This window comes from Tamandua tetradactyla, chromosome 19 (assembly GCF_023851605.1).
Source record: "Tamandua tetradactyla isolate mTamTet1 chromosome 19, mTamTet1.pri, whole genome shotgun sequence".
In the NCBI taxonomy this organism is placed as follows: domain Eukaryota; kingdom Metazoa; phylum Chordata; class Mammalia; order Pilosa; family Myrmecophagidae; genus Tamandua; species Tamandua tetradactyla.
The window spans coordinates 70,186,560-70,316,011 of NC_135345.1; the positions used below are offsets into that span (position 1 = coordinate 70,186,560).

The following is a 129,452-nucleotide window of genomic DNA, read 5'->3' on the forward strand; positions in this document are numbered from 1 at the left end:
GTCTAATAAATCTTTTAAAAGGAAAAACAGCTTTGAGTTTTGATAGCAATGCCTAGCACATAGCACATCTTCAATATATACTAAATGAATGATGAATAAATTAGTGAATGAAGGAATGTCTTTTGCTATTTAACAAACCATCCCACAGCTCAGCAATTTACAATGACGAAGTTTTATTTCTCACTCATGGGTGCATGTGTAGGTCCTTGTGGCTCTGATGACATCTACTGGACTTGGCTTTACCTGCAATTTGGTTAAGGTCTGCAGGAGAGGAAATAACCCTTTAGATTAAAAAAAAAAGTTTGCTTACTAGGCTCTGTGTTTTTAATTGCTGTTATTTAAAATTTGGGAGAAAAAATTATGCAGCATATTTACTACCTAGTAAGCCATGTGAAAGACCTTGCAAGTCGACTTGTCAGTTAAATATCTCAAACCAGCTTTATTTGAATATGCTCTACTATAACTTAATATCCTCTACTCAGATTTTCTGACTTTCAATGTAAAGAAGGTAAGACTCTCTGATATACAAAATTGTTTTATTACAGACTCTTAATCTCTCAGGAATGTAACATATATCTAAAGTTTGTTTTTAAAAAAAGTAAGGTATGTTTTAGAAACTTGTATGAAGTCATCAGACATGTCTGATAGGCAGAGAAGCAGTGATTCAGCCAATATATATAGCCATACCAATTGTTAAAATACTGAAATAATTCCACATCAGTTGGTTAGTAGATGCTACCCTGAGCACCTCTCTATTCCCTCCACCCTTCCCCATCCCCACCATCCCAGTCTCCTCCAAGACTTCCCATAAACCCTATTAGAAGGGCATAGCAGGAGCCTTGGGGAAGCTGCTCCAGCATTTTGTTTGACTGATGCCTGCTCTGATTGGCCCATTTCCCATGCTATAAGAGTTGTTATACATTTTAAATATCACTTCTGATTATAGAAAATAATGCATGTTCACATGTACAACTTGTGTTGTAAAAATTCATGGCTTTTTTTGGCTTTTATTCCTCCAATAGACACACATAGGTAGAATATGACATATATGACACGTGTGTGTATTCTCTGAAATTCTTGGAGTAAAGTAAGCAGTTCAGTATGTCTTTCTCACTGAAGCTGATTATATTAAAGATAGCTGGCAGTTTTTGACCCAAACACAGTGCAATGCTTTGCTTCTTCCACAGTACCCATATCTCCTAGTTACTTCCTGGATTCAATCTTTGTCTTGCTGGAACACTTCTCCCAAGGTGTTTTCAAATAGGATCTTTGTGTGTTTCAGCTTTCTGTATGCTTTACAGTAACTTATTTCAGTCCTATATCTAATTAATTGGATATAAAATTCTAGCTTCAAATTCCTCTTATTTCAACACATTTTTGTGCCCTTTCTATCTAGATCTATCATTCTTTAATCTTGCAAAATTTCATTACTATGTCTTAACTTTTCTCTCAATTTTAGTAATACTACCTTAACCTTTCCTGATACCTTCTAGAAGTATTCACTGACCTGATCTTTCAGCTCACTAATTTTTTTTTTCAGGTGTATTCAATCTGAAAAAATAAAAAAAAAATAAAATAAAAAACCACCACCAAACAGAAGTGAGCTTTAGCTGATACTATAATACTCAAATATTTCTGCTTTAAAATTTTCATACTCAACCCCAATTGGCCTTTCATAATGGATTTTTCTAATTCATGTTTCTGATTTCCTCCTTTAGGTCTCTAACGACATTAACTATATTTTTTAAAAATTTATTTATTTTTTAACTATACTTTTAAAAAATGTGTTATTGTTATCAACATCCCTCACAAACTGCCCCACACCCAGGAATTATCAATAGGGAAGTTGGCCTCAGTGGTTTATAACCAGTCCAACCCAATGAAATGTGATTGTGTTTGTTTTGTTTTTATGGTTTATCTATAGCAGTACCCTCTATTCCAGTATCCATGGTAATCAAAATCCCAATACAGACTGACAACGGCATCAACTACCTAGGATCCATGAAGTAAAGAATGAACCAGAAAAAAAAAGTTTATTGTTACCGGACAAAGGCCATGGATTCTTTCACCCAATGCTCTTAATAACCAATTCCTGAGACGCTGGCATTTCACAGAGAGAAAGAGTTTATTATTAGGTGCATAATAGGAGAGTAGATGGTCTACTGGTCCAAAATCTGTCTCCCCAAGTAGAGGGGGTTCAAGGTTTTTAAGGATTTTAGCAAAGGGAGGTGAGGTCATTTCAAATAGGAAGTTGAAAACAGAAAAGAAGACAGTGTTATCATTGTCATATCAACAGAACAGAAGTTGAAAGGAGAGGAGGCAGAGCTATCACTTCAGTACTAAAGGTGTAAGCGAAAAGGGAGACAAGTTATCTTTCAATGGCAGAATCTAGCTGATATGATTTCAAATGTCCAGGTCTGAGGCTAGTTAATGGCTGATTTCATTAGCATTAGGGCCTTTGCCCTACAGAAAATGACCAGATAAAGGGTGTAACAACTTTTACAGTCACAAAAGCACAAGAAAAGGGCTTTTATACTCATTTCAGATAGGAAAGCTGAATTAGAGTTTAGGGATTTCAGGTATTCCCCTCTGTCTACTCCAATATCCCAGGAAGCAAAAAGGAATATGATTCAGTAATCAAAATCATTTTTAAATCCTGATTTCTCCATTACATAATGCTTTTAAAAATTCTTGTTCTGCTGGCCCATTCATTTGGCTTCCTCTTTTAAAGTTTTTTCGGTTTCTTACTTTATTTTCATAGCATTGCATTCCTCACATTTTTTCATGTGAACCTTCAGATCTGGGATAAAATTAAATGTATTTAAAACCAGGACAGCATGAGCAAAAACTACTAAGAATATTGAAGCTATTAAACAGGTAAATGTCCACTGTAACTACCTGATATTAGCTCCATGGCTGAATGTCAAATTAATTTGAGACTAATCAGCTACTGTAGTGCGAAAACCAGGAACAAAGCCACAGGCCTCCAGGAAGTTAGAACAGGCTGAGACTAAGGATCCGTAGTTTCGGGAAGCAGGTTTTATTTGCTATGGCCATAGGGCTCAGTGAGTAACCTCTGAAAGTCTGAGCCCCGAACAAAAGGCAACCTTAGCTTTTATAAACTTTTTGGCATGTTAAAGACAAGGTAAACAATTGGCTGATTTAAGTTGAGAATGGCCCAAAGCTGAACCATTAAGGGAGGGGTCCCCACCCCAGAATGTCTTATCTTGCCTACTTGCAGCTTCACCAGTTCCTGAAGGCTAGGGGAGGGGGTTTCTATCCCAGGAATGTGTCTTATCTCGCTTGCCTGCAGTTTTACCCATTCCTGAAGGTCAGGAGAGGGGGTCTGAGGATTTTCCACAGGGAGCACAGCTGAACTAGAAAGAGGGGAAGGCCTGCCTGCTACACTACCATTGCATGTTATACATACCATAATATTCTGATTAATATCCCTAGATCCCAGAGTTCTTATAGAAAATAGCTCTTGCCCAATGATCCAATTCCACTGCTGATTTGCTCAGAATTGGCTGACATTTTCTAATTCTTCTTTCTGCAACTATTAAAAGGTAATTCAACATTTTCTTAGAACAGTAAGATTTTTTAGAAAATAAAATGTTTAAGATGATAAGAAAAAACATTTTCAAGAAAACTTCTGTAGTTATGAATATTCTATTCATCATCTAGCAAGTGTATTCTTTTTACTTCAAAATTAGATAATGACACTATAAAATTACAATCATGGGATTTTTGCATAGTTAGTTTATATGAAAAATTTAACAAAATAGCAGTGAGATTTATCTTGTACTTTGATACTTGTTGCTCTCTTTTAAAAATTTAATTTAATTTTGTTTGATTTTTTGTTTTTTATATTTATTTTTCCCCCTTTTTGGTTGTTGTTGCTGCTGTTTTGCTGTTTTCTTCTCAAATGTTTGAGTCAACAACACTCAAGTGTCAGAACAGGTATTCTTAGGGATTTACTTTCAATTAGCCTATCTTGCCACTAGATGGAGAGTGATAACAGGCAATGGTCTTGTCAAAAATAAGTCATTTTAGAGAATTTTAGAAGATATGGTGTAGTTTATTTATTGATTTAGAGAATATTGTCTAGAGAATACTCTTTAAGTATAAAGCATATGGAGAGGGACTTGTCCTCATCTGGTTAAAATTAATATTCTAGTTTTAAAGGTGAATTTAGAACAAGTTCTTTTTCCTCTAAATCACTAAATATACATAAAACAAGCCTCCACTTTAATGCTGTCGCTGAACTTCCCGTACTTATTTGGGAAGAACAGAGAGGATCTTTTGCCCTAAAAATAGTAAAAAATAAATAAAACTCTCACCCATTCAGAGAGGGTGTAAACAAGCCGCCTTCTAGAAGACAACAGTGTGTGAGCTGTTGCCCTGATAGCTTGGAATTCATTTGATCTCATCAAATCAGGGACAGATAGTGATTCCAACAGATTCCTGCAGTTGGGACGACAGCAGTGATGAAGACATGGCTCTCAGACTGCCCTGAGCCACCAAGCTCTTTCTTACAGAACTTCCTTCTTACCATGGTTCTTACTGCGAGTGGTCAGAGGTACAGAGCCTGGGCCAAGAGTAACCCACAGGCAGATGAGTAAAACATACGGATTAAAATAAATAATAGGGAAACAAATGTTAAAATAAATTTAGTAGATTGAGATGCTAGTGATCAATGAAAGGGAGGGGTAAGGGGGTATGGTATGTATGAATTTGTTTCTGTTTTGTTTGTATTTCTTTTTCTGAATTGATGCAAATGTTCTAAGAAATGATCTTGGTGATGAATATACAACTATGTGATGAAAAAATAAAAGAATGTTTACATTGTATGTTGATTGATTTTATTAACAAAAACTAAAAAAAAAAGAGTAACCCACAGGCCTTACAAAATTCTACTGATAGACATTCAGATGCTTACAATTCAAGTATAGCATTTGGATCTAAAGTCAATTGGCTGAATCATGACCAAATTTCCTAATTTTGTTTTTAAGTTAATGGCCTGTAGGTTTCAACTAAGTTTAATTTTGGAGACAGTAGAGGGAAGAATGTTTCCTTAGCCCTTATTTGAAAGACATATTCACTAAAAAAATTGTCTACTTGCCAATACAGGGCTTTAGATCTTATAGTTAATTATATAATTCGCAATTTATAATGCACAGATAAACTAAACAGTCATATTAAGTTTCTCCCCATAGGAGGCAATTTAGAAATGCATGGCAGAGAAATACTGGAGTAACCAGGCATTCTAAAGACTTGATTTTAAATCGCCGAGAATTAAAATGCTCAAACTCACCAACATAAGAAATTCAGAGTTTTACAATGTTGTATCATTTCCCTTTTCAAACGTACTAACAAATGCATTAACCACGACTGACAATGTGGAGCAAGGACGGGTGGACATACTATAAACAGTTGGAAGCTTTTTTAAGAGGGAAATTTTGCAATAATTAACACAAACTTGGGAAGTATTCGTATAATTGAACTCAGAAATTCCACTTCTAGGAATTTATTCTATTTCCACTTCTAGGAATTTATTCTATTTATCTATCACAGAAGAAAATATGTAAACAACCTAGAATTTTAAAATTCAAGGAAGAGTGAAAAAGCAATTATAGTACATTGCTCTACTCCATTCCCACAGACGACTCATAACGTGTTCGCGCCCAGGAAGTTGAAAGGTAAAAACTACATTTCCCATGTCCCCCAGCAGTCGGGCCTGCCAGCAGAGGCCGCTTTAGTAATGCGACCAAACGCGGGCATTGTTGAGCCGCCACTGCTTCCGCTTTTGGCGGCCCCGTGGAGGCAGTGAGGTCCCCGGACGGCAGGATGGGCGGTGTGGTTCACCAGTGTGGAAGCTGATCCCGGAAAGTCTGCGCCTGCTCCTCCGACGATTCCGGACTTTGTAAGCCCTCTAACAGCTAGTAGTGAATTCTTTCTGCTTAACTAAATAGAGCCGTCTGCTACTTGAACCATGTGCAACAGGGCATCCATACGATTAAGCATGCCTCATTAATGTCAAATAATAGTTAATGATATGGGCGTAAATTCTGTTAACTTTTTTTTACTGACAACTCATTTATAACTTCTCAGTCACTATTTATGCCAAATACTTTCCTTAAAGTGCTCCTATGTCTTTTAAAGAGAAGAGTTACACATACGTTGTGGTTGTAGGAAAAATAAAAATTAGTTTTTAAAAAGCATAGATCACTGAAAGGATTTCTCTCTTGCCTCTAGCATAGTCCGGGTTCTGTCGCTGTACACCAAATTTTCCATCAAAGCATTTTTTTTAGATGTAATCCGGTTATCAGCTAAAATAGACCCTCCTTTGAAATTCAAATGAATTTGGCTCAAAATAGTACAGCCCTGCATTCCTCCTGGTAATCAGCCAATTCTTGGGAAAGGGTGGGAGGTTGGCTTAGATTTTTTTCTAAACAGTTAGTTCAGTGGTCTTCTGCATGCTGTCTCATTCTTTATGACAAGGGAAGGGAACAATACAAAAGTTGCTTTTCCTTCTGATATGAATTACGCTACTTTCTTTAGGAGGTAGCAGCAGCACAATTTTTGTTTAAAATGATGATTTTTCTACCTACATTACACAAAGCAACTCAGTCCTCAACATGTTCATTGGAAAATACTTTAATGAAACTGAGAATGCACAAATGTGTTCTGCATGTTTCTGGACACTTTTGGGATAAAAATTATGTAATGTGGTTGGGATAAAGATTACATACTGTGGTTCAAGTTAAGGTCGAGCATTATGAAGAACAACAAGACACTTTATGAAGATGTTACCTTTTTTTTTTTCCTTCAAGATTTTAGAGAAGGATTTTAGCAAGAAGCATGCTTTGGATTGACCACAGCCAAGAGCTAACTGTGTGACTGGGCCTTTCTTGTCTCTCCTCACCTTGGAAAATGCCACAGCCACTCTCCTATTTTTCAGATGCCCGAAACTCAGTGTGGCTGGGAGGCAGTTTGGTGTGAGGGGAGATTTAAGATGAAAAGTTCTGGGTTCAAGTCCAAGTTCTTCTATGTACTTTGATCTGGTCAAATCGATTAACCTACTTTTCAGTTTCTTCATCTTTAAAAATGAGGATCATAATAGTACCTACCTCAAAGGGTTATTGTGAAGATTTTGTAAGATAATACATGCATCTGAATTTAGCATTTAACAGTACCTGTTGAATACTGGGTATTTCACCTCTGTGTATGGTAGCGGCGAAAACAATTGCCAAAACTGATTTCCTTTTCTTTCTTACAATACTGGTTTCTTTTCTCTATTCCATATCTTTTTTAATGATATCTTTTAGGTGCTTGTGGAGGGCAGAAGTTATTTCCTTCTCCAGGCTTTTCATAATTTTTTGTTCTTTAAAAATAAGTAGTGAAAAGAAAATTCCAAAACAGCAATAATAGTAATATCTATCATCGAGGGATTTAATATCTAAATGCAGGAAAAGTATAAAATAAAATTGTTATTATAAGTATTTTTAACAATCTTTTTTTTTGCCTCAGGACAGATAAAACAGTCAGATACCTCTTCCTTTTTTTTTTAACGTGGGTAGGCACGGGAATCAAACCCAGCAAACCCAGGTCCTCTGGCATGGCAGGCAAGCATTCTTGCCTGCTGAGCCACTGTGGCCCGCCCAGATACCTCTTCCTTTTAAAGCAATCATCCAGTCATGCCCCAAGAACCTGACCACGTTTTGTGAGCAAAACTTGATTCCACTGTTTTTAAGTACTTATTAGATGCTAGATTATACATGTGTATTTACTTGGTAAATCTGCCTGGTAGCCATCTGAGGAAGGCATTCTGATGTTACTGAACAAAGGCAGTGGGTTATTTTGTCCAAAGCCCTCAAATGACCAATTCCTGAGACACCGGGGGTTTCAAGGAGAAAAGTTAATTACTAGGCATGTAGCAGGAGATCAGATGGCCGTTAGGCACAAAATCTGTCTCCCCAAACTGCATTAATTGTGATAGTGTAATAGAATCAAATGATGGGCAGGTTTTAGGCTAATGAGCAAAGTGCCACATATGATGTAATTAGAAGTGATCTAATTATTGAGCATACACAGATTGATTACATGCTTAGTCACAGACTGCAGGTAAGAAAATGGTGGCCCTAATATGATGATGGGAGTGATTTTTAGTATTATAATGAGGCATAGGGTGACTTGTGGATTAAAGTCTAAGCTACTACACATGGTCAGGCAGGCCCATTTTGGTTAGATCCAGTCCCAGTCGTCTGGATAACTTTTGACTTGGGGTGGTTAGTTCTGGGCTGTCTTCATTAGCCCAAGACCCTTCATTAATAAACATTAGGGGCTGTCTTTAGTGATTACAAGACTCTAAAGTTGAAAAACTGGACAAAAGGTTACAAATGAAGGTTAGTCACAAGGTTTTTATAATCCCAAAGATGCAAGATAAAGACTATACAATCATTATTAGGAACTACAAGGCAGCTGGATTATAATTTAGAGATTTCAGGTATTTTTCTTTGTCTACTCCAATATTCCAGGAAGTGAAAAGAAATATCTATATAGTGAGCCAGTAATCAAAATCATCTTTTAAATCCTAATTTCTGTTACCATTTGTGGTAGTTAGATTCAGTTGTCGACTTGGCCAGGTGAAGGCACCTAGTTCTGTTGCTGTGGACATGAGCCAGTGGTACTTGAACCTCATCTGTTGCTGATTACATCTGCAGTAGGCTAGGAGGCGTGCCTGCTGCAATGAATGATGTTTGATTTAATTGGCTGGTGCTTAAATGAAAGGACTCAACATAGCACAGCCCAAGCAGCTCAGCATACCTCATCTCAGCACTCACAGCTCAGTCCAGGCCTTTGGAGATGCAGAAAGAAATCACCCTGGGGAAAGTTGTTGGAACCCAGAGGCCTGGAGAGAAGGCCAGCAGAGACCATCCTGTGCCTTCCCACATAAGAAAGAACCTCAGTGGAAAGTTAGCTGCCTTTCCTCTGAAGAACTAACAAAATAAATCCCTTTTTATTAAAAGCCAATCCATCTCTGGTGTGTTGCATTCCGGCAGCTAGCAAACTAGAACACTGTTCCTCTCTCTCATTTGATAATTACCTCTCAGTCTTGAGGGATATCTACATGATGTCTCTTCTAATTGCTTCAAGGGCATTATCATTAAGGGGCAAAGGGATGATACTGATGAAACTGTTTCTTGTTCTTGGAGAGCCCAGTATTTCTGGGTTTCAGAGCTTCTTTGACACTGGAACAATCTGGAAGTTTTAAGTTTCTGAAAAACAAACTTAATAAGTAAAATTTTATAGAGCCTGGGATATCTTTCAGGGTGTCCAGGAATACTTTTGGTTGGGGTTTGCCATACTCTGGCAGTTTGCATTATCTGGCTGAAACTTGCATAATAGTAACCTCCAGAATGATCTCTCAACTCAGTTTGAAATATCTTAGCCATTGAAAAGCTGTTCTTTTTCCCTTTTTGGTCAATTAAACCACAGTGCCAGGGTGTTCTAGTTTGCTAACTGCTAAAATATGATATACCAGAAATTGAACAGCTTTTTAAAAGGGGAATTAATATTAATTTGCAGATTTACAGTTCTAAGGCTTTGAAATTGTGCAAATTAAAGCAAGTCTATAGAAATCTCCAATCTAAGGCATCCAGGGAATCATACCTTGGTTCAAGAAGGTGATGACATTCAGGGTTTCTCTCTCAGCTGGAAGGGCACATGACAAACATGGCAACATCTGCTAGCTTTCTCTCCAGGCTTTTTATTTCTTGAAGCTCCCCAGGGGACGTTTTGTCTCTTTATCCCCAAAGGTCTCTGGCTATATGAGCTGTCATGGTGCTTGTGACTCTCTTGTGGATTTCAAGCTCTCTCCAAAAATGTTTCCTCTTTCAAAAGATTGCAGTAAAGTAATCAAGACCCACCTAGAATAGGAGTCACATCTCCATCTAATCAAAAGTTAATACCCACAATTGTGTGTCACATTTCTATGGGGATATAATCTAAGCAAAAGACTCCAATCTGCCTTATTGAATAGGGATTGAAAGTAACGTTGCCCTCACAAGATTAGATCAAGATTAAACTGTGGCTTTTCTAGGGTACATAATCCTTTCAAACCAGCACATGGAGCCAGGCTTATCCTTGGGAATTAAGGCTCACAGTGCCTGGGCCATTTATGTCCCATAATACCTTACACCCCTGGAAACCAAGTCCCATGTAGATGGGAAAGCCAGAGTTTGGCTCAAAGAGAGATCACATTTGAGTAACAGCAGTGGTTCTTTGGAGATGATGCTTAAGCATTAATTATAGTAGATTCAGTTTACTATTACAGAAATAAGTTTTATAAAGGCAAGCCTCAAAATTGAGGCCTTAGCTTATTAAAATGGGAGCCTCTTTGGTTGAAGAAAATGTCAGGAATTCCCCAGGTGGGAAGCGTAATAGTTTTATTTTTTCCAGTCCCTAAAGGGACCCTGCAAATATTTTTCATTTTCTGCCCCAAATACTTTGAAATGCATCATGGTATAACATTAACTTGTACAGAATATTAAATTGTATTCCTTATTCTAGGTTCTGTTTCAACTAAAGCTAAATTAGATTTTTTAAATAAACTGACTAGACACATAAAATTGGATAGTGTGCTACAGAAAAATTTGAATATTGAATACAGTTAACATTTTTCTTTTTACCTTCCACAAAAGTTAATGCTTAAATACAGGCAATATTATTTTTTTTTACCTTGTATATTAACTCACTTTAGTTTTAACCAGATCAGTTTCAGTCACAACTTTCATCTGAATGTGATCTTTTTCATTTTTTTAAAAATGATTTTAACAGTTGCTGTATGAAGTTATGCTGAGTTTCAGAGCTGGAGAACTAAATCTGAGCTCAGGTTCACATAGACAATTATATTTCTAGGGAACTATCAGGATATACAAAGAGCAAAGCATTTCAGAATTTAAAGATAACAGTTAACATTTACAATCTAAGCTGTAATTTTTATAAGCATTTTTTAATTTTTTAAACTTTTTTAAATAATTAAAAAAATTAACAAACAGAACATTAATATATCATTCCATTCTACATATACAATCAGTAATTCTTAATATCATCACATAGTTGCATATTCATCATTTCTTAGAACATTTGCATCGATTTAGAAAAAGAAATAAAAAGACAACAGAAAAAGAAATAAAATGATAACAGAGAAAAAAAAAGATTATACATACCATACCCCTTACCCCTCGCTTTCATTTACCACTAGCATTTCAAACTAAATTTATTTTAACATTTGTTCCCCCTATTATTTATTTTTATTCCATATGTTCTACTCTTCTGTTGATATAGTAGCTAAAAGGAGCATCAGACACAAGGTTTTCACATTCACAGAGTCTCATTGTGATAGCTATATTATTGTTCAATCATCATCAAGAAACATGGCTACTGGAACACAGCTCTACATTTTCAGGCAGTTCCCTCCAGCCTCTCCACTACATCTTGAACAACAAGGTGATATCTACTTAATGCTTAAGAATAACCTCCAGGATAACCTCTCGACTCTGTTTGGAATCTCTCAGCCATTGACACTTAGTCTCATTTCACTCTTCCCCCTTTGGTTGAGAAGGTTCTCTCAATCCCTTGATGTTAATTCTCAGCTCATTCTAGGGTTTTACTCAGTCCCTTGATGCTGAGTCTCAGCTCCTTCAGGATCTCTGTCCCACGTTGCCAGAAAGGTCCACACCCCTGGGAGTCATGTCCCACGCAGAGAGGGGGAGGGTGATGAGTTTGCTTGGTGTGTTGGCTGGAGAGAGAGGCCAAATCTGAGCAACAAAAGAGGCTCTCTTGGGGGTGACTCTTAGGCCTAAATTTTAAGTAGACTTGACCTATCTTTGTGGGGTTAAGTTTCATATGAACAAACCCCAAGACTGGGGGCTCAGCCTATAGCTTTGGTTGTCCACACTGCTTGTGAGAATATCAAGAATTCAACTTGGGGAAGTTGAATTTCTCCCCACTCTCACCATTCCTCAAAGGGGGCTTGCAAATACTTTTCCAGTCACTGATCAAATCACTCTGGGATTCATCAGGGCATCACTCTGGACAAACCAACAAAATCTCATGTCCTACCTGAGATTCCAAGTAATTATAACATTCAATCCAACTATCTACATGAGTTATATTAGGAAATACTCTAGTCAAAATACAAATTTTGTAACAAATAAACATTTTTTGCTTTAGTCTCACACACAAGGTGACATTTTAAAGTATTAATTATCATCTATTTTCAGCACCCTGCAATAATGACATTCCTTTGTTCTTCCTCATGCAAAAACATTTTTAAAATTTGTACATTGCACATTTCACTATTATTATACACTCTAGGCATTCCTAGATTATACCATCTCGATCTTTACCATCTATCTTTCTTTCTGATTTCATTTATGTCACCAGCCCTCCCTCCCTCTATCATTCTCAGATGCAGCTTCATTCAGTGTTTTAACATAATTACATTACAGTTAGGTAGTATTGTGCTGTCCATTTCTGAGTTTTTATATTCACACCTGTTGCATAATCTGTATCCCTTCAGCTCCAATTACCCAATATCTCACCCTATTTCTATCTCCTGATGGTCTCTGTTACCAAGGAAATATTCCAAGTTTATTCACTAATGTCAGTTCATATCAGTGAGACCATACAGTATTTGTCCTTTTATTTCTGGCTAATCACACTCAGCATAATGTCCTTAAGGTCCATTCATGTTGTTACATACTTCATAACTTTATTCTGTCTTACAGCTGCATAATATTCCATCTTATGTAAATGTCACAGTTTGTTTAGTCAACTGTCTGTTGATGGACATTTTGGCTGTTTCCATCTCTTGGTAATTGTTAATAATGCTGCTATAAACATTGGTGTGTAAATGTCCATTTGTGTCCTTGGCCTCGTGTCCTTTGAGTAGAGATGGCATATAGATGGGTCCTGTTTTTTAATCCATTCTGCCAGACTATGTCTTTTGATTGGAGAGTTTAATCCATTAACATTCCGTGTTATTACTGCATGGGTAGTACTTTCTTCTACTATTTTGCCTTCTGGATTTTATATGTCATATCTAATTTTCCTTCTTTTTACCTTTACTCATAGTCTTCCTTTCTACACTCTTCTCCACACCTCTCTCTTCTGTCCTCATATCTGTCTCTAGTGTTCCCTTTAGTATTTCTTGCAGAGCTGGTCTCTTGGTCACAAATTCTCTCAGTGATTTTTTGTCTGAAAATGTTTTAATTTCTCCCTCATTTTTGAAGGACAGTTTTGCTGGATATAGAATTCTTGGTTGGCAGTTTTTCTCTTTTAATAATGTAAATATATTATCCCACTATCTTCTCGCCTCCATGGTTTCTGCTGAGAGATCTGCACATAGTCTTATTGGGCTTCCCTTGTACTTGATGGATTGCTTTTCTCTTGCTGCTTTCAAGATCCTCTCTTTCTCTTTGACCTCTGACATTCTGATTATTAAATGTCTTGGAATATGTCTATTTGGATCTATTCTCTTTGGGGTACGCTGCACTTCTTGGATCTGTAATTTTAAGTCTTTCATAAGAGTTGGGAAATTTTCAGTGATAATTTCTTCCATTAGTTTTTCTCCTCCTTTTCCCTTCTCTTCTCCTTCTGGGACACCCACAACACGAATATTCGTGCGCTTCATATCGTCTTTCAATTCCCTGAGTCCCTGCTCATATTTTTCCATTTTTTTCTATAGTTTCTGTTCCTTGTCGGATTTCAGATGTTCCGTCCTCCAGTTTTGAAATCCTATGTTCTGTCTCTTGAAATCTACCATTGTAGGTTTCCATTGTTTTTTTCATCTCTTCTACTGTGTCTTTCATTCCCATAAGTTCTGTGATTTGTTTTTTCAGACTTTCAGTTTCTTCTTTTTGTTCTTTCCTTGCCTTCTTTATATCGTCCTTCAGTTCATTGATTTGGTTTTTGATGAGGTATTCCATGTCTGTTCGTACATTCTGAATTAATTGTTTCAGCTCCTGTATGTCATTTGAATTGTTGGTTTGTTCCTTTGACTGGGCCATATCTTCAATTTTCCTAGTGTGATTTGTTTTTTTTTGCTGGTGTCTAGGCATTTAATTACCTTAATTAGTTTATTCTGGAGATTGCTTTCACTTCTTTTATCTAGGGTTTTCTTGCTGGATGAATTTGTTGTCTATCTGTTCTTTGACGTTCAGTTCAGCTTTATCTGGACCTTTAGCTTAAGTTTTGTTTGACAGAGGAGAATTTTTCAGTTCTTGTTTTCTTGTTTCTTTCCCTGCTTGTGTGGTGCCTTCTCCCCCACCACACTTAGGAGGTTCTATGTAGATATTATATACCCCAGCCAGATTTTCCCAGACCAAACTGGCCTCCTATCAGGAGGAAAGAGTCAGCTGTGTCGGTTTTCCCTGAGGGTGAGACCCAGCAGGTTGAAAGACTTTCCTATGAAGTCTCTGGACTCTGTTTTTCTTATCCTGCCCTGTGTGTGGTGCTTGTCTGACTGCAGGTCCCACCAGCATAAGATGATGTGGTACCTTTAACTTTGGCAGACTCTCCCTGTTGGGGGCATGGTGGAGACAGAGGAGAGGTTGTAGGCTAGTTTTAATGGCTTCAAATTACCAAGCCCTGGTGTCTGAATTCCTTGATGGAGGGATTCCACCTGTGTGGGGTTTCACCCCTCCCCTGGGGAAGGCACAAGCTCCAGACAAGCCCCCAAAAGAGCTCACTTCTGCCTATGCCTGGGGCAGTTGCAGCCTGAAAAGTCCTGCCGCTGTATCCAGAGGCAGTCAAGCCTTTGTAGATACACAGCCACAAAAACCTCTGTTTCCTTCTTCTTTTTTTTCCTCCTTTTTGTGTCATTCCTGCCCCCTTGGCGCCAGGGCAAAAATGAGCAACCTCCGCTTTGATCAGGTTCACCTAAGCTGGGGGCCTATTTTTAGTAGTCAGAATTTGTTAATTAGTTCCACAATTGGTGTTTGATTGTGCCCAGTCCCTGCTGCTGGTTAAGTCCTTTCCTTTCCTCTCTGGGAAGTGGCCTGTGGGGGAGGGGCGCTGGCCGCCGCAGCTTTGGGAACTCATGGTTCTGGGGGGTGCTCGCAGCCGGTCCAGCTGGTCCAGTCTGGGGTACACTGTGTGTCTGGTCACTGACGTGGCCCCAGGAGCTGTTCTGTACTGTTTCTGGTTATTTAGTAGTTGTTCTGGAGGACGAACTAAAACGCGCACATTGTTAAGCCGCCATCTTGACCCGGAAGTCTCCTTTATAAGCATTTTTAAAAGAAGCTTCTTTCAGAATAAAAACATTATACTCTTGTTTTATATTGACAAGCCATAGCAGAATTTTGTTCTGCTTCATTTTTACACATTTATCAGAGTTATGGTTCTTAACTGATAAAATATAATTTATATATTTTCCCTGCCTCTCTTTTAGTCTTTCCTCATTACAGATAGTGCACTGACCTATAACTGACCACATATACTTTTAGAGAAGTATTAGAGCAAAACAGTATAACTGACAAGTAAATTTGTCCATTTCTATTATCTGTAGCTATTATAAAAAAATAACTAAAACCATGACTAACAATATCATACTGTTGTATGGCGTACAAATTTTTAAGAATTTGTACAATTTCTAAATATGGAATAACATTTTACCCATACAAATTTAACCAGCAACAGGATAGAAAATCCCTTTTAACCATTGTAATACTTCCCAATCACCTCATATGAAATATGTTAAACTGTATTAGCACCTTACTTTTATAAGGTGAAGGAAAAAATTATTTGTAGCAGTTTTTTCCTTAACAGTGAGACTTGTCTTCTGAAATAAAGGATGATAAGGCCAATGTATGCATTAACAAGGATAGTATTCTGATGTAAAATCTTTGTTTTCTAGGCAGAGTACTCAAATAATTAAGAAAAATGTTTTTCAAACTTTACATTAAGAGCAGACTAATAATCCATATTTTTTTTATTGAAAATTATTATATAATACCCAAAGTCCTTCAGTGTGCATCTCACATTTCATCAATTGAAGATTTGAAAAAAAGTTATCATAAATTACAAGTTTCTGTTTTCTATAAGTTATATATATATATTATAAATTATATTCTGTAAAACAGTTCCTCAACTGCTTGGCAGAAAGACCAGTTTTATTCTTCTCAATGTACATTTCCGTTGGGCTTTGCAAAGACATGGTGCACAGTCTATATTAACCTAAACTGACTCTGTTCTTTCTTACTCCCTGATTATTTCCTCAGCATTACACTCAACACTTAGATGTATATTTAATTATATATATAAATATATATATAGGGACTTGGATGCTGAAGAAATTACTTCCAGAGGAAATTATATGCTTATATGCAGTGGAAACTGTTAATAAAAACTCTTCAGAAATATAAAACACTATCATTTGGTCAGAAAACTTCCTCAGGTGGGTTTATTAATACTGCTAGTGTTTTATCATGAAGATTAGAGGTTAACAGCCTTAACAGCATGTTCTCTGAGATACTCAAGAAGGATTAAGGCCCTAGCTGGAGACAGGTTTGCCATTGGGACATCAATAATCTTAGTATCTGATCTGGATAGGACTAAAGTAAATCAGAATACTGGGCAAAAATCATATCGTCCATATTTTCAAACTTCAACCTCTGTGCAAGACCAAAGGGAGAGATGTTTATTTGGTGCCATATTTTTTTTAACATGGAGAAAACTAAACTTTAGTTTTGTATGAATGCTGGGTTTGACACAAAACTTTCTTTTTTTTTTTGAAATGTATGATAAATGGACTTATTAAATTTGATCAACATTATCTGACAGGATTCAGTTTTATAATCTACTTTCTTACAACTCTGTATATTCATTCTGAGCTTATAGTCAATAGTGACCACAGCAAACAAAATTCACTTCCTCCTACTTTCTGTATTCATTCAAGGCTTGTAGTCAACAATGACTGTAACAAATAAAATACTGCCACAAACTTTCTACCACTTTCATATCTAGTCTACCTGCAGTTTTATTTATTTAAACTGCACAGAATCAGAAATAAATGTGATAACAAATTCACAAAGCTTTTTGAACATTCATATATACTTCCTTCCAATAACAGTATTCATGATGAGTAGATGAGACAGAGGTACTACAAAATAATGGGAAAAAAAGAGATTTATATTTCATTTTGGAACACAGTATAAAGTATATAAATACCTTATACTCAGAATACTAGTGATTACTTTACAGTACGTGTGGAATCTCTCAGTCCTATACAGCATGATGTCCAAAGGTCAGAAAAGCCCCAAGTTTGAAATATAATCAGCTTGTCAGTATTTAAGGGATGTATAGCCAGGAAAAAAACCTCAAAATTTTTCACATTATGCCCAAATAATATCAAGAATATGTTAGTTTACAAAATTAAGTTATGGCTTCTAAAAATCTAGTTCAGAGCTCTATTTATTTAAATGCTGCTTTCTTATTTAAAGTCATGAAAGTGTCGTCTCTTCTATGAGTTCTTCCTAGTTCATTCTTTATCTATTGGCTTTTTAAAATTCTTCCAGCATTTTTATTCTTTTATTACTACTGTCTTATACTGTGCTCTAACGCATGTCTATTCTAACTAAAATATAAACTCTTTGAAGCTAAGTATTGTCTTCTTTATTCATAGCAGCATTTACTAGCAAAAACAGACTGAGTGACATTAACAAAGCCGCTACAAATTCAAATTCTTCCACATACTGAGATAACAAATGGCCAAGGAGCCAAAAGCCAGATTATTTGAAATCCAGGTAATGAAGGCTATAAAAAAATCCATTTATATTTCTTACTAAACTGATTTCTTAAATAAGATATATTTGAAGCATCAGCATATTCTTATTTTATTATATTCTATAAGTGTCATCACTTACCTGGTATGTTGCTTAGTTCGCATAACCTAACTTGTCTAGTTAGGGTATTTTTAAAAGGAATTTTGAGAATGAACTTATAATACTAGCTTATTTTATTAATAAGCTGCTATGAATTTAGGGAGAATATAACTTAGAAGAATAAAATCACATTTGTTTAATTCAAAACTTTATCACAAAATTTTATTGGAGGTTGAAAAAATCTGTTTTCATAATATCTTAAAATTACAAAGAATTTTAAAAGTATAAGGACTATGAAATTCTGGAAAATATACTGCATTTGTTTAATTTTTCCCAAGCCTAAATCCAGGAAAACTTTTCCATATTTCTCAGAGACCTTTCATTTTACTTATTGACATTTGGTAGTTAGATTTTATTCATTTATTCCTATCCCAAGACTATTTATATTTTATTAATGATCTGACTATTATAGTTACTGTTGCAAAGGTTTTAGTGTAAGAAATAATTTTAGCAGACATGGCCTATTCTGCACTTTTCTATGCTTTCCATTTTAAATCTCCAAGCCTGGTATAAAAAAAAAAAAGAGTCTTAAACCACACGTCTAGGGTGGGTGATGGTGGAGCAGTGGCAGAGTTCTCCCCTGCTATGCTGGAGACCTGGGTTCGATTCCCAGTGTGTGCCCATGGGGGGAAATAAAAGCCTTTTCTAAACCATACTTCCCCATCTTTTTGCATCCAGGCTTTCCTTATAGGTGCCTTAGGGGCTTAGGCCTTGGGGGCAGGGATAGGTTGCACAGAAAGAATGAAGCCTGGCTTGTTGAGAGTTTCAGGTAAGGGCTGTGGAATTTTGAGAGTTCCTATGGCCTACTTTCATTATTTCCAATTATTAGATCTATTTTACTAAAAACTGTGGCCAGAACAATTTGAAAGGGTCTATGCTTTTTCCAGGGGCATTTTATGGCAGTTTTCTAAATTTTCCCTAAGGGAAATTCCAGGGGTGGTTTCTTTCTAATGTCCAGATTTGTTTATAATAATTATAAAAGCAAGGTTTTTTTTCCAATTTTTATTGATATAACCACTCAACATACAATATGAACATTCTTTTTTTATCTCATAATTGTATATTCATCATTATGATAATTTCTTAGAACATTTGCATCAATTCAGAAAAAGAAATAAAAAGAAAACAGAAAAAGAATTCATACATACCATACCTCTTACCCCTCCCTTTCATTAATCACTAGCATTTCAATCTACTAAACTTATTTTAACATTTGTTCCCCCTATTATTTATTTATTTTTAATCCGTATGTTTTACTCATCTGTCCATAAGGTAGATAAAAGGAGCATCAGACACAAGGTTTTCACAGTCACACAGTCACATTGCAAATGCTATATCATTATACAATCATCTTCAATAAACATGGCTACTGGAACATAGCTCTACATTTTCAGGCCATTCCCTCCAGCCTCTCTGTTACACCTTAACAAGGTCATATCTATTTAATGCATAAGAATAACCTCCAGGGTAACCTCTCGACTGTTTGGAATCTCTCAGCCATTGACACTTTATTTTGTCTCGTTTCTCTCTTCCCCCTTTTGATTGAGAAGGTTTTCTCAGTCCCTTGGTGCTGAGTCCCAGCTCATTCTAGGATTTCTGTCCCTCATTGCCAGGAAGGTCCACACCCCTGGGAGTCATGTCCCACATAGAAAGGGGGAGGGCAGTGAGTTTGCTTGTTGTGTTGACTGAGAGGCCACATCTGAGCAACAAAAGAGGTCCTTTTGGGGGTGACTCTTAGGCCTAATTTTAAGTAGGCTTAGCCTATCGTTTGTGGGGTTAAGGTTCACATGAACGAACTCCAAGATTGGGCTCAGCCTATTGCTTTGGTTGGCCCCACTGCTTGTGAGAATATCAAGAATTCTCCACTTGGGTAAAAAAGTAAGGCTTTGAATCTTGCTGTTCAGAGACTTTTTTTCTCTTTTTTACTCCAGAAATACCAAGTTATATAAAATTGCCTATTTATTTCATGAACAATTCCAATGGAGCTTTTTAAAAATAATTTTTGATACTTTGTTATTACTATCCAGAAGTAGAGAATATACATTGAACAGGCAGGCAGACGCAAAGAGAAATTTAGTTACACAGAAACAGAAACAAAAAAATATTTTGAGAGGGGAAAATAAGGGATTGAATATGTCGTCTCATCCTATTTGCCTTTTTTCAGAATAATTTTAACTGTAATATCTTTAATTTTAACCGTAAAGGTGGTATTTTCATTTTAAATCATATTGAGGCCAGAATATGTTATAGAAATAAGCCTCTTTGTTTTTTTAGATTCCTAACTAAAATATTTTCAATTTTCAATATACTCCTAAGGTTCTCTTTTTAGAGAATTTCCATAACCAGTAACCAATTAGGTACACTTGATCACTATAAATGCAGTAGGACACCAACTAAAAAATCTAAGCAAACTTCTGTGATTGAGCATGCAATCAATTTGCACATGCTTAATAGTTAAATCACCTCTTATTACATCATCTGTGTGCTGGTTTGAAAGGATGTATGGACCCTAGGAAAGCCAGGTTTTAATCAGAATCCCACTTCGTAAAGGCAGAATAATCCCTATTCAATACTGTATGTTTGAAACTGTAATCAGATCATCTCCCTGGAGATGTGATTTAATCAAGAGTGGTTGTTAAACTGGATTAGGTGATGACATGTCTCCACCCATTGGGGTGGGTCTTGATAAATTTCTGAAGTCTTATAAAAGAGGAAACATTTTGGAGAATGAAAGAGAGTCGGAGGGAGCAGAGAATGCTGCAGCAACACGAAGCACAGAGTCCACGAACCAGCGACCTTTGGAGATGAAGAAGGAAAACACCTCCTGGGGAGCTTCATGAAACAGAAATACAGGAGAAGAAGCTAGGAGATGATGCCGTGTTTGCCATATGCCCTTCCAGATGAGAGAGGAACCCTGACCATGTTCACCATGTGCCTTTCCAGATGACAGAAAAACTCTGTTTTCGCAAGGTATCTTTCCCTGGATACCTTTGATTGGACATTTCTATAGACTTGTTTGAATTGGGACATTTTTTCAGCCTTAGAACTGTAAACTATCAACTCATTAAATCCCCCTTTTTAAAAGCCATTCCATTTCTGGTATATTGCATTCTGGCAGCTAGTAAACTAGAACAATCTAAAGCCATTGTGCTCATTTCCTAAAACCTGCCCATCTTTTAATAAGATAAATTTATTTAATACAATAAAACCATCAGAATTACTGCAATTCCAGGAGACAGATTTTGGGGCCCCTTGGCCATCTTATGTCTTGCTTTGTGCCTAGCAATAAACTCTTTCTGTCTTTGAAATCCTGGTGTCTCAGGAATTGATCATTGGAATGCATTGGGCAGAGAACCCACTGCTTTTGATCAGTATTAAAGAGATTAACTTGGCTAATGCAACAGAGCTCCCAAGAAGCAGAGCCTGGATTGGAATAGGGAGTCTGATTCCAGAGGCTGTGGAAGAGACATAAATATTTGCAAAAGTGGGCTACCCACAGACCTAATCACTAGGTGTTTCATTAACCTCATAGAAGTTTTTAGAATTAAGTTTTTAAATGCAAATCTGATCATATTATTCCCTTGAATTACTTGGGAGGTACATGTTAAAATTTCAGTTCCCAGGCCTATCGCAAGTTCCCAAATATGATCTCTGGGGCTAAGACCAAGCATCTACATTTTCAACACATTTTCCATGTTTCTTATGCACAGTGTAGTTTGAAGACTCCTGACAAAAGGATCAAATTTCAACTTAATATTTTGGCATAAAAATCAATGCCTTTCCCGGTGCCCATGGAGTCAGGGAGGGAAGGAAGTGAGAAGGGTCTGTCAGGCTGCTTAAATTTTGATTGAACTTAGAGTTTGAGGGTGATAGACTAGATCTCCTATAGAAATCCTGTATGTATTAATTCTAACTTCAACTGGCTTTATGCCTTGTTTTTTTTTTTTTTTTTTTTAATACAACGGATCAGGCTGACCTTGAAAAACAAATATAATTATTAACTAAGTGTAAATTGAGTCACTTTTAAATGCCTGGTACAGGTTCCTATTCCCCCTTTTTTTTATTACACCTTTCTCTATTTGCATTGGCATGTGATCTGGTTTTTCCAGTCAAATGAGTCAGTTTAGATGGGAGCATTAATTTATAGGAACCCAATTGTGTTAAGGTTCTTATGTGTGTGGAGGTGTGCACAGACACACATGCACAAAAGCAGTGGCTGCACATCTGTGCTCCAAGTAGCCCACATAATTTCTAAAATGTTCCTGGAAATCCTGACTGAAAGCTGCTTCAGAGAAGTCTGGCACAACTTAAGTCCAAACTTCCTTATGTGTGCCTTCACATGAAGAATTTCTCAGTGATTTGCAACTTGATATCCAAGTACCTTCCTCAGCAACCCCTCACCCATCAGTCAAAAAACAAAAAGAAAAAGAAAAGGGATAACAATGATTTATGGTTATAATTGTACCACATATCACTGATAGAATAATAGAAAATTAGAGCTAGAAAGAACTTTAGAGATAATAACAGCCATAGTTAAACTTTTTATAATTTCAGGTGGGCCATGGTAGCTCAGCAGGCAAGAGTTTGCACCTGCCATGCTGGAGACTCAGGTTTGATTCCTGGTGCCTGCCCATGCAAAAAAAAAAAAAAAAGATTATAATTTCAAAATGTACTTTCATATACATATCTCATTTGGTCTTCACAACAACTCTATGTAATTGATATTATTCCTCTCATTTCATGGACAAGGAAATTGAAGTTATGTGACTTGTCCAAGGTCAGGGAAAGTTCACATAGTCCAGTCTTATATTGGACAAGTGAGAAAGCAAAAACTGAAAGATGATAATTTATAAAATTGGTTGAATCCTGGTACTGGTAGGATCCATACTTCCTAATCTCCCACTCTCTTTCCCTCTTTTTTTTAAAAAAAGTAATAATAGGGAATACAAGGGTGGTTCAGTGGCAGAATTCTCACCTGCCATGCAGGAGACCCTGGTTCAATTCCCAGTCTCTCACTCCCTGTCCCCACCCTCAAAACAAAAGTCAACAAATGGTGCTTCAATAACAGACTACTCACATGGAAAAAGAATGAAATGTGACCCCCATCGTACAGTGTACAAATAATAATAATAATAATAAATAATTCCTTTTTTAATAATAAAATTGATTTTTAGAGTAGTTTAGGTTATGGAAAATTTTCACAAAAATTAACAGAGTTCCCAAATACTCTCCCCTACACACGTAATTTTCCCTATTATTAACATCTTGTATTAGTGTGGTACATTTGTTACAATTGATGAACCAATATTGATACTTTTAAAAATATTTTTATTATGAACAACAAACTGACATCAACATTCTTGACATCCAGTCATCCTTGATATATGAACATTCTTGGCATGGTTATAATCAGTAGCTCACAATACCATCACATAGTTGTATATTCATCACCATGATCATTTGTTTTGAAAATTTGCATCTCTCCAGCAAAAGAAAGAAAAAAGAAAAAACTCATACATGCCATACCACTTATCACTCCCTTTCATTGACCACTAGTATTTCAATTTACTCAATTTATTTTAAACTTTTTTCCCTCTATTATTTGTTGTTTTTTTAATCCATATTTTTTATTCATCTGTCCATACCCTAGATAAAAGGAGCATCAGACACAAGGTTTTTACAATCACACAGTCACATTGTGAAAGCTCTATCATTATTCAGTCTTTAAGAAACATAGCTACTGGAACACAGCTCTACAGTTTCAGGCACTTCCTTCTAGCCACTCAAATACACAATAAACTAAAAAGGGGATATCTATATAGTGTGTAAGATATCCTCCAGGATATCCTCTCAACTCTTTTTGAAATCTCTCAGCCAGTTACACTTTATTTTGTCTCATTTTTCTCTTCCCCCTTTCAGTCAAGAAGGTTTTCTCAAACCCTTGATGCTGAGTCCCAGCTCATTCTAGGATTTCTGTTCCACATTGCCAGGGAGGTTTACATCCCTGGGAGTCATGTTGGCTGAGAGAGAGATATGCCACATCTGAGCAACAAAAGAGGTTCTCTGGGATAAAGTGTCAATGGCTGAGAGATTCCAAACAGAATAGAGAGGTTATCCTGGAGGTTACTCTTATGCATTAAATAGATATAACCTTGTTAGTCAGGATGTAATGGAGAGGCCAGAGGGAACTGCCTGAAAATGTAGAGCTGTGTTCCAGTAGCCATGTTTCTTGAAGACGATTGTATAATGATATAGCTTTCACAATGTGACAGTGTGATTGTGAAAACCTTGTGTCTGATGCTCCTTTTATCTACCTTATCAACAGACAAGTAAAACATATGGAATAAAAATAAATAATAGGGAGAACAAATGTTAAAATAAATTTAGATTGAAATGCTAGTGATCAATGAAAGGGGGGGTAAGAGGTATGGTATGTATGAATTCTTTTTCTGTTTTCTTTTTATTCTGAATTGATGCAAATTTTCTAAGAAATGATCATGATGATGAATATGCAACTATGTGATGATATTGTGAATTACTGATTATATATGTAGAGCGGAATGATCAAAAGTTAAGAATGTTTGCATTTGCTTGTTGTTATATTATTTAAAAAATTTAAGATTAATAATAAAAATCAAAAAAAAGAAAAAGAGGTTCTCTTGGGGTGACTTTTAGACCTAATTTTAAGTAGGCTTAGCCTGTCTTTTGAGGGGATAAGTTTCATAGGATCAAACCCCAAGATTGAGGGCTCGGTCTATTGATTTGGTTGTCCCCACTGCTTGTGAGAATATCAGGAATTCTCCAAATGGGGAAGCTGAATTTTCCCCCTTTCTCCCCATTTCCCCAAGGGGACTTTGCAAGTACTTCTTTATCCATTTATCAAATCATTCTGGGATTTATTGGGGCATCACACTAATCTGGACAAACCAACAAAATCTCATGCCATATTTAAGGTTCCATGTGCTTATGGTGCTCAGTTGAACTGTCCATATAAGTTAAATTAGGAAGTGCACTAATTCCTAGTTCAGTTATTAATAACTGAAGTCTATAGTTTATTTTAGGGTTCACTCTTTGTGTTCAATTCTATGAGTTTTGACAAATGTGTAATGTCATGTATCCACCAATATAGCATCTCCAGCCCTCCCTCTTTCTTCCCCTTGTTCCCCTAGCCATGGTGACCACTCATTTGTTTACTGACTCTATAGTTTTACTTTAATAGAATGTCATAAAGTCCTTTGTCAGATATGTTTTGCAAATATTTTCTCCTAGTCTGTAGCTTGTCTTTTTATTATCTCAACAGTGTCCTTTGCAGAGAAGATATTTTTAATTTCAATTAAGTCTAACTTAATTTTTTCTTTCATAGACCATGATTTGGGGATGGCATTTAAGAAGTTATTGCCAAACCCAAGGTGATCCAGATTTTCCTCCTATATTTTCCTATAAGTTACATATTTTGCATTTTACATTTAAGCATATGATCCATTTTGAGCTGATTTTTTTTGACAGTTATTTGTGTCTAGTTTCTTTTTTTTTTCTTTCTTGTGGCTGTCAGATTGTTCCAACATCATTTATTGAAAAGAATGTCCTTTTTCCACTGAATTGCTTTTGCTCCTGGGTCAGAAATCCATTGTATGGGTCTATTTCTGGGCTCTCTATTCTGTTCCATTGATCTCTTTTATCTATTCTTTCACCAATACCATCCTCTCTTGGGGTTTGGTAATGTCAGTCCTTCAACTTCATTTTTCTTAGTGTTGTGTTGTATATTCTGGCCTTTTGCTTTTCCATATAAATTTTTGTTTTGTTTTAAAGTAGTGTTTATTTTTTGGTTTGGTCATTTGAACTAAAGCTATGTTTTTGTAATAAGTAATATGCAGATATTTGTGCAAGGATATGATATGAACTGGCTTAATGCCAACCAAGAGGAGCATGCCCTTGATAAAAATATTGATCTCTAAGACATAAAAACCCAGTGCAGACATTGCTTTGTCTCACTCACCATTGCTTTGGTGGGTGTATTAGTTTGCTAAAGCTGCCAGAATGCAATATACCAGAAATGGAATGGCTTTTATAAAGGGAATTCATTCTGTTACAAGTTTACAGTTACACTACAGTGCACAGCTCCATGAAAATGTCCAAATTAAGGCACCAACAAAAGGTTACCTTTACTCAAGAAAGGCTGATGCTGTCCAGAACACTTCTATCACCTGGGAAGGGACATAGCTGGCGTCTGCTGGTACTTGTTTCCAGTTCCATTGCTTCCAGCTTCCAATACCAGTGGTTTCCTTGCTGAGCATATGTGAGCCTTTACTTAGTTCCTCCAGCACACAACTCTGGGCTCTGGCTTGCTTAGTATCTGATGGGAAGACACATGGTGATATCTGCTGGGCTCAGGCATCTGCTGTCTCTCTGGCACTCCAAACATCTCCAAACATCTGGTTTCTGTCAGCTTTGAAGCAACTGTTCTCCAAGCATCTACATCTGAGGTTTCTCCAAAGTGTTTCCCCTTTAATTTAATCAAGGCCCATCTTGAATGGGTGGGGGTCACATCTCTATCTAATCAAAAGGTCACACTCACAATTGTGTGTTTCCCATCTCCATGGAAATAATCTACCAAAATTTTCCACCCTGCAATATTGGATCAACGTGAAAAGAAACAGCTGCCCCTACAAGACCAGATCAGAAAAAGACATGGCTTTTTTGGGGTACATAATAGTTTCAAACCAGCACAGTGAGCATCAGGTAGAGGCAGGCTGGCATTCAGTTGCTCTGACTCCAGATTCCAGTGCTTGGGCTGTGCCGTGTGGTCCACTTTTGCTCTTGCTTAGCACTGTGATTAACACCTCCCACTGATGGCTGCATGTCCTCCACTGACACCTCATTGGACAAGCTCCAGAGTCGTCTTGTTAAAGGTACCTGCCTACATTCTGTTGGTCCTTGGGCCAATGGACTTTAGAGACTCTGGTATCCTCCATCTTTAAATGTGTTGTGTGCCCTTGACCTGGTTTTGTGTATGGTTTTGTTGGCAGCTCAGCAAATAAGCAAGCAAAGATGAATTGAATGCATTGAGCATTCAAACTATTGTCAAGTCAATCTGCTTTCAAGTGCTAAATTTCCTTTAAATTTTATCTTCTTTGGATTTGTGATGACAAATACATTTACGTGATACAAAGACTTCCTTTCTTAGGCACAAGTCCTGAGGACTGCAGTTTATTTACCTCTTCTTTTTGGAATGGTCACCCCACAAAACATCTCTTAGAATTCTTTTCCTCTTATTGGCTACCGAATCCACTGTACCCTTCCCTTCTTTGCTCACCCTGAAATTAAGGCCACTGCCTTTCCTATTTAATGGTTGTTGCTTTGTCTTGTTTTGATTTTGGTTTTTGTTTGTTTGCTTGGTAATCTCTATTATGTAAGGAGAATAAAATTCACATACCCAGGAAATCAAAAGGTTTAGAAACCTAAAATATTCTTTCTTATTTAAAGTTTTTTACTTTTTTTCTTAAGATTGTCCCTCTAAGCCTCATTGGATTCTTTATCAACAATGGGGTATCTCAACAAAATTTGGCCTAAGAAGGGAGACAGAGTAAAATTGGGTAGAAAGATGCTTTTATATATTTAAACACTACAGAAAGGTAGAATACAAGTAGAAACGATTATGTTCTACCTCCTATTTGGAATTTTGGAAGGAGACTGCCTTTGTGCAGAGCCAATGTGCTGACCCCAGTAGAATTAAAATAGTTGAGTAGCATGTTTAAAGAGAGAGAGCTTAGGAGAGTGTTCCTTGGTTTTCCAAGGTGTGGAAGAGATTCAGAAATTCCCATGTAACTCTGGAGGGATGCAGAAGATAGCTATGAATTGAATAAGTTTGTCTCCTGGGAGTCACCATGGCAAAGGACAAAGCTAGGTGTTTAATGGAGCCTGCAAGTGGGTGAGTCTTGAGGAATCCACAGTACTGCAAGAGCTGTGGTGGAGAGTCCAGCTGAAAACAGGAGATGGTAGGTTATGGCCCTTAAAAATTTTATTTCAGACATTGCCTGAGCCGAAAGAATAGACCACAAATTACATCAGCCACACACCCTTCAAGATGGAAACCAAAGGCTAAAGTGCACCGGAAGTAGGATGCTTTCAATAGATGTAATAAGATACCAGGAGAGGAGGATAGCACTTGGATCAGAACCTTTTGTGATATTCTCCGATTTTTTTCTTTTGCATGAGTCAGACTTCTTTAGAAATAGATGGTATACTAAAACTGGGTAACCTATAGGGGAATTTAATAAATGGGCTGTTTATAAAGATCTGGGCAGGGTGTTGGAAAATTACAAGGGATAGTGCCCTACTATCCTAGGTCAGAAGAAGCAAATGAAGGGTGGGACACAGACGGAATGTTATAGAAAGCATTGCCTGCTAGGAATTGAGGCTATGGATAGAGGGATAGAGCCTACCTCTGTAACCCTTCAGGGACAGAACCAAGGAAATACTTTACCCCTTATTTCTTCTTAACCTCAGATCTTCCACTGGCCCGAACATTGTCAGAACTCAACTGAAACCAAGGGAAGAAACCCATTCACTCCAGTCTATATGAATGAGTTGCATAGGGTACAGAGTAGGGTGGAAAATGACTAGGCAATAAAGATATATCCAGTATACTCCTGTACCAAGATGCTACCAAGAAAAGACAAGAGGAAAGGAGGAAAAACCCTAAAAGACTAAGCATTTCCTCAAGAGAAACATACCTCCTCAGTAATAATACATCAAAGGATAGTTATGAGGATTAAATGGGATAAAACATAGGCAGCACAAAATTAGAGCTCTGACACTATGAAAGTCAGCATTACCCCATACAGAAACTGTTAAAAATGTTGAAAAAGTGACCATACTTTGACTAGAGATATGAATGAAGCTGATCTGATAGGACTAATATAAGTCAGAATAGAGAATAAAGCATGATATTGACTATTTAAAACTTAAACTTCATTGTAAGATCAAAGAAAGGGATGTTTATTGGTGCAAAATTTATATTTTTGGTAGTGAGTTGTCTAATTTAACTTGTATGGTTAGTTTATTTGAAAACTGTCTGTTTAAGTACGTGGAATCTTGAATAGGGAATGAGATCTTGCTGGTTTGTACAGGTTAGTGTGATGCTGCGACATATCCCAGAGTAATTTGAGCAGAGAATAAAAAAGTATTTGCAAAATCCTCTTGGGGGACTGGAGATAAAGGAGGAAATATTAAACTTCACCATCTGGGGAATTCCTGATATTCTTGCAAGCAGTGGGGACAACTAGTTCAAAAGGCTGAGCCCTCGATTTTGCAGCTTGCCCCTATGAAACTTATTCCTGCAAAGAAGAAGCTAAACTTACTTATGATTATGTCTAAGAGTCACCCCCAGAGAACTTCTTTTGTTACTCAGATGTGGCCTCTGTCTCTAAGCCTTCTAGGCCGGTGAACTCACTGCTCTCCACCTTATGTGGGACATGACACCCAGGGGTGTAAATCTCCCTGGCAGAAGGGGCCATGACTTCTGAGGATGATCTGAACCTGGCATCAAGGGAATGTGAAAGCCTTCTTGACCAAAATAGGGAAGAGAGATATAAGACAAAATACTATTTTAGTGGCTGAGAGATTTCAAGCAGAGTTGAAACCTGTTTTTGTGGTTATAAAGCTTTTTGTTATCCTGGGGGTTATTCTTATGCGTTATATAGATATCACCTTTTTAGTTTATGGTGTATTGGATTGGCTAGAGGGAAGTACCTGAAACTGTTGAGCTGTATTCCAGTAGCCTTAATTCTTGAAGACACTTATATAACTCTACAGCTTTTACAATGTGACCATGTGATTGTGAAAACTTTCTGTCTGATGCTCCCTTTCTGCAGATTATGAGCAAATGAGTTAAAAAGTAAGGACAAAAAATAAATGAATAATAGAGAGGCATAAGAAAAATTGGGTAGATTGAAATACTGTGTCAATGAGAGGAAGAGGTAAGGAATGTGGGATGTATGAACTTTTTTCTTTTTTCTTTTTATTTCTTTTTCTGGAGTGATGCAGGTATTCTAAAAATGATCATGGTAATGAATATACAATTATGTGATGATATTGTGAGCCATTGATTGTATACTTTGGATGGAGTGTATTAGTGCATGAAGATACCTCAATAAAAATATTTTTAAAAATACTTAGGTAGTACACAGAGTAGACCTGGTACTTAGTCAGTACTCAATAAATGTCAACTTTTAACATTTTTGAAAAGTAAGCAGAACAATTTTGGAATACCATAATTCTATAAATACTCCCAAAGTAGATAATTAAATTTAAAAAAAACTATAAAATTCTGTCACCTTTTGGAAGTACTTACATTTTGAAAATCTTTTGTGAGATTTAATAAACCAATGTAATTTCCTCTCAGAGGATTCAAGGATGCATCCTGTGGTACATATATAAATAAATAAAATGTTGACATTGACATCTTAGGGCTGAAGAGAAGTTTCAGGTACCTGGTTATTGTTGTTGTTTTTTCCCATGTATGGGTGGACACTGGGAAACGAACCTGGTCTCCGGCCTGGCAGGCAAGAATTCTGCCACTGAGCCACCGTTGCACCACCCAAGGTACCCGGTTTTAAATGAGAGGATCAATACATTTCCAAATAAAAACTCTGTAATATTTGAATATTCCTACTTCTATTGTCTTTTTCCAATTTAAAAATATAGTTGCTGTTATAATGCATCTTTGTATTTATAAAGCTTTTGTGAAAGTTAAATGAGATAGTATGTGAAAAAAAAGTTCTAAGTAAAAGCACTAGTCAATACAAAGGACTCTGCTGCACTATACTCAATAGTTCAGCAATTTTTACTGTTGTACATTTAGTGTAACCATTCCTTCCTTATGCTTGGGAAGTTCTGGAAGAGCTTCTAGCAAGTCCATTACCAAAAAGGACTCAGTCTTACTAGGATCCAATCATGGATTCAGTTAGATTCCATGTGTGTCATGGTTTACATATTTAAATATTTTTAATGATTCCCATAAAATTATCCTTTAGTTTCTGTGTCTACCCCCTCAGAGTAGACATAGAAATTCCCTTCTTTATGGCCTTTCTTCCTCTCTTTTCTGGTGGTTTGGAGTCATTTGGCCTCCTTTCTGGGCTAGCCAATGAAACAAGTTTCGTCTTGGAAGTTCGACCTCTGTGACTGATGTTCTCCAGATAGAGCAGTTACAGAATAGGCAAGTCTCTCTCCTGCTGGTATTGTACTAAGAAGTTATGATTTAGTGGATGATTGTGATTATGAATCATCATATAGGAATTTCTTTTAATTTTCTAGTATATTAGAATAGTCAGAGGGAAATACCTAACATTTCTGAACTGTAATCCAGCTGCCTTGATCTCTGATAATAATTGTATAACTATATAGCTGTTTTCTTATAATTATAAAAACCTTGTGACTGGCCCCCATTTGTACCCCCTTATCTTTTTTTCAACTTTAGAGTCTTATGATTGCTAAAGGCAGCCCTAATGTTTATTAATGAAGGAACTTGAGTCAGCTCAGAACTATCTTGCTAGACAGAGCTGGATTTAACCAAAATTGGCCACCTTACATGCACAGTAGCTTAAACTTTAACCTGTAAGTGACCTATATCTTGTTATAAAACTAGAAATCATGTCTACCATCTACCATTTTCTTTCATACGTTCTGTGACTAGGTATGTAATCAGTCTGTGCATGCCCAATAATTGGATTATTTTTAACCTCTCATCTTGCCCATCTTTTTTTTTCTTTCAGGTTTTAAAACTTTATTTGCATATTTAAAAAGTTGTGCATTCCAATAATTAAAATCATTTGAACAAAAAACAATGACACTCTGATTGAACTGTATTTTACAGCCTGTAGGACATCTTGGACCATCTTTGCTTTTACTCTAGATTCACTGTCATCCCACCCAGCTTCTTCCTTCAACAACATAAAGTTCTTTTCCTAGCCTACCAGCCAGACAGCCAGCTGGGAGAGGTAGGAGCTGCCTTCCTTGTCACTAGTTCTCAATTCTTTGATGTGAAAAGGTCACCCATCTTTTGATACTATAAAACTATCAGAGTTACTGCAGTTTGGGAAGACAGATTTATAGATTAGTAGGCTATCTGATCTCCTGCTTTGCACTTAGCAATAAATTATTTTTCTCTTTGAAACCCCCATGTCTCAGGCATTAGCCATTTGAGTGCATCAGGCAGAGAACCCACTGCTTTTTATGCATCTGGAGGTTCTTATGCATCTGGAGGTTCAGAAAAGTGTCACAAGAAAGGAGAGTGGAATGGGCACTAACAAAACCCCATGTGGAAAAGACCAAGAGACAATGACTATAGGAGAGTCAGTTTCTTTACTGTTTTGACCAACAGCTTTAAAAATTTTCCATGATCCAATAATAAGTTCTCTTTAGAAAGCAGTGTAAAATTCTTTATGTGCAATTTAAAAACCAAAATAGTTCAAAGATACTTAAGTAACGTAGTCTCCATGTACCCACCAAGATTGTTTGCCATTCATCTCAGATGTTTTTTGTCTTTAAATAAATAAAACACTTCTGATGAAATTTAGAATCCTCTTTGCAAACCTCTTCAGTTCCATTCCTTCTTCCCTGGAGATAAACACTATTTTCAAGATGTTATTTCTGCTCTATAATTTTTTACTTTTCCTACATTTTTCTATATCTATAAAAGAAAACCTAACATTTTTGTGTGTTTTTTTTAACTTTTTTTTTATTGTGTAATATAACATATATACAAAGCAAAGAAATAAAAAAGCAACAGTTTTCAAAGCACTCTTCAAAAAGTGGTTACAGGATAGATCCCAGAGTTTGTCATGGGCTACCATACAATCCTCTCATATTTTTCCTTCTAGCTGCTCCAGAATATAGGAAGCTAGAGGGCTTAAATACTTTTTTATCATCACAATTTACTTTTTTCCCCTTCTTTTTTGTGAACAATAACATATATACAAAAAAGCTATAAATTTCAAAGCACAGCACCATAATTAGTTGTAGAGCATATTTCAAAGTTTGACATGGGTTACAATTCCACAATTTTAGGTTTTTACTTCTAGGTGCTCAAAATACTGGAGACTAAAAGAGATATCAATTTAATGACTCTGCATTCATATTCATTTGTTAAGTCCTATCTTCTATGTATAATTTCACCATCACTTTTGATCTTTCCATACCTCTCATTGGTGTTGTTTGGGCTATGGCTATTCTAAATTTCTAATATTGGAAGGGTCTGCTACTAATATGGGGTAGGGAGATGAAACTATCTCATGTTCTGGAGAGGCTGGTCTAGGTTTCAGAACTTATCTGGACCTGGGACCCATCTGGAGGTAGTAGGTTTCTGGCAAGTTACTCTAGTGTGATAGGCAATAATTTGATCTTACAAAATACATAAACTAGTTGTTAGTTATTTGTCTTGCCTAGGATTAAACCTTATAACCCCCACTCCCAGAAAGAAACAACCATAAGCTCATCAAAAAGGAAGTGTAAAAGAACTAGCAAAACAACAGAAAAAGATATAGAATGTTAGTATAGAGAAAAAAATAAAAATAATAATAATAGTAAAAAAAAACAAAAAGGAAGTGGTTGGAACAGCCTCTGGGAAGATGGCAGAATGAGGACTGACAGAACTCACTCCTCCACCATATAACAATTAAAGAACAGGGAGAAATTGTCTAAAGCAGGAGTTTTGGGGCTCGGGTGACCAGGGAAGATCCACTGCAATATATAAGAAAGCTGGATGAAAAAGAGGAGAAACTATGACTGAGAAATAGGGGTGAGTGTACGCAGTCACAATAGGCCCACGGCTGTGCACTGGCTGGACCAGGCACTGGAAAAGGAGTGCACTACTACTTTGGCTGCTGGCTGAGGGAGTTAACCCTCTCAGTCCTGCAGCATAGAATCTTTCCATATAGGAGCCCAGTCTTCTTTGCAAAAAGGGAAAAGCCAATAATCAAATTTATATAGAGGGTAAGCTCCCTTAAGCCCCAAATACTAAAGCCATCTTGAAAAAGAAGAATGAAGTTGAGATTTCACATTTCCTGGTTGTAAAACTTATTACAAAGCCACAATAGCATAACAACATGATATTAGCATAAGGACAGACATATAGATCAATAAAATCAATTTGCGAGTTCAGAAATAAATGCTCATATCCATGACCAACTGATTTCTAACAAAGCTGTTGAGTCCACTCAATTGGGAAAGAACAGTTTCTTCAACAAATTGAAGCAAAAGAACGAAGGTGAACCCCTGCCTCAAACATATAAAAAAAATCAACTCAAAGTGGATCAAAGATCTAAATATAAGAATCAGAACCATAAAACTCCTGAAAGAAAACATGGGAAAGCATTTTCAGGACTTGTGGAAGGCAAAGGTTTCTTAGACTTTACTCAAAAAACAGGTGCTAGAGAAGAAAAAATAGATAAATGAGACTTCATCAAAATTAATTTTTTTTGTGCAAAAGACTTCATCAAGAGAGTAAAAAGACAACCTACATAATGGGAGAAAATATTTGGAAACCACATATCTTTGATAAGGGTTATATATTGAGAATATATAAAGAAAACCTACAAATAAAAAATAAAACAACTCAATTAAAAAATGGGGAAAAGACTTAAAACACACATTTCTCCCAAGATATACAAATAGCCAGAAAGCACATGAAGAGATGTTCAATATCAGTAGTCATTAGGTTAATGTAAATCAGTAGACTGAGCCCACAGTCTTGGGGTTCACCCCTATGAAACTTATTCCTGCAAAGGAAGGCTAAGCCTACTTAAAATTAGGCCTCACAGTCACCCCCAGAAAACCTCTTTTGTTGCTCAGATGTGGCCTTTCTCTCTAAGCCAGCTTGGCAGGTGAACTCACTGCCCTGCCCCCTGTGTGGGGCATGGCTCCTAGGGGTGCAAATCTCCCTGGCAATGGGGGACAGAACTCCCGAGATTCACAGGGACCCAACATCATGGGATTGAGAAAGCCTTTTTGACCAAAGGGAAGAAGAAAGAAGTGAGAAAAAATAAAGTGTCAGTGGCTGAGAGATTTCAAAGAGAGTTGAGAGGTTATCCTGGAGGTTCTTCTTATGCATTATATAGATATTCCTTTTTAGTTTATGGTGTACTGGAGTGGCTAGAGGGAAGAATCTAAAACTGCTGAACTGTGTTACAGTAGCCTTGATTCTTGAAGAAGACTGTATAACTATATAGCTTTTACAATGTAACTGTGTGAATGTAAAAACCTTGTGTCTGATGTTCCTTTTCCAGGGTATGGACAGATGAGTTAAAAAAAAAATAAGGATAAAAATAAATAAATAATGGGGGGAGATAAAGGGTAAAAACTGGGTAGACTGAAATACTGTGGGTCAATGAGAGGGAGGAGTAAAGGGTACCTTCTTTTTTTTCCTTTTTCTGGGGTGATTTTTGTGTTTTTTAACGTTTAAGTAGTATCATACTATATGTCACAATCCAAAAACTCCCTTTTCCCTTAACGTTACATTTTCTAAATCTAGACATGTTGGTATATGTTGCTCTAGTTCATCTTTAATGCTTATTCCGTATCTGTATATGAATATATCATAATTGATTACTTATTTGGTGCTGTATTCTATGCCTGGGTATAAATATATCAAAACTTATGCATCCCTCAATTAGTGGATGTGTGGCTTGTTTCCAGTTTTTCGCCATAGACAACTATGTGACAGTACACATTCCTTTACATTTTACTAGGATGCAGTACCCTTAGAAGTGAAGCTGTTAAGTTGTAGGATTTGTTCATCTTCACCTTTTCTAGATAATGCCAAATGTGCTCCAAAGTTGAAATATCAGTTTACACTGCTACTACTAAGAATTCTTGTGTTTTTACTTCCTTGCCAAAATTTCATGTTATCAAATACTGAAATTTGGGTTCATGGTCAATTTTATGCATTACAGAATAATGACTAATATGGAATTCTTGCTGCCCTTTATAATGGTTACTATGCATATTATACTTTGTATAATAGATACAGTAAATCAGAAACTGACCAATATAATGTTACTTTTACCTCTAAGTGAACAAGCCATTATTTTTTAGTATCAGATACCTGATAAAATTGGCTGAACTTATAAAATGTAATTTTTTTCTATGTAAAATAATACCAATACTCCCTTGTTTGTTACTTTTCCCTGGAAGAGTAAGGATGCAATCATACACTCATCTGTTTGCCTAAAGATCAAGTCATACATCCACTTGGGGCATAATTGACTGAGCCTGAATATATATGTACACAATTTGTTTTATTCCACTCATTAGAAAAGGGCCTGAGATAATAGGCATTGTGCCACAAATGAGTATAAATGAAAGAAAGGCACAAGGTAAATTTCCTTTTTAAAATCTTAACTTAATTCTGTGTAGCTTAGTAACAGTAATATGACATTTCATTAGTATATGACCTCAGCCTCTAGGTTTATCATCAGCTATAATTAATCCTGATGGTACAAAACAATTTATACATGGTAATCAACAATATGCCCAAATTAAAGTTATCCTTGACTCGTTTTCAGTTTATAAGGCTGAATACCTGAACTCAAGTTTGTTTTGTTATGTGTGATCTTTAGCTGGACACTTAAAAAATCAACTATTTAGGCATAAGATATACAGTACAATTTATACTTTTTAAGACTACAACATACGTATTAAATTTGTACATATATGTAACCACTACTCCAACCAAGGTATGGAATACTTCCATCTTCACAGAAAGTACCCTCATGCTCCTTTGCTGTCAGTCTCCCCTTACATACCTGCCTCTGGAAATCACAGATCTGATTTCTATCATCTAGCTAGCTAGCTGTGTATCTATCATTTATCTATCTATCTATCTATCTATCATTTATCTATCTATCTACCTATCTATCTAGCTAGCTATCTACCATCATCTGTCCATCCATCTATTTAATTTTAATGGCATCTAATTTTATCAATTTTTTAAAATGTTATCATTAGTGATTTTACATCTTACAGTTTTGTCTATTCTGAAGAGGTGCAATTTTTTTCCCATGTTTCTTTCTAGAAAAATGTTCTAGTTTGAAAGCTGTTCTAGTTTGAATGCAATATACCAGAAACAGACAGCTTTTGAAAAGATAAATTTATTGTTACAAGTTTACATTTCTAAAACCATGAAAATGTCCAAATTAAAGCAAGGCTACAGAAATGTCCAATCTAAGGCATCCAGGGAAAGATATCTTGGTTCAAGAAGGCTGATGACATTCAGGGTTTCTCTCTCAACTGGAAAGGCACATGACAAACATGGTGGCTAACTTCCCCTCCAGGCTTCTTGTTTCATGAAGCTCCCCCAGGGTCATATTTCCTTTTTATCTCCAGATGTCTCTGTCTGGGTGGCTCTGGTGGTTCTCGTGCCTCTGAAGCTTTTTCCAAAAATGTTTCCTCTTTTAAAGGATTCCAGTAAACTAATCAAGACCCACCTGAAATGGGGGGAGTCACATCTTCCTCAAATCAAAGTTAATACCCACAATTAGGTGAGTTGCATCTCTGTGGGGACAATCTAATCAGGTTTCCAGCCTACAGTATGGAATAGGGATTAAAAGAAATGGCTATATCCACAAAATCATCTGGACTAAAACATGGCTTTTCTAGGGCACATAATCCTTTCAAGCCAATGCAAAGGATTGCAGTTTTACTTTTATATTTAGGTCAATGATCCATTTTGAATTAATGCTTTTATGTGGTGTAAGGTAAGGTTTATGGTAATTTATTTCCATATGGACATCTAATTGTTCCAGTGCTGCTTATTGGAAAGGCTATCCTTTTCCCATTGCATTATATTGGTTCCTTTGCCAAACACAATTGGTCATAATATGTGTAACTCTATTTCTGGACTCTCTGTTCTGATCCACTGATCTATTTATCCAAATTTACACCATTCTCACACTGTATTGGTTATCATAGCTTTATAATAAATCTTGAAATCAGGTAGTGCTAGTCATCCAAATTTGCTCTTGCTTTTCAAAATTGTTGAACCTAAGCATTCTAGGTTCTTTCCGTTTCCTTAAATATTTAAGTTCACCATATCATTTTCTACAAGAAAACTCACTGAAATTTGATTGGAATTGCTTTGAATTATAAATCAATTCTGGAAAAACTGATGTCAATACTGAGTCTTTTAGGAATTTATCATGGAATATCTCTTCATTTATTTTTTTCTTAATTTTTATCAGCATTGTTTTGTAGTTTTCAATATTTCTAAGTATATTATGTTTTTGATACTGTTGTAAATATTTTTTTAATTTCATTTCCCCTTATTTATTACTTAGAGAAATACAATTCATTTTTATATATTGACCTTCTATAGATATTATCTGTTGTTTTGTATGCTGATTTGAATCTATTAGGTATCTGAGAAAAGCCATGTTTTAATCCTGATCCAGTCTTATGGGGGCAGCCATTTCTTTTAATCTAAATTCAATATTGCAGGACAGAAACTTTTGATTAGATCGTCTCCACATTGATAATTTAAAAGAGGAAACATTTTGGAGAGACGATAGATATGCTTGGAGAACAGTTCCTTCACAGAACAGAGGCAAGGAAATTTAGAGATACTTGGGGTCCAGCCAATGTCTCCATAAGATGTTAAGCAAGCCAGAACCTGGAGAGAGCCAAGGGAAGCCAAAAGATGAAAGCCAGCCCTGGAGAAGCATAGTGAGAAATCCCTACAGGAACAGAGGCTGAAAGCAATGGAGACCAGGAATAACAGACTCGCAAGGGACCAGCATGCCTTCCCAGCTGACAGAGGTGTTCCAGATGCATCAGCCTTTCTTGAATTAAGGTATCTTTCCCTGGATGTCTTACTTTAGACACTTCTATAGGCTTAGAACTATAAACTTGTAACTTATTATATTTTCTTTATAAGAGCCATTCCATTTCTAGTATATTGCATGGCAGCATTTAAGAAATGAATACACTTTCTGGCGAAGTACTACAAAATTTTGAGGCTTAAAAACATCTCTTACAGTTTTTTGGGGTCAGGAATTTGAGAACCAGGCTAGCAGTTTTGGCTCATGCAATTGCAGTGAAATGTTGACTAGGACTGCAGCCATATAAAGGCTGATCACTTTGAGCTCATGTAGATTTGTTTTTATTTTTGTTTTCAATAATAATAATGTTGTAGGTTACAGAGAAATCATACAGGCAATATAGAGTTCCTATACATGCCCTGTTATGTATAGTTTTCCCTGTTGTTAACACTTTGCATTGCTATGGTACTTTTGTTAAAATTGATGGAACCACATTATTATAACTATACTATTAATTACAGTCCTTAGTTGAAATTAATGTTCACTGTTTTTGTTGTATAGTCCTATGTGTTTTATTTTTATTCTAGTAACATATATTTATATACTTAAAATTTCCCCTAACCACTTTCAGATATATAATTCAGTGATATTAGTTGCATTTCCAGTGTTGTGCTATCTATTATCACTGCCATCTGTTATGAAAACCTTTTTATAAACCTAAACAGAAACTCTTTACCAATTAACTATTAACCCTCCATTTCCTAAGCCTTCCACCCCCATTCTAGTCCCTGGAAACCTGTATTCTAGTTTCTGACTCTATGAATTTGCTTATTCTAATTATTTCATATCACCAAGATCATAGAATATTTGTCCTTTTTTTGTCTGGCTTATTTCACTCAACATGATATCTTCAAGGTTCATCTGTGACACATGTATCAGAGCTTCATTCATTTTTACAGCTGAATACTATTCTACTGTGTGTATATATCACATTTTATATATCCATTCTTCAGTTGGTGGACATGGGTTGCTTCCATTTTTTGGCAATTGTGAATAATGTTGCTATGATATTGGTGTGAAACTATCTGTTCAAGCCACAGCTCTCAATTCTTTTGGGTATATACCTAGATATGGGATTGCCAGGTCATATAGTAATTCTATACTTAACTTTCTGAGGAACTGCCAAAGTATTTACCATAGTGTTTGAACCATTTTGGCTTCCTATCAACAATGAATGGATGTTCTTGTTTCTTCCCCAACACTTGCTATTTCTCAGTTTTTTAAACAGCTAATGACGTTCAGCATCTTAACAGGTATGTACTTTTTGGTCACTTGCTTATCTGGACTTGATTTTTATACTTTAGAGGTACAGGTCTGTGGAAAGCCCAAAGTGTTTCTTAATTCTTTCTAAAACATGACTGGACTCAATCTCCAAACTTTGTATGTCTTTCTGGGCCTTGGTTTTAATCATTCAGAATTTCTCTCTCAACTGGAAAGGCACATGGCAAACATGACATCTGCTAGCTTTCTCTCCAGGCTTCTTGTTTCATGAAGCTCCCCCAGGGATGTTTTCTTTCTTCATCTCCAAAGGTCTCTGGCAGCATGGGCTCTGGCTCTAAAACGGGACTCTCTCCAAAATGTTTCATCTTTTAAAGGTTTGTTAGTTAGGTTCAGGTGTCAACTTGGCCAGGTGAAGGTGCCTCATTTTATTGCTGTGGATGTGAGCCAATGGCATATGAACCTCATCTGTTGCTGATTACATCTGCAATCAGCCAAGAGGTGTGCCTGCCGCAATGAATGATGTTTGATTTAATTGGCTGGATGCTTAAATGAGAGAGCTCAATGTAGCACAGCCAAGCAGCTCAGCATACCTCATCTCAGCATTCACAGCTCACCCCAGCCCATTCCTTTCTGGAGATGCAGAAAGGAATCACCCTGGGGAAAGTTGTTGGAACCCAGAGGCCTGGAGAGAAGGCCAGCAGAGATCGCCCTGTGCCTTCCTGTGTAAGAAAGAACCTCAATTGAAAGTTAGCTGCCTTTCCTCTGAAGAATTATTACTAAATAAATCCCCTTTTATTAAAAGCCAATCTATCTCTGGTATGTTGCATTCCAGCAGCTAGCAAACTGGAACAAAAGGATTCCTGTCAAGGCCCACCAGGAATGGATGGAGTCACATCTTCCTCTGGTCAAAAGTTTATGTCCATGATCGGGTAAGTCATTTCTCCATGGGAACAATCAAATAGCTCCCAGTCAGCAATATTGAATGAGGATTAAAGGACATGGCTTTTCTGGGATCCACCACAGATTCAAACCAGCACACCTAGACATAGATATTTGGAGATGCAGAGTCCAGCAGACATCGCCATGTGTCTTTCCATGAGATGTAAAGCACCCCAGAACCCAGAGTTGTGTGTGGGAGGAGGTAAATGAAGGCCTATACATTCTTAGAGAGGAAACCACTGGCATCAGAGACTGGAAGGAACAGAACTGAGAACAAGGATCAGCAGATGCTAGCCACGGGCCTGTCCACGTGACCAAAATTGCCTTCCTTAAGTCATGGTATCTTTTCCTGGATGTCTTAGTTTGGACATTTTTGTGTCCTTAGAATGGTAAACTTGTGACTTAATACAGTTCCTTTATAAAAGGCATTCCATTTCTGGTATAATGCATTCTGGCAGTTTTTTTAACAAACTAAAACAGTCATTTACTACATTTTCTAGTTATACTTGCCAACAATTGGTAGACCAATCAATCTAACTATACTCTTTCCTGACATGCAGATTAATAAAAGTGAAAATAGTTCCTATTTATTGAACACCCTACTACTCTTCCGTAATCCTTTAAACATATAGCAACCCTCTGAATAATTTTTCAAGTCCCATTTATAAAAATACTAAAGTTTAGAAGTTAATTTTTCTGAGACCTCTTGCTAGTGAGTGACAGTTGGAATTTGCATCAAGGTCATTATGATTGCAAAGCCTATGCTCTTAACCACTGTACAATAGCTACTTGGATTGACAAGTGGTTAACAAATCTAGGGTTAAATCCTTTATAACCCCAACAATTTTTCCTTTTTATTAACAGAAATTAAAACTACATTTTTATAGTTTTATTCTTGTTTTTATATAACCTTATGTTTTTTAAGTTTTATTAACACACCGTACAGTCCATCCTAAGTGTACAAAAGATAGTATAATCACATAGTTATGTATTCACCATCATAATTTATATGAGAACTATCTAATTTCTTCTCAAAAGAAAGAGAAAAAACCACATACCTCTCCCTTATATCCCCCTATTATTGACATTTAGCCTTACTATAATGCCTTTGTTACAATTAATTAAAGAATATTACAGAGTTACTGTTAACTGTTCTGCTGGTTTGACACTGTCGTGTACCCCAGAAAAGGCATGTTCTTTAATCCTGATTCAATATTGTAGGGTGGAATCTTTTATTAAGTTGTTTCCATGGAGATGTTACCCACCCAATGATGGGGTGAGCCTTTTGATTAGGTGATTTCCTTGGACATACACCTCCACCCAATCAAGTTGGGGTCATTTTCCAGAGTCCTTTAAGAGAGAACCATTTTGGAAAAAGCTTCTGAGCTGATACAGAAAGAGATGTTTGGAGATACAGAAAAAAATCATTTTCCAATGAAGCCATTTGAAAGGAGAAGCCAGGAGAGAGAGCTAGCAGATAGCACCATGTGCTTTCCCAGCTGACAGAGAAAACCTGAACATCATCAGCCCTTTCTCGAGTCAAGATATCCTTCTCTGGATACTTAGTTTGGATACTTTTATGGCCCTAGAGCTGTAACTTGTAGCTTAATAAATTCCCTTTATAAAAGACAACCCATTTCTGATATATTGCATCTTGGAAGCTTTAGCAAACCAATATAATTATAGACTGTCATGGTCAGGTTCATTTGTCAGCTTGGCCAGGTGATGGTGCCCGGTTGTCTGGTCAGGCAAGTCCTGGTCTGTTTGTTGCTATGAGGACATTTCATGGACTTAAATCATGACCACATTAGTTGCATCCACAACTGATTGCATTTGCAGTCAGCTAAGGGGAGTGCCTTTTGCAATGAGTGCTGCTTCATATAATCACTGGAAGGCTTTTAAGGAGGATTCAGGAGAGACAATCACTCTTCCTTCTTCAGCCAGCCGGCCCCTCCTGAGAGTTTGTTGAGGACCTTCACTGAGCTGCTAACTCATGGCCTGCCCTACATACCTTGGACTCTACATCCCCATGGTTACATGAGACACTTTTATAAATTTTATATTTACAGATTTCTCCTGCTGATTCTGTTTCTTTAGAGAACCCTAGCTAATATATAGACCTTGGTTTGCATTAATTGCATTTTTTTCCACATACCACCACATTATTAACACCTTGTAATAGTGGCATACATTTGTTCTAGTTCATGTAAACTCATTCTTATGTTTGTACAATGAACCACCATCATTGTTCACTCTTGGTTTTATTGAGTTATGCAGTACCAGTTTTTATCCACCAACTTTCCTTCTGGCGATATACATGACTCTAATCTTCCTCTTTTAACCTTACTCAGAATCAGCTTTGTTAATTACATTTAAAATATTATGTTACTCGGAATGAGCATATATTAAGGATGTTTGCATTTCTTTATTGTAATTTTTTTTAATTAATAAAAAAATATTATGTTACTATCATACCATGTTGTGCTATCCATTTCTGAACCTTATAACCTTATTTTACTAATAAAGATTTAAACTTAGAATTCTATTTACCTTAACAAATTATTTTAAATTATTATTTGGTTCTGATAGGATTAATATACAATGATGAAATTAACATCTTGATATCTCCACCATTTTCTTGGCTGGTTTTTCTTGCTCTTTCTTTAAAAGTTATTGAAGGAAATCTCAAATATAAAAGAAAAAAAGTGGAAGGAGGGTATAATATATACCTATGAAGGCATCACCCAGCTTCAGCAATTATCAACACATGAGCAGAATTTTTCATGCATACCCAGACCCACTTTCCCTTGCCCTCTGCTAGTTTATTTTGAAGCAAATTCCAGACACCATATCATTCCATTTGCAAATTTTCAGAAATGTATTTTGCAAATATAAGAACCCTTTCTAAAAACGTAACTATTGTTAGAACTAAAACAACGAACAATTTCTTAAAAATATTAGATATTCACTCATATTTGAGTTTTGCTTGATAGGTATATGGGCTGGTTTGACAGGATTATGTACTCTAGAAAAGCCATATTTTAATCCTTATCCATCTTTTAGATACAGCCATTTCTTTTAATCCCTATTCAGTACTGTAGGTTGGGAACTTGATTAGATTATCTCCACAGAGATGTGGCGTGCTCAGTTGTGGGTATTGACCTCTGATTAGAGGGAGATATGACTTCACCCATTGCAGGTAAGTATTGATTAGTTTACTGGAATCCTTTAAAAGTGGAAACATTTTGGAGAGAGCAAGAAAGCATGAGAACCACAAGAGCCTACGCAGCCAGAGACCCTTGAAGATAAAGAAGGAAAACACCACTGAGAGAGCTTCAGGAAACAAGAAGCTTGGAGAGAAAGCTAGCAGATATCTCCGTGTTCACTATTTGCCTTTCCAGTTGAGAGAGAAACCTTGAACTTCATCAGCCTTTCTTAAATGAAGGTAACCTCTTGTTGGTACCTTAATTTGGAAATTTTTATAGACTTGCTTTAATTGGGACATTTTCATGGCCTTAGAACTGGCAAACTGGCCCAGTTTTGAAGTTGGATGGCTGTCTGAGGGGCTATTCAACTCCCAACTGATCCAAGCCATCTGGCAAGTTTTCACAGGACAGCCTGGCTACCATGGCCAGTTTTTGTACATTGACTCCTGGCTCCAGCTTGTTTAGAATTCATCACCATGGCTAAAAGCATACATTGAAAGTCATGCAAAAGTCCATGTGAAAGTCCTGGTAGCCCATACAGACCTAGGCATTCAACTGCCTAGAGGGAGTTGAATTGCTGCAAAGCAATTAGCTTGAGCTGCCACTAAAATTCTGACCCCAGAGAACCCCCCGCTGCCAACAAAGTAAACCTCGGTTGCTAAGATAAAGGGACAGAGGGGCCACCCTCCTCATGACTGACAGAGACTGTTTACCCTCGCTTTCCTAAATCCTTGATCCCAGAAAAATCTCTGGTCCTCCCCACTGCCAATGAAAACCCATTACCCTCACCTTACTCAGTTCCAGCTTCCTGCCCCCTTTGTCAAGCACCAACTGTGATTCCAGAAGGCCTATCAACTCCCCTGACACCCTCTACTGGAAACTCCATCTCATCAGGGACTCCAGCCAGCTCTCTGCTATCGCTCCCCATCTCCCCTGGTCTCAGTCTGCCTGAACCTCCTCCAGAAATCCCATAAACCTGAAATCTCCAATCCTGAGTTGGCAAAACCTGCAGCATCCCAGGAGCTCTGCAACTGCCCCTGCAAGAAACTCTAAGGCTAATTTACTTCAATCCAGACAGCCAGTTGCAGGGAGGTCAGCCAATATTCATTTACCAGCCTTGTTCAACCACTGACCTCATAAACTGGAAAAACCACAATCCCTCCTACATTGAGAAGCCTCAGGCTATGATCTGCTTACTCCAATCAATAATACAGACTCATCAGCCAATGTGGCAAGATTGCCATCAGCTCTGCATCACCCTCTCAACACACAGAAGAGCAGAAATGGATTCAACAAGCCACCCTAAAGTGTTTGAAAAACAAAATGCTCCTGTAGGGATGATGAACACATCCCAATGTGCTCAAAACTCCTTCCCAGATGTCAACCCACAGTGAAACCCAAACACCAAAGCTGGCAAAAATAATTTAAACCTCTACAAAACTGCATTCATTCAAAGCATGAAAAAGGGGCCAAAAAGGCAATATGTCAAAAACTGCTGATGTCCTGCAAAAGTCAGATGAAGCCCCTAGCTAGTTCCATGAATGCCTCTGTGAAGCCTTAAGACTGTACGCTCCTTTTGACCCTGAGGCACCAGAAAACTAAAGCTTGTTAACTCTGCATTTGTTGGTCAAGCCCAACCTGACATCCAGAGAAAGCTGCAGAAATTAAGAGTTTTCTGGAGTGAATATATCCCCACTCCTTGAGGTGGCTATGAAAGTTTACATGAACTGAGATCAGGAGGCACAGAGAGAAGCAGACCACTGAACAAAGGAAAAGGCAGACCTGCCTGCTGCAGTGCTCACCGAGGGCACTAGAAAGCCCCCATTCTCAAAACCCAGAACGTTTAAGTCACCAGGGCCAGGAACTAAAACACCTGCTTATTGGGGGCTGCCCAGAGAAGGTAGAAGAACATCTCCACTGGGAAGAAACCAGTGTGCTTACTGTAAGGAAGAAGGACAAGGTAAGCAGAATGCCCCAACAAAAGATGGAAAATGGGTGACAAACACCCCACTAGTCATGAAAATCCCAGAGCTACTGATTTTGTAAGTCTAGCAGGCCTTAAAGACAACTCAGACTGAAACAGACTGGGCCCCTTTACACTCAGCCCCAGGGAGCCCATGGTCATGATGACAGTAGGGGGCCAAAAGATGGGCTTTATGGTAGACACAGGTGCAGAAAATTCTGTTGTCACATAACAAATTGGGCCAAAAACTAAAAGGCAAACCACCATTATTGAAGCCACTGGTGTCTCAGCTCAACATCCCTTCTTAACAGCCCATAAGTGTCTGCTGGGATCCCATGAAGTTTCCCATCAGTATCTTTACCTTCCTGACTGCCCAGTACCCCTCCCTACTGGGCCGAGATCTCCTGAGAAAGCTCCAGGCTCAAATAAACTTCAGTCCAGAAGGTGAATGTCTCCTGACACTAAAGAATCCAGAAAAAAGGATCATGGTAACCCTGACAGCCCCCCAGATGGAACAGTGGCACTCTTTCTTACTGAGAAAGACTGAAACTGAACTGACCACCCACAGGTGCCAGGAGTTGATCTTTCTGTTTGGGCAGAAAACACTCCACCCAGGCTAGCAATGAACACCCCTCTGATCCTCATGGAACTCCACCCGGGAGTTGCCCCAGTGCATCTTAAACAATATCCAGTCCCCTAAGAAGCCCAGGTGATGGAATTCAGGCACACATCAACTGCTTACTTGTTCGCGGTATACTATGGGAATGTTAGTTCCCATGGAACACTCCTCTGCTACCAGTATGAAAACCTGGCATCAATAAATACCATTCAAGACTTGCGGGCCATCAACAAAGTGACTGTTATTGTACATCCCATAGTGCCAAACCCATGTACCCTCTTGAGCTTAATTCCTGCAATAGCATAACTTTTCTCCTGCCTTGACCTGAAAGATGCTTTCTTCTGCATTCGTCTGGTACCAGTCAACCATTTTTGCCTTTGAATGGGAACATCCACACACTGGAAGAAAACAACAATTTACCTGGATGCACCTGCCTCAAGTGTTGGAAAATTCTTCCACTATATTTAGCTAAACCCTTAGGAAAATTTCAAGAATTTCACGACAAAAAGTATAATAGCATTTTGCTCCAATATATGGATAATCTACTCTTAGCCAGCATCACCTCACAAGACTGTCTAGAAGGTACAAATGCAGTCCTGGTCCACCTGAATCAGAGGCTACAAGGTCTCTGAAAAAAAAAAGGCCCAAATTTGCAAAAAACTAATAAAATTCCTCAAATTTCACATCTCCAAAGGTACCCGGCACCTGGGAGTTAAAAAAAAAAAAAAAAGAGCCGTTTGTCAAATACCTACACCTATATCTTGGGGAAAAATCCATGAGTTCCTACGAGCCACAGGATTCTGCCACATCTGGATCCCTAACTTCGCTGCAGTCACTAAGCTCCTGCATTAGATTACACAAGGAGCTGAAAATTCATCCCTCCCGTGGGGAGCCGAACAACAGAGAACCTTTGAAACTCTAAAGAAGGCAGTGCCCTCCTTCCAAATGAATGGTGGAAATTTGAGGATGGTCAATTAGCAATCCCAAAAGCACTTGGCCAAGCAGTGGTCTTGCCAAATCATGAAAATAGTTACTGTGGTAAAACAGCCCTGAAGCAGTTTCTTCAACAGTACTTTTGCATTCCTCAGCTGCATCAACTTGCCTGAGCAGTTTGTGTTAAATGTGTAACTCGTGCTCAAAACAACTCCTGACAAGGGCTGAAATCTCCCCACCCCCACCCCGAGAATTCAAGTCCTGGGACAAATGCCATTCGACAACATCCAGGTAAACTTCAAGAGCTTCCCCAGGCAAGGGGATGCCACTACCTACTGATAGGAGACTGTACCTTCTCAGGATGTGTGTAAGCCATTCCAACTGGCTCAGAAAAGGCCCAGGAAATAGTTCCATTCCTGTGCAAAGAAATCATCCCATGGTATGGCCTGCTGAGCTCCCTGGGCTCTGACAGTGGACCGGCATTTGTGACCCAAATTATACAAAATCTCAGCAAAATCCTCCACATAAAGTGGAATTTCCACACAGCATATAGGCTGCAAAGTTCAGAAAAAGTGGAGCAAATGAACCGCACTCTGAAATCACATCTGAAGAAACTGTCAGGAAGCCAATCTAAAATGGATTGATATTCTCCCCAAAGCCTTGTTAAAAGTAAGATGCAGTCCCACAAAACAGACTGGATTTTCCTTTTTAAAAGTTTGCTCAGATGGCCTCCACCACTGATAAAAGAACTTCAAGGAAATGTTACACATTTCAGAGAACTAACTTTAAGAAAGCAACTCCAGAGCCTAAGCTCCACGCTGTCTCAACTGCACAGCTGGGTAAATGAGAGATTCCCACTACAATTAACACCCCCTGTGCACTCCTTTACCCCAGGACATTAGTAAAGATTGGAAAAATCAGGCATTAATACCCACCTGGTTAAGGCCCTATACGGTCCTCCTTTCTACCCCTACAGCTGTTAAAGTTGCCAAGATTGTCCCCTGGATCCACCATTCCTGGTTGAAACCTGGAAATGGCTCAACCCCATCTTGGAAGTGCCAGACTAACCCAGAAAACCCACTGTGTCTGACTCTGCATAAAAACAACAACAACAACAACAAAAAACCCTGCCCTGCCCCAGCCACTCCAGAGCTGGCTGGTCTATGCATGACTAAATCTTGAGGAAATTATTGGATTCCAAGCCTTGCTTCAGTCAGTCTAGGGCTGACTGATCCATGTATGGCCAAAAATTGAGGAATCACCATGTGGGCACCCCAGCCTGCCAGATCTGTGGCCTGACTTTCCTTATCCTCTGGGCTTATTTTTCACTTGAGTGTATTAGCTCTCCTAGAAGTAGGCCACCTATAATTCTTTCTGGAAACTAATTTTACTTTAATTTGGTGATATTATCCATATACTGGTAACTACTCCTTTCTTATGTAAGTTGCAGGGTGCTGTTTTTGTCCCCAATTTACATATTAAACTGCATCATATAGCTCAAGGCAGTAGTTGAACTAATCACAAATGAAACTGCCTATGCTTTAAATCTGTTGGCACAGCAACAAACCAAATTTAGAACAGCAATCTATCAAAACAAAAATCTATCAAAACCAACTGTCTCTTGACTGTTAGCAAAGGAACGTCAAGTATGTGAAAGTTCAAACTTTCCAAATGTTGCCTGCAATTAGATGACCAAGAAAAGGCAATAGAGGAAGTCACCAATTGCATGAGAACCCTAGCCCATGTCCCGGTTCAGACCTGGAACAACTGGGACCTGAAGAACCTGTTCAGGGGATGGTTCTCAACTTTTGAAGGGCTCAAAACTCTAATTGGAAGTGTTCTAGTGTTGCTTAGTATATATCTTATCCACTCCTGCCTCCTCCCTTGTTTACTTAAAAGTGTAAGTCAAACTGTAGAAACCTTAGTGGACAGAAAAACTGCCTCCCACCTACTACATCTCAGAGACCTACACCAGTTGAACTATCACAAATATAAATTTGTCCCCACAAGCAAAAATAGTGCTACATCTATGGAATAAAATGTGATGAATAATATCATCAAAAGGGGGGAATGAGGTAGTTCATGAGTAGTATTATTATTGCTGAATTATTATTGCTGAATTTCCTTACTGAAATGACTTTATGAATTTGTGTACTCTTAAGAATGTGTAAAAGCATGTTTTCTGGAAGAGGTAGTGAAACAAAATGTCTGTTGCATCTGCCCAGTCATGTCCAGGCATGCCCAGGAATGTCCAGGCCTGCTTGCATAGCAAGACAAAATGTCTACTTTCCAGATAGGAAAAATCAGCCCTGAGCCAGAGCTTATAGCATCGTACCTGTCTGTTCATATAGTAACTCCCGTCCTGCTTGCTTTCCTATATAATCTGTAGACAAAGGACATTCAGGCCTCAGACTTTGGACAGAAGTCCTCTGAGCTTGCCAGCAATAAAAAGCTTGTCCAGGGAGGGCCATGGTGGCTCAGCAGTCAGCATTCTTGCCTGCCATGCCAGAGACCTGGGTTGGATTCCCAGTGCCTGCCCATGCTAAAAAAAAAAAAAGCTTGCCTACTTCTCAGAGGCTCTGGTGCTTTCTTGTGTGGTGTTTGGAGTTTTTCCATACTTCAATGCCAAGGTAGTGAGAGCATCTTTGCCTAGATGGGAGACTTTGGAGAATTTTCCACTGAATTTCCCTTAGTGAACCATCCATTTGCTTCACAAGTAAACTCTGACCCCTTTAGTAATTCTTCTTCTTCCTGGGTGTAAACAGGAGTAGTAGAGGGGAGAGAGTGATCAGGGACTAACACCAGTATGGAAATAGGGTATTCGATAGCCATTTTAGTGGCTCTGTCTGCACTGTCATTTCCTTAAGCCAGACTTTTGGTGCCCTGGACAGTGAATTACTACAACCACTTCAGGGAGCAATACAGCTTCTGGCAGGCTGAGAATTTCCTGTCTGTGCTTGATAGGGGATGTATCATTAGTGAGCAGCCCTCTTTCCCTTCAGATAGCTGAGTGAACATGCAACATAAAAAAGGCTTACTTAGAGTCAGCTGCTAATACTAAACCTCTAGTGAGAGCTATAAGCTCAGTTTTTGGGGGCCAAGTTCCCAGGGGTAGAGGCTTTGCCTTTATGACTTCTTGCAGGGAAATAATAGCATATTCTGCCTTTCTAACTCCATACACAAAACTCCTTCCATCTGTAAACCATTCTAGCTCTGGGCTATCTAGGGGCTGGTCTTGGCAGGTCTGGTCTGCTAAAATACTTTTGAGCTAGTGTCTTTGAGCATGAGTGCTTGAGGTGTGCAGACTCTTGGTCAATATTCTTCTGTGAGATCCAGGAAGTCATGTGCCCTGAGCCCTTTCAGTCCTGGTCGGGGGCAGCCAGAAGAGCTTTTGGAGAGGATTTGCTCCCCCTTGGGGGGGTCTCAACACACTCTTGGTCCCTCTCGGGCCCAGTGTCCCACCTTCTTGCATCATGGACAGGGCCCTGGAGACTCTCTCTTCAGGGCTCCTTTGTCCTTGGAGACACTCCTGTTACTGGAAAAAGGCCATGATTCTTTTGCATGTGTTCAATAACCAATTCCTGAGACACAGGGGTTTCAAAGAGACAAAGAGTTTATTACTAGGCACATAGTGGGAGAGCAGATGGCCTATCGGCCCAAAATCTGTCTCCCCAAACGGTAGCAATTCTGATAGTTTTATTAGTGAAAAAATGGGCAGGGTTTAGAGTAATGAGCACGGTGGCCCCAGATGATGTAATTAGAGGTGATCTAATTATTGACCATCCACAGATTAATTAGATGATTAGTCACAGAACATATGTAGGAAAAATGGTGGAATGAGGTATAGGTGACTTGAAGGTTAAAGTCTAAGCTACTGCACATGTCAGACAGGCCTCATTTTGGTTAGATCCAGTCTTGGTTATCAAGATTTCTTTGGACTTGAGGTGGGTTAGTTCTGGGCATTAATAAACATTAAGGGCTGTCTTTAGTGATTATAAGACTCTAAAGTTGACAAACTGGATAATGGTACAAATGAAGGTTTGTCACAAGGTTTTTATAATCACAGAGGCAGAAGATAAATGCTATACAATCATTATCAAAGATCAAAGCAGCTGGATTACAATTTAGAGATTTCAGGAATTTCCCTGTCTATTCTAATATACCAGAAAGCAAAGAGAAATATTTATATAATGATATAATCAAAACCATCCCTTAAATTCTCATTTCTCGGTTACATTCCCACCTCCAGTACCTTGACTCTTCACATGGATGACGGGTTCTGGTTGCTTCTGCCCCAAGAGGCCCTGAGGTGACTGTTAGACATGGATTATGGTCTATATGGTTAGACACGGTTCTGTAGGATTCCACATAAGACAGTGAGTTAAAGCTTAAGGGGTTTATTGAGAAAGGGAGAAATAGAATGAGAGCAAAGGGAGAGCAGGCAGGTGGGAGCATGCAAACCTGCTAGCAAAAGGAAAGGAAAAAATGGCTCCAACTCTCTTTCTGACAGCTCATGGTTTTAAAGGAAAAACCAAGCCAAGAGGGGAGGGGGTGACACGTGGCTGCAGACATCACCCTGAAATATCAGGCTGGTGCAGATCATGACTTCATGCTCATGGTTATCTGGTCTGGCCTCTGGTGGGTGGGTGGGTGGTGTGCTGTCACATCAGGTCCTGGCAGATGAGCTGCTGAGGGAGAGAAACTGAAGGGGCCTCCGTGCCACAGAATCCATTTTGTACCTTGTTTTGTTTTCTGATACCTGACAGTGGCTGTTTACTGTTCATAGCTAAAGCTATGACCCTTGCCTTAGTTCTGTTTTTCTTTGCTTTCTCCTTCTCTGCAGCCCTATCTCCGTTATTAAAGACAGAAAAGGCATTATTCATAAGGTCATTGTAGGTGTTTGGGTCCTGAGAACATTTTTTGCAGTTTTCTCCTTATGTCAGAATCTGACAGGCCTCTAAAGTAGGTTTTTAACATGATTTGTCCTTCTTCAGAAGCTGTATCTGCATTGGTATATCTTTTCATAGCCTTCACCCCAGGGCCTCAATAACTGTTTAAACCAAAGTCGTTATTATGTGAATTACAGAACTATATTAAAATACAATAATTCATTTACCCAATTTAAAAAACAAAACAAAATTAGTATGCTTTTGTATCTGGCACTGCCTAGGACTCCGCCATAAGAAAGAACGTCAGGTACAGAGTAGGAAGTGATGACTGCAAAGGGGGGGACACAGCTTGCCCTAAATAAGATCTTGATTTCCATAACTGAATCATGAATCCTGCGGAGCGACATAAAGTACCTTTGCTTTCGAAAGAAGGCCACATTTTACAATGTCAAAGCCTCCATGGGTCGTTTCATGTAAGATACCCACCTGGGGCTACAAGGCACAGCAGAATAGCCCAAACCTTAGGGATCTATTCACTGCCAATAAGACTTGACAGGAAGTCGGGGCTGTGGGGCCTGGGCGGCGTGCTGACGTCTCGCCACGTCCCCCACGTCCAGCCACCCCGCCCTCTCCGCACTATGACGCTCCCAGAGAGGAGCGACGCGTAAACAGCGCAAGGCCTTTCGGGAGCGGGATTGTTTCACGCAGGAAGCAGGCTCCATTTTAGCGCCGTCCGCCGTCGCCATCTGTTTCCTTCTCTGCCTTATTTCCCCTCCCGTGTCCAAGCCCCAACGGGAAGGCTGGGTTTAGGCTGCGGGGCGCTGGAGTGGAAGAAAAGAGAAAAGGAAAGGGGAGAGAGGGAAGGAGCACAGAGAAAAAGGGCGAGTCGAGAAGGGTGAGTGGTAGAAGCCAAGGTTTGAAGCGCGCATCCCTGCGGACGGACTGACGGACGGGACCGTACTACTGCTGCCGCGGCTGCGGCGCCCGCGCGGGTCGCGTGGAAGCGGCGGCGGCAGCGGAAAGAGAACAGGAGCAATGGCGGCCGACAGCCGAGAGGAGAAAGGTTAGTGCGGAGAAAGGTGACGGGTGGAGGCGGGGCTCGGGAGAGGGGCTGTCGGGCCGTGGTCGTTGTTACCGGGGACACTGGGGGTGGGGAAGGGTGTTTGGCCTAGCGAAGAGCTGGTCGCCCCTATCGAGATAGTTGGGCTCCTTGAGAAAGAACAGGCCTGCGTTTTCGTCCTTGGTCTCGGTATGGGCGGGGCCTAGAGAGAGAAATGTTGAGGGTCTGTTTTGAATTGCGAGACCTTAGTTTGTTTCTTGGTAGGATTATGCGGATGTAATGCGGAGATCCCAAGCAACGTATCTGTTAAGCATTTTTTCGAAAGCCCTTAATTACAAGATCAAAGCTGTTAGTTTATTAAGTGAGCATTTCCCGAAAGTGGTAGCGGTAGGTTATTAATTCCGAGTAACATCTACAAGTAATTTTTGGGTGTTCTTTTAATGAGGCAGAGTGGCAAAAATTGTCCCTGCTTTGTTCCTCGAATGTTTATTTTGGAAAATATTATAAATAATGTTTATTTGTCCATACCTAACAAAATAAAAAACCCTGGCCATTGTTTTGGTAGAAACACGTTGTGCGTAGCTCAGAGGGCACAACCAGTAACACAAGGGTGGAATTTATGGATCAAGGGATTAAATTTAAGTGAAATTTAGGAAGAAGTGATGTTGCTAGAACGGAATGTCGTGTCATTAGATCCTGGATTCTGAATCAATACCCGTTGGAAAGTGGCTAGGTTACTACTGCTTTGCCTTGAGATCTCTTTTGACCCAAGATTGCCATGACAGCCTCAGTAAAATGTGGCACAGCTCCTGCCATGTATCTCACAGATCTACTCTTGTGCGGTTAATTCGGAGTGAGGGTTTGTTAAATGATCGCTAGCGTTAAGTTACTTAAAACCTGTGATCATTTCCTTGAGTGTTCTGATTCTTCTGTCAGAAGAGTCTTCATGCTTCGGTGTTCATACACCTTAACAGCAAATGGTTTCTAAAAGGGCAATCTTTTGACCTTCCTTTTTCTGATTGTCCAAGACAGTTCATATATTTTTCAGGATTCAGTCTTTGTTTCTCTGTCGATTATTTCCAAGTTCCTTCTGCAGCAATAATCTTGCATCTTGAATTTAGTCTTTTTTGCTTTTGACTATGATGGTTTAACTTTGCTTCAAATACATATCCAGAAGAAGGCTGATTCTTCCAAGCCCCTCACCCCCAAACCATTTAATTTTTTTTCTCCAAATTTTCCATTGCAGTTAGGGGTAATAACATTTTGTGATTTTATTTTTTTCTGCCAAGTATTATGCAGTCATAGTAAGGTTTTAGTTCTCTTTTCACTTAGGAAATCTAAGAGGACTCCTTTCAGATGTACCTTGAAGAGTCATTTTAGATTTTAGAAATGTAAATAACCTGAGACCCAAATAACATGGATGTGGGACTCAGACAAATCTGGGTTCAAATCTAGCTGAAACCTAGAGCAAATTACCTAGTTTTTCTGAACTTCAGTTTCTTTGCCAGTAAAATGGGACAGTAAATCAGATATTTGTGAGATTAAATGAGTTGATGAGCCATTAGCCACATGTAACAGTCCATGAAATCATAGTTCTCCACCTTATTTTACTTTATCACTACATGCCTGTATTACTACAAAAGTCTTTGCTGGGCTTCCTGACATAAGTCTTGTATGCTGCTGCAGGATAATCTTTACAAAACACTAATTTATTTTCTTTTTTTGTCTTATTCATGTCAAATCAGATTCTATAATGAAAGACTTTTGTATACTTTTTGTCCTCCCTGTATTTTTGGTGTTATTTCTCTCCTCTACACTTAATTTAGTAGATAATAAATATGTAATGAATAAATTATAAATAAATTTATAGTATAAATTAATATAGTAACACACTGGAGATTCAAAAGAGAAAAAGTATTTTATCATATATCTGATCCTCATTAAAAGTGAAGTGTCAATGCCTTTCTATGAATTATGAATATATATGTACATAGATGGATAGATAGTATTTATCTTACCAACCTTTATTGGTACAGTAAAAGTTGACAACTCTGGGATTTTGAGTCTGTCTCTAATTTATTTAGATTCTTTATTTTGCTTTTATTCTCTTTCATGAAATCCAAAAGTAGTTCATGAAAGAATGTGAACATAGGATTGCATGGTATAGGTGAATAAAAGAAACTGCTTTTAAGTTGTAGTAAAGTAGTTTATTAAAGTAGATAATATCAATTCAATCAGCATTCTGGTGTGTCAGAATATGATCTGTGATCTGTGTGTGTGTGTGGGAATGGGTGGTAGTTGTGGTATGGGGAGGTGAACCAAATACAAAATGAGTAAAATTCGGTATTTCTCAAGAATTCGTTGTCTGTTTTACAAGCTAGTAATAGAGTAGGTACAATGTTTGAAGAAAAAGAGTGGATGGTTTTTGTTTAGAAATGGATTTAGTGATGAAAATGTAATCTAAATGCACGAAGTTTGTAACTGTTGGAAAGAAGTTATATCACCTATTAGTAATACTTAGGATAAACTGTCCAACTTTTGAAAGAATTCTTTATCTCACATTTGTATAGTTTTAAAAATAATTTGCATAATAGCTTCTATTTTTAAAATTATGATATAAGTGCTTATCATTATAGTTTAGAACAAAGATCGATGCTATGCTTCAGGTAAGACTAGCAAATACAAACCTACGGGAATTGCTTATTTAATTTTGGCATGGAAAGAGTTCTAGAATAATCCACTTTACAAATAAGCTGAGTCTCATATAACTGGTCATTGGCACGCTTCTAGCATCATACCTAGAATTGGAAGCTGAAATCTTTATTGTGTTGTTAACTTTATTAGTAATGTTGTAGAACATAAGGAAATTATGAAGAAAAACACTATAAGAATCTTAGCTGTGTCACAAGTCTTAGGTACCTTTTTCATTGATTTCATGAATCTTGTAAGATCTTGGTAAGTAAATGAATTTGTTACAGAAATTTGATATTGTATTAATTAAAAGCAGTTAAAAGACACTTGTTTATGGATTCCTTAATTATTAGACTTTCATGTTAGTGGTGTAATTAAACAGATAACTCACTTTTATGTTTCATAATATCCGTACATAGACGCTGAATCCTGTAAAACTGAATAAATTGCCAACTCCATCTGATTTTGGTGATAATTGTTTGTACAAAAAGTGGATTTGAAAAACATTAGACTATTAATTGTTATAACTAATGTTAAATGCCATTTTTCAATACAAGGGAGAAATATATTGTTATTATAAGTAAGTACTTTGTGCACAACTCATTAGCTTTTACTAAGTTCTCTCTGAAGAGCAGTTATAGAAATTTAATCTATCCATGTATAAAGAATTAAGTTTGAGAAGTAGCACCTTTTCTGCAGTACTGCACTGGAAGCTCCATGAGGACCACAGGTACATGTGTCTTGTTGACCAAGTTCCTGGTGTATAGCAGTTATGGTTTATTTACAGGAATGGAATTAATAGTTGAATAGTTATGTAACTTTTTAAATATATTTGTTATTTAATATCCAAAGCTGAGTTTCTCATTTCATGTATTCATACAGTGACATAGATAATATGTAAATGTGTGTATATGTATATACTGTAGCTTTCATTATAGTAATCTTTAAGACAAAATTGATTTTCCTAGTCCACTTTAGTTAGCATTCTATATAGCATAGAGTGTGTAGTTGAGATACCAATGTATTTGTTTTACAGTCTTCATTATAAAAGGGAAGTTTTATGTTTGTAATAGAAGTAGGTTAGAAAATTTGAAATGCTATGCTTCAAACCTTAATTGTATTTTTCAGATGACAAGAAATTTGGTTGGGATGGGAAATCAAAGTTTCTGAACTTCATTTAGAGGAATGACAATTTTGCATGACAGAAAGAATAGCTGAGAAGACCCATGTAATGTAAAATGTACATTGCAAGATGAACAGGGAGGTTCCAGGAAATTTTGCTGTATTGCCAAACCTTTAAAATTATACTAAATGAATTAAAAAGATATAATGTACTTTGTTGAACAAGATTTGTAGTACAACTTCCTGGTTTTCTTTCTTTAAATACTCAAGGTCTTAGTCTGATGCTGAACCTTGAAATAAATAGTACTTTGTATCTTCTGATCCAAAAGCTCCTGGGTTCAAAAAATGGACTGTGCCCCTGGTACAGATTATTATCTCTCCTATCCCTGGAGTTAAGGTTTACGGTTTTCCTGGGCTGGGAATTTCAAGGTTAAGGTTTATATTAGACAGATTACTTAAATTTTGTGGGCTTCAGTTTCGTTTTGGGACTTTGTTATTATACACATAACCTTGCACAGGATAATCAAGCTGGTATCCTCTTTTTTGTTTTGTTTTGTTTTCTAATTGAGGCAACATTTAAAAATTAGAAAAATCTATAGAAAAATCTAAGTGAAAATATGGATTTGGGACTACGCTTGAAAATTTAGATTCTGTCAAATTAGTGATCCATCAGACTTGAGTAGGCTTGTCCACATTAGAGTAGCTGCTGTCTTACAAAGTTTCTTATGTACTAAAACTGGAGTTTGGAGCTTTCTGGTGCGTTAATTTGAAATTAATCTGCTATTTTGTATGACCTTTTCATAATATTTTCCATTGTGTTGTGTTCCTTTCCCTTTTTTTAAAGATGTTTTGAATGCTCTCCAACTAATTTAACCCCACATTTAAAAAATTTGACCTCTAGACTATCATCTCTCTGTTACTGGCTAAGTGAATTTGGGCAATTTAGTGAACTTCTGAGATTCTCTTTCTTCATCGGCAAAGTAATCGATGATTAAAACATAGCTTGTTTCAATATAATGTGTATATGTATGTGAAGGAAATAAATGTTAACCTGACAAGGCTGTTTTAATTAGTTAATATTCAGTGACTTAAGAAAACTTTAGATGCTTTCTAAACTGTAGCCAGTCTTTTAATTCAATTAATATAATTATTAAAAGCATTTTTCAAATAACAATGCCTTTTTAATGTAGGGAGATCATGATTTAGGCCTGTTTTTCTACTTCAGATTGATTTAAATTAATCTACATAGTTTTAATTCTATATTAAGTAGAATACATATAAACTGTAAAAATTAATAAGAATTTTCAGACTTTTGGGATATTTCTAATAAAAAACTAGTAATTTCATGAAAAGATTTGTATAGCTATATTTACTTAATTGCCTATTTTGTTCTGATAGTTTCAATTGTTTTCTTTTTATCTTCTACGAATGTATTTGATTCTGTCAAAATCTGCCAGACCTACTTAAAGAGCTTTGCACATTAAACATGTGCAAAACTTAGATTTTTTTCTATCAGATTATTTATTTGTTTTTTATTAATAGAGTTTAAAAATGGTGTTTGTCCTCAGTCAGATCTTTTGTCCTTAGAAACATGAATCCAGAGGATGAAAGCAACCTTTTTGGTTGACATATGTTGATTTTAAAAGTATCTGTGTTTATCTGCAAATATAGAGGAATATGTTACCTTTACCATTTTCTGTGTAACTTTGCTTCCTTTCTTATCTTCTTTATTGTTTTAATTCTTGATCACTGATTTCTTTCCCCTTTGAACTTGCACATCTTCCATAGCTTAAGAGGATAAAAATTCTGCTCTTTAGTTACTTTTCTTTATCTTACCTTTCTTTCACTGACAAACGTTTAATATTAGTGATCTATTTCTGTACTCTTATTTCCTTCTCTGTTTCCTCTTTAGATTTCTGTGTTTTTGCTTCTATCCTTTTCTTTACTATTGAAAAGATTGTCTTAAATGTGCCCCTGTGTTAATCGGGGAGAATTGTTCTTTGACCTTGGCTGCATTCAGCTTTGCTGACTGTTGTAGTTTGGGCTTCTCTACCTCTCAAACACAAGTTTTCTTTCAAACACAAGTTGTCTTTGGAACCTCTTGTCATGTTAATAATGGTTTTCAATTTTTTTCTTGAAACAGTTACTTTTTTTTGGTTCCCTGATCAACTGTCCTTCTTTCTTTTTTCTCAAGACACTTGTCTTTCAGTTACTTCTTTTTGTCTGAGTGGTTGGCTTTCTTATAGGGTTCTTGAGAAACTAGTGAGAACTGTTGTCCTTTTTCTTGAATTATGTACACATAGTATATGTACATATATATATAATTTGCTTTTTGTTTTTTGTTTTTTATATAATATAATTTACCTACAATTTTAGAAGAGTTACATATTCTTCTTGTATCCCATATCACTTTTATACATCAGGTAGGCTTTGGGTTTTGGCTTGAGCTTTGCATATAATTGTTACCTCATCAATTTTTGTGAGTTCACACTGTCCTTTGCCTTACCTCAAATTTACAAAGATATTTTTGATACTAGAATATACATGTCCACCATTAACTTTAGTGCATTAAAAAAAATCAGTTTACAGTGGTAAATATTTACTTGTATTTCTGAGATGTATTTTGTTCGTGGCAGGTGGGAAAGATAGTACTGAGTTCTGAGTTTTTAACTGTTCTTTTGGTTTGCTATATTGCAGGCAATATACCAGAAATGGGTTGGTTTTTAAAAAGGGGATTTATTAGGTTGCAAATTTACAGTTCAAAGTCATGAAAATGTCAAAATTAAGCCATCAGCTTTTAAAAGGATACCATCACTCAAGAGAGGTTGATCGTGTCTTGGGTTTCTCTATCACGTGGGAAGGAAGATGGTGACATCTTCTGGCCCTTCTCTCCTGTGGGTTCTTCTGGCTTCTGCTGGGGTGTTTTCTTTCTTCAAGCATCCATGGGTCCTCTCTTATCTTCTTTGGGGCAAACCCTGGATTTCATCCCTTAGCTTCTTGCCTCTCTCCAGGTTCTGGGTCCTTCAGGTTCTGTGGGTCCTTGCAGTACCTAACAGTTTCAGACCAGCACAGTCATTATAGTCATAGCTTTTTCTCTAAACTAATTATATTTTTAATGATCCATACCAGTGGTCTCTAAAACTTTTTTGATTATATAGCATGTTAGTAATTTTCCTCTTAACTTTTTGTTTTGACTATTTTCAGGTATACAGAATAGTTACAAGAATAATACAAAGAATTTTTTTTTTACCTTCAGCCACATTCCCCAAAGGTTTACGGTTACCACATTTGTTTCTCTCTCTCCGTATGTTTGTGTGTATGTGTTTGTATAGATATATATATATTTATATACACACATTGCTTCTCATCCTTTCTGCTAACATCAAGTGTATTTAAAGGCAGATACTTTTTTTCCTTAACTGTTACAGTCATTTGCAGACATGATGCCCCTTTACCCCTGAACACTTCCGTTTTCTTTTCTCTAAAAATCAGGCCTTTGTTTTTTGTAACTTGTACTTCTGTCAAAATCTGGAAATTAACATTGATAAATACTGTAATCTGTAGATCCTATTTTGAGTTTACCATTTTCTCAGTTATATTTTAAATCATGTGCTGTGTTGTCAAGTTTTACTTTTTCTGGAATAGTTCCTTAGTCTTTGCATTTCATTACATTGGCAGTTTTGGAGAATACAGGTCAGTTATATTTGGAATGCCCCTTAATTTTAGTTTGTCTGATGTTTCTTCATGATTAAGTTTAGATTTTTGCATTTTCCTTAAGAATGTCACAGAAGCGTTGTTCTAAATCCTAGTGCATGGTTCCAGGAGGCCCATGATGTTGATTTTGTCACATTAACTGGTGATGTTAACTTTAATTACTTGGTAAAAGCTGGTAAGGTTTCTCCAGTACAAAGTTACTAGATTTTCCATAAATACCTTGTGTCAGTACACATCCTTGTATGTGTCTATGTATTTGTAAATTATACATATGTACCTCTCTCCTTATTTATTATGTACAATTTAAAAGTTACAAAAATTAAGAAATTAAAGGGCAAAATAAAAATATATAAGTTCTGACATTTTCTTCTTGTATCCTAGTATATTCTTTTATAACCCTGGGTGTTTACTTCTGGCTTTGTAAACATGTACCAAATACCTTACTTTGTTCTGTTTTATATGGATTAATTTTATGACTTGATTCTGAAATTTAAGCTCCTTGAAGGTTATATTGTCATATGTCTGTAGTCTCAACGTACTAAATATTCAAAAATAAATGCTTAGCAATATTAATTTTTCCCTGTTAATTATTTTAAATGCATTTTTTTGAGATATATTCACACCCAGTATAAACCATCGAAAGTATGCACCCATTGCTCACAGTATCATCACAGATTTGTGTATACATCCCTGTGATCAATTTTAAAACATTTTCATTACTCTAGGAAAGAAATTAAAATACGAAAGAAAACCCAAAATAAAGTTTTAATTCTGATGTTTTCCCTGCTAATTTTTAATTTGCTTGTTTTCAGATGGAGAACTTAATGTTCTAGATGATATTTTGACCGAGGTACCAGAACAGGATGATGAGCTCTATAACCCAGAGAGTGAACAAGATAAAAACGAAAAAAAGGGTATGTAAACATTCTGTAATTTTTGTTAAAATAGTAGTATAAATAGAATAAATGTAATTTCTGAAGACAATGACTTTACCTTTGTATTTGTTTCTAGAAACAGTTAACATCATGAGCACAATCATAACACTGTGAAACCCTATTCTATATGAATAAGAGTAATCTTTTTTTAAATTTTTAAGTGTGTGAGGTTTCTCAAATGATTCATTCCGGTATTTTAAAGCTAAGTTTTCTTTTTGGAATAAAAATATTTCAGAAGAAATTAACTTTTTTTTTTACCCTAATGTATTGTTATGTTAATTCATTTTGAAATGAATGGAATAGCACAAACATTTTTATGCCTTTTCAAATTGTATTTTTTAAGGATCAAAAAGAAAAAGTGACCGGATGGAATCTACTGACACCAAGCGACAAAAACCTTCAGTTCATTCAAGACAGTTGATTTCAAAGCCGCTAAGCTCATCTGTTAGCAATAACAAAAGAATAGTGAGTACAAAAGTAAAGTCAGTCACAGAGTATAAAAATGAGGAATATCAAAGATCTGAACGAAACAAGCGTCTAGATGCTGATCGGAAGATCCGTTTGTCAAGCAGTGCATCCAGAGAACCTTACAAGGGTCAACTTGAAAAGACTAGTCTCCGGAAAAGGGATCCTGAAAGGAGGGCCAAATCCCCTACACCAGATGGTTCTGAGGTAGTAAATATTATTGCAGATATAAAAAAAATCAGTTCTTTTTGAGGCTTTTAGAACTGTTTATGCACCCTGACCTTGTCTGTTATTTGACTGCTGATTGCCTTTTTCTTTAAACATCAGAGAGTTGGGCTTGATGTGGATAGACGTGCAAGTAGATCCAGCCAGTCTTCTAAGGAAGAAGTGAACTCGGAAGAGTATGGCTCCGACCATGAGACTGGCAGCAGTGGTTCTTCTGACGAGCAAGGCAACAACACTGATAATGAGGAGGAGGGAGCGGAAGAAGATGTGGAGGAAGAGGAAGAGGTAGAAGATGACGCTGAGGAAGATGAAGAGGTGGATGAAGATGGAGAGGAGGAGGAGGAGGAGGAGGAGGAGGAGGAAGAAGAAGAAGAATACGAACAGGATGAGAGAGACCAGAAGGAGGAAGGGAATGATTATGACACTCGAAGTGAGGCCAGTGACTCTGATTCTGAATCTGTTTCCTTCACAGACGGGTCTGTCAGATCTGGTTCAGGCACAGATGGATCAGGTACTGTTTAAATCTTTTTTTTACGGGGAATGGGGTTGATTTGATTGGTTTATTTCTTTAACATGTGTTAAGTTGAATTCTAAAACTTTTGAAATGGGGAGGATATTAATGTGATTGTTTTGTGATCTTTAATTTTAATTTGTTGAATGTTACAAATATATAAGATTTGTATATTGTAGTGAAGGCATCACCCAACTATGAATTGATTGTGTTATGAATGAACATAAGTCCTATGGTCTGCCTCTGTATAAGTATATGTGTTTCAGGTTTTGGTGTTTTAAGTTCTTAGATTTTTTTTTTTTTTTTGGCATGGGCAAGCTCTGGGAATTGAACCCGGGTCTCTGACATGGCAGGCGAGAATTTTGCCACTGAGAGCGACTGTTGCACCGCCCACGTTCTTAGATTTTTACACCATGTGACAAAGACTTAATTAAACACTGAAATACTCGAAGTATAGTCACATGGAACCTGTGCATTAATGTGTTATAATATTTACATCCTGTGGAAACAGAATCAAAACAACTCAGTTTTCCCTTTTTCTCTTGGGAACATAAACTTTTCTTTGAGTTCTGTGCCTGTGGGTTTATTTGAGAGAGGGTCTGTAGAGAGGGCTAGGGTACAAAGGCACAGGATGGAAGAGTAGATTCCTTGGGAAGTGGGGTATTGGGTAAGAGCCATCTTAGTTATTGCTGAATACCGCATTTCCTACCACTTTATCCCTATCTAATCCATGAGATAAAAAGGTAGGTATAGTAGGTAGTTGTAATCATAAGGCTGAGGGGTTCCTCTTTTGGAGGGAAATTTGGTGGGTACAGCAAGCAGCAGTTGGGGTACTTAAAGGACTCCTGACCATTCTACGTGATATTTATATGATGATGATAAATATGATTATACTCACTTCTGGCTCCTATGTGAAGATGCTATCAAATCTACAGAAGCAGTATATACTCAATACGTGGAAACAAGAAAGAACTTATGCTTTTGATATATAGGATATTTACTGTTTCATTATCATAGAATTTTGTTACTCATAAGCACATTGCTAGTGAATCACATTGATACAGTGTATACGATAGAGCAAATGGCCAACTATTTTCTAGTCAATTGAACCTTTTGCTGACGGGAGTTCTAAGTTTGGGGGTTTCATTATAGGAAGTTGAAGAATTAAACTGAATGGATGAGTAGTAGGGATTGATGCAAAACTTGTGGTATCTACTACTCTTCCACCTTGGCTTTTTATGAATGGATGGGATATCTTTTATACTATAAAAACAATAAATAGGGACCAAAAACTGCATTGGCAATATGAATGAATGTTCAGTTACCGTGGAGAATGTGTGAAACCACACACAGGAATAAGAGAAAATTTTATTAAAATAGTCTTCATTTAGTATCATTTTTTTAAGGAACATTTTTTCATACTTGAATGTTTGGCTTGTTTAAATCAAAATTACATAGGTAGTGCTTGAGATAATTTTATTTTCCTCAAGTTACCAAATGATGCCTATACTGAAGTAAGATACTTGATACTTTGTTCTTACGGAGAAAACATTTCAAATTGGTTGGTAGCTTACTGTTTTAATCAATTAGGCTTGTTGTTTTAAGAGGTATCTGAATCCCTTATTTTCTTTATTTTAAAGTATATATGGAATATGCTTAAATACTGTAATTCAGTATGCAGGATATTATTTCTCTTTATGAAGCAGTTTGTTTTTATAAGGCTTAAAAGTGAGGTGATTAGGAACTCCTAATGAGGTGATTTGGTTCTTTTTGATTAGATGTCATTGTTTAAATAAATTCAAAGGGTCCCAGATAAGTTTCTGTACTATGGATTTTTTTAGACTCCAGTTTATCTTATTTGTCCTCAAGGTTTTCAGAAAATTCCTTGCAAAAGTGACTCATGTTGTTGGTTGCATAAATAAAGCTTTATGGTGTGTTGATAAACCTTTGTTAGATGACTTTCATTGTTCCTCAACATGAGAGTAATAGTCGGGTAATAATTTTTAATAGAAAAAGTTTATTCTTTGGTGATTTCTTATACTGATGCTAGGTTTAACATTATATAAAATAGTTGGTCAAGATCTTTCTTCTGCTCCTAATATTTTGCTGCATGATTTTAATAAAAGATCCTTTGAGTTCTCTGAACCATGAAATATTCTTTAAAATAGCAGTAAGCAATTTATTATCAATCTAACCAATTCATAATGCTGTCAGACTCCTGAAAGGAAATAAATATCCAAAGAGGAAACATTTAAAGGAACGTGTCAGAACGTTGGAAAGAAAAGTTGTTTAACAAGATTTTATTTTCTTCTCTCTTTCATATGTATGTCATAGTCATTGGTTGACTCAAATTCCTACTATATGCTTAGGCACTAATTAGGAACAAGTGAACCAAACAGACAAATTTTGGATTTGAGCACAAAACTTGTCATTTGGGTGGGGTTCCCAGTCTTTCTTTGATAAAAGGCTTCAGTCTATTCACTTGAATGGCTTGCCCTCAGGGAAAAGATTTTAAAGCTTTTGAAGGCCAGCAAAACTGGAAATAAATGCTTTTCTCTGTAGCAAGCTATTTGAAATGTTATGCCCCCTTGTTTGCTAGCCTTAAATTGGCTTGTCTTTATAATTATCCAGTATGTGCTGCTCTAGCCCTGCAGGAAATCAGGGTTATTTACAATCTTTTTTTTTTTTTTTTTATTTCGTGTGTGCAGAAGCAATTATTAACAGATTACAAAAGGAAAGCGGCCTAAACTAAAAGAAAAAGAAACTTAGAATGTACTTGGTGATTTCCATTTTTAAACAGATTAAAACTGGAGTCCACTTTCAAGAATAGTGGTAAATATATTTCCAGTTGTCCTGTCAGAATAGTGCCTCAGGCTTGTACTCTCAGGCCCAAGGACCTGCGTATTAGGTTCTGCCATCCAAGAATTGGGTGACCTGGCTAAGTTGCCTAACCAACTCTCTTAATTTAGGTGTCCTCATCTGTAACTGAGGATAATGGTAGAACCTGTCAAGAGCTTGTTGTGAGAATAAAGGGAGATAACTTGTTTAAAGCTTTTATCTTTTTAATCTAGTTTTTTTGAGGGGAGGGGGGCATCTCCTGCATGGAAGGCGAACATTTTACCATTGAACTACCCGTGTACCCTGTTTAAAGCTTTTTAAAGAGTTAGTTGTTATTATATAGTAGGATAATTATAGGCATGATTGTTGATTATTCTTTTTTAGTTTTATATAAAAAGTATATGCATTTCTCTCTTCATATTCCTTATTTCCCATTGGAGGAATAAAAAGGCTTATCATGGTATAATTAAGATAGCGATAAACAGAAGAACCTCATTCCATTTTAAATCCTTAAACCTATGCTTATAAAGTCCCATATTGAGCATTGAAAGGCCCTTATATGAAAGATAGGCTAAACCCCATTGTCTACTGAAGATTGCCATCTTTCCTACAGAAACACATAAGCTCTCGTTAAGATTTTAGGATAAATTTTAAGGTAAGTTTGAAAGTAAAGACAATATGTTGGAGGAAATGGTCAAGAAGAATGGAATTGGCAAAGCTGTGGCAACTAGAAAGGAATTACTGATTTATTGTATGTTTAACTGAAAGCTTTTGGATGGGGGTAGTGATCAAACTTAAACAGAAGTTAAAATAGAATGAAAGTTGGAATTGTGATGACCAGAGTAATAATTTAAAATGGTGGGGTAGCTTGTAGCTTAGAATTATTGCCTGGTACGTAGAAGGTGTTGGAAAGAAAGCTGTGCCTGTAAGAGAATAAACAAAGGCTCACCCAATTGTGGAGAAGAAAGGAATTTATTAACGATCTTGCATGAACAGGTATGCAACTGAAATGTGGTAGTTGGTTGTGCCAAACAGCAGGAGGCAGCAGCATTAATTCCCTAAGCCTAACATGCAAGTCCCTCCCCTGTTTCCCCATTGGCTGGGGTACTCCAAAGGTTACAGCCTATCTGAGAGGTCTCACTCACGATTTTTTCCCATATGAGGAAATGGCGCCAATCCCAAAACTTGTGCCAATCCCCAAGTTTACGTTAAAGGCCCCACCCTCCACCTGGTTGGAACTGGTTTAGTCTGGTTTTGCAGCCTTTTCTTTTCCTCACTCGCCATTTTGTGTGAACACTAAATTTAATTTTATTCCTAACAAAGGTATGACATCTGAGTATTCTTCCTCTCATTTAAGACTATAATATACAGAGCAGTTAAATTCTTGATTTTGCAGGTAAAGCTTCATCTTTATTTGGAAATTTGTGGGAGAAATAACAAAATGTCCATAGTTTTTAACAATGTCTTTGAAATAGAACACATTCTTCTGAGGAACTTGAGGGATCAGGAGAGATAAGCAATAACTAATACCTAAGGAAACCAGACATACAATGATGCATTGTTTCAGAACTTATGTTAGTTTCTATAATGTAATTGTTAAATAAAAACCTTATTTTTTTTTAGATGAGAAAAAAAAGGAAAGAAAGAGAGCTAGAGGCATATCTCCAATTGTTTTTGATAGAAGTGGAAGTTCTGCATCAGAGTCATATGCAGGTATTCTTATTTTACTTTTATTTTGATTATATCTGACTGATTTTAGTGTAATCTGCTATAAAAAATGTGTGAAGGCTGTAGTTTAGTGTGACCTTGTTGATGTCCATTAGTATTGATTTTTGGCATGTTCAGTGTAATACTAGAAGAAACTAAGCTTTTTCTTATTATTTTAATCCTGTTCTGTTATTGCCTAAGTGAAAATTTTCACTTTTTTTTTCTTGGAAGATGATGATTCAGTGACTAGTTTTCTGAGTGGGCAACTGTTCAAATATATATATATTTATATATATTTAAAAATCCAAACAACCCAAAAAGCAAAACACTCGTACACATTGAGAAGTATTTTTTGTGTGTGTGTGGGTGCACCAGGAAGAATCATTTGTCTTGAATGAGAATTATATGTGACAAGACTGTAGAAATTTTGTCGTATCTCTATTAAAGCTCAATCTGAACAAATGTACTTTGGCTAAATACAGGTTCAGAAAAGAAGCATGAGAAATTATCATCTTCCGTTCGTGCTGTCCGAAAAGGTATCATTTAAATTTGAAATTGTTTTCATTGCATGCTGCAAAAAGTCATTTTACCTTATTGGTTCTCCATTAATAGTTTGTTTTAATGTAGTAATGTTCCGATATATTAAGGGGAAAATATATAAGTCTCAACGAGAGTTCAGTGTCCTCTTCTTACTGCATAGCTTTTAGAACAGCAACAAAGGTTTCAAGAGTAATTTATGGTTTCAGACAAGGGGGTGATATATATATATTTTCATAGTATAGTGGTCTATTTTGAATCTTGAAAGGAAAATTCTAGTAAAAGAAATCTGTAAAAATTGTAGATATTTTCCTATTTAAACGTTGATCTGATATATCGGAACATCACTAGGCTAGGTTTGCCATCTTGCAAAATACTGGTGTCTTAGCTTTGCATTTTTATGTGCCATGGCTTTGCTTTCCAGGTTGAATGGGAGATTGTGAGTTTTTAAAGTTTAGCTGGGTTGTGGAGGGCTAATTTCTCTTAGAACAGTTTTCACCCAGTTGTGTGATAATGACCTTTGCTTAATCAGTTTGGATTTCTTTTTTTCTTTTTTTTCCAGATCAAACCAGTAAACTCAAATATGTCCTTCAGGATGCAAGATTTTTCCTCATAAAGAGTAACAACCATGAAAATGTGTCTCTTGCCAAAGCTAAGGTATTAGCCTCAGTTCTGTTGAAATTTTCCTAATCCTGAAATTTTTAAATGAGAAGGTAGACTCCAGTATAAAGTCTAAATAGCCTAAGATACTTAACTTCATTTTCAGTAAAGTTGGAAAGACTTACAACCAGGTTGCCACAAGGACCTGATTTGTGGTTGGTTAGGCAACCTAATGGAAATTTATGAGTTTTCTGTTAAATCATTTAAAGATGATTTTAGAAGTCAGAATATTCGATATTGAAAATTAATTTTAATAAGAGATCCTTTGAGTTCTTTGAACCATGAAATATTCTTTAGAATAGCAATAAGCAATTTATTATCAATCTAACCAATTCATAATGCTCTCAGACTCCTGAAAGGAAATAAATATCCAAAGAGGAAACATTTTACATTGTTTTTTACATTGTAAAAAATTACATTTAATTTTACATTGTAAAAGATCTGTTTCTTTGATTTTGGTGTTTCTTTATGCGTTTGCTAGTTTATTGTGTTAACACTTTTTGAAAGTTATTTTAGTTCATTGGTTTTTGTTTTATATTCTTATTTTACACCTTGAGAGCCTTTTGAAAATAAATTATTCCTTTATGGAGAGTTCTTTTATTATTTTTAGAAGTAAGATCACTTGGATGAAGAAAAGGAAAGAGTTAGCCTAAAGGCCCACCCCAGACTTTACAAAAAGGATATGTCCAGTTTCTGTAGGATGTTGTAAGATACTAATTTTTCTTCTTAAGTTTTTTTGTTTTAACAAAAATACAACTCTGTCCTACAGCAACTATTATTACGTGCCCTTCTGTCCTGGTTTAAAATGAGTAGCTACACAGTTTCTACGGACTGTAATATAAAACTAAAGTTAAACATTTTTCTTACCATGTTTTTGTCAATATTAATAATCTGTATTTCTAGGCTAGGTCGAGGATTACCTATAACCTGATATCTTTTTCTGTTCTTCAGCTGGAGTGGATTTAGGCAATATTAATTAAGTGCTTAAACTGTGAATGAAAAGTTCCTAATTTGTATGATTACATTGACTTGAACTGAATTTGATCTTCTGTCTTACCTCCTCATTCCATTTATTTTTATCTTAAAATAATTTATGAATGAATTGATTACAGTGCTTTAGAAATATATGAATAACTACTAAATGCCTGACTCTAGGTGAAACAAAGGTCACTTCAGTCAAACCATTAATCCATAAAAATGTGAACTTAAATAGAAAAACTGAGAAATACTTGAATCTTGACAAAGAAATTCTTCACTTTATGAAGAAGTGAAAAATACTAATAATTTTTAGGTTTCCGATTAGGCGTAGTTTTTTTTTGGAAGACTAAGCAAGTTGTGACTCACCTTCAGACAGCATATTTTTACCACAGTAAAGGGTTGTTTTTAAAAAGGTTGTAGGTGATTGGTTTTGTTATAGAATGCTAGCTCATGAGATTTGACTCCAGAAAATGTCTTTACTAGTTGTTCTAATTATTTTGTTAGTTTCGGTAATGTCTTCATGTTTTTGAGTGTTTCATAAGTTATTGCTGCATTATTTTGAACTTTCTTGATTATTATAGCTTACTTGAATTTAAAACACACCAAAATCAGTAGCTCTGCTCTTTGGGAAATACAACTAGAAGTATGAAAGATTTGCTGTTAATTTCAATTTGTGATCTTTATGTTATTTGTTTAGGGAGTATGGTCCACGCTACCTGTTAATGAGAAGAAATTAAATGTTGCGTTCAGATCTACAAGGAGTGTTATTTTAATATTTTCTGTCAGAGAGAGTGGAAAATTTCAAGGTAAAAATAAAAATAAACTGGACATTTAAAAAAACTGTATTTTAGCATCTATATATTATGTTATGATTGGATTCCCTTAGGGTTTGCAAGACTTTCTTCAGAATCACATCATGGAGGATCTCCTATACATTGGGTGCTTCCAGCAGGAATGAGTGCTAAAATGCTTGGAGGTGTCTTTAAAATTGACTGGATTTGCAGGTAAAGTATATACTTTAATATGTTAAAGGTGTCCTTGTTTTTTGAAGTATAGTATCAAATTTTTTTAAATTGGACAATTGCTTGGGAAGTTAACTGGCACGTCTGTGTTCTTAATGATTTAACACATCATTTAGTTCTTCTGGATTAGGAAAGTAGTTATTCTTTAACTTCGCTAGCAATTTTAGAGGTTATCATTTAACTATAAGCAAGTAGTGTTTTTAAGGAAGTTAGCAAACCTTAATTGGTCTTGTATTCTTTGTTTATTAGAAATCTTTTTTTTTTCTGTATGGTGGAGGTCATATTTCATTCTTTTTCCATATGAGTATCCCATTGCAGCACCGTTTGTTGATTTAAAAAGAAAAAATTTTTTTTTGAGGTGCACAGGCTGAGAATTGAGCCTGGGTCTCCCGCATGGTAGGCGAGAATTCTGCCATGAACTACCTTTGCACCCCTTAGAAATCTTATCTTGCTAACAAATATGTTAGTAAATTTTTATGGTATCAACACCCAAACATTGTTGGTGTAAGCCAGCAATGCCCAAATCTGTTACCTGTAAAATTGTTTTTAGTTAAATAAAAATAGTATGAAAGGGACCACATGGATGCTTTGTGAATTGTAAGTTGACTTAAGGTGTTGGATTTTGCTTAGTATGAAGGAGTGAGATAAGAATAAAGAAATAAAAAGGCCATATTGAGGAAGTCAGACTAACAGAAGGAAAACTTTGGAAACGGAAACAGAAACTGCTGGAGTGTCGTGAATGGATGTGTATGAATGGGTTGGAGAGTCACCTTTTTTAAATAAAACAGGTGGGTTAGTAAAAGAAGAACAAAAGGCAAAGATGAATGATAATGAGGGCCAGCCTGTGAAAATAAATTTATTCCCTAGGACCGTAGGAGCTTAGAAGATATTTGGGCAATGGTAATTGTAGAATTAGTGGATTAGGCTGATTTTTAATAAGTTAACAGAGAGCTCTGTACATAGAAAGGAGTTTCATTTCATCATTTTCTTCAGAGAAAATTAGAAGCCATCTAAATACTCTCAAATAGGAAATTGGTAAAGTAAATTATAGTTTGTCTTTTGAATATAAGGTATACAGAAATAGTTGCACATGTAACAACATGGAAAGATGTTCCATGTAACAAATGCAAAAATTACATGCTATTTTAATACTCTATGAAGGTGGTGAGATTATAGATGATATCTTCCATCTCCAGTTGCCCCTAAGGTTTTTAAAAATAAGTTTATAGGGCAGTGCCACGGTGGCTCAGTGGCAGAATTCTTGCCTACTGTTCTAGAGACCTGGGTTCAATTCCGGGTGCCTGCCCATGCAAAAAAGAAACAAAAAAAATTTATGGTTTTTTAGAAGTTAAAATGACAAAATTAACAAATCTAGAATTATCAAATCTAGTGGCAGTTTATGGGAAGACAAGTATAGATTGTTTTTTAGCAGAGATAAGATATTTATTCATACATTTATTATTATTGGTGACTGATTGTACAGGCCAAAGGAGAAGCTTATTAGTTTTAAGGTTTTATAACTAGAACCGTTAGTAGTATCATTGGAAAGTATTTGGAGATCATGTTCAGTTGGGAAGAGGAGAGAGATGACCCATTTTTAGATTGGTTGTGCCAGATGTTATTTTGAATGTTACTCATTTTGTTAGCCTTTTGTTTTTTAATTTTTGACAATGGGCTTAGTTTTTCATATTCCTTTTCATTTGCATTTTTGCGATTTGATTCCTTGTTTAAAGTATATATAGCAACAGAAGAGGTACGAACCTAAATATCTGTGCTGTTAACATCAGTTAAAATTTAGGGTAGTAAAATTACCATTAGTTATCTAATCTTAGTCCATCTTTTTACCTTTGACATCTTGAAAAAGGAAAAAAATATATCCTCTATTAAGCCCCCTTTTTTTAACTTTTAAAATTGTGTAATGTAACATATATAAAGCAAAGAAAAAAAAATAGTCTTCAAAGCACTCTTCAACAAGTAGTTACAGGAGAGATCCCAGAGTTTGTCATAGGCTACCATACCATCATTTCAGATTTTTCCTTCTAGCTGCTCCAAAAGATAGAGGGCTAGAAGAAATAAATATTTTTTATCATCACAACTTTTTTCTTTTTTATAAAAAATAACATATATTCAGAAAAGCAGTAAATTTGAGAGCACAGTGCAACAATTAGTTGTAGAACAGATTTCAGAGTTCAGCAATCATTCATTTGTTAAATCCTACCTTCTGTATAACTCCACCATCACCTTTGATCTTTCTGTCCTACTCTTTAGGGGTGTTTGGGCTATGGACATTCTACCTTTTTCATGTTGGAAGGGATTGTCAGTAATATGGGGAGAGAGATGGAACTAGCTGATGTTTTGGAGAGGTTGGGCCCTCGAGGTTTCAGGACTTATCTGGGCCAGGGATCCTTCTGGAGGTTGTAGGTTTCTGAAAAGTTACCCTACTGCATGGAACCTTTGTGGAATCTTATATTTTCTCCTGAGTGTTCTTTAGGATTGGCAGGAATGGTTTTGGTTGGGATTTGGCAAGTTATGATAGGTAGCAATGTCTAATTGAAGCTTGTGTAAGAGTGACCTTCAGACTAGCGTCTAAACTCTGTTTGAATTCTCTCAGCCACTGGTAACATTATTAGTTACACTTCTTTTCCCCCTTTTGGTCAGGATGGTATTGTTGATTTCATGTCGCCAGGGCTGGAGTTATCCCTGGGAGTCATCTTCTATGCCGCCAGGGAAAATTTCACCCCTGGATCTCATGTGCCACATACACGGGAGGGCAATGATTTCACTTGCAGAGTTGGGCTTAGAGAGAGTGAGGCCACATCTGAGCAACAAAAGAGTTCATCTTCCAGAAGTAACTTAGGCGTAACTATAGGTTACTATGTACTCCATTACATACATAAGCTTCACAAGAGTAAGCCTCAAGACCAAGGGCTTGCCTATTGATTCGGATGTTGCTAATATTGACACAGTATCAGGGGATTCCCTGATGATAAACTTTAGTAGTTTCACATTTTTTCTCCCATCCTTCAGGAACTTTGCCTACTTTTTTGATTATCTGCTTAATATAGGATATATCCAGAAATTAATAGCATTCAATAATGATTTCAAATAATCATTATTGAAACAAACTGAAACAAATACCAAATTAAATTCTTTAAGTATTTGTTATATCTATTATGGTGGCCCCAGGAACATACAAAGATAAGCAACATTAACAGCAGCTTGCATCCCCAATTTTTCTTCCACAGCTGTTAAAGAAAAATGCATTAAGAAAAATACGTTAAGCTATACATGATTAAAGGCACTCATTCTTATTTTGGGCTCCCTGTGTTTCGAGTGAGCTATCTACAAGTTGAGTTAGATTATGTGCCTCAGAAAATTTAGTTCTGGACAAAAAGAAACCTTTCTTCCTTTGGTCTCAAAGAGTAGGTGCTGTTCTAAAATATAGACAGTGTTTTCCTTACCCCCTTGTTCTTAATTACCTTAATCCCAACCCGATTGGCTTTGTTCTTGTCTCTAAATACCACGTTATATGTATATAAAACAGTCTCTCAAAATCCAGAAATAATAATTACCACTCCAGATAAATGTATCTGCTATAGGAGCTTATAATCTGGCCCCCGTTTTCATATAAACATTTTCTAAAGGAGACTATGCAACAATTGTTCTTTCGTTTTGGGCTTATTTTGTCTATTGAGCTGCTTTTGATATGAAGTTAAATATGTGTATTAGACCCAGAATCCAAGCTTTTTAGTAATACCTAATGGGCATTTCCATCGCTCTCTGTCTCCTCCCCCATACTACACATCACCACCGCCATGCAAATGCCACCTTGTTAATTCACCTTTAGACATACTTCTCTTTTCTTATAAAAATGTCCAGACTTTTCTGAGGTATTAAAAAATTATAAAATTTGGGTATTCAGTGTTCACTCTTAAGAAAATGTGTGTAAGATTAGAATAAATGGTTATGTGCCATGTCTGTTGGACCAGCTTGCCTGTGTTTTTCTCCATTGTGCCTTTTTTCAAGCCCTTTTTGCTTCAAACGTAATCCTACCTTACCTCTCAACATGTGACTTTACCTGGGTCACTCTCTTTATGGCTCATCTCATATGCCACTTTTTTAAGGGAACATTTTCTGATTACTTATCTTTCCCTCACAAATAGATATCTGGTCCCTACCCCCCATTAAAAAAAATTTTCTGCGTTCTGTTTATGGCACACATGCCTTTATGAAATGATTGTATGCGCTTATTTTTCTTTGATGGCTGTGGAAGAAAAATTGGGGATGCGAGCTGCTGTTAATCTTGCTCATCTTTGTATGTCCCTGGGGCCACCATAATATAATAAATACTTAAAGAATTTAATTTGGTATTTGTTTCAGTTTGTTTCAGTAATGATTATTTGAAATCGTTATTGAATTCTATTAATTTCTCATTATTCCATGGCAGCTAACAGATGTTTATAACATGTCATCTTTGTGTTCAGCATGGTGCCAGATTGATACAGAATTACTTAAGTTTGGTGAGGCTACTTTGTCCTATCACTTTCATCTTTCCTGATGAAACTGTCTCAGAGGTTAGAGCCAGGATTTAGTAGTCAAGTAAGTTGAGGGCATAATTAATACCACAAATATATGAATTTATAAATAAACATTTGTATTGTCCAACTTGAGAGCCATCCCATGGGTGGTAGGGAATATCTTTGCCTTATTGAATGTGGGAAAGAAGCCCTGAACCAGGACTAGGGAACCCATCTATTTTCATTTTGTGTTAACAGCCAGAATAAGGTTACATTTGTTGATCAGTTATAATTTTTTTGAGTTCACAAGAAGCAAAGTACAATGCTAATCATTTTACATAAGCCATCTCACATAACATAAGTCATATCATTTAAAAGATTAAGGAACTCGGGCACAGAGGAATTGAGAGAGTCAGGATTTAAACCCAGAACTGTCTTGATTCCAGCTTTATTAAGAAGACTTTAGAGAATATGCTAAGAACTCCTGTAGAGAATAATAGAATAAGCTCTGCCAGTTAAAGTGATTCTTTAAATTTTAGTTACATTTAAATTACTATTAACATAGGATTTCACTAAGTAGAATAAAGTCCTTAAGGTATTCTGCAAAAGATTGTAATGATATTACCTTGTATTTAGGCGTGAATTACCCTTCACTAAGTCAGCTCATCTCACCAATCCTTGGAATGAACATAAGCCAGTAAAGATTGGACGTGATGGACAGGTTTGTCATTTTAATTGATATTTTAAAGCATACATTTAATTGATCCTTTGAGATATCTTTTTGAAGGATTTTTTTTTTTAACTATTTCTGTAAGAATTTATGTGAAGGACTAAGGGAGTGCATGTTCACTTATGATTACAGCTGATTAATAAGATCTCTATTAGTGTTGAAATCAGTAGCTTTATGTTATAGTTTCTTTAATATTATTGAAGGAAAACATTTCGAAGGGAATTGGTCTGAGTTTATTTTTTTTTTCCCATAGTATTACTGTTTAGCAAATTCTGCACTTTGTAATACATTCTATTTTATTTTTTGCATAGGTAGGCACCTATATGATACATTTTAGAAATGCCATTTACTATCTTTTGAATAGAAGAACGCTTTATGAAGAGTGGGAGTACTTACTTACACTAAAATTTTCAAGTCTGTAAAATCAAATTAAAGTGTGAAGTGATTTAAAGTACACCAAAACTTTAGACTCTGATGTTCCCATACGTAATTCTGAGCCAGAAGTAACGTTGTTCTGTCTTTATTGCTCATAAGTGAAAATGCTAATTGCAGATAAACCTAATTTTAAAAAGCTTTTCATAGATTAGTCTGCTGCCTCTGTTTCATTGAATTTAGTGGTTCGTAATTATCGAAGTTGGTACCCACAAACATATGAATAGTTTAGTCAATAAACTTCAGTCAGTTAATGTAACTTAGATTTCTGTTCTGAAGAATTAAGATACTAATTTTTTACAAATTAGATGCCACATACAAGTATTTTTTTGGAAATTAATATATGTATTTTCTCCTACTGTTTTAAGATGAATGGCTTTGTCCAGGTAATTCCGTTTTTTGCATAACGAAATAATCCCTTGTGGAGGACGATTGCCAGTTTTAAGCAACTGTTTGTCTCTCTAGCTTTGGAGGTTCTACTTTTTTTTTTTTTTTTAACCATTTTTATAAAGACATGAAACATTTTTGAAAGGTTTTATATATTTAGAAGTTTACTGGAAAACCATTTGATCATCAGCTTTGGGAAGGAAACCTCAAAGTCAGTCTGTTTTTATTTTTGTACATCAGGAATAGACAGGTCTGTTGAAAGGTTTGTCCTTGTAAAATTACTGCTTTCCTATTCTAGGAAATTGAACTTGAATGTGGAACTCAGCTTTGTCTTCTATTTCCCCCTGATGAAAGTATTGACTTGTATCAGGTCATTCATAAAATGCGTCACAAGAGAAGAATGCATTCTCAACCCCGATCAAGAGGACGTCCATCCCGTCGAGAACCAGTCCGGGATGTGGGAAGGTTAGAAACATTCTTTGGACTGATAATAGGCACATGTATCAGAATAACATGATGGAGGAATGTGATTCGTCAAAAGTTTGTCCTGCGGTAAAGAAGAAAGAGAAAATCCTCAAATCAAGCTGCATGGACTAGTTTGTGGCTTCATTGAGGATTTCACATGGTCACCTTGGTCTCAGTCATTTTTCAAGAGGAAAATGGGGATCTTTCCTTATGCAGAAAAAAGTGTTTGCTAAAGAGCCATAGCCAGTTTAGATTAGTTAATATTCTGTTAATACAATGTGCACAATTGAAATGAGGTAGGCATTTGTTGCTAAGAACAGGATAGAAAGGAGGAAGAGGAGAAAGTCTTTATTTGCAAAAATTGTTAATATTTTGTAAAAAGCCTTTTCTTTCAGGTGTGTCTCTGGATAAGCCTTATCAGATATGGGACTTTTATAAAGGATCACTAATATTTTTTCAGAAGATGACGCCTCATTTAGAGGATAAAATATTTAAGTTATTTTGATATTCAAGAGGAGCATTATTGGGACTGTTTCAAATTTTATCACCGTGCTGTGTTAACCCCATTGCCAAATATTCTCTAACATGTACCCACTGAATTCACACATCTTGCTGAGCTTCTGAAAACGATAGGTTCTTTCCAAAGGGGATCAAGTGGCCCTGGGAGACCCGGCAACAAACCAAAAAAGAAGGGCTGTTGCTGTGTCTGTTTACAACTTTTCCAGATGCTGGCAGTACCTGTGGACTTAAAAGTGTTTTTTAGAGGATCGCCATGGTTATTGATCACTACTTTATGAACTAAACAGCATTTTCCAGGAAAAGGAAAGGGGTTTAACTTGTTACAGAATTGGAGAAGTCTTTGCAAAGGACTGATTTAAGCCCTTCTACCCAACACCTTTCCCTGTATAGATTTGCATACAGCTAAATCTAAAATATTCTGCTAAAGACTGTTGGATGTGTGGTTGATGGGATGCAACCTTTGGTTAAGTTTCCTTTTGGTGGAAACATCCTGTGGTAGGTACAGATAATCCAACAAGAGTCCCCATTTCTTTGAGCTTAAAAAGGACACTGTCGAATAGGTAGGAGGAAACCTGGCAGAGTCCCCTTATTTTGGGCCTAAAAGGACTGAACACCGAGATGTCTTTTGAAGTTTTAAGATAAGAGGTTTCCAGTGCAATACAATATAAACGAGTGAAGTTTTACCTCAGTTTTGCAATGGACTGCAAACTATACTTATTACACCACTACACCTTCTCTCAAGCCTGCCAGGGCCTCCATTTATGTATGTGGCTTACAGCTTAAAGTCAGTAGTTGGACTACTATATGAACTGTTCATATCATGTTTTATACCGGTCGTAAATGCACTCCCCAAACTACAAGAAAGCGGTATGTTTATTTTTTAAACCAGCTTTTAATTTTCTTAGTTTTATTTATTGTAGATGCAACTGCTTTTTATTCTGTTGGGGGGCTTGGGATTATTGCGCTTAACTTTGCAGTTTGAGTAAATAAACAGTTAAACTTGTGTGCAAAAGTTAATGAAAGCAGTCAGTATTCAGAAAAATAGCTAGAAAACTAGTGATGCCAGGTTATAGAACTTTTACTTGACATTATGGATAAAAAGATAATTTATTAACTAAAAAAATGGATATTTTTGTTTTTATTTTGTTTAGCTCTTCATTAAATGCTAAGTAAAATGAAGTATATTTAATGGTGCTTTACAATAACCATCGAGATTTATGGAAGATGGGAAAGAGCAGCCCGCAGCAGAGACAGTAAAATTTCACCTTCTAAAGAATTTACGTTGAACTAGTTTTATAAATGTTAAGACTGATCCATTAGCTGCCTATTTATAAAAGCCAATTTTGTTTTCAGGCACTGTCTCTGAAAAAAAATTCCCTTAATTCATAAATGTTTATAACTGTAGAACTTAGGTTCTCAAAATATTAAGATTTTTGAAAGTTTTCCTGTGAATTCATATTTGATAGTATTTTCTGTGTGATCATGTGAAAAATATGATTTTGTGCAAAGCAGAAGAAAATTTTAAAAATTTCTTAATTTTGTTTAGACTATCCTAACATGGCATTAATAAGTTTAAACATACAGGTTAAGATTTACCTATTGTTGTATAATTATGGTAGATTTTTTCTTTGTTTATTTTACACCTCAGTGTAGACCTTATTTGGGAAAGTATCTTATTTATTAAATGGGTCTTTACGTTAATTTAAGGTCAGCTCATTTACTTTTATTTCTAATACTAAAATGTGATTTACATGTTTTGGGCAGATTGCTCTTTCCAAATGTCTCATCATAGCATGAGATTGCAAAGTGGTAGCTGCTTCCAGCAATATAGTTAACATTTGGTATGTAGTAATTAATTTGAAAAAATTAAAATATAGGAATTTTGAGATTATTTGCTTATCAGAAATTAAGGTATTATTTTAAAAGGAAATATTGGGCTATTCTTTGCTCTTATTTCTGTCAAAACTCTTGATTTAATGTTTGTTCTCCCAGCAGTTTTTGGTTTAATTTCTAATGTGTCTAATTTGTGTAGGCGTCGACCAGAAGATTATGATATTCATAACAGCAGAAAGAAACCAAGGATTGACTATCCCCCTGAGTTTCACCAGAGACCAGGTTAATATTTTATAATCCTGCAGCTATTTGACTTAAAGTTAAAAAACTTTTAAAGTGAGAGAACTTTTAGGACATGAGTACTTAAACCTTAGGAAACTGTTAATAGTTCTTCCCCTGTTTTGTTAAGGTCTAATTTATTCCAGTTTGGTTCCTCATCGTAAATTTATTGATTATTTGAAATTTTTACTTTACAGCTATTGTAAAAATGAAAACACCTGTACATGTTTTTTTAAAATTAAAGTTAGGGAAAGCTAATGACTTTATATACTCTGCTATACTTTTTATTCCCTGTGATATTTAGTAGTCCATGTGGTATATAGCTTTAATTAGAAAATGGATGTATGCCTTTCTTTTTTTTTTTTTTTTACATGGGCAGGCTCTGGGAAATGAAACCCAGTCTCCAGCATGGCAGGTGAGAACTCTGCCACTGAGCCACTGTTGCCCACCCTGTTCCATTTTTTTTTTAAATAAAACTTTTTAATTTCATGTTTTTAGAGAGGAAATTTTTTTTTATAGGAATATTTGGTTTTGTGGTGTAAAGGCAACTTTTTTCAATTAGTTTGTCTTTTTCTGAGGTTAGAAAAGGCAGACTATATTCAGGAGAAGATAGTATTTATTTAAAAGAACAGTCAGTGATACATTTATAAAATTTTCGGGTATTTGAAAATTGCTGATATTGAGCAGTGCATAAAAAGTGGTTTTATAAACCTCAGTCTTTCCCAAAATGACACACTCTTCTAGAAAGTAAAATTAACTTTTCCCAGTAATATGGCCACTCAGATGTTTTTAACATTTTAATTCCCTGGGCCCTTATTCAAAGAAGGGAGAAAAAGAATATTTCTTCTCTTATCTGTATGGTTCTTTGATTTAAAATGTGTACATCTTCAATTTTGCGTTTTTGGTTCCCTGTCCCTTAAGTTTTCATTTTTAAAACAATCTCACATTGACCTAACAAGGCTTATGTATACCCAAGATGGCAGATTTGTTTCAAGGAAGTCCTACTACAGTGTCTTCATACTTATTTCTTTGCCTTTAACATTACTGTGGTGCAAAATGAAGAAATTTCCTGTCTAGCCAGCTTTGGGGACTGACTTAGAAGATATGTATGAAAGCTTCTCTAACGGTTTATTATTCTGTAATATCATTAAGTTATTTAGTGACTTCCCAGAGTATCATGTAATCTCAGGAAAAAAAAAATTTGAAAATGGAATAATATATTATTAGCATCACTTAAAGTACGTATGCCTGGAAAAAGTTGAAATGAGTGGTAAGAAAGTTATAATGCCATAATAGAAATATATAAATTCAATTTACTAAAATGCTTGATGTTTGAACAGGGTATTTAAAGGACCCACGATACCAGGAAGTAGACAGGTAAGTTGGGTTCACTCTTGCTTAGTTTTGAATTACATTCTTGGAACTAGTTTGTGAATTACCTGAATTTAGTTTCACAAATCTTATTCCCAACAGACGATTTTCAGGAGTTCGCCGAGATGTGTTTTTAAATGGGGTAAGCATTTCATTTTATACATCTATGGTAGATGAAATCAGGATCTCATTGATTTTTGTATTCTGGGATGATTTGTATTTAATATTGACATTGTCTCTCTTTTTAGTCATACAATGATTATGTGAGGGAATTTCATAACATGGGACCACCACCACCTTGGCAAGGAATGGTTTGTATAATTCCATTTTTTCATTGAGAGACTTACAATAAATACCCTGATTTTAAAAATGCACAGTATTTCTAAAAATTAGAGATTAATGAGTAAGTGTTTATCTGTGTTCATAGGACAGTGTAATATTTATACATAGTGGTTAGTACTACAGACTCTGCCTGGGTTCAAATATATTGCCTTTTCCCAGCTCTGACTTGGGGCAAGTTTTCATAATATCTTTCTTAATTCCCCTAATCTTGGAAACTCAGTGGTCATTTGTTCTTTCTTGGATTCATCAGACAGGTGTTTGCAGCCTGCTCTGTGCAGGCACTGTTTGCTCTGAATGTACAGTGGTGCGTGAAATGGACATATAATGCCTGTCCTTGTGTGGCTTACAATTTTAATGGAATAGTATCAATCTCCTAAGATTGTTGAAAAGACAAATTTACGAAATACGTGTGAAGTTTTGTGTAGTACCTCATAAACTTGGTAAATTTAGCTCTGTATAAAATAAGGTTAATTAAACCTTAATTATTCTGAATTTTTAATTTCCTTTAAGAAAGCTGGATGTTTTTAGGTTCTATTTTAAGGTATTGAAGATATCCAAAATATTAATTTTAAGGATAGATTTGTACATAATGGTTAAGAATCATGGATTCTAGAGCCTAGATATCTGAAGTTGCATCCTACCTCCTACTGCTTTACTAGCAGCATGACATTAGCTAGTTGCTTGACTTCATGCTGCTTTAGTTTTCCCTTCTGTAAACTGGGAATAATAGTACCTATTTTGTAGGGTTGCTATGAGAATTAAATGAGATCTGTAAAGTGCTTAGAAAATTTCCTGGTATACAGTAATTACTATGACAGTGATTACTATTTCAATTATTATTTAGATGATATGGACAGGAAAGAATAAATATGTTAAATCTTAAAAGATGTGAAGTTAGAGAATTTATTACACACATTGTGCTTTCAACAAGCAAATAGAGTATTTGAAAACTCTTAATACTATTAAATAAATGGCTAGGGTGGGCCACGGTGGCTCAGCAGGCAGAGTTCTTGCCTGCCATGCCAGAGACCTGGGTTTGATTCCAGGTGCCTGCCCATGCAAATAAATAAAGTAAATGGCTAATTCAGATTGAATTATTTGTTTTGGAGTGGTGCTTTGGTTGGGGAATTCTAAGAATGGTTTGTTTGTTCACAAGGATGTTTGGTAGATTCTTATAGATATTTTTTTGTTGTTTTTTTTTAGCCCCCATATCCAGGAATGGAACAACCTCCACACCATCCTTACTATCAGCATCATGCTCCACCTCCTCAAGCTCATCCCCCTTACTCAGGACATCATCCCGTACCACATGAAGCAAGATACAGAGATAAACGAGTAGTAAGTGCATGAGAAGGCAGAGGTGTGAGGGAACTACTTAGAATTCTGTAGGTAATTTAAATGTGGGGGATAACATTATGTTGAGTGATGACTATATCATATTCTTAATCCATATAGTTTTGGAGTAATTTGCAACCCATTTTTTTAAAAAAAATGGCTTATCATCCCTCTTTAGATTATTTAGATAGAGATACTTTTTGTACTGATCAAATTACCAGGTGAATCCTTAAATTAGATAACTTCTACATATAACTTTTAAGTAATGTACTTGGTATATAGTATCTTGGATATTTATTTTCTGTAGTTGGATCCTCAGTTACAGCTATATATTTAATATTGCTAATAGGTATTTTCTGAGTGGTTTTTTTTTAATATTTTGACTCAGTTAACTTTTATAGGATAGATGGTTTATATTGTTAGTTAACAGATAATCTCCCAATCTCATTTCATCATTTTTATTTCTACCAAATTTTGTTAAAACTCAGAACCAAATGATTGTTTTTACCTCTTCTCTACCTCTGGTTCTTATAATGTTCTAGCAAACGGCTAAGTGAAATTATGAAATGAAACAGAGTAACTATCGTCCAATATTTGGTTCTAACAATTGTTAATATTTGATACAATTGATGCAAAGACTTTTTTTGGCCAGTGTTTTAAAGCATGACAAATGAAAGATATGCTCTAGTTTGTGGCCTGTCAGTTTTCGTTATATTAATGGGCAGAGTTTTGTTTATTAAATGTCATTAACTTTCATTCCTAATAGTACTTTTATTTTATTTTTTGGGAGGGTACATGGTCCGGGAATTGCACCCAGGTCTCCCGTATGGAAGTCAGGTATTCTACTGAGTCACCTGTGCACCCCAGTACTTTTATTTTCAAAAGTGGAAATTGTCCCCTCACACTTGCTGGAAGCGTAAACCATTTGCATTTAAGTTTGATTGCTTTAGAATAGTACTTTGGTAAAGTAGGCTCTGAAAGTTTGGACTTTTTTCCTTTGCTTGAGATGGATATGTTTTGGGCCATGTAAACATCCTTTTGTGTTCCTGCTAAGATGAAGAGTGTGCATGTTTGAGAAGGCCAGTGAGAACAGTCGTTTTCCTAGCTTATCTTTGAGATGCTTTTATGTACTTTATTCTTATTATTTCATTATCTTATAGAAATGTTAGTGTTTCAGCATCAAATTGTAATAGGACTGTTCACATTTAATAAAACAATTGTGAGCCCTGACTAATAATTAATAGACTTTAAATTACTTTTTTCTAATTAGTCACACAAGAAGGATTATACAGCCGTTGTTGAGTGAAAGTTTAGTTGACTAGATGGGCTATGATGTTTTTACAAGTGCCTTTTATAATTGATCAAATGATTTTCAAAATAGGAAGTCTTTAGGATTCTTTTACTGACATTTGCTTGTCCTTTTTAACAACTTGAGTTTCACAGGCCTTTGATAGTAATTTTTTAAAAGTATTTTTATTGTAAACAACAAACAAACATACAAACATTCTATTTATGGTGTACCGTCAGTGGCTCACAACATCATCACATAGCTGCGCATTCATCAACATGATCATTTCTTTGAACATTTACATCTTTCCAGCAAAAGAAACAAAAAAGAAAAAACTCATACATACCACACCCCTCACCCTTTCCCCCATCGACCACCAGTATCTCTATCTACTAAATTTATTTTAACCTTTGTTCCCCCTATTATTTATTTTTATCCATATTTTTCACTAATGTGTCCACACCGTAGATAAAAGATCAGACACCAGCCCTTCACAATCACACAGTCCCACTGCAAAAGCCACAGCATTATACAGTCATCTTCAAGAGACCTGGCCACCGGAACACAGCTCTTCAGTTTCAGATACTTGCCTCAAGCCACTCCAGTATACCACAAACCAAGAAGGGGATATCTATGTAATGCATAAGAACAACCTCTGGGACCTCTCAACTCTGGTCTAAATCTTTCAGCCACCGATATTCTACCCTGTCTCATTTCTCTCCATCCCCTTCTAGTCGAGAAGGTTCTCTCAGTCCCTTGATGCTGAGTCCAGCTCATCCCAGGACTTGTGTTTCGTTTTGCCAGGGATGTTTTTGGGAGTCATATCCCATGTACCAGTTGGGAGGGCAGTGAGTTTGCTTGTCATGTTGGCTTAGAGGAAGAGGCAACATCTAAGCAGCAGAACAGGTTCTTGGGATGATTCTTGGGCATAGTTTTAAGTAGGCTTAGCCTGTCCTTTGCAGGGGTAATAGGGGCAAACCCCCACATCAAGGGCTCTGCCTGTTGATTTGGTTGTCTCGACTGCATGCGAGAATATCAGGAATTCTCCAGATAGGGAAGTTGAATTTTTTCCCCTCTTTCCCCATTCCCCCAAGGGAATTTTGCAAATACTTCTTTATATACTGTTCAGATCACTCTGATTTATTGGAGCATCACACTAACCTGGACAAACCAACAAAATCTCATGCTCTATTCAAGGTTCTGTGTACTTATGGTGTTCAATTAAACTGACCATACAAGTTAAATAAGGAAATGCACTAGACAAAATGTAAATTTTGCATCAAATAAGCATTTCTCCCTGTAGTCTCATGCAAAAGTTGAAGTTTAAAAACATGAATGACCATCTGTTTTCAACATCCTGGAATACTGACATTCCTTTGTTCTTCCTCATGCAAAAACATGTAATTTGTATATTTAGTCACTATCATTGTGCACTCTAGGCATTCCTAAATTAAACCATCTCAGTCTTTATCGTCTCTCTCTCCTTCTGGGTTCATATGTGCCCCCAGCCCTTCTCCCTCTATCATTCTCAATTCAGCTTCATTCAGTGTACTTACATTACTGTGCAACAGTCAGGTAGTATTGTGCTATATTTCTGAATCTTTACAGTCAGTCCTGTTGCACAGTCTGTATCCCCTTCAGCAATAATTACCCAATCTCTACCCTGTTTCTATCTCCTGATAACCTTGTTCTTAACTGAAATTCTCCAAATTCACTCATTAATGTTAGTTCATATCAGTGAGACCATATTTGTCTTTTTGTTTCTGGCTAATTTCACTCAACATAATGTCTTCAAGATCCGTCTGTGTTGTTACATGCTTCATGACTTTATTCTGTCTTACAGCTGTGTAATATTCCATTGTGTGTGTGTATGTGTGTGTGTGTGTGTGTGTGTGTATTCCATTTTACATTCCCAACAACAGTGGATCAATATGCCTCTTTCTTAGCATTTTCTCCAGCACTTGTCATTTTCTTTTTTTTTATATAATGGCTATTTAATGAGTGTTATATCTCATTGTGGTTTTGATTTGCATTTCCCTAATAGCCAGGGAAGTTGAATGTCTTTTCACGTGCCTTTTAGCCATTTGTATTTCTCTTCTGAGAAACGTCTGTTCATGCTTTTTGCCCAACTTTTAATTGGGTTGTCTTTTTTGTTTTGTATTTTTTGTTTGTTTTGTTTTTTTGCATGGACAGGCACCAGTAATCGAACCCAGATCTCTGGCATAGCAGGCAAGAACTCTACCACTGAGTCACCATGGCCTGCATTTGTTTGTCCTTTTGTTGTTGAATTGAAGAATCTCTTTACATATTCTGGATCCTAAACCCTTATCTGATATGTGGTTTCCAAATATTGTCTTCTATTGCATAGGCTGCCTTTTTACTTTCTTGACAAAGTTCTTTGATGCACAAAAGTGTTTAATTTTGAGGCGTTCCCATTGTTTGTTTCTACGTGCTCGTAATTTGAGTGTAAGATCTAGGAAACTGCTTCTTTTTATAGTAATTTTTGGTTAATGTATACTATGCTTATATAAAGCTCACATACTTAACTACATTTAAAAGATAACTGGGGTGGGCCACGGTGGCTCAGCGGGCAGAGTTCTCGCCTGCCATGCCAGAGACCCAGGTTTGATTCCTGGTACCTACCCATGCAAAACAATAAAAAAAAAGTAGCTGGGATTTGCGTTTTTGAAGCTTATGTTGTGTGCATATAAGCTGACTTAAGAAAAGGAAGCAAGTGCAGTAAATAAAGGCACCCTGAGATCCAAGGATAGAAAGTTTAAATTAGAGCAGGGTTTCAAGCTTAGAAGTAGCCACAGTGACCACTGACTTTGGCACCTCGTGTGGTTACTCATCTTACCCTTCCTAGTTCTCTTCAAATTTTTCTGCATCAGTAGCTTTCTGTGGAACAGATTTCACAGTCTTACTAAGTGAGGTACATATTGGCTATTGTATCAAATTCCGTTAATGTTTGTTAAACATTAACAGCAGTTTAGCCTCAAAGAAAATCTGGAGCATAGAAATTCCTAATTTTACTGTAAGAGGACAGAATTGGTTCAGACAGGAGGAAACAAAGTAAGGGTTAGCCTGTTTTTAGAAAAACAAAGTCGTTCAGCATAATTGGCAGCATGCACAAATGATGGTTGATGCTCATCTCTAGGTGGTTAACCTACATCTTATTTACAGTGATTTGATTGAAAATTCATTCAAGTTGAATTGGAAATTGTATGATAGAAGTGAATGAGAGTTGAGTAATTATGTTATAGGTGTCTGATCAAAATGCTTTTTCTAAACTATATCACAGTTACATTTTGTGAATTAATAATGGAATCTCTCTAGATTCTTTTTCTCTACCAAATAACTATGATCTGTAAATTCCGTTTGAAATTTTGGCACACTTAACCCATTCCTTCCTTTTTCTAGCATGATTATGATATGAGGGTGGATGATTTCCTTCGTCGCACACAAGCTGTTGTCAGTGGCCGGAGAAGTAGACCCCGTGAAAGAGATCGGGAGCGAGAGCGAGACCGCCCCAGAGATAACAGAAGAGACAGAGAGCGAGATAGAGGACGTGATAGAGAAAGAGAAAGAGAAAGAGAGCGATTATGTGATCGGGACAGAGACCGAGGGGAGAGAGGTCGATATCGAAGATAATGCGCTTTTGGAAGCACTGATTGTTTAAAGATAAAAAATCTTGGTTTTTTTTTTGTGTGTGTGTGTGTTTACAAGTAGTAAATTTATTTTCAGCTGTCTACTTAAAATTCTTTGTGTAGAAGGATTTATTATGACCCTCTTGTTTCAAGCATGCAGTATAATAAGAACTGGAAAAACTCAAATCGGCCAAAAATGCAGTTGACAATTGAGTTGACACTTCCATTGGAGCAGAATGGAACAGTCCATGAATGTAGATACTGATTCTTTTCTCCGTAAATGTTCATCTACTTATAGTGTGTTCATCCTAAGGTTATTTTCCTGTTTGTTTTCATTCTTTTGGATCTTGATTGATAACTGCCATATTTTGCTTTGATGTGTTTATGTAGTTGCACACGGTTCAGTAAAAATAATGCTGCTATCAAGTATGCAAATATTGAAGTATGATGGTTTGACTGTATGGCAGTGTTGTAGCAGACTCTTGGTTTCTCCTCCTACCTGTTCCCCTTTTTTTTAAACTTATAAAGTCACTGTTTATATTTTTTTCAGTCTTCAATGATGAGAGCAATATTAAGAAGACATTATTGCTGTCTAATTTTTAACCTTTTGAAATAATTCCTATGTTCAGCAGCATGGTTGATGCTGGTGTTTAGCCTACTCCTCCAAACTGTATACATTGGCTTGGAATGTTCACAACTTGCGTGTGTGGCAGCAGAAGATAATTCCCATATTCTACATTGCTACTGTTTTTATAAAATAAATGGGTAAAGATTAACACTTTCCTATTGTATTTCTTTTTTGTCTGGTTGCAAGCTTGTGTTTGTGCATTAGTGACCATAAATAAATGCTTTTTGTTTAGGAATTTGCTTTTTTCCCCTCCATATTTTAGCCAAAGCAATTGGCCTATGCTGATTATATTAATATAAGAATTGATGATATATAATGGAATTATTCTGGTATTTTGGATACGTTTCTATTTATTCATCTGACAACATATTTGACTATTGTAGTCACAGGTTTATTTTCTTATTTCAGGTTTGCTGTTTTTCAGCTTCTAGAAGAGAACTGCTTTGTAGATGTTTTCTATTTACTTAAGTAGACTTAAAAACACACTCTTACAGCTAGTTGCTATATTGTAATTCTCAGTCCTTCTCAGTAGTAACAAGCTATATAGCAGAAATAGAGCCATACAAGTAAACAGAGTTCATGAAAGAATTTTTTACATCTTAGTTTTTGGATTATGTCTGCAGTTTTGGTCTTTATAAAATTGATTATCTAAACATTTGGGAGTATTTGAGTGTTTGACCATGTTTTCTGTTTTCACACAGTTCATATTTACAGTTGTACTTTGTACCGAATTTTGGTACACAGTTATACATTTAATCTCTGTTTATTGGCCTGCAAAGAGGAACACAGGAACTTCAGACTTTTAGGAGTATTTAAAATATAATTTTACTGCCTTCATACGCTTACATTTCAGATATTTTTCCATGCATTTACAATGAATTATTTTATTTCTCCTGTTTGAAAAATAAAGCTAATCTATAGATTAGTAGAAGGGAAAAAAAACTTAACAGGGTGTTAGGAAACCTACGTTCTAATCTTGGTATGCTATGAGCTAAACTAAACTAGTTCTTGAATATCTAAAGTTTTTTTCAAGTTGTTAAACTCTGAAGAATTCCTGAATTTGAAGGAATTGTCAAGAATGCTATTTTAAAAGATAACCAATTGTACAAAACTGGTAGGTAGTATTAAAGTTGTTTTCCTGAAATAATAGTAATAAAAGCTAAAAAATCATATTACGCCTTCATTATTTTAGCAGGCACTTTTGTGCTTCTGTGTACTGACTTATTTCATCCTCGTGCAACATCAACCTATGAGAAATCTGAGTCCTAGAGAGGCCAGTAACTTGTCCAGCAATGGTAGCAACTGATGGAGCTAAGATTCAACCCTCACTGTAGCTGTAAGCCCATGCACTTAGCCGCTATAGTATATGCAGTATGCTTGGTTTGTTCATTGACTTAGGATTTTTAAGGTACCTTGGACTATCAAGAAGTATCTTTGCAAAATTAGATACAATCATTCTTCTTCATAATTATGGAAATACCACTTTATGGGCTTCTGGAATTACAAACAAAAATGTAAATTTCATTTAAATATTTTAGTTTCTGCAGTGTCAGAAACACCTTTTATTGTTAGAACGATGATAATGTGTACTTTTATCCCTTTTGTTTTTTTCTAAGAAACTATCTCTTTTTTTAAAACATTTTTAATTGTGAAATATAATATATAGAAGAGGGTAAATTTCAAAGTTAAGTTTAACAAGTAGTTATAGAGCAAATTTTAAAGTATAGTTACAGTGCCACAAATTCAGGCATTTCACTCTTGCCTCTTCCAAGATGGTAGAAACCAAAAAGAAACAGCTACATGGTGATTCAGCAGTGACAATCACTTAGCTACAAACTTCACTGCCACAATTTCTCCCTTGCTGTCATTCTCTCAATCTTCAGGGATATTTGGGCAATTACCATTCTAATGTCTTCAGGTTGAAAAGAGGTGTTGACATTGAGTAGGGAAATGCAACTGGTTGATGTTATAGGAGAAACTGGTACTTCTAAGTTTCAAGACTTATCTGGTATAGGAACAATATGGAGGTTTTCAGTTTCTGAAAAATACAAATAAAGGGCAGGCCATGATGGCTCAGCAGGCAGAGTTCTCACCTGCCATGCCAGAGACCTGGGTTCGATTCCCCCTAACTGCCCATGAATAAAAAGAAATAATAATAAATAAATATAAAGCTTTATATACAGAGTTTAGAGCCCTAGGATTTCTTTGGGTTTTTCAGGAATATTGTTGATTGGGGCTTGGCTTACCTTGGCAATTTGTAGTATCTGGCTGTTTTATAAGTAACCTCTAGAAGTGCCCTCGGAACTGTTCTTAAAAGCTCTTAACCACTGAAACCTTGTTTTGTTACATTTTTCTCCCTTTTCAGTCAAGAAGGCTTTCTCAGTCCCACAATGCCAGGGCTGGCTTTATCCCTGGGAGTTATGTCCATGTTGCCAGGAGACTTAACATATCTGAAATTCATGTCTTACATTGGGGAAGGATAATGAGTTTATTTGCAGAATTTGACTTAGAGGCAATACTTAAGTAACAAAAGGGATTTTCTGGTGGTTACTCGGGTGTGTTTATAAGTTGGCTTAGCTTCACCATTATAGAAAATAAGTTTCATAACGGCCATCCTCAAGATCGAGAGCTTCCCTTATTAAATTGGGAATCCCCAGTGCACGTGAGAGTATCAGAAATTTCCCAGGAAAGTCACCTCATTTTTGTAAAAAGTTAAAGTGTTTAAATTTCATTCTAGGTTCTATTGAGGACCACATAGGTGTCGGTATGAGGAGTGAAACCATTTCTCACCCAATCCTTGTCAGTTTCTCAGATAGACACTGAGTGGCCACGCTAATTCAGGGAAATAGTTTTGGATTAGTCTTTGTATTCAGGAAGATGTAGTTCTTTGACTAGTCAATTTGGGAGGCAAGAGATGCTCCACTGGAATTTATTCGGAAGAGTTCAGATAACATGGACATAGAACAAAGGCCTCTTCTTACATGTATAATCTCATGTAGGACTAATATCTGAATGTCTGATTTTTTTTATTCAGAATATTTTGTCGTCATAGGTGTAGCCTTCTAGACATCCTCCTACACGTCTCTCTGCATCCTACTTAGAATCCCTTCCTTGGTAACTGAAGCATACATGGATACTACTTGTCATACCATTAACTGAGTCCTCAGACCTCCGGGGTGTGTGGAATAGGAAGGTATAGTGAATCAGTCAACTCATGTTCCAGATCCTGATTCCCGCTGAAGTCACTCAGAAGCTTTTGTCTTTATGTGGGTAAGAGGAAGGAAGCTACAGTAAGCTTCACAGATTCCAAGCTGCTCTCAGGGATTCTGGAATTTGAACTCAGATTTATCAGCCATGATGGTGATTTGACTGAAAATACTAAATAGGTTGAGAAAAAAAAGAGAAAAACGTTTATAGAATGCCTAATTCCTGCTTATGACTAACTTTGCAGTAATTTTTAGTTGAGAACTGTGGTACAAATCCTTACGTGGTTTTTATGGAAACATCCTATTCAGATTAAAGAGGTGTTTTTTTTTTTTTTTACTATGGAATAATCATGTTTTTTTCTTCTGTGTAACTTGTGAGAGTTTTAAACAAATCTGTGGAGAGAATTGAAAGCTCAGAATACTCAATTTTTAGTTTTTATGTTAACTCTTGAAATGGGCATAAAAACATTTCAAATATACAAACTACCTTTTTGGGGATTTTGCAAAAGGCTAAATTATATCATTTTATTTCAAAATCACAGATGTAGAGAAATTCATGGGAGAATTGTAGCTTTTTTATACTTAAAGCAGTATCTTCAGAAATATACTGTAATTGCTATATATCATTGCTGCCATGAGGTCATAATTTGAGACAGACTGCACTGACTAATTTATCCTAATTCTAAATAATGGCTACAAGAGAAATTGATTTCCCATCTAGCCTCTATTCCTTGTTTAATTTTTCCTAACCGTACTTCAGTTATCTCAACCGTCTACCTGATCTCACTTTAACCCACATGGTTCAGAAATAGCTGACCCTATCAGTGGATTTGATTGACCTAAGTAATCCCATTCCCTTAGGAATTCCTAAATCAACCAGGGCATGGCATTCATTTTGCCATGTTTGGTTTATGTATTGGCCATTTTCCATACTTGGGTCAGTGAGATTTCAGGAGAGTTTTCCTGAGGATTTCTAGGAAAAAAGATTTGCTTAAGATAAGAGCCAGTGAAAGAAAATGCAGTTTTATCTCAGTGCACTAAATTATGTGAATATGAAACTTGGAACTGTTGAGCTTTTGCCAGATTCAGGGAACTCGTGTAAGGATAAATCCAACAAACAGGAGAATAAAACCAGCAACATCTTGCTTGATAGAATGGGGGAAAAACATATTTGTAATTCTTTGAGGAGCTTTCCACTCCATTGTTTTCCTGACACCAGGGTCTTGTAAGTACAGTCAGAAACAGTGAATGCCATAGGGAAGAACTCAGAACTGAATAAAACAGTGCAGAATCAGTAGGGGCAAACCTCTTGATAAAGTATACATTTCACTTCACCTAGACTGTCTTTGAGGGTTGATATGGAGAAAGGCTGTCAAAACACATTGGAGTTGCATAGGAAAAATCTGGAAAAAGAAGAGAAGGGAAAGGGAGGGAGAGGACTTTTATGTTGTTAGGTTTAATCATATATCTCACAGGCAGGTATTGTCTTTCCCAAATCAGACAGCTTAGGTTCTTACAATGCTAGCATGCAGTAGTCAGGCTTTAGGCCATATTTTTCTGACTCCACACCCCACAGTCTTCAAAGAGGAGGAACTTTTCTGTGTTATGGATGTTTGCTGGCAAAATTGTCCAGATGGGCTGTTGACTGGGGAGGAAGGAAAAATACCAAAATACTTTTTTTTAAGTTATATCCTGCCTTCTTAGAGCTTCCATTAAAAATAGAAAAATATAAACTAATAGATTTTGAAAATATGTTCAATGCAGTATGTTAATAACTAATTGAATTTCCAGTAGAATACTGTGATTATATATAGATTTAAAAGGCAATCACTGCAAAGTATTCATGGAGATAAAACACATTCAAAGAAGATGTGAGTATGAGTTTAAAGATGAAGTAAGATTGAGGAAATGGATGAAATTTAGGGTTATGAATAGAAGGGGGAGATGAAAGATGGGAGAGGAGTGCAGATTAAAGCAAATTTGAAAATCTCGTTAGAGACAAATTGCCTGGAGCTATTTGCTGGGGTTTGGTTTCTCCTTTATGTAAAGTGATATTTTGGGAAATTTTTAAAGTACCATAATTATCTATTGAAATTAGAAAATTAAAGCATTTCCCCTTGAAAAAATATTAAAATAATTAAAAAATATATAAAATAAATGTGATAATCTCACTTCCCAGTCTAACTTCCAGAAATAGCATCTTATCAACTTGATGTTTATTTTTCCAGGCTTTTTCCTATGTTTATATAATTTATATTTTAAAATTATTTTAGAAATATGGAGAAATATGTATAAAAAGTTCTTGAAATAGATTTTTTCCATTAAATGTACCATAAACATACTGATCTGCCTTGTTTTTTCTTAATGGCTTCATCTTCTTAATGTATAGATGTACCAAAATGTCTTTATCCATTCACTTATTCTTGGACAAGTAGAGTCCTCAAGTTTGCTATTACATTGTGCTGTAGTGAATATTCTACTTACGTTTTTAGACTTATACTATTATTTTAAGATTAGGGAAGGATCTAGAAGGGATCAAAAAGGGATATGGTTCATTAATTTTACATTTTGATAGATATTTTCAAACTACCCTCTAAACAATTGTACAGTTTACATTTTCAGCAGCAGTCTGTGAGACTTGCTAGATTACTATATGCATCAAAACTAGAAATTTTGGAAGAATTAAAATTCTTCCAAACTGACAGAATGTTATTTCATTTTTTGTTTTAATTTGCATTTCCCTAATATTTGTGAATTTGAGCGTTCATTTAACCATCTATATTTCTTCTCTATACTTTACTCATATATGACTTTCTAAAATAAATTTTATATGTATGGAATATTCATGATATGTATTGTCGTGATATGTATTGTCAATGTTCTCTATTGATAGGTTGTCTTTTAATTTTGTTTATGGAACCGTTATATAAAAGTTTAAATTCTTTATACAGTTACATAAGTAAATTATGGATTTTTGAAACGTTTTGATGCCATTTTCTAAAACGTGTTCTGTATATAGTACCTTTAAAGTTTACATTTTTCATTTAAATTTGTAATCCAATCTGAAATTTATATTTGTGAAGATATGGCATGAGAATATCGTTGTATAATTGTCCCAACACTATAATTGAATAATCCTGTCTGAATGCTTCTAATTGCCCCCTTTATCAGACACTGAGTTTCTACACACACCTGGGTCTGTTTTGATCTAGTCTGTTCATTGATCTCTTGTGTCTATGCACCAGTGTACCAGTGCTTTAATAACTGGCCCACTCCACTTGTGTTCTTCATTTTCAAATTTTTCTTACTTTTGTTCATTTACTATTCCAGAATAACTTTAGTATATTTTTTGTTAAAAATATTTTTGGGGTTTTGCCATAAATGAATTAAGTTTATAGGATTACTTAGAATAATTTAAATTTTGAGTTTACCCATCCAAATATATGACAGATCTCTCCATTTTTTCATGTCTTTGTTTATATTCTTCACTAAATGTTTATGTTTTTATTCCCATAGGTTTTACACATTTCTTTTAAGGTTACTTTTATTTATATTTTTTGGTTTCTGTTGCTATTGTGATAAATTTTCCAGTATTTTATGATTGATTTTTGCTGACACTTAGGAAATCCGTTGATAATTTTAATATTAACCTTACAATTGGGCATCTTGCAGAGCTTTTAAAAATCTATAATTTTTCAGTTGCTTTTTCAAAATTTCTGAATTTTCTCAGTAGACAACTATATTATCCACAAATCTCAAATTCTACTCCTGTGTTCCACATTTTATTACATATTTCTCGTTGTTTACTGAATTGGCCAGGACTTCTAGTACAATGCTGAATACTAAAATTGACAACTGAGAATTCTTGTCTTGACTTTCATGATACTACTTCATTAGGAAAAAAAAAAACCCAGCAAAAATCAAAGTAATTCATATGTATGGTTAAACAGATCAAATAGAATATATGGGCTAATTTTGAAAAAGTACTTCTTCCAAGCCTGGGTCTTATTTAACCTGAATTTCAGTTTGTGTTCCTACTGATGATTGTATCTCTAAATAATACAGTTTTGTAGTTTCTTGATTTATCAAATTTAGATATTAAGTGAGTATTTAACTTATTTACCAAACTCTCATAAAACTTCTCACCTTTGAAATCAGCCAGGTTTTTAGTTTCAATCATAGTTAAAACTATGTAACCATAGTTAAAACTTCTTACTTTGTCTGGTGTTTGATTCTTCACCCTGAAAGTTAATAAATAGTATTTTCTTAACTTTGATTGTACGATTTTTATTCACTCTAAAACCAAATTCTTTTTTCTTAAGTGTTCCTTATTATGTAACACATGTCCCTAAATGGATAATATTCTTAGGGTCAATTTTGATTGGATTTCCTCCCCCATTTTTTCCCTCTTCCTTTTCCTTCTCTAGTAATGGTCTTCATCATGTCTTCACTTTTTTACAGGTTCTCAGTCCTCTCTTCTGCTTATTTTAAACTGAGGTCTCTATTCATCATGTATTTTTCTCCCCTCCTACATACCACCCCCCTCCAGGCACATGGTAAGATTGTATTTCCCTGCTGCCTTAAAGTAATTTGCTTTGTCCAATGAAAAATGCCTTTTCCTTATGTGATAGTGACCAGCAATGCTCCAAGTAGTGACGGTTTTATTAGCCTGATTTCTGGAGTGACAACACTCAATCTACCTGCAATGACTTGTAGCATGAGAGAGAAATAAATCTTTGTTTTAAGCTAGGGAGACTTTTGAGTTATTGCAGCATAACTGAATGTGTCCTGATATAGGAGGGATATGTGAGTCCATTCCATTCCTATAGTATCTGATTATATTTTCTTGATAGTTAATTTGAATTTATGTAAAATTCTAGATTAAAAATAATTCTCCCTTAGAGAAAGGGAGAAATATTCAACTTCCTCATTTGGAGCATTTCTGATATTCTCGCAAGCTATGGGGAAAACCAAAGCAATAGACTAAGCCCTCAATCCTGGGGTTCACCCCTATGAAACATATCCCTGCAAAGGATAGGCTAAGCCAACTTTAAATTAGGCCTAAGAATCACCCCCAGAGAACCTCTTTTGTTACTCAGATGTGGCTTCTCTCTAAGCCAACAAGGCAAGCGAACTCAATGCCCTCTCTACATGGGACATAACTCACAAGGGTGTAAACATCCCTGGCAACGTGAGACAGAAATCCTGGGATGAGCTGGGACTTGTCATCAAGGGATTGAGAAAACCACCAAAAGGGGGAAGAGAGAAATGAGGCAAAATACAGTGTCAGTGGCTGAGAAATTTCAGAGCTGAGAGGTTATCCTGGAGGTTATCCTTACACATTATATAGATAACCCCTTTTAGTTTATGGTATATTGAAGTAGCTAGAGTGAGGTAATGATGATAAAAAATTCTCCCCTAGAAATATAAAAACATTTTTCTAGTATCCTCCAGCATTTTTGCTGATGAAAAGACTGGTAACAGTATAAATCTTATTTTTTTGCAGATAATCAATTATTGCCTCTGAAATCCTTTAGGATCTTTTATTTATCTTGGTTGAAGTTTCATATTTGTCTTTTTTCATCCAGTCTGGATCTTCATTGGCTATTTCTGGTTAAAGAATAACATATATCTCTGCATTCTTGAAAACATCATTGCATTGTTTTACTAATAATTTTCATTATCTTCCCAATTATTTTTCTTCAGTTTATCTTAGTTGGATCTTTAAATTGATACTCTACTTCTTATTTCATTTCTCTTATTTTCTGTCATTTTTCTTTTGTTCTATATTCTAAGACATTTCTATGACTTGATTCCAACATTTTTTTAAATTTCATGTATTTTAATTTCAGCCACCATGTTTTTAACTTCTAAGAATGTTTCTCAGCCTAGTTCTCAGAAAGTTTGTTTGTTCCTGGTCCTGATCCCACAAATAGGAGTTTAGGAGTAGGAAGAAATAGGGGAAGTCAGTACCAGGGTGTATTATCAAGCTGGTTACTGCTGTGGATAATTGATTTCTATTCTACGGATCATCCGAAGTGGTGTATAGAATGCTCCTCAGATTAATCCAATTGAAAGAAGAGTAGAGAATATAATTCATGGCTTTTGTCTTTCATTGGTCAAGAGTTGTCCATATGGTATTAACTCCCTGCATTAATTGCGTGTGCATGTACAAGTGAGTTAAAGCAGTTTCCCACACATGTCCAAAAGGGTGACATCTTTAAAAACCCAAGGTTAAAAAGCAAGATAGAGGCAGTGAAGCTGAAAAGTGGTGGTGTCTGGTTATCTCTGCAAGGAAGCTAGTTGCTAATGCAATGGCTGAGTTACCCTCCATTAAGTCCAATCAGACAGTCTTCAATGTAAAGGCTAAATTCAATCTTTACAATGGAGGTTAATAGAACAAACTTTTGTCCCTTCTGTTGCAACTGGCTCTGAGAAGTAATTAGTATTGATCTTCCTCCTCCACTACAAATTTCATACTTTCTTCCCTCAGGGCCAGCAACTCAGTTCTTAATTGCTGGTCTGGTGGCATGAAATGGCTCTCTCCAAGATGCCTTGCCCTTCTTGACCATAGTCACTGCAAATGTGCTGTTAGAGTTATCACTAGTGTGATGATTAATTTCATTTGTCAACTTGGCTACATTAATGTGTCCAGTTGTTTGGTCAAGGAAGCCCTGGTCTGATTGTTATTATAAGGGTAATTTGTGGATTTAAATCACTAGTCAGTTGATTGCATTTGTGGTGATCACATTTACAATCAACAAATGATATTGTCTTCAGCAGATGAAGTCTCCTCATCCCATCAGTTGGAGTTCTTAAAGGGAAAAACAGATTTCAGCAGTCAGAACCAAGAATTTCTATCTACTTCAGCCAGCCAGTTTCTCTTGGGGAATTCATCACACCTTTACTGGAGTTCCCAACCTGCGGCTTCTCCTGGGAAATTCAACATCACCATTGAATTCCCAATTTGTGGCCTGCCTCTAGGGAATTCAGACTTGCCAAATCCTATGGCCTCATGAATTAATTCCATTCAGTTGGTTTTGTTTTTCTGAAGAACTCTGAATAATACAACTAGGCACTGAGTTACTAAGAGCCACCCTATGAATTTTAGTTCCTAATGATAACCAGGGTAAATTGTCCCCACTAATGTAATTCTTTTCTTTGCCCAGTTATCCACTGGCATGAGGAGTCCAAAATGACTATGTAGTAATCCTAACTTAAAAAAATTCATAAACCTTATGGTAACCCCTAATAGAAATGCCTCCAATAATCCACCCCCAGAGCCAGAAGCCAGAGGAATCTGAGAGAGGGTTCAGAGTTTTTAGGATTGTTTTGGTGATTTAGAGCTATGTACCCCAGGCAAACATGTTCTTAATCTGTTATTGTGGATGTGAACCCATTTTAAGTAGGACCTTTTGTGAGGTTACTTCAGTTAAGATGGGGTCCAATTCAATCAGGATGGGTCTAAATGCTATTATTGGAGTCCTTCATAAGCAAAATGAAATAAAGACAGATAAAAAGAAAGCCATGAGCCCAAAAGTTGAAAGTTAATAGATCTCAAAAGAGATAGGAACAGTCAGGAGAAGCCACTATGTGCATTACCTTATGACAGGACCCAGAACCAAGGATCACTGGCGGTCAATCCCATGATGCCAATCTTTGGGAAGAAAGTATGGCCTTGATGCCTTGACTTGGTCTTCTAGCCTCAAAACCATGCATTGATAAATTACTGTTGTTTAAGCCAACACATTGTATGGGCTTTATTTTAACAACAAAGAAACTAAAATAATGGCCCCCTTAAATGTCCCCTCCTCAGGTCGCAGAGTACCATCCTTTTCCCATTTAGGCACTAACTTTGGCATAGGAGTCCTGTAAGACTATGAGTTAAGTTTGCTTTGTAACGCTGCTATCTTTACAATTAAATACTAGACTTAGTTTTCAGTTGTAATACATTTACTATATTTATAAACTTTATATATAGACTATCAATTTTGTCCCCATATGTTCATAAGCTGATGCCTCAGTTTCTAAAATGTACATCACTTTCCCTGTGTGAAGCTTATAAACTGTGATTTTATTGAATGCTAGATTAATCATCATACCACTTGTCATCAGTAACAAGATTGTTATTGACATTCACCAGTGAATTATCCAGTTCCCAATTTCCTACCTTGAGGTTCTGCTTTTTATAGCCACTTCAGGTAGTAAAAGTCTGTGGTAAGGATTGTAATAATTTATTTTGAGAAATGATCCTAAGGCATAATAATGGGAAAGAGGAAAATGGAAAGAGAGCAAAGTCAGTGCATGTATGTGTTACAAGATGATGGTCATCACTGTGAGACTTAAACCCAATGGGATGCAACAGGAAACGGCCTTAGTTTGCCAGGGATATTTTCATAAATATCACAGACTGATTTGCTTAAGCATCAGGAATTTATTGTCTTACAGTTTTGGAGGCTAGAAGGTCTCAAAAGGCCATGCTTTCTCCCAAAGTCCTTGCTGTTTTGTTGCTGGCATGCTGAAATTCTTGGGATTCCTTAGCTTCCATCACATGGTGATCTTCATTCTCTGGCTTCTGACTTCTTCTGGCACTGTGTCCAATTTCCTTTGCTTATGAGGATTTCAGCAGTATGGATTAAGACCCACCCTGATTCAATTTGACCTCATCTAAATAGAATCTTTGAAGATCCTATTCCTACAAATGAGTCCACACTTAACTAATAATAACATCTTCAGAAGTCCTATTTACAAATGGGTTTATATCGACAGGAACATGGATTAGGACTTGAACATGTCCGGTGGTCAATTCCCAACAGAACCCTTGTGGAGTACCTCCAGAAATGACCACGGAAGGATGGAGAATATATATCATCAGCTCCTATCAATCAAACTGCTAGTGCCAAGTAAGTTGCTTCTTGGTTTCCATGCAGCAGTATCAAAGAAGCCCTACTACAGAATGTGAGACCTGTGCTATCATATTGTACCTGTACAGATGCTCTTTACCACAGCAAAAGCTAGAGAAGAAAAATGGACTGAAAAGCTATGACATGGGGTTTAAGAGGTGCAAAATATATGCACTCCCTTTTCTTATTGTTCCATTTTACATTTTATTATACTTTTGGGGGATTAAATATTTTTTACTCCCTCTAATAAAACTTTTTATTTAAAAAAATTCTATTTTGTTCACTATTTATTCTGGTTATTGTGTTTGTGTGCTTGTGTATCTTGGCCTTACTCTTTTATTGGCTTTCACCCAAATGCTGGTCTTTGATTGTCCATTTATATTTAAAAATAGGCAGTAGAATGTCTCACTGAGATCTCTTTTTACCTATGAAAGAATTAACTGGTCGACTGATTTTTATGCTGCACATATGTTACTAGGAATTATTTTGGAGGACCTTGAAATGTCAGAGTAAGGGAGGCTTTACTCTGGTAGGTTACCATCAATTGCAATTACAGTTATTTCACTCTGTCCAAATTATTTCAATTTATTTAGAAAATAAAAATATATATTTTCTCAACTCTAATTAAATGAAAGTGATATAATAGTGTTAATATCAAAGTAAAATAAAACTTCAAAGCATCAAATGTGATAGAGAAACATTTCATGTGAATAGAAATAATTCACTAAGAAGTAACAAATAAGAAAAAATTACAATCATATTGTGAGATTTTAATATACCCAGAAATGGATAGAATAAGCAGAAGAAATGGTATGAAAGTTGGTTATTTGTACAATGAAAGTAACAAGAATACTCTACTGAATCCTGTAGCCCCAAATAGAGTATATATATTATTTGCAAGCACATATGGAACATCTAATAGATCAGGAAAAGCCACAGGTGAAATCTCAACAAATTCTAAGTTTTTTATAGGGGATATCTCTGAGTACAGTACAATAACATTTTTTAAATTAAAAGAGAATTTCTCTTCACCAAAAAGCATGAGCAACAACAATAAAAATAGATAAATTGGACTTCATCAAAATTAAAAACTTTTTGCATCAAAGAACATTACCAAAAAAGTGAAAAGATAGCCCATAGAATTTAAGAAAATATTTGGAAATTGTATATCAGGTAAGCATTTAATATACAGAATATATAAAAATTCTTTTAGCTCAACAACAAAAAGACAAATAACCCAATTACAAATGGTCAAAGGATCTGAGTATACATTCCTCCAAAGAAAATATACAACTGGCCAATAAACACTTGAAAAGTTACTCACCATCATTAACCATTAGAGAAATGCAAATTAAAACCACAGTGAGATACAACTTCACACCCACAAGAATAGCTATTATTAAAAAATAAGAACAATTGTTGGTGAGGATGTGAAGAAATTGGAACCCTGTAGCAATGTTGGTGGGGATGTAAAATGTGCAGCTAATGTGGAAATGTGGAAAACAGTTTAATGGATTCTCAGAAAGTTAAACATAGAATTACCATATAACTCTTCTAGGTATACCCAAAGCTTTGAACAGACAGTTTTACACCAATGTCTATAGCAGCACTATTCACAAGAACCAAAATATGGAAGTAACTTTGTCCATCAACAGATACATGGATAAACAAAATGTGGTATACACGTGTAATGAAATATTTTTTCAACCATGAAAAGGAATGAAGTTCTGATACATACTGTAACATAGATGAAATTTGAAGACATCACACAGAGTGAAATAAGCCAGACACAAAAAGAAAAATATTGTATGATCTCATTTATAGAAATACCTAGTAAATACATAGAGATGGAAATTAGATTACAGCATATCAGTGCTTGGAAGTGTGTGGAAGTTATTGCTTAAAGGGTACAAAGTTTCTGTTTGGGGACTTCAAATTGTAATGGATGATGGTTTGGGTAGCATAATATTGTAAATGTAATTAATATTACTGAATTGTACATATGAAAATAGTTAAAATGGGAATTTTTTGTGTGGTATAATGTTGTACAATAAACATTTTTTTAAATGAGAGAATACCCTTCTCCAAACCACACACATGTTCAAGAGTTCCATTCAGTGTAATGGGCTGAACTGATTACAAATGCCCCAATCCTTTCCCATTTCTGCTGCTCCAAGCATATATAAATATGCTGAAGAAAAAAAACCCAAGTTTAAAAACAGCCAAGCTTAAAACCAAGAAGGATGTCCACTAATTGTTAGCCTAAGAGGGAATTCCATGAGTTGACATGTATAGGAACTAAAAAAGTGGGTCTTGGGTGAAATTAAAATGAGACTTAGGCCTTAACAGTAGGGAGCAGAATTTATTCTATCTACTGAGTGTAATGATTTTAGCCTAAAGAAAGAAATGGCTAATTGAAATGGAACTAGAGATTCCCCTAGGCTTCAGTAGACATAAGTAAACAAACAAACAAACAAAACATTATGGAGGGATTCTCTCACAGTCCAGGGCATGTAAAATGATAGCAGAAATCAACACCTACTGAAGATTAACTCATAAAAACACACAAAGAAATAAACAACCATTGAAATAGGGGAATTTATACACAAAGATCGCAGGTAGAGAAAAAAAATCAGAACCGGAGTTAAAAATATGTATATTTAAAGGTGAAAGAATAGTTAACATAAGGCAGGAATGGTATGAGTTAAGAGGATGGACATGAACCATTTAGAAATTCTAGAAATAATGAATACATTCATTGAAACAAAAAATAAAACGGAACTGAATGGATGAACCAAAGAAATAACAGATCAACTGCAGAAAACGGTGAATTGGAAGATAAATATGAAGAAAAATGATGATTATATTTGCTAAGATTTACCTTTGAATGGTACATTGATACAAAAATAAGCACTTAATATGAAAAAAATTTCAGAAGATAGCACATGTGCACAAGGGTGTTTGTTGTAGTCTTGTTTGGAGTGGCAATAAGCTGAGAATAAAATGAATGCCTTACAATGGGGATATTGAATACAATTTGGCATATATTCATGAACATTAAGCATTCAGTTAAAAGAGTAAGATCAATTCTGGCTGGATTTCTATTAGTACTCCATAATGAGAAGAACAACCTTCAAAGAAGTATATGTAAAATAACCACATTTTAGTAAAACAAATGATGATAACTCCCAAATGATGATAATTTCCCAGAAGGCAAGGAAGAAGTATGCAAAAAAAGTGCACCGTTTTCAAAAAGGAGCACTTGATATGAAATTAAGATATCCCATTTATGTAAAATTAAATGTGTCTAAAGGTTCCCAATAAGTAATATTATATAAATAGCATAAAATGTTCATGGTGGTTTTCACAAGTTGGTGAGAATTTAGGTGAATCTTACTTATGTTTTTACGTATTGCCTGAATTATTTACCTGGAAAATGAGTTATTTATATAATTAGAATAACAGCAAAGCTATTTTCATTGTAAAGAAAAATGTCATGAATATTATACTTGTCATTTGACATTTATCACATTCTGATTTTTGCTATTCTAATCTATATATGCTTTCTGTTCCTGAATAAATTAAAAAAAATTTTTATTGATAAAATTTAACAAACATACAAGCATCTTTAACATACAAATTCCATACATGGTATACAATCAGTTTGTATTCATCACCATGATCATTTTTTTAATAAATGTATTTTTTTCTTTATTCAGCATAACAACATACAAACACAAACATTCTTACCATATTATCATTCCATTCTTGATATATAACTCACAATATCATCACATAGTTGTATATTCACCATCATGATCATTTCTTAGAACATTTGCATCAATTTGTTCCTGATTAAATTTTAAGATCTTTGGGAGCAGATGCTGTGTATTATTTTGCTAATGCTTCCAGAATGCAATATTCCAGAAATTGAATGACTTTTAAAGGGGAATTTATTACATTATAAGTTCACAGTTCCAAGGCCATGAAAATGTCCAAATTAGGGCACCAACAAGAGGTTACCTTCACTCAAGAAAGGCTGATGCCATCCAGAACACTTCTGTCAGCTGGGAAGGCACATGACTGGCATCTGCTGGTCCTTTGCTACTGGGTTCTGTTGCTTTCATGTGGGATCCTCACTTAGCCTCTGTTGGCCTTCATTCAGCTCTTCTGGGGCACAACTCTGGGTTCTGGCTTGCTTAGCATTTCATAGGAATGCACATGGTGATATGTGCTGGGCTCTGCCCATGTCTAGACATCTGTTTTCTTTGTTGCCATGCCAAGCATCTCCAAATATCCGTGTCTCTGTCAGCTGGGAAGCAACTATTCTCCAAGTGTCTACATCTACATATAAGGGTTTTTCAAAATCTTTTTCCTTTTAAAGGACTACAGTAAACTAATCAAGACTCATCTTGAATGGGTGGAGTCACATCTTCATCTAATCAAAAGGCCACACCCACAATCGGGCATGCCACATTTCTATGGAGGTAATCTAATCAAAAGATTCTTTCCTACAATGTTGAGTCAGGATTAAAAGAAATGGCTGCCCCCAAAAGATTGGATCAGGATTAAAGCATGGCTTTTCTGGAGTACATAATAGTTTCAAACAGGCACATGCTGTATCTTATTCTCATTAATATTTTCCATACTATCTTAGATGACAGATATTCTGTCTATTGTTGCATAAGTGAATGTGTATTCTCTCTTGAAATTGAAAAGCTTCAAAGGTATGTTCCTTGAAGATTGGTTAGGAAAAATACAAACCTCAAGTTGTACTCCATGATCTTGCCCAGGAGCTATTTGTCGGGGCCAAATTTGCTTTCTAAACTTGAGAAAATTTTGATTCTGTGAGTATACACTCACCAGAAATAAGAGAGGGTCCTGGGTAGATCTGCTATCTAGAAGCTTCTTTCATGTCTCTACCATCCCCATCCCTTAAATGGGGACTCTGTATAACTTGTATCTACCTAGTCTAGCCAGAAACCTGAAACTGGGGTCTGTCCTTGGGTTGGATGTTATTTGCTGTTTGATTTTGGTACCAGCATTTACTACCACCTTTATGCTCTCCCATGTTTCACTTGGAATTACATTTTCTAGATTCTCTTACCTTCAAAGTCTGGATGTGAGTTATGCTCTATCATATGTGAGGAGGCATTTATAAGAAAGAAGTCATTTTCTTCTTCTTCTAGCAGAAGTAGGAAAATGAGTGAGCTTCAGCAGATGTGAGATCTCCCATGTGAGGTTTTCCATAACTATCAGCTGCTCTGAGGCTGTGGGGTAGCTATGACCCTTGATAAGAGCTTCCTGCATTTTCTTTATCTAGCAGCATTAGCAACATCCTGATATTTTGGACAACAGGCAAATTTGAAAGTACATGACACTCTTTCTTGACTCTGCTTTTCCAACGTATTGGAAATTGGAAGTGCAAGCATTTAATATTTTTGTTAAATCTTTTTTTCTATTTAAAATATATGATGGTTTCTATTTTCCTGAATGAACCTTGGTTGACACAGCCTCCAACAGAAACCATAGAAAGACTCTAAGAATTTCCAGAAAATTGATTAAAATATAAAAGTGTTACTCATTAATACTTTACATTTGAGTCCTACTGATTACCTGCAGTATTTCTAAGGCTTTCTTGCTTTTAATTGATTTTCTGGCCTTAAAGCACTGCTTGTTATGATATTTGTGATTTGATTCAATCTTTTTGCTTCATTTTTATTTCATTTTATCCTGGCTTGTGCAACCTGCATGTCCTCATTATGATTGATCTACCCAGTTCCAAAAGCTCATCTTCTCAGATGTTAGAGTTCTGATTAATTTTTATCAGAGTTTGTCTTACCTACCTTGATCTTTGCCACTTTACACTGAACCACTGTTAACCATGAATACATGGCCTGGGATGTTAGAAGTTTTTTGTCTTTTTTATTATAAATATCAAATATACAAATATACTTTGTAACCTCCCTACATCAAAGAAGAGTCAGCAGAAAAACATCACCATAGAAAATGAGTGTAATGCATGAATGCAGAGCAAAAATTCTGAGTGAACAATGAATGTATGAAAAGATGATTAACCAGATGAATAATTAAGGGGTTGAAGATTAAATCAATAAGATAATTTTAATTTTCTTTGGATTGGTAAAAATTAATATCCACAATAGGAGAGGCACCAAATAATGGACCTCCCAAGTGCTGATTTTGTTGGGTTCATGAACAGAGTGGTGCTAAGGGCAGAGATGATCTGCACATGAGCACAACAGAACAGACTCCCTCTAACCAAGACTAACCTGCCTACTACTGCAACCAAAAATCCAAACTGCAAGTGTGTCTATTCTGATTACACATTTGGGACTAAGGGAATGACCACTGGTGGTGCTGCAGACCCAGGGCACCTACTGTAAGCTGGTCTTCATCAGGACTCTATTCATTACCTGACATCCACATACCTCACTTTCATAAACTTCATTTCAAAAGAATGTCATGTCTCTTGCTCATCTGAACCTTATGATAAGGCAGTGCCCAAAGATACAAAAACCTTTGAAATTCCAACAGATGAAAAAATTTAACATACTGTAGTCTATGGTGTCATTGTGCAATTCATTGCTTCTCAGCTCCAAATTCTGCTTTGTAATACTGAATATGGGCTTTGTAAACATTTCTTCTTTGCTATCTGGCTGAATGGAACAGTCATTAATAGTGGGCACTAGAGCAACACTGCAAGGTGCTAATGGCAGGAAGACACATCCCTTCCCAGGTCCTACCCTTCTATTCAGTAATTGTTGTGATTACTATTGGATTTTAGGAATATATGTGAAAATTTCTAATTCATTTATTTGTATTACCTATCCTTTAATGAATGTTGCATACTCCACAGAAATTAATTCAGAAAGCTTCTAGTTATACAGTTAGTCCCTGACACAGACAGACTCAGTTTAATTTGTTCTTTCAAGATTAAATCCATAATCATTTGAAATTTGTCTCCAATCTCTGTGGCACTTGCGTATTCCTACCTTTAAACAGTAGATTAAAAATAAGCGATATAGCGCACAAATTGTAAAGGTAAGAAAGTTGCATTAATTCTATCATTCCATGGCACCACTTGGAATTTTTACTTTGTGTTTAAAATGTTTTGATTTCTGAGACATTGGAAAGCCTCTTGAGTCAATTCTGAAGACAGAAAAACATGGAGATTACTGAAATTTTAGGAGTTTAATGTATAATACAATTTTATGACTTTGTACCAAATGTAGCTTTAATTTACAGCTTTTCCTAACAATGTCTATATATGTTGCTTTATGTGAAAACACTTTTCAATATTAAAATGAATGGAAGGATTCTTTGATGACCTATCATTGTACATAAATTGATGTATATAGCTATATGGTCTAAGAATTTCAAAGATCAATTTTAACAAAGTCATTAATGAATTTGAAGAAGATACCTTTTGAAGACATGAATAGATTGGAATTTGAACTTGGTCACGTATGTGGATCTTCATTATTGCCTCAGATGAATATGTACAAGTAAGGTTTTTTTTCCCCATTTAAAAAAAATTACACTAAAGTTATTAAGGGACATTAATGCAGTAGTTTTTTTCTTTCGTACTATAATTTGTACTTTATTTTTTACTGTTTTGATTATAAATTTAATAAAAGGAAATGTTCATTTTCTGTTTCATTTCTGGCCATAACTTATAATTCATTTCACTTGTGATTATTACTGAAAATAATTTTTTCATATTAAAATTTTCTCCAGTTGTCAAAAATGCTGTGTGTTGCCCATCCATCCAATTGTCTAACTATGTCTCTTCTCAGGCAATAAAACTGCTCTTAACTAGGTTTCTTTCTTCTCTGTGGTTTGTTTTGTAAAGTGTGTTTTGAGTCCAATGACTCTGATCACTAATACTTACAGGCAGTCTTTTGCAGGGGTTTGAAAATTTGTTGCACACAGCAACACTTCGCTCTTTATCCTGTCTGTGGTTTATTTTTCTATGTGGTACATGGGAAGAATCAATAAAGAGATTACACAGATTTCTGGTTTTCATATCCTAAGTATTCCAAGTTTCAAGTAGTTGGAAGTATCTGGCTTGACAAGGTAAAGCCAGGAAATGGGGACTATCATTACAGGAGGAGAGAATGCTACCATTTTAATCCAGACTACACTAAACTTGCTACCCTCACCCATCATTCCTAATGAAAGGAAACTATTCTAATTTTGTGGCTTACTATCCAATTACAAAGGATTGCTCAAGAAAGCAATAGTAACTCCAGCATATTGAAGGTCTTGTGCAGAAAATATCTTTTATATTGTGACACATTTTATTCTTTACTTTTTATTGGCTTGATTATATAATCAAAGTTTAATAAAAGATTCATTTTCTAATTAATTTCTGATCATAATTGTTATAATTCATTTCATTTGTGATTATTCTGAAAACAGTTTTTCACATAAAAAAATTTTAACTGAAGACTTAATTCAGGGTACATAGTTTTAGGTAGAAGGCCAGATAAGACCATTCAAAATTTCTGAAATTAGGAACATTTCCATATAAAAAAGTTTTTGCTTCTTGAACATAAAATGCATTCCATTTAAATGCATTTTATTTGTATAGAAGATGTTTCTGAAAATGCACAGTAAAAATATCAGCGTTTCTAATGTTTTCAAATCAGTAGTCTGAGACTCCAGTAAATCTCATTTTGTTTCAAAGTTATGAAATTATATATAAATCAGTGCCAAAATAGAATTCCTGTGGATTTACAAAATAAGAATCATACCTTGATTATAATCTACCCTTATGTCCCCAGGTATCATTGTCTCCTTAGTTTGATGTATAAAATTGACCATTTTAAAAGGAATATTGAGGAAGAATTTACCAAAAAACACAGAATTATTCCCACATGAAGGTAGAGCAAATTAACACCATGATATTTTTTAAAAAGTAAAATATTTTATTTTCTTTTTACTTTGAGTAAATCATCAAAGGAACAGGTCTTGCAAAATTAATCAGAACTCCAATATCTGAGAAGATGAGCTTTTGGAACTGGGTAGATCAATCATAATGAGGACATGCAGGTTGCACAAGCCAGGATAAAATGAAATAAAAATGAAGCAAAAAGATTGAATCAAATCACAAATATCGTAACAAGCGGTGCTTTAAGGCCAGAAAATCAATTTAAAAGCAAGAAAGCCTTAGAAGTACTGCAGGTAATCAGTAGGATTCAAGTTGTGAGGAGAATCTTCTCACAACTGGAACCACAGTGGTTGAAATAAATGGAATAACCCTACCTATCAGGCCTATTAGTCTTAGACCTCCAGGAGCTTTACTCCCTCTTTTCCTTTTTCCCTGTCTTAACAAACCTTTGACAACCAAACAAGCAATATTTTACAATAAGGAAAGTAACAATTGCCACCCAGGTCAGCAGGAATCCAATTATATCCAAAGAGTGGTATTGGGCCCAGGTCAAGTTGAGAGCAGCTGAGCGAAGGTGCTTGGCTCCTTTGTGGCACATAACAGCTCAATCTAGAGAACTGTTTATTCTAGGGGGGTTAGAGAAGAATCATGATGAAATCCTGATAACTTCAGGGCATTCTTTTTAGAGCTGAAGGTAAATGAAACAAACATAAACTTAGAGAATGAATTGGAAAAGATAACCAAGTGAAATTTTCATGCAGATGGTAAAAATGAGTGGTCAATAAGAAAAATATATTGTCTTCTTCAGAGATGATTATACAGATCACAGTTTGTGGGCTAGAAGTTTTTGATTGCATAGGATTTCAAGAAGTGTAGACAGAGGAAAGATGAGAGAAAAAAAGAATGAGCTAAGTTCCAAAGGCAAAAAAAGAAAAAAGAAAGAACAGAATGAAAGAGAAATCACTTGAGAGTACAGAGTTTGAATTATCCAGTAAAGAGTTACTGATGGGTCCAGTGTAGAAGAACGTTATCATAATCAAGAGAGAAGAAGCAGGGCCTTGATGAGGTCCAGGGACATATTTAGGGAGAGTTGGTCAGGAGTTAGTATTGCCAGAAATTAGAATTGGCCTTGAGTCAATGATTTAGTGATTACAAGAGTGAAAATGAGTTGCCTGGGTTTGAATCCTGACTCTGATATTTGTTCTTTGCTTTTTTATTTTCTCTGTACCTCTGTTTTCTCATTGTTACTCTCAGATTATTTTATTATTGTGAAGTATAGTGGAGCAATTCTTAGAATACATAGAATTGTTCCTACCATGCTGTAGACTCAGTAAATGTTTGTGATTATCAATTTAGTTTTTCTTCTTAGTATTATTATTTATGATCTGGAGAATGCTAAGCATCTCACTGAGGCACTGCAGTTGCATTTGTTTCTTCTGTTAAAAATGACTATGCACTAATAGAGAGAGAGAGAGAGAAGCCATGAAGGCATATGGTCTATGAAATTAGAATCCCAAAGTGTTGTAATAGTATAGTACTGTATCAGTAGCTATGGACAAAACTTTTCTCCATGTTATTTTAAAAATTCAGTGGGAAGGAAGAAGACTGTGGGAATGTGTGGCCAAGATGGCAGCTTAGCAATGTGCGCGTTTTAGTTCGTCCTCCAGAACAACTATTAAATAACCAGAAACAGTACAGAACAGCTCCTGGAGCTGCATCAGTGACTGGATACACAGCGTACCCCAATCTGGACCGGCTGGACTGGCTGCAAGCCTCCCCAGAACTGGGAATTCCCCAAGGCATGGTGGCCGGCACCCCTCCACAGGCTGCTCCCCAGAGGGAAAAGGAAAGAGACTGTAACAGCAGCAGGGGCTGAGTCCAACCAACCACCAATTTTGGCACTAATTAACAAATTCTGACTACTAAAAATAGGCCCCCAGCTCAGGTGAACCTGGTCAAGGAGGAGGTCGCTCATTGGGCTAATGGAAAAAGAGGAAAGGGGAGGAAATGGAGGTTTTTGTGGCTGTGTTTCTACAGAGGCTTGGTTGCTTCTGGATTCAGCTTCGGGACTTCTTGGGCTGCAAAGCCCCAGGCATAGGCAGAAATGGACTGCTTTCAGGGCTGTCTCCCATCTGTGCATTCCCCAGGGGAGGGATGAAGGCCAACTTAGGTGGAATCCCTCCCTCAAGGAATTCAGACCCCAGGACTTGGCAATTTGAAGCCATTAAAACCAACCTACAACCTCTCCTCTGTCTCCACATGCCCAAGCAGGGAGAGTCTTCCAAAGTTAAAGATACTGCAACATCTTTTTCTGGTGGGACCTGCAGGCAGACAAGTGCCACACACTGGGCAGTATAAAAAAACAGAGCCCAGAGACTTCACAGGAAAGTCTTTTAACCTGCTGGGTCTCACCCTCAGGGAAAACTGATGCAGGTGACTCCATCCCCCTGATAGGAGGACAGTTTAGTCGGGAAAAACCCAGCTAGAGTCTATAATACCTATGTAGACCCTCCTAAGTGTGGGGAGAGAAAAGGCACCGTACAAGCATGGCAAGAAACAAGAAAACAAGAACTGAAATATTATCCTCTGTTAAACAAAACCTAAGCTAGAGGTCCAGAAAAAGCTGAACTGAATGTCAAAGAGCAGATAGACAACAAATTCATCCAGCAATAAAACTCTAGGTAAGAGAAGTGAAAACAATCTCCAGAATAAACTAATTAAGGTAATTAAATGTCTAGACACCAGCAAAAAATAAAAAATCACCCTAGGAAAATTGAAGATATGGCCCAGTCAAAGGAACAAACCAATAGTGCAAATGAGATATAAGAGCTGAAAAAATTCAGAATATATGAACAGACATGGAAAACCTCATGAAAAACCAAATCAATGAATTGAGGGAGGATATGAAGAAGGCAAGAATGAACAAAAAGAAGAAATGGAAAGTCTGAAAAAACAAATCACAGAACTTATGGGAATGAAAGACACAGTAGAAGAGATGAAAAAAACAATGGAAACCTACAATGGTAGATTTCAAGAGACAGAGGTTAGGATTAGTGAACTGAGGGACGGAACATCTGAAATCCAACAAGAAACTATCGGGAAAAAAATGGAAAAATATGAGCAGGGACTCAGGGAATTGAATGATAATGTGAAGCACACAAATATACGTGTTGTGGGTATCCCAGAAGGAGAAGAGAAGGAAAAAGGAGGATAAAAACTAATGGAGGAAATTATCACTGAAAATTTCCCAACTCTTATGAAAGATCTAAAATTACAGATCCAAGAAGTGCAACATACCCCAATGAGAATAGATGCAAATAGACATTCTACAAGAAACTTACTAGTCAAAATGTCAGAGGTCAAAGAGAAAGGAAGGATCTTGAAAGCAGCCAGAGAAAAACAATCCATCACATACAAGGGAAACCCAATAAGACTATGTGTAGATTTCTCAGCAGAAACCATGGAGGCAAGAAGACAGTGGGATGATATATTTAAATTACTAAAAGAGAACAACTGCCAACCAAGAATTCTATACCCAGCAAAATTGTCCTTCAAAAATGAGGGAGAAATTAAAACATTTTCAGACAAAAAGTCACTGAGAGAATTTGTGACCAAGAGACCAGCTCTGCAAGAAATACTACAGGGAGCACTAGAGATAGATACGAAAACACAAGAGAAAGAGGTGTGGAAAAGAGTGTAGAAAGAAGGAAAATTAGATATGACATATAAAATCCAAAAGGCAAAATGGTAGAAGAAAGTACTACCCGTACAGTAATAACACTAAATGTTAATGGATTGAACATACCAATCAAAAGACATAGACTGGCAGAATGGATTAAAAAACAGGATCCTTCTATATGCTGTCTACAGGAAACACATCTTAAACCCAAAGATAAACATAGGTTGAAAGTGAAAGGTTGGGAAAAGATATTTCATGCAAATAACAACCAGAAAAGAGCAGGAGTGGCTATACTAATATCCAACAAATTAGACTTCAAATGTAAAACAGTTAAAAGAGACAAAGAAGGATACTATGTACTAATAAAAGGAACAATTCAACAAAAAGGCATAAAAATCATAAATACTTATGCACCGAACCAGAATGTACCAAAATACGTGAGGCAAACACTGCAAACACTGAAAAGGGAAATAGACACATCTACCAATATAGTTGGAGACTTCAATTCCCCACTGCCATCAATGGATAGAACATTTAGACAGAGGATCAATAAAGAAACAGAGAATTTGAATATTACAATAAAAGAGCTAGATTTAACAGACATTTATAGGACATTACACCCCACAACAGCAGGATACACCTTTTTCTCAAGTGCTCATGGATCATTCTCAAGGATAGACCATGTGCTGGGTCACAAAGCAAGCCTCACAAATTTAAAAAGATTGAAATCATACAAAACACTTTCTCAGATCATAAAGGAATGAAGTTGGAAATCAATAATAGGCAGAGCACCAGAAAATTCACAAATATGTGGAGGCTCAAAAACACACTCTTAGAACAACTAAAGGGTCAAGGAAGAAATTACAAGAGAAATCAGTAAATACCTTGAGGCAAATGAAAATGAAAACACATAAAAACTTATGGGATGCAGCAAAGGCAATGTTAAGAGGGAAATTTATTGCCCTAAATGCTATATCAAAAAAGAAGAAAGGGCAAAAATTCAGAAATTAACTGTCCACTTGGAAGAACTGGAGAAAGAACAGCAAACTAACCCCAAAGCAAGTAAAAGGAAAGAAATAAAGATAAGAACATAAATAAATGAAATTGAGAACATGAAAACAATTGAGAAAATCAATAAAACCAGAAGTTGGTTCTATGAGAAAATCAATAAGATTGATGGGCCCTTAGCAAGATTGACAAAAAGAAGAAGAGAGAGAATGTAAATAAATAAGATCAGAAATGGAAGAGTAGACATAACCACTGACCCCACAGAAATAAAGGAGGTAATAACAGGATACTATGAAGAACTTTATGCTAATAAATACAACAATTTAGAGGAAACGGACAACTTCCTAGAAAGGCATGAACAACCAACTTTGACTCGAGCAGAAATAGACGACCTCAACAAACCAATCACAAGTAAAGAAATTGAATCAGTCATTCAAAAGCTTCCCAAAAAGAAAAGTCCAGGACCAGACGGCTTCACATGTGAATTCTACCAAACATTCCAGAAAGAATTAGTACCAATCTTGCTCAAACTCTTCAAAAAAATTGAAGAGGAGAGAAGCTACTTAATTCATTCTATGAAGCCAACATCACCCTCATAACAAAACCAGGCAAAGATATTACAAAAAAGGAAAACTACAGACCAATCTCTCTAATGAATATAGATGCAAAAATCCTCAACAAAATTCTAACAAATCAAATCCAGCTACACATTAAAAGAATTATACATCACGACCAAGGAGGATTCATCCCAGGTATACAAGGATGGTTCAACATAAGAAAATCAATTAATGTAATACACCATATCAACAAATCAAAGCAGAAAAATCACATGATCATCTCAATTGATGCAGAGAAGGCGTTTGACAAAATTCAACATCCTTTCCTGTTGAAAACACTTCAAAGGATAGGAATGGAAGGGAACTTCCTTAAAATAATAAAGGGAATATATGAAAAACCCACAGCTAACATCATCCTCAATGGGGAAAAATTGAAAACTTCCCCCTAAGATCAGGAACAAGACAAGAATGTCCACTATCACCACTGTTAATCAACATTGTGTTGGAAGTTCTAGACAGAGCAATTAGACAAGAAAAAGAAATACAAGGCATCAAAATTGGAAAGGAAGAAGTAAATCTCTCACTGTTTGCAGATGATATGATACTATATGTAGAAACCCTGAAAAATCCACAGCAAAACTACTAGTGCTAATAAATGAGTACAACAAAGTGGCAGTTACAAGATCAACATTAAAAAATCTGTAGTTTTTCTATACACTAGTAATGAAAAATCTGAGGGGGAAATCAAGAAACAAATGCCATTTACAATTGCAACTAAAAGAACAAAATACTTAGTAATAAATTTACCTAAAGAGACAAAAGACCTATACAAAGAAAACTGCAAGAAACTGTTAAAAGAAATCACAGAAGACCTAAATAGATGGAAAGGCATACCGTATTCATGGATTGGAAGACTAAATATACAATTCTACCTAAATTGATTTACAGATTCAATGCAACACCAATCAAAATCCCAACAACTTACTTTTCAGAAATAGAAAAACCAATAAGCAAATTTATCTGGAAGGGCAGGGTGCCCAGAATAGCTAAAAGTATCTTGATTTAAAAAAACAAAGCTAGAGGTCTCATGCTGCTTAACTTTAAGGCATATTATGAAGCCACGGTGCTCAAAATAGCATGGTACTGGCATAAATATAGATATATTGACCAATGGAATCAAATAGATTGTTCAGATATAGAGCCTCTAATCTATGGACATTTGATCTTTGATAAGGCAGTCAAGTCAAGTCACCTGGGACAGAACAGTCTCTTCTATAAATGGTGCCTAGAGAATTGGATATCTATATGCAAAAGAATGAAAGAGGACCCATATCTCACACCCTATACAAAAGTTAACTCAAAATGGATCAAAGATCTAAACATTAGGTCTAAGACCATAAAACAGTTAGAGGAAAATATAGGGATATCTTATAAATCTTATAATTGGAGGTGGTTTTATGGACCTTACACCCAAAGCAAGAGCACTGAAGAAAGAAAGAAAGAAATGGGAACTCCTCAAAATTAAACACTTTTGTGCATCAAAGAACTTCATCAAGAAAGTAAAAAGACAGCCTACACAATGGAAGACAATATTTGGAAATGACATATCAGATAAAGGTCTGGTATCCAGAATTTATAAAGAGGTTGTTCATCTCAACAACAAAAAGACAGCCAATCCAATTACAAAATGGGAAAAAGACTTGAACAGACACTTCTCAGAAGAGGAAATACAAATGGCCAAAAGGCACATGAAGAGATGCTCAATGTCCCTGGCCATTAGAGAAATGCAAATCAAAACCACAATAAGATATCACCTACACCTACCAGAATGGCCATTATCAACAAAACAGAAAATGACAAGTGCTGGAGAGGACATGGAGAAAGAGGCACACTTATCCACTGTTGGTGGGAATGTCAAATGGTGCAACCATGTGTAAGGCAGTTTGACAGTTCCTCAAAAAGCTGAATATAGAATTGCCATATGACCCAGCAATACCATTGCTAGGTATCTACTCAGAGGACATAAGGGCAAAGACACAAATCAACATTTGCACACCAATGTTTATAGCAGCATTATTTACAATTGCAAAGAGATGGAAACAGCCAAAATGTCCATCAGCAGAGGAGTGGCTAAACAAACTGTGGTATTATACATACGATGGAATATTATGCAGCTTTAAGACAGAATAAAGTTATGAAGTATGTAACAACATGGATGCACCGTGAGAACATTATGCAGAGTGAGACTAGCCAAAAACTAAAGGACAAATACTGTATGGTCTCACTGATACGAACTGACATAAGTGAATAAACTTTGAATATGTCATTGGTAACAGAGACCATCAGGAGATAGAAATAAGGTAAGATGTTGGGTAATTAGAGCTGAAGGGATACAGACTGTGCAACAGGACTTGATACAAAAACTCAGAAATGGACAGCACAATACTACCTAACTGTAATGTAATTATGTTAAAACACTGAATGAAGCTGCATGTGAGAATGATAGAGGGAGGAGGGCTGGGGACATAAATGAAAACAGAAAGAAAGATAGATGTTAAAGATTGAGATGGTATAATTAGAATGCCTAGAGTGTATAATAATAGTGAAATGTACAATGCACAAATTTTAAAAATGTTTTTGCATGAGGAAGAACAAAAGAATGTCATTATCGCAGGGTGCTGCAAATAGATGGTACTTAATATTTTAAAATGTCACCTTATGTGTGAGACTAAAGCAAAAAATGTTTATTTTTTACAAAATTTATATTTTGGCTAGTACATTTCCTAATATAACTTATGTAGATAGTTTGATTGAACACCATAAGTACTTGAAATCTCAGGTAGGACATGAGATTCTGTTGGTTTGTCCAGAGTGATGCCCTGATGAATCCCAGAGTGATCCGATCAGTGAGTGGAAAAGTATTTGCAAAGCCCCCTTCGGGGAATGGTGAGAACGGGGAGAAATTCAACTCCCCCAAGTTGAATTCTTGATATTCTCACAAGCAGTGTGGACAACCAAAGCTATAGGCTGAGCCCCCAGTCTTGGGGTTTGTTCCTATGAAACTTAACCCCGCAAAGGATAGGTCAAGTCTACTTAAAATTTAGGCCTAAGAGTCACCCCCAAGAGAGCGTCTTTTATTGCTCAGATGTGGCCTCTCTCTCCAGCCAACATGGCGAGATGTCTCACCACCCTCCCCCTCTCTACGTGGGACATGACTCCCAGAGGTGTGGAACTTCCTGGCAATGTGGGACAGAGATCCTGGAATGAGCTGAGACTCAGCATCAAGGGATTGAGAAAAACCCTACAATGAGCTGAGACTTAGCATCAAGGGATTAAGAAAACCTTCTCAACCAAAAGGGGGAAGAGTGAAATGAGACAAAGTGTCAATGGCTGAGAGATTCCAAACACAGTTGAGAGGTTATCCTGGAGGTTATTCTTATGCATCAAGTAGATATCATCTTGATATTCAAGATGTAATTGAGAGGCCAGAGGGAACTGCCTGAAAATGTAGAGCTGTGTTCCAGTAGCCATGTTTCTTGAGGATGATTGAATAATGATATAGTTATCACAATGTTACTGTGTGATTGTGAAAACCTTGTGTCTGATGCTCCTTTTATCTACCTTGTCAACAGATAAGTAGAACATAAGGAATAAAAATAAATAATAGGGGGAACAAATGTCAAAATAAATTTAGTTTGAAATGCTAGTGATCAATGAAAGCGAGGGGTAAGGGGTATGGTAGGTATAATCTTTTTTTTTTCTTTCCTGTGTTTGTTTTATTTCTTTTTCTATTGTCTTTTTATTCCTTTTTCTGAATTAATGCAAATGTTCTAAGAAATGATGAATATGCAATTGAGTGATGATATTGTGAATTACTGATTATATATATTGATGTTTTATTTGGTTCCTTAATTTTTTAATTAATAAATAAATTAAAAAGAAACACAGTGGGAAGACAGGGTGTTTGAGAAGATGGAGCTACTCCAGAAACAATTTGGAAATACTATTTTGAAAAACCATAATGAAGAAGTGACAAAATATGTGGAAAAAAGTAAGTATAATGCCTAGCATGCCATAAATATCCAACAAACATTAGCTTATAGAGAAATTAGCTTCATTTTTCAATGACTGCCTTCAATGACAGCCTTTTAATTTAAAAAATGAAAAAAATGTAGAAAAATGTCTATATTGGAAAGATGCGCTTTTCATGAATGCACCAAATGAAGGGTATATTCTATTAGAAAATAATGAAAAAGGAAATGTGCTTTACATGTTCTCATTTAGGATAGGAAATAGGTGTGCTGAAACTAAAATAGGACTTCTTGAAGATATAAATGTCTACTACACTATTATTATCAATATATTGTCAAATAAAATATTTTATTTCAGTTAAAGTTATTTTGAAATAAAAACAGAAATATATACATAATAATCATGATAATTATGATAAAAAGTAACCATATAACTGAAATCAACATGTATCGAGATAAATTGGGCATCAAATATATGTTTTCAAAAATTTTTGCTTTTTAACAGAAATATTCCAACATATTTCATCTAAGCCAATCAATTTTAGGTTTTATGATTCCTCCAAATAAGACAGAAACAACCACAAGCAAAATACCTATGAATTTGCATACATTTATAAGTACCTCATTTTTCAAAAATTTTAATTGGATAAATTTGAAGTCCAAGATGTTTTCTATTTATCACTAATGGGATTAAAATATTAGCACAGACATTTCTGGAATTGTTAAATGTACTGGGAATTTGATGTTGATTATGTCATGCTGATTTACCAGAATGCAAAAACAGCCATGCTAGAATTTTAAAAAATATTTGATTAGTTCTCACCCTGAAAGTGACACAATTGTGCAGACAAATGCTGTTAAAATATTCATGGTTCTCTGTTTGAATTTTGTTCTTGATGTTACCATCTTCAGTGATTCCTCTCATTCTCCCTATTGAATGTTCCAAAACATCTCCACTACCCTCAAACCTCTGATGAATTTTTCCCCCAACACCACTAAAAATCCTTTCCAGGACAACTCAGGAAGGGTTATTGATGACTGTCCTCAAAGTGTTAAGAAGATATGTGCTTGCCAATGTGAAAATGTCTAGACTCACTGCTGATCCCTTGGCCTTCATGCAACCAATGTTATCAGGTTGATCCCTAAACAAAGGAAGGCCCATGTTTTAGTTTGTTAAGCTGCTAGAATACAATATACCAGAAATAGAAAGCCTTTTTTTTTATTTTTAAGCAGTTTTATTGAGATATATTCACATACCATTCAACCCATCAAAAATGTACGATCAATAGCTTTTAGTGTAATCACAGAGTTGTGTATTCACTGCCACAATCAATTTTAGAACACTTTCAGTACTTCAAAAAGAAAATCCCCATACCACTTTAGAAAGGCTTTTTAAAAGGGAATTAATTAAGTTGCAAGTTTACACTTGCAAGACCATGAAAATTGAAGCACCAACAAGAGGTTACCTTCATTCAAGGAAGGCTGGTTCTATCAGAAATAACTCTACAGCTGGGAAGTCATGTGATTGGCATTTGCTGGGGTCTTCGGGTTCTTGACACCTCTCTCAGCTGGGAAAGCACACAGCAACAACTGCTAGCTTTCTCTCCTCATTTTATAAGGCTTCCTGGTTTGTTTGTTTGTTTATTTTTTCCCTTTTGCATCTCCAAAGATCTCTGGCTGAGTGGGCTCTGTTGGTACTAAACCTTTTCTAAAATTTATCTTTCTTTTTTTAATTTAATTTAATTTTTCAACATAACAACATACAAACATGGACATTCTTACCATATGATCATTCCATTCTTGGTATCTAATTAATAACTAGCAATATCATCACCTAGTTGAATATTCATCACATCATTTCTTAGAACATTGCATCAATTCAGAAAAAAGAAAAGAAAAAAAATCATACATGCCATATCCCCTACTCCTCCCTCTCATTGATTGCTAGTATTTCCTTCTATCCAACATACTTTAGACCTTGTTTATCTTATTTTTTTCTATACCACTTATCACTCCCTTTCATTGATCACTAGCATTTCAATCTACTAAATTTATTTTAACATTGGTTCCCCCTATTTATTTATTTATTTATAATCTATATGTTTTACTTGTCTTTTGATAAGGTAGGTAAAAGGTGCATCAGACACAAGGCTTTCACAATCATAAAGTAACATTGTGAAAACTAAATCATTATACAATCATCCTCAAGAAGCATGACTACTGCAACACAGCTCTACTTTTTCAGGCTCTTCCTTCCAGCCCCTCCATTATGCCTTAACTAAAAAGGTGATATCTATATAATGCATAAGACTAACCTCCAGGGTAACCTCTCAACTCTGTTTGAAATCTTTCAGCCATTGACACTTTATTTTGTCTCATTTAGCTCATCCCCCTTTTGATCAAGGTTTTCTCAATCCCTTGATGCTGAGTCCCAGCTCATTGCAGGATTTCTGTCCCATGTTGCCAGGAAGGTTTGTACTCCTGGGAATCATGTCCCACATAGGGAGGAGGAGGGCATTGCATTTGCTTGTTGTGTTGGTTGAGAGAGAGAGAGTCTACATCTGAGCAACAAAAGAGGATCTGTGGGCGTGACTCTTAGGCCTAATTTTAAGTAGGCTTAGTCTATCCTTTGCAGGGATAAATTTCTTATGAAGAAACCCCAAGATTGAGGGCTCAGCCTATAGCTTTGATTGTCTGCACTGCTTGTGAGAATATCAGGACTTCTCCACATGGGGAAGTTGAATTTTCCCCCTTTCTCACCATTTCCCCAAGGGGACTTTGTAAATATTTTTTTATTTGCTGTTTAAATCACTCTGGGATTTACTGGGGCATCACTCTGGACAAACCTACAAAATCTTATGCCCTACTCAAGGTTCCATGTACTTATGGTGTTCAATTAAACTGTCCACATTAACTTATATTAGGAAATGCACTAGTCAAAGTATAAATTTTGTAACAAATAAACATTTGCTGCCTTAGCCTTACACATAAAGTTTTAAAATATGAATTACCATCTATTTTCAGTGCCCTGAAATGTTGACATTCCTTTGTTCTTCCTCATACAAAAACATTTTTTAATTGTACATTTAGTCACTATCATTATACACTCTAGCGATTCCTAGACTATAACATCTCAGTCTTTATTGTCTATCTTTCCTTCTGACTTTGTGTCCCCAGCCCTCCTCCTTCTATCATTCTCACATTCAGCTTCATTCAGTGTACTAACATTATTGTATAACAGGTAGTATTGTGCTATCCATTTCTGAGTTTTCACAATCAGTCCTGCTGCACAATCTGCATCCCTTCAGTTCCAATTACCCAATATATACTCTATTTCTATCTCCTGATGGTCTCTGTTCTTAGCTGAAATTTTCCAAGTTCATTCAGTAATGTAAGTTCATATCAGTGAGATTATGCAGTATTTGTCCTTTTGCTTCTGTCTACTCTCATTCAGCATAATGTCCTCAAGGTCCATCCATGCTGTTACATACTTCATCACTTTATTCTGTCTCACAACTGCATAATATTCTAATGTATGTATACAAACACAGCTTGTTTAGGCATTCATTTGTTGATGAACATTTTGGCTGTTTCCATCTCTCAGCAATTGTAAATAATGTTGCTATAAACATTGGTCTGCAAATGTCCATTTGCATCCTTGTCCTCATGTCCTCTGAGGAGATACCTAACAATGGTGTTGCCAGATCATGTGGCAGTTCTATACTTAGCTTCCTGAGGAACCGCCAAGCTGCCTTCCAAGTGGTTGTACCATTTGACATTCCCACCAACACTGGATAAGTATGCCTCTTTCTCCACATCCTCTCCAGCACTTGTCATTTCCTGTTTTATTAATAATGGCCACTCTGGTGGGTGTGAGATGATATCTCATTGTGCTTTTGATTTGCATTTCCCTAATAGCCAGGGAAGTTGAGCATCTTTTCATGTGCCTTTTGGCATTTGTGTTTCCTCTTCTGAGAAGTATCTGTTCATGTCTTTTGCCCATTTTTTAATTGGGTTGTTTGTCTTTTTGTTGTTGAGTTGAACAATCTCTTTAATATTCTGGATACTAGACTTTTATCTGATATAACATTTTCAAATATTATCTCCCATTGTGTAGGCTGTCTTTTTTACTTTCTTGACAAAGTTCTTTGATGAACAAAAGTGTTTGATTTTGGGGAGTTCCCATTTATTTATTATTTCTTCAATGCTCATGCTTTGGGTGTAAGATCTAGGAAACCACTTCTTATTATTTCTAGTTTATTTTTTTTCCCCATAATCGCCATTCTAGTGGGTGTGAAATGATATCTCAATGTGGTTTTGATTTGCATTTACCTAATAGCCAGTGAAGTTGAGCATCTTTTCATGTGCCTTTGGCCATTTGTATTTCCTCTTCAGAGAAGTGTCTGTTCATGTATTTGCCCATTTTTTAATAGGCAAAATTATCTGATATGTGGTTTCTAAATATTATCTCCCTTTTCATAGGCTGCCTTTTACTTTCTTGGCAAAGTTCTTTGATGTACAAAAGTGTTCAATTTTCAGGAGTTCCCATTTATTTACTTCTTTCTTCAATGCTCATGCTTTGGGTGTAAGATCTAGGAAACCACTTCTTATTACAAGTTTTAGAAGATATTTACCTACATTTTCTTCTAAAAGTTTTATGGTCTTAGTTCTAATGTCTAGGCCTTTGACCATTTTGAGTTATTTTTTGTAATAGGTGTGATGTATGGATCCTCTTTCATTCTTTTGCTTATGAGTATTCAGTTCTCTAAGCATCATTATTGAAGAGACCACTCTGTCCCAGGTGAGTTGGCTTTATTGCCTTATCAAAGCTCAATTGTTCATAGATGAGAGGGTCTTTATCTGAACACTCTATTCAATTCTATTGGTCAGTATATCTATCTTTATGCCAGTAACATGCTGCTTTGACCACTGTAGCTTAGTAATATGCTTTAAAGTCATGTAGAGTGATACAACCCACTTCATTTCTCTTTCTCAAGATATTATTAGCAATTTGGGGCATCTTGCCCTTCCAAATAAATTTGGTTATTGTTTTTCTATTTCTGCAAAGTAAGTTTTTTTGGGGGAGGGGGATTTTAATTGGTATTGCATTGACTCTATAAATAATTTGGGTAGAATTGCCCATCTTAACTATATTTAGTCTTCCAGTCAATGAACACGGTATGCCCTTCCATTTATTTGGGTCTTCCATTATTTCTTTTAGTAATTTCTTATTGTTTTCTGTGTATAGATATTATGTATCCTTAGTTAAATTTATTCCTAAATATTTGATTATTTTTGTTGCTATTGTAAATGGAATTTTTTTCTAGGTTTCCTCCTCAGATTTGTCATTGCAAGTGTATAGAAATACTACTGATTGTGGGATGTTGATATTGTATCCTGCCACTTTGCTGTACTCATTTATTAGCTTGAGTAGTGTTGCTGTGGATTTTTCAGGATTTTTGGCATATGGTATTATATCATCTGCAAACAATGAGAGTTTTACTTCTTCCTTTCCAATTGGATGCCTTTTATTTCTCTTTCTTGTCTAATTGCTCTGGCAAGAACTTCCAACACAACGTTGAATAAAAATGGTGATAGTGGACATCCTTCTCTTGTTCCTGATCTTAGGGGGAAAGCTTTCAGTCTCTCCCCATGGAGGATGATGTTAGCTGTGGGTTTTTCATATATTCCCTTTATTGTGTTAAAGAAGTTTTCTTCTATTCTATCCTTTGAAGTGTTTTCATCAAGAAAAGACATTGAATTTGGTCAAATATCTTTTCTGCATCAATCAAGATGATCATGTACTTTTTCTGCTTTGATTTGTTGATATGGTATATTACATTAATTGATTTTCTTATGTTGAACCATCCTTGCATAGCTGAATTAAATCCCACTTGTCATGGTGTATAATTCTTTTAGTGTGTTACTTGAGTCTACTTTCAAGAATTTTGTTGAGAATTTTTGCATTCTATTTATTAGAGAGATTGGTATGTAATTTTTTTCTTGTAAGATCTTTCTCTGGCTTTGTTATGAGGGTGATGTTGGCTTTTCTTCTTTGGGAGCTTCTTGATAACTGATTCAATTTCTTTACTCATGATTGGTTTGTTGAGGTCATCTATATCTTGTCAAATCAATGTTGGCTGTTCATGCCTTTCTAGGAAGTTGTCCACTTCATCTTTGTTGTCTACTTTATCATAAAGTTGTTCATAGTATCCTCTCATTACCTCCTTTATTTCTGGGTGGCCAGTGGTTATGTCTCCTCTTTCATTTCTGATTTTATTTATTTTCATCCCCTCTCTTTTTCTTTTTGTCAACCTTTGTATGTATCCATCAATTTTTTTTTATTTTCTCAAATAACCAACTTCTGGTTTTGTTGATTTTTCTTACTTGTTTTAATGTTTTCAATTTCATTTATTTCTGCTGTAATCTTTATTATTTCTTTCCTTTTGCTTACTTTGGGGTTGGTTTGTTGTTCTTTCTCTACCTCTTCCAAGTGAACAGTTAATTCCTCAATTTCTGCTCTTTCTTCTTTTTTGATATAAACATTAAAGCAATAATTTTCCTTCTTAGTACTGCCTTTGCTGCATTCCATAAATTTTGATATGTTGCATTTTCAATTTCATTTTCCTTAAGATATTTACTGATTTCTTCCTTGATCCACTGATTACTTAAGATTGTGTTGTTGAGCCACCATATATTAGTGAAATTTTTGGCCCTCTGCCTGTTATTGTTTTCCAATTTCATTCCTTTATGTTCCAAGAGAGTGTTTTGTATGATTTCAATCTTTTTAAATTTATTGAGATTTACTTTGTGACCCAGCATATGGTCTATCCTTGAGAATGAGCACTTGAGAAAAAGGTGTATCCTGCTGTAGTGGGGTGTAATGTTCTATAAATCTTTGTTAAGTCTAATTAATTTATTGTATTATTCAAAATCTCTATTTCTTAATTGATCCTCTGTCTAGATGTTCTATCCACTGATGAGAGTAGGAAGTGATGTCTCCAACTATTACAGTTGAGGTGTCTATTTCTCTTTTCAGTGTTTGCCTCATATATTTTGGAGCATTCTGGCTTGGTGCATAAATATTTATGATTGTTATGTCTTCCAGTTGAATTGTTTCTTTTATTAATACATAGTGTTCTTCTTTGTCTCTTAATTGTTGTACATTTGAAGTCTAATTTGTTGGAATTAGTATAGCTACTCCTGCTCTTTTTAAATTGTTGTTTGCATGAAAAATCTTTTCCCAACCTTTCACTTTCAGCCTATGTTTGTCCTTGGGTCTAAAATGCATCTCGTGTAGGCAGCATGTAGATGGGTCCTGTTTTTTAATCCATTCTGCCAGTCTATGTTTTTTGATTGGGGAGTTTAATCTATTAACATTTAGCATTATTAGTGTAAAGGCAGTATTTTCTTCTACCATTTTGCCTTTTGGATTTTATGTCATATCTATTTTTTTTCTCTTTTTATCTTTAGTGATATTCTTCATTTCTAAATTCTTCCCCACACCTCTCTCTCCTGTCTTTTCCTATCTGCCTCTAGTGCTCTCTTTAGTATTTCTTGCAGATCTGGTTTGTTAGTTACAAATTATCTCAGTGATTATTTGTTGGAAAATTCTCCCCCTCGTTTAAAAAAATTTTTTTTTAAAACATAACAACAAACAAACACAAACATTTTTACCATATGATCATTCCATTCTTGGTATATAAACAATAACTCACAATATCATCATATAGTTGTATATTCATCAACATGATCACCACTTAGAACATTTTCATCAATCCAAAAACAAAAAGAAAACAGAAAAAAAATCATACATATCATGCCCCATACCCCTACCCATCACAGATCACCAGCATTTCAATCTACTAAATTTATTTTAACATTGGTTCCCCCATTATTTATTTATTTTTAATCCATATGTCTTACTCATCTGTCGATAAAGTAGATAAAAAGAGCATCAGACAAGGTTTTCATGATCATACATTCACATTGCAAAAGCTGTGTCATTATGCAATCATCTTCAAAAACATGGCTACTGAATCTCTACATTTTCAGGCTGTTCCCTCCAGCCTCTCCATTGCACCTTAACTAAAAAGGTGATATCTATGCAATGCATAAGTATAACCTCCAGGATCACCTCTTGACTCTGTTTGGAATCATTCAGCCATTGACACTTTATTTTGTCTCATTTCACTCTTCCCTCTTTTGGTCTAGAAGGTTTTCTTAATCCCAAGATGCTGAGTCCCAGTTCATTCTAGGATTTCTGTCCCATGTTTCCAGGAAGGTCCACACCCCTGGAGTCATGTGCCATGTAGAGAGAGAGAGGGCTGTACGTTTGATTGCCATGTTGGCTGAGAGAGAGAGAGGCCACATCTGAGCAACAAAAGAGGTTCTCTGGGGATGACTCTTAGGCCTAATTTTAAGTAGGCTTAGTCTATCCTTTGCAGGGTTAAGTTTCATATGAACAAACCCCAAGATTGGGGGCTCTGCCCATTGCTTTGATTTTCCCCACTGCTTGTGAGAACATCAAGAATTCTTTACTTGGGGAAGTTGAATTTTCTCCCTTTCTCACTATTCCCCCAAGGAGACTTTGCAAATACTTTTCTATTTACTGTTCAAATCACTCTGAGATTTATTGGGGCATCACTCTGGACAGACCTACAAAATCTCATGTCCTACTCAAGGTTCCATGTACTTATGATGTTCAGTTAAGCTGTCCACATAAGTTATATTAGGAAATGCACTAGTCAAAATATAAATTTTGTACCAAATAAATATTTTTTTTGCTTTGGTCTGACACATAAGTTAAAGTTTTAAAATATGGATTACCATCTATTTTCAACACCCTGTTGTATTGAAATTCCTTTGTTCTTCCTCATGCAAAAACTTTTTAAAATTTGTACATTTAGTCACTATCATTATACACTCTAGGCATTCCTAGATTATACCATCTCAGTCTTTATCATTTATCTTTTCTTCTGATTTAATTTGTGTCCACAGGCTTCTTCCTCTATCATTCTCACATACAGCTTCATTCAGTGTTCTAACATTATTGTATTACAGTTAGGTAATATTGTGTTACCCATTTCTGAATTTTTACAATCTGTGCTGTTGCACAATCTATGTCCCTTCAGCTCCAATTGCACAATATCTATTCTATTTCTATCTCCTGATGGTCTCTGTTCTTAACTGAAATTCTCCAATTCATTCACTAATGTTAGTTCATATCAGTGAGACCATAGAGTTTTTGTCCTTTTGTTTCTGACTATTCTTACTCAGCATAATGTCCTTAAGGTCCATCCATGTTGTTACGTACTTCATAACTTTATTCTGTCTTACAGTTGCATAATATTCCATCATATGTACATATCACACCTTGTTTAGCCACTCTTCTGTTGATGGACATTTTGGATGTTTCCATCTCTTGGCAATCATAAATAATACTGCTGTAAACACTGGTGTGCAAATGTCTGTTTGTGTCCTTGCCCTCATGTCCTCTGAGTAGATATCTAGCAATGGAATTGCTGGCTCATATGGCAAATCTATATTTAGCTTCCTGAGGAACTGCCAAACTGCTTTCCAGATCAGTTGTACCACTTGACATTCTCACCAGCAGCGGATTAAGTGTGCCTCTTTCTCCACATCTTCTCCAGTACTTGTTGTTTTTTGTTTTATTAATAATGGCCATTCTGATGGGTGTGAGATGATATCTCATTGTGGTTTTGATTTGCATTTCCCTAATAGCCAAGGAAGTTGAGCATCTTTTCATGTGCCTTTTGGCCATTTATATTTCCTCTTCTGAGAAGTGTCTGTTCATATCTTCGACCCATTTTGTAATTGAGTTGTCTGTCTTTTTGTTATTGAGTTGAACAATCTTTTATATGTTCTGGATACTAGATGTTTATCTGATATATCATTTTCAAATATTGTCTCCCATTGTCTAGGCTGTCTTTCTACTTTCATGATGAAGATCGTTGATGCACGAGAGTGTTTAATTTTGAGGAGTTCCCATTTCTTTCTTTAATGCTTGTGCTTTGGGTGTAAGGTCTTTGAAACCACCCCCTATTATAAGATTTATAAGATATTTCCTTACATTTTCTCCTAAAAGTTTTATGGTCTTTGTTCTAATGTTTAGGTATTTGATCCATTCTGAATTAATTTTTGTATAGGCTGTGAGATATGGATACTCTTTCATTCTTTTGCATGTGGATATCTAGTTTGCAAGGCACTATTTATTGAAGAGACTGTTCTGCCCCAGGTGAGTTGGCTTGACTGCCTTATGAAAGATCAATTGTCCATAGAAGAGAGAGTTTACATCTGAACACTCT

At 36.0% G+C, this 129,452-nt stretch overlaps 1 protein-coding gene across 6 annotated transcripts; it reads left to right on the forward strand.

Moving 5' to 3' along the window:
- The first annotated feature begins 5,792 nt into the window (after nucleotides 1-5,792).
- YTHDC1 (YTH N6-methyladenosine RNA binding protein C1) lies at nucleotides 5,793-88,979 on the forward strand. Of its 6 annotated transcripts, none has more exons than XM_077137015.1 (17): nucleotides 5,793-5,923; nucleotides 61,988-62,089; nucleotides 62,454-62,782; nucleotides 62,903-63,311; nucleotides 67,773-67,862; nucleotides 68,339-68,392; nucleotides 68,956-69,050; nucleotides 70,729-70,837; nucleotides 70,918-71,035; nucleotides 76,207-76,291; nucleotides 77,418-77,584; nucleotides 80,136-80,218; nucleotides 81,556-81,592; nucleotides 81,665-81,728; nucleotides 81,835-81,897; nucleotides 83,132-83,266; nucleotides 87,972-88,979. In XM_077137015.1, exons 3-17 carry the CDS (start codon nucleotides 62,477-62,479, stop codon nucleotides 88,200-88,202), a joined length of 2,046 nt encoding a protein of 681 aa, XP_076993130.1. In that variant the 5' UTR covers nucleotides 5,793-5,923; nucleotides 61,988-62,089; nucleotides 62,454-62,476; the 3' UTR covers nucleotides 88,203-88,979. The 6 variants fall into 6 exon arrangements, with proteins under 6 accessions (XP_076993130.1, XP_076993126.1, XP_076993127.1 ...); XM_077137011.1 differs by lacking the exon at nucleotides 5,793-5,923 and adding an exon at nucleotides 53,244-53,651; XM_077137012.1 differs by lacking the exon at nucleotides 5,793-5,923 and adding an exon at nucleotides 53,244-53,651 and having other exon boundaries at nucleotides 81,689-81,728.
- Nucleotides 88,980-129,452: the final 40,473 nt, after the last annotated feature.

Excerpts from the sequence above, each read along its gene's own strand:
- YTHDC1 (XM_077137011.1), top strand. The coding sequence starts at position 53,624 with ATGGCGGCCGACAGCCGAGAGGAGAAAG. Across the intron at positions 53,652-61,987 it reads CGACAGCCGAGAGGAGAAAG|ATGGAGAACTTAATGTTCTA; the intron begins GTTAGTGCGGAG and ends GCTTGTTTTCAG. Across the intron at positions 62,783-62,902 it reads CTACACCAGATGGTTCTGAG|AGAGTTGGGCTTGATGTGGA; the intron begins GTAGTAAATATT and ends TTTAAACATCAG.